The sequence below is a fragment of the Mobula birostris genome, chromosome 1 (genome assembly GCF_030028105.1).
Source record: "Mobula birostris isolate sMobBir1 chromosome 1, sMobBir1.hap1, whole genome shotgun sequence".
Classification (NCBI taxonomy): domain Eukaryota; kingdom Metazoa; phylum Chordata; class Chondrichthyes; order Myliobatiformes; family Myliobatidae; genus Mobula; species Mobula birostris.
In genome coordinates this window covers 110,660,774-110,804,952 of record NC_092370.1, presented here as the reverse complement: position 1 = coordinate 110,804,952, position 144,179 = coordinate 110,660,774, and the positions used below count along the sequence as shown (strand labels likewise).

The 144,179-nt window shown below is 40.8% G+C and overlaps 1 protein-coding gene across 1 annotated transcript; it reads left to right on the top strand.

Annotated features, from left to right (window-relative positions):
• The first annotated feature begins 77,134 nt into the window (after positions 1–77,134).
• wnt9a (wingless-type MMTV integration site family, member 9A) lies at positions 77,135–142,481 on the top strand. The gene is made up of 4 exons (XM_072260102.1): positions 77,135–77,295; positions 98,867–99,126; positions 106,852–107,117; positions 133,469–142,481. The coding sequence occupies exons 1-4, from the start codon at positions 77,210–77,212 to the stop codon at positions 133,949–133,951; spliced, it is 1,095 nt and encodes a 364-aa protein (XP_072116203.1). The 5' UTR covers positions 77,135–77,209; the 3' UTR covers positions 133,952–142,481.
• Positions 142,482–144,179: the final 1,698 nt, after the last annotated feature.

The window sequence follows — 144,179 nt, the reverse complement described above, 5'->3', positions numbered from 1 at the left end:
TGGCAGGCTTGATGTGCAATGGTTTTGATTTAAATGAATGGTTATAGATAAAGGAAGTAAAACACTCAGCATCTGACACTTTTATTACACAAATAGTTGAGATACTAATTGACATGAGATGAAGTTTCAGCCTTGGAAACTAGTGTTTCATATATACAGAATATGTAGAAAACTAGTTTTCATGTATACTGTATAGATAGACAACTAGTTTCCAAGCCTGGAACTCCATCTCATATCGATTAGTATCTCAACTATTTGTGTAATAAACTCACAGAAACATGCATAACTAACCATAGCTGAAGCTGTTTTGTGAGGTAAGGTGTCAGTTTTAAATTCTAGTGCAATACAGTTTCTCTCTTTGTCATATAATTGTGATTTTTATGCACTATCAATTATTTTGATAATTCATTTAAGCCTGTTTCTCCAGCTGCATAAGTCTTATGTAAACGGTGAGATACATAGTTAACTTATATTTGACTGTGTTACAATAACATTATTGCATTTCAAGAAATATTAAGCATTCACCTAGTATTTCTTTCATAGTGGTTAGACTTGGAGTGAAGAATGTGTACTGGGAACAACATTAGATGTAATTCAAAATCAAATAATAACCTGGTAAGCTACAAGCATGTGAAACAATAGAAGCAACACGCAGTAAAGAGAGCCAAACAATCTCACAGCCATTGAGTTAGGTGTTTGTTCACTCTTTCATGCCACATCCAATAATGAATGGTGGTGGGCAATTAAATTGTCAACAGGAGAAGGTGATTTATCTTTTAAGAAGACGAAAGTAACTAATGAATGCAAATGCAAGGCTGAGACATTTACAACTATTTTCAGGTAGACAGACAATAATATTAATTGGATTATCCATCTCAGCCTCCTTTGGAAATCTCTACCATAACAGAAACTGTATCAGCCAATATGAATTCTTCTGTGGAATCTAGAAATAGTTTCAAGTACTGGGTACTACAAAGGCTATGGGACTAGTTAGTTTTCCAAGTGTTTTAGTATAGCCACAGCATTGGCTCTACTGATCCCTCAAGTAACATTTCACCTGAAATCTTAACTTTGATTTATGTTCTTTCCATAGATGCCGCCTGAATAGCTGAGTTTTTCTCACATTTTCTGTTCATACCAGACATGATGATTGAAAATATTCAAAGGTCATGTTGAAGGACGTCGACAAGTACTATTACATAACTGGCCTTAAACATTCCTTCACTCGGTCACAATTTCCTGTCATGGCTAAGATTCCTTGTTAGGTTCTAGAAGTATTTGAAGAGTAAATTTCCAGAAAGAGAAAGCCAAGACCAGAATATCTGCTGCTTCTTAATTTCCTCAGCATTGCATGGTTATTGATTCTGTGTCCTGTTAAGTCCTGAGAAGTGGTATCTGAATAGAAGTGACTGAGAAGATATATTCCTTTCCACCATCACTTACACGGTACTGGGAGACAGATGATCAATAACACCTGATCATTGCTTCCACAACATACAAAAAAAATGTTGTTTCCATGTGGCATACAGTGCTGTCCCTCGATTTATTAAACCCCCTCCCATAAGAAAATGATACATAATGATGATCTCTACTGCCAAATGATGCAGTGAATGATTTTTTACAACCTGAGCACAGTGAAATCTTTTCACAGGATACGTCTCATGCTGGCCTGGCTCCAGCTACGTAATTGCAAGGACATTGGATAGTATATTTTGAAATCCTCACAGACGTGGTATACATGCCATTATTTGTATAGTTAACAGTTACAATAACATTACTATTTAGAAATCATGTTATTATTCAATTGTCTTTTTAAAAATATTAATAAATTTTGAACAGGCTTTCTAAGATACTTAATTTGTTCCAATCAGTCACTGTTATATGCTTATCAATAGTAAAACAATGAATACATGCAAATAAACAACAGGATTCAACCTTTTTCCAGAGATTATCAATGATAATTTGCATTCAAAATTACCTTAGCAAGCAAGAGAATTTTAGAAGATTATTGCCAATGAGATTATTCACCCCTGTAGAGAGTGCATCCTCTTGCTTACAGTGAGCAGAATAATTATATGTACTCTGATGTTCATTACAATTTTTATTGATATCTGGAACAGAGACCTGGCCTTTTGGCTTCTCAGGACCACTCCACTATTTTTTTAACCCATGGTTGGTTGTGCCTCATATAGTTATTTGTCTTATTCCTTGAGATTTGTGAACAGTTTTGGGCCCCTCATCTTAGAAAAGATGTGCTGGCATTGGAGAGGGTCACAAGGATGATTCCAGGAATGAAAGGGTTATCATATGAGGATTGTTTGATGGCTCTGGGTCTGTACTCGCTGGAATTCAGAAGGATGATGGGGGATCTTATTGAAACCTTTCGGATGTTGAAAAGCATAAACAGAGTAGACGTGGAAAGGATGTCTCCCATGATGGGAGAGTCTAGAACAAGAGGGCACAGCCTCAGGATAGAGGGGTGCCCATTCAAAACAGAGATGCGGAGAAGTTTCTTGAGCCAGAGGGTGGTGAATTTGTGGAATTTGTTGCCATATGCAGCTGCGGAGGCCAGGTTGTTGGGTGTATTTAAGGCAGAAATTGATAGGTTCTTGATTGGACATGACATCAAAGGTTACGGGGTGAAGGCCGGTAACTGGGGTTGAGGAGGAGATAGAAAAAAAGGATCAGCCATGATTAAATGGCGGAGCAGACTCAATGGGCCAGATGGCCTAATTCTGCTCCTATGTTTTATAGTCTTATGGTCTTATTCTATATTCCTTATTACCTGATAAACATCAAATCATCACACTCTTAAGAAGTACCATTATCCCAGTATCAATAATTTTTCAGGGTAGCATGTTCTAGATTTTCACATGACTACGTGGATGAACTGTTTGCTGATCAGACATTAATGATATGTTTCTAGTTTAAAAATTATAACTCTTTGATTTGGATTCCCTTATTAGAGGAAATAAGTTCTTTATGTTCACCATAGTGAGACTTCATATTTTTAAACACCTACATTAAATCATCCCTCAACCAAAAGAATAAAATAGAATCTTTTACAATTACAAGGTTTATGTCTGGTAAGTCTGCAATGAAAGCTAGGATATCTTCCTCAATTTTTATGTCAGAAGTGATTTCAATAACCTTGTGGTTTGACAGGATTCTATATACTTGTAAAATCATACTTATATCTCTGCAGGTGTGAGCATGTATGTCTACCACTGTTCGAGTTTAGAGATACAGTATATGTGCATGGCTCAGTAGGTTGGTAATGCGAAGATTAAAATAAAGTAATTAAACCAGGTCAATGAAAATGACAAAAAGTGTTAGTGGTTTAAATAAATAATCTTTGTACAATACCCAGAATAAGGGGAGCAAATATAACTAACTCAAAGTGAAAATTCAACTTGTAGAGAAGGATAGACATTATTGAGACGTGACAGTAAGACATTCAGGACTTGAGCCTAATCATATCTTTACAGAAAGGATGACAAAAATGTTAAAAGTAAATGAGTACCCTTAGTGATTAAAATAGACTTAACTAATTTGCAGAGACTTTCTAGCAGGGGTTCCCAACCTTTTTTATGCCATGGAACCTTACCATTAACTGAGGGTTCTCCGGACCCTCTGTTGAGAACCCCTGCTTTATGGGTAGAATTATGAAACAGAAAATAACTTAAGATTGCAGTAGGTTGTGGAATCTCCTGTGATTTGGTGCAACATATAAATGCTGAGATTAACTTAACCTGTAGTAAAGGCAAAGAAATCTTGATATGGATTTTAATTAATATATACATTGAGAGGAAGAAAGTACTTCCTACTAGAAAGATAATTGTGCTCAGGTTAATTTTCTGTATCAATACATCCTGCAGCCAAAAGGAGCAGAACATAATAGATCTGATGATAATTAATGAGGCAAATTTTGTTGACCACCTACTGATGTGTGATTATTTATCTGACAACAATCATAAAGGAATTTTTCTTGGCATCATAAAATTTGTTATGCCACTCAATCTGGGAGTGTACTTCCTGTTGGTCAAGCAATCCATCAGTCCAGTTTCCCAATTTTACATACTGATTTGAAAATTATTCCCTCTCAGGGACTTACTTATTTCTCTTTTGAAAAAAAAACATGATTTATTCTATATTTATCATTCTGCAATCAAGAAACTGCAGTTCTGAGTTTAAAAAGATCTTCCTACATGAATCTCCTTTACACAATGACCACTTTATTAGGTACATCTGTACAAACATCTAATCAGCCAATCATGTGGTGGCATCTCAATGCATAAAAGCATGCAGACATGGTCAAAAGATACAGTTGTTTCTCAGCCAAAACATCAGAATGGGGAAGAAATGTGATTTAAGTGACTTTAACTGTGAAATAATTTTTGGTGCCAGATGGGGTGATTTGAGTACATCAGAAATGGCTGATCTCCTGGGATTTTCAGACACAACAATCTCAAGAGCTTATAGAGAATAGTGTGAGGAAAAAAAATCCAGTGAGCAGCAGTTCTGTGGGTGAAAATGCCTAGCTAATAGGAGAGGTCAGAGGAGATCAGCCAGACTAGTCCAAGCTGACAGGAAGGTGACAGTTACTCACATAACCAGGTGTTACAACAGTGGTGTGCAGAAGAGCACCTCTGAATGCACAACATGCTGAACCTGGAAGTGGATAGGCTACAGCAGTAGAAGACCAAGAAAATACAATCAGTGGCTAATTTATTAGATAGAGGAGGTGTATATATGTAGCTCCTGACTGTAAATCTGTAGGTCTTAGTCTCATAGTTTTGTCCACCTCTATCAAAACTCCCATGAACCTCCTTTACTCAGAAAAACAACTATAGCTTCTTCATTCTGAATGATTGCTGAAATCTCTCATCCCTGGAAAAGCATTAGCAAATCATTTCTGTGTCTTATCTCAGACCTTCTCACCCTTCCTGATACTGGATAATCAAAACAGAATATTGTACATCAGTTGGTGAGATCAACAACAAGCTTATTGTTACTCATTGCGTATTGGAAGAAGTTTGACCTCAGCTTCTGGAGTTGCATCACTGCAGTTAAAAGTAGAATTCCACAAGTGTCCATTAGTGATTCACGGCTCATCTCAGAGTATGGACAGCTACTCAAACTGGCAGGACGTGACTTGTAGAAACCCACAGGCATTTGCGCTGAGGCCACAGCTCCTTAGTTGTGTATCTATAAATTACTGAAGTGAAGCACGGCATACTCAAGGAATAAAAAAGATCAGCAATGCATGTAGTGCAGATTTAAAAATTCTGTCACAAAGAACATTACTTACTTAAGCAGATAGTAAAGAGATGAAACTTGATCTCACTATGTTCAGATGCAAACTCGTCACCATTGTGTACTTGCTAAGTGATGAGAAGTAAGAAAGAACAGCTATCTAATGAAACTCCACATGCTATGCATAGCTCATCAAAGTATTATAGATAGGCACAAGAAATTATTTTGAAAAAGTTAATCGTATTCTAGCCTTTCAATGTTCATGACTGGAATATAAGGTGTCATACAGCTACTTAAAGTGCCTTAAGTTTCAATCATGAAGATACAAAGGCTACAGTAGGATAGCATTCTAGCACTGGGAGAATTTATGGGACCAGAATTATTGGTATTGCAGGGATTATGGAATAAATTTATCAGAATAATAACTGTATTTTTAAGGTAAATTTAAATGAGATCATACATCCCAGAGTCATATTCACTGGAACTTGAAGGTTTCAAGATATTAAATAAAATAGATAAAATTAAACTTAGGTACATTATTAGTTGCAGCGTTTTGAGTTAGTTGGGGTGCAAGTAGACTTGCAAGCTACATCTGTATGTTAATCTATCTATGTCTAAAAAGGTAATTATCTGGGACACAAGAGTCTCTTAATTTCCAAAGACACAAGAGGCTGCAGATATTGGAGCAAAGGGTTTGTTTCCCAATCTTCATTTCTACATCCCTCCCTAAATCTTCTGCGTGCATTTCCCATCCCTCTGGGTCTTATCGCTGGTCAGTGTCTTAGAATTCCAGGCACCTCTCTCCCCGCCTCCCGCTTATCTCTGAAGTTCTTCAGATCTCATCCTCCACCTTTCTCTTTCTTCAGTTTTCTCACTGTCTTTCTTTCCCCATTCTGCATGAATTCTGGCTCGCTTCTCTTCCCAAGTGAGGCTCAACGCTTGTTTTACATTCGCTCCGATGGCCGGATGAAAAGACGGTGTTGCGCGCCATGCATATAGGAGCTTTAAGTCACACAGATATTAATGGTTTAAACAAATAGGGAAAACTGCGGCAAATTGATTTCACTGTGTACTGCTGTCAGATCACCCGCTTTCTAAATGGTGGACAGTAAGAAACAGCAGATATCTAAAAAGCCACAGGGAATCACCCGAAATCAGGATGTGATTTGTAACGCTGGCAATTGTAACAGATTGGGCAGATGGAACATTGCAAAGAGAGCAGTGGAAATAGATCCCGGAAAACATTAAACGAACAAACAAAGCGAGTAATCGGTGGTGAAGGGGAGATTCAAATAAACAGATAAGTAGAAACATTATGGGAAATATTGGTAAAATAGAAGCGCAGAGACGCAGGGGAGAGGTGGAAAGTTGTAAGGAGCAGAAGACCAATTGAAGGAATATAAAATCGAAAAGAGGTTCTGTTCATAAATCCGGTCATAACCGCACCCCCCCACCCCCCGGCTTTCAATCCAGATCTTGGGAAAGCGGACGAACGCATCTCAGAAACAGCTACAAGGAGCTGAAGGAAAATGCATTCTGGTGTTAAACATCACCATTTTTATTTGGGGGAAACCGATAGAATCTAACGAGGATACATGCATACAGTGAGAACAATATAAAAACTTTCAATTCAGACACTGACTGCCGCAGAAAATAAACTTAAGTAACTTTATCGAGTCAGACATACATGAAAAGAAGGTTGGCTTTCAACTCGGCTCTTCCACCCGCTCATTCCCGCAACCCTGTCTAAGTAGTTTTCAAGCTCAGTTTAGTAGCAGCCACCGTCGCAATATTTCCACTTTATAACAGGAGAGTTCTTAATTGGTTCTGGAATATTCTTCCCGCTTTAATCAAGACCCACTGCATTCACAGCGAGGTACAATCAATTTATTTAAGCATCCATGATATCTGGAGAAAGCCAACCTGGCGTCATAATATAATGCAAGGTATTGCTGTCATAAGAGTTCCTGTTTTAGCAATTTTCCTTTATTTCTTTCTCTCAGCTCACCTGGGCGTCAGATCTCAACTTACCTGCCTATTTTGCTCCAAGCAAATATTTCCAACACCTGATAAACCAGCAGAAGCAGATATATGGATTCATCCCCGCAAACACAGAGTCACATGCAGACATTCACACACAGATCGCAGTGGATAATTATATAACCATTAACAACACATATACCAAAGTATACGCGCAGGCATAACTAACATAGCAGTACACTCAACCTCATGTACTAACCGGCGCATAACTATACACAAACAAACGCAGACACACACACTTATTATTCATGTGCCCTCGTCAACAGAATTTAATTTGCATGTGCACAGGTGTACATGTAAACAAATACGTACACACACACGCGTGTAAAAGTTACTGTAAACATCGGAGTGCCACTTTCTGCTAGCTCCCCCTCCCCTCGCCTTCGCGATGAAAGGTGAGGCGGACAACACACACACCTGATACCGTATCCTGTAACCAAAACAACTGGAGGATGCTGAGGGTTAAATACCAAATTCTGTTTTCTTTTACATGTTATTTCTTACAGAAAATCAACGTCGAAATATTTCGTGCGAGGTGTGTGTCCAAGTCAAAACAAGTTTGTTTAAAACAAAGCTTTGAGAAACTTTTTCAACTTACCACCAAACTGGGTAACTTGCCATGACTTGCTTCATGTTCAGTAAAACCAGGTAATATCCAAACAGCTGCATTTCCATAACTAGTCAGCGAATTAAACCTTATTCTTTCAATATAGGTTCTTTGCAATAGAGCTAATGTTTTCCTGTATTTCCTTTTCCTCAGCGTTCAGTAAATGCCATTCAAAACGTCAAAAAAAAAAGGCTAGAATCGCAGGGATCAACAAAGTACTGGATACAACAATAGAGACTAAATTATACCAGAGAAAAATATTAACCCAAAAAAGGAGAGTTGACGGGTGTCCAATCAGGAACCATTGCCACAGGGAAAAGGGTGACTGTACAGTCAGGAACTGTCAATCAGGAAAAAGCTCACCACCAGGCGATTAACTGCAAAGAAATATTTTAACACTTATTGCAGCTTCTGTGTAGTTACAGCAGCTTGAAATATGTATTAGAATTAAACTGCAAACGTTGATGGAATGGCAAAAGGTGCTGAGCTTAGATATAGTGTGTGTGTGTGTGTGTGTGTGTGTGTGTGTGTGTGTGTGTGTAAGAGAAGGAGAGACAGAGAGATTATATGTGTTTATGTGAAAGAATCCGAAGGATTGTGTGTGCATTTGCGACTGTGTGTATAGGTGTGTAAGTTGGCTAGGTAGGAGGGTATAGGATCAATGGACAAGACAGTGTGTGTATGCAAGCCTGAGTATGAGTGATTGGGGGAAACTTAGCTCCATAGGTTTTCTACTCGAGTCATCTTGTAGGAGTAGCTCTTGGGAATTAGTGTAATACTAAACCGTTTGAAGTTTTGTAATATTGATAAAAGTATCTTCCCTAATTTCCAGAAGCTTGAAGTGACGAGCCCACTATTGGATGCAAACAATGAGTATGAACAGAATAATCTTCCAAAGAAATGGATTCAGAGTAAGGAAAATAAGATCAGCGAACTGAGGTCTATTTCCTTAAAGTATTACTTTTTGTTTAAGCCATCTTTTAATCATTTAAATTCATACTTATTTCCATTATTAATTTCTCCATCTTAATTACGGGACTGCCTACCAGTCTCTAATGTTGTAACACATTCATTTGTTTGGAATAAAACTGTAGTGCTTCTGCTGGTGGGAGGTAGCAAATACAACTTAAGTCCACATGGACAGTTCCCAGTATAAAAATGAACAAAGGGGAAAGTAAGGTTGTCATTAAATATTTATATCAAATACAAAAGAGGTTAATCTTCCCAGATTCTACTTCTATTCATCTATGGAAGGGCAGTAGATACCACATAAAGTGAATGACATAATATTGGCAATGGACTCGAAACATTAACCGTAGCTCCCTCCACAGATGCTGCCTCCTAAATGGCTGAGTGTTTCCAGCATTTCATGTTTTTTTTTATTTAAGGTATTGATGTTGTTGCTCTGAGGATCCTATAGTTCCTACACGGGAATGAAAGCATTCCCCTTAGTCAACTTCTCTGCAACTGGCAAACTAATACATGGGGGATGTCAGGGAAATACTTAATTGTTCAAGTTGTATGGTCTGCAAAATATTCCTGAAACTGGGATGGATGTGGATTCCATAGTGTGTTTCCTTTGCACATTCAGATGATTAAGTGCAGAATGGCTGATTGGTAGTTCTTCAAGGAGCCTGCAGAGATGCCATGGAAGTGCTCAGTGCAGTAGGATTGGTTGGTTTAAGATTCACAATTTCTCAATTCAAATGATCTGACTAATGAGTTACTATGTAGACCACAATAATATCACATTTATCTTGCGTACCTAATAATCCAGAGGTCATATGTGTGAACACATAGGACAAACAGCTCCAAAGGAATAAGAAATGTGATATGTGTTGACGGTCAGAAGTGAGTGCATCTGATTTCTTGTTCTGGCCCTGGATGTGCCATTGACTCCGAGCACATTTGAATACTTACTCAACCCTGGGGTAAAATATGCATCTGTTCCCTCTTTCTGGAGTTTAGAAGAACAAGGGGGGATCTAATTGAAACCTATCAAATATTGAAAGGCCTAGGCAGAATGGACGTGGAGATGGATGTTTCCAACAGTGAGGCCGTCTAGTAACAGAGGGCACAGCCTCAGAATATAATAATATTCCTTTAGAACAGAGATGAGCAGGATAGTTTGTTAGCCAGAGGCTGGTGAATATGTGGAAATCCTTGCCAAAGATGGCTGTGGAGGCCAAGTAATTGGGTATTAAAGTCAAGGTTAATAGGTCCTTGGTTAGTTGGGGTATCAAAGGTTATGAGGAGAAGGCAGGAGAATCAGGAGAGTAAGATAAATAAATCAGTCATGATGGAACAGCAGGGCATATTTGATGGGCTAAATGGCCTAGTCTTTTCCTACGTCTTATGGTCTAATCATAGCTGGTGCATCTCCTGTTGCTCTATTCTCTGTGGCTCTTGGACTTCATTTAAAAAGTAAAATCAAATAAGTGTCTGATTTCCTTTTATTTTATGTATATTTTAATTAATTTGCAGCAATTTTGTGTGTTCTGAAATACACTTACTTTCTTTCTAATTGTTCATTTTAATGATTTTCTCAACTGTTTTAAAATACCACTGCTAACCAGAGACATTTAGAAACAATCTCTGGCTGACTGGTGGAATGAGCTGTGAAAAGGCCATCGGAGCAGGCTATGGATACGGCCTAGCTACCCAGCTCTGGCTTGCTGCGCTTCATGAAAGGGCCGCAGCAGAGATGCTCAGATTATGTTTGGAGCCATCTGGCTGCTGGCTGCAAAACATAGTGCAGTCACGGCATGCTATGGGCATCAATAACCCAGTGTGAATTGGGGTCATCACAATCTTACTGTGTATTATGGTCACTATTGTCTAGATGTTCCCTTTTTTTTTTGACTGCTAGTCCATTTTCCTCTTTTGAATTGAATAGAAAAATCTCTCCTTGTTGTTTCTTTTTAATATGCAGTCAGTGGCTACTTTATTAGATTTACCTGTGCACCTGCTCTTCAATGCAAATATCTAATCAGCCAATCATGTGGCAGTAGCTCAATACATAGACGCATACAGGCATGGTCAAAAGCTCAGTTGTTGTTGTGACCAAACATCAGAATGTGGAAGAAATGGGATCTGAGTGATTTTGACCACACTGGCCTTGTTAATGAGAGAGGTTAGAAAAGAATGGCCAGATTAGTTTTAAGCTGACAGGAAGGGAATAGTAATTCAAATAACCATGTGGTACAACAGTGGTGTGCAGAAGAGCATTTCTGAATGCAAAACACATTGAACCCTGAAGTGGATGGGCTACAGTAGCAGAAAACCATGAACATACACCCAGTGGCCACTTTATTAGGTACAGGCGATACCTAATAAGGTGGCCACTGAATGTATGTTAGAATGTGGTCCTGTGTACTTTTGTAGGAATTCTGTTGTCTTACTACTCTTTATCTGACTGTTCTGTACAATTACTATGAGAGCAGTTGAACCTCCTCAACACTACACTCCCCACTACAAATGCAGATGAAAGTTACCATTGAATCTGGCTTCACTTCTCTTTCAGGAAATACATTGTAGAATCATAAAAATTTGCACCAGTAAATAGGTGTTATTCAACACATTTTCACTCATCTGTATTACATTCAGTAAATGAGAAAACAATACTCACTTTTGAGCTTCTAAATTCAGGTCATATTAACTTTTGTGGCCTTTCAAGAGAATATATTCAACAATGTAACAAAATATCTTGAGGAAACCAGCTCACAGCTAGATAATTTTTAAAGCAGACTGAAATCACCCCTAGTATCACTTACTTAATGCTAATGGCCCTTCATCATTTGAAGATCCTTTGATTCCCCACCATTTTAATTAATAAAGGTACATATGTTTACAAACTCACAAAATACCAACTAGGCAGTTATGAATGCAGCAAGATCCCATAGCCCAGAAATAAGATCGATCATATGCAACAATTTTGTTAATGGTATTAGTTAAGAAAGCTCTGCCATGGGCGGTCCCAAGCCCGGCTGTGAAAGGAGGAGGGTTGGGCATGGGGCTAGCAACCACATCCCATAAAAAAAACAGAGCTACAGAAGCACCAACAGAAGCTCCCAAGACTTCATCCCTGAGAGAAGAAAGAAAGTTTGGCCCAGGACACAGGATGTTGGCAAGCTGCTGTTGGCAACTTCTGCCCCAGTAGGGGCAAGGGGGCGAAGTAAGTAAATAAGTAATCAGTTAGGAGCAGATGATTCCCATGATCTCACGGAGAACTTCACTACTCCTCTTCAAATAGAGGCATGCATATTTATATGCCAAGCCAAGGTGGTGGGTGTAAATTATCTCATCCAAAATAAGTGGCTACCTATGGGACAGTGTCCTCTGTGCTGCACTAATGAGTTGACCTGGATATAAATTTGGGTTTCTGCAATGATATTAACTTATTTTGCCTACTTCATCTCTTATTTTATACCTACTCCACACCCTTAGTATGAGATCACATGGCCCCTAAACAAGGTTGCCATCAGAAAAATGAAGATTACAAACAGGATTATCAAATCCCTAATAAAATCCAGCCTGTCCTTTGTCCTGATAATCATGCTCTGAGAAACAAGGCACAGTAAATGCCTGGGGCTGGGGAATGCAAATCCTGCCTTGGCTACTAGTCAAAGTGAGTTGAACAAAGTTCGCTGCAGAGATGAAAATCTGTTAATATCGTAGGAACAGCTTGTGTTGATGCACTCAAGTGCAAATTAGATGGATTATTTATTTCAAAAAATAACATTTCTTTATAAAATATGGGGAGTTTGGCTTGAAGTGTGAGGTAAGCATTGATTGCTTGGAAGAAAAGGGTGATCTCAGTCCATGGCAGGTCTGAAAGCTCTCCACAGCCTGTTTTCTTTAATATTTGAGTCTGTTGTAGATTCATTGATGGAAATTGGGTTCTACTGATTAATTAGCCACTCAGCTATTAGGATAATATAAGGAAGATGAGAAAGAATTTAATTTTTTTGAACCAAAAATTTATGAGATCTGCTGGAATAACCCTCAGTTTTTTGTGATTGTTTCTTACTCAATTGATTGACTACAACCGCTTACAAAAAAACAGTTAGTCAAGACAGTCAAGGTGGGTAATGAATTTCATAAGTATACTGGTACGTGTTCTGATTCTGTCACATTTCATAGACCTTGAGTCAAAATATACAGTAGGGTCTTCCTTTTGTAAAACCAATCATAACTTTACTGCTATCATCTTCTTCATTTACTGTAACATCCTAATCAGTTATCAGTCCTGCACTCCGCAATTCATTTCAGCCACTGGTTATGCAACACTTCAATTCCAAAAGTTTGGTCCGAGGCCACATGCTCCCCTCGGTGATATCTGTGCCCGTCTTATTCTGAACTCTCGAGTGTCCTGAGTTCATTTTGCTCCAACATTAGTTTTGGTTGATGGTCTTGCATTTTTTTGCAAAGCCTTAAGAATTCAAATTTCTTACTAAAGCCTCAATATCTCCTATTTCTTCCTTTGAGTCATTCTTGCCTTTGAGACATATTGTTATACTGAGGCTACAGCTATGTTTTGAATTAGTGCCTCAGAGATCCTGTAACATTAATTCATAGAAAAGCAGAACAATTATTCCCAATATCCTGGCCAAGATATATCCCCACCCCAACCTCACTGAAGAGGACAGGAAAGGAATGGAGGGTTATGGGCTGAGTGCAGGTCGATGGGACTAGGAGAGAGTAAGAGCTCGGCACGGACTAGGAGGGCCAAGATGGCCTGTTTCTGTCCTGTAATTTTTATATGGTTATATGGTTATAAGAGAAGGTATTTTATATTTCTTGTCTTGTTGCTGCATATAAGCCTTACTCTGCAAAAAAAACAGACGTTTGTGTTTTCTTACAGTATCAAAGGGATGCAGTTCAAAACTAATTCATCGATGGTGCGAGAATTAGTGATGTCTTGATGTTGTGAATAGTACCTTTCTGTATGTTCATTTACAGGTGTGGGCATTTTCAGAAAGGTCAGAGTTGGTGCCTACCTGAATTGCCCCTGAAAATGATGTGGTGAACTACCTTAATAAACCACAGTGTGCTCTGTTCTACCAGTGTCCTGTTCCAGGTTAACCTCCTGAAGGGATGGCAATATATTCACAAGTCAGGATGGAGTGTGTCTCGGAGGGAAACTTGCAGTGGTGACCTGTTGCCCTGGTCCTCCTGAATGGAAGATTGTAAATTATAAATTAAATTGTGCCTATGATATACAGTAATTTGGTTTGATAAAATACAGTCTTTTCTTCTGAAACCACACTATTTGAACAAACTTTTGATCAATGTTAAATCTTGTTTGATATCACTCTTATGGTGCAATATTAATGAATAATGTAAATGCAAATTGTTGCAATTGTGTTGTTTACATCTTGAGATGAATCTAAATGTTGCCAGAAGCTTCACTTCTATTGACATAAAGGACCGTGTTTTTGTTCATATTTTAACCTCATTCTCCGTAACCTTGTAACTATATATACTCTAGTACAGGGGTCCCCAACCTTTTTTGCACCGTGGACCGGTTTAATACAATATTCTTGCGGACTGGCCGACCGGGGGTGGGGGATGTTCAAGTAGGGTTAAACTCACCTCAACATGTCTTTTACAGTTAGGGTTGCCAACTTTTTCACTCCCAAATAAGGGACAAAAGTAGCAGTCAAATCCCAGGACACGTTACCCATGAAAGACTACAAAGACCATGAAGCCTTGCGCGGGCACTTGTGTGCGCATGCGCATACATGCCGCTCTTTTCTCCACAAATCGGTTTCGCCTTCATCTTCCTGACTGTACAGTGCATATATTATTTCTACTTTATATAGGTTGTGTATTTATCACATCGTCCCTGCTTTTACTATAGGTTAGTGTTAATTATTTTCGGTTTTATGTGTTATTTGGTATGATTTGTTAGGTTATTTTTTGGGTCTGGGAACGCTCAAAAATTTTTCCCATATAAATTAATGGTAATTGCTTCTTCGATTCACGCCATTTCGGCATGAAAGGTTTCATAGGAACGCTTTACCTTAGCGGGGGAATTACGGGGCAAGGGAGGTCCCGTATAGGACAAACCAATTTAGCCCAATATATGGGATGTCCCGGAAAATACAGGACAGTTGGCAACCCTTTGTTCAAGTTCAACAGTGCGTGACAGGGAATGAGGAAAGGTGCAGCTGACTCATATCGTTTCCTCGTAGCCCGGTAGCAAATGCTTTGCCGCCCGGTACCGGTCCGTGGCCCGGTGCTTTGGACCGCTGCTCTTGTTCAGGTGTTCCTAACCGTTGTTATGCCATGACCAATAAGCGGTCCATGGACCCCAGGTTGAGAACCCCTGGTTATGTAACTCAAAAAGGGGAGCACAGGTAAAGTCCAATCACAAACAAGAGAAAATCTGCAGATGCTGGAAATCCAAACAACACACACAAAATGCTGGAGGAAATCAACATCTATGGAAAAGAGTACAGTCGATGTTATGGGCTGAGACCCTTCAGTAGGACTGGAGAAAAAAGATGAGGAGTCAGAGTTAGAAGGTTGGGGGTTGGGGGGGGGAGAGGAAGAGTCATAAGGTGATAGGTGAAACCAGGAGAGGGTGGAGGGGTGAAATAAAGAGCTGGGAAGTTTAATGGTTAAAGAGATACAGGGCTGGAGAAGGGGAATCTGATTGGAGAGGACAGAAGGCTATGGAATAAAGAAAAGGGAGAGGAGCACCAGAGAGAAGTGATGGGTAGGTAAGGTGATCTGGTGAGAAAGGGAAATGGGATTAGGGAATGGTGAAGTGGGGTGGGGCAGAACCAGAAGTTAGAGAAATCGATGTTCATGCCATCAGGTTGGAGGCTACCCAATCGGAATATAAGGTGTTGTTCCTCCAGCCAGTATAATTAATTTGCTGATTTCCATGGGAATTATCCTTTAGCCGTTTGGCCTGGACAGGCCTTGGATTTTCACGATGTTGCTTGCTTCTTTTTAAATTGAATGAACAATATAAAAATGTTTTGAAGTGGAATGTCACTTCCTTAGTTAAGGGTAGCCAGGACTTCTTAAAGGAAGAGTATTCTCTAATCATATGACAACTGGTGAGTTAACAAGATTTTAGATGGTGGTTGGAGGAGGTCGATAGGTCAACTAGTGCCTATAACGTCACATTGGAAATCTTGGTCTGGTAACTTGATTGGGAGGAGAATACTACTCCTCAAGAACCCTCAAGAAATACCTTTGCTGCCGGTAGAAAGAATTTGTAATGAAATCTAATTATTGATGCCAAGAACTTACAAACGTTTGTAGTTCCCAGTACATCACTGCAACTTGGAAAAAAAAAGATTTTGATCTTGTCTGAGTGGTAACGATAAGTACCTTACTCTCTTACTCAAAATATCCTTCTCTTCCCTTCACAGGGTTAAAGCGATTATGATAAGGATCACAAAACTTCTATTGCATTGAGGAATAACAGGAATGATACAGATGAAGTGGGGATATTTTGCTCTATTGGAGCTTTGACTGATGGTCAATAAAGTATCAATCTTTTTGTTCCTCTTGTTGCCACCCAGTAAATACATTTCCTTCATGACTGTAGCTGTCATACAAACACAACATTAGATTGAAAGAGTGAAAAACCAATTTAAAAGGCTTTTGATGTCATTTTCCAGTAAGTTGCCTGGAACCTAATGTCTAGTTATACCATAGTTAGCACAAGTAGTTATATAGTTGGTGTAAAATTAATTATTGTAGACTGCTGCCAGGGTGGCAGCCACCACACAGAGAACAGAACCTCCTTCTGTTGACAAAGATACATGGAGATGTGGCTGAAACCCTTGGAGAAGTTTAGGTGAAATCTAGCACTTTCTTAGCATCATTGCTTTTTGAGTATATTAGGATGTCCTGGAAAGGACATAAACAATACTTTTTAAATACATTTATTATTTTATTTAAGAAGTGTGTCACAGGTCAGTTGTTCCATACCAAAAGCAAGCCATGCGGCAAGTTTATTTGTTAAGGGCTATAATTGTAAAGCAGATAAAATTGCTTGCTGCAACACCAGACCAAGTCACACGGAAGTGTTATGTGCATTTCTGGACCCAATGTTACAAGACTCTTGAGAGAGGGAAAAGGGTAAATAAGGCTTCAGAAGCATGGTATTAGATCTACAAGTTTGTAGGAAAACATAAACATGGGAATCTTTGGCATCTTTAAAAGCGAGGACTGAGGAGTAAACCATTTGAAGATATTGAAATTGATCAATTTTAATAAATAAAACATGTAGCTCTATCTGAGCACAATTTAATAGTAAAAAATCTTCTCAGTATCTGGAATCTTCAGTTAGAAGTCAGCCTAAGCACACATTTAACCAGAGTAACACACGCAAAATACTGGAGAAACTCAGCAGGTCAGGCAACATCTATGAAGAAAAATAAAGAGTCATATCCTTACCCATTCTCATCTCCTCATCTGCCTAACATCCTGCTCTGGTGTCACTCCTCCTTCCCTTTCTATCATGATCCACTCTCCTCTCCTGTCAGATTCCTTCTTCAGCCCCTTACCTATTCCACCTGTCACCTCCTACCTTCTCACTTCAACCCCTCCTCCCCACCCACCTACCTTCCCCCTTACCTGGCTTCATTACCATCTTCCAACTTGTACTCCTTTCCCTACCCCCACCTTCTTATTCTGGTTTCCTTCCTCTTCCTTTCCAGTCCTAATGAAGGATCTCGGCCCAAAACATTGACTCCTTATTCCTCTCCATTGATGTTACATGGCTTGCTGAATTACTTCAGCATTGCACGTGTTACTCTGGATTTCCAACGTCTGCAGAATGTCTTGTGTTTACACAGTTAACCAGCAAACTCAAAAGAGCAAATTGAAAACTACTGTAGCTCCTCAGCACTGACAAGAATGACTTACAACATATATGGAGTAGTTTGCATTGCACTTCAAATCAGGAAGATGAAAAGCCAGGAACAGAGGGAGGGTAACTGAAATTGGTTTAGAAGTGGGTGACATATGGGGCTTGGATGTTGTCAACGTAGCAGAGATAATGCAGCCGAAAGGTTGAGGCAGACAAGGGACACGGTGCTGGAGAGGATGTCAGGTATAGATGACGTAGGGTACTAAAATATATGATTCAAATTTGCAATGCATGTGCATGCGCGCCACATAATTAGAATTGAACAAGTTGCACATGATCTAGCAGCTCTTCTTGTCTCTTCATGTTTCACTGTATATTCTGCAATGCTCTGGTTTGATGTGATGAATGTATGTTCACAAATCATACATTAGCTGATCTACAAAAATATGCAAATTCTTTGAATCTGTTGATGAGAGTGAATAGATATTTCATGGGGGGAGTCTGGAAGCATTTGACATCTTGCATTAAGTTCAGCCATGCAGTTTGGTGTAATTCCATTGCAAACATTGTGTTCAGGGAAACATTAATAATCAGATAAGATGCCCAGGAAAATAGTAACTGAACACATAATGGAGACACAAAAGATTCTGAAGATGCTAAAAATCTTCAGCAAATGAAAGGTCTTGTCCCAAACCATCGGCTGTTTATTTCCCTCCATAAATGCTACTGGACCTGCTGAGTTCCTAAAGCAGTTTGTGTGTGTTATTTAATACTGGATACTACTTTAACAAAAACCACATTGTATGAAGGGATTAAGAAATAAATAAAATGGCTGCTTCAACTCAAGGTGTTGGAAGGTTGATACATTAATCTTTCACTTCACATGTGGAATGCATAACAGTGGAGAGATGATGTTGTATGTTTGCATTGGGCTGTTGAAGCATCAGAAAGCTAACTGGAATAAAAATACTGTAGAAAATATTGGGAATGCTTGTTGGGTCAGGCAACATCTGTGGAAAGAGAGATACTTAATATTTCAGCTATGGGATCTTTGGTCAAAACTGAGAAAAATAGTTAATTTACACTGGCAGATGAAGCCAGGAAGGATGGTTAGAACAAAGGGACTATCTCTGAAAGGAGGAGCTGAAACAGGTTAATGAGGGCATTCACAAGCATATGGTACTTCACTGTGAGTGTATTTTATTGTCAGCTTTCCTTGCAAGGTAGACCATATGGATAGGTTGGGAAAAACTGATCCTAATAACCCCTACCATTTGGACACACTAAATTTAAAAAAAAAATGGGATTTATATGCAATGTAGGCAGGAGCCAAAGTTTTTACCAATCCACATCTTTCACATGCTTATTCCAATGGATTGTGGATTATGTGACTGAGAAATATTTGGTATAAGGGTCTCATTCTAGAAATTATGTTATAGTGTGAAATCATCAAGATCTTCCAAACTATCAGGACAGGGTACAACAAGGAATAGGTGGACAGGGGCATTTCTTGAATATTAAAAGAAATGTTCAAGCGGCAACATAAACACAACTTAAAGCCCAAAAGAAGCACATGTTCATCCATACAGAAAGAAATAGCTTATCTTGAGATAGAAGTAGGTGCAAATAGATTACAACCAAACAGTGGAAAAATGGAAGCAATTGTGATGTCAAGGAAATCTGTAAGTACCGCAGAGCTCAATTCATTCTTAAGCAGGGTATTGCACTATGTGAGATGTCCTGGAACTTGAAACTGTTCTGCCTCCACTATATTAGCTTGAATGAAAGACAAAATCAGTACTGGGGAAAAAAATTGCCAGTTAATTAATTTATTTAAGAAGAGCCCGACAGTTGAGTTTTTGTTGGTACACTTTGATAAAGTACATATAGTGGATTCAATTAATTGGGTGATTGGTTAATCAGGGCAGCCACTTATTAGAGACCCCTCTTAAAGAACAAAACCTAATTGAGAAAATTGCCCGGATTCCCTTTGTCTATTTGGCACACCGTGCCACATAGTTGGGAATGCAATGAAGGCAGTTCATTATCTGCACTAGGTGTCTGAGCTGATATTGTTCATTTACAGTCAATCAAAAGAACAGCAGCAATGAATTATTCTATCGACAACTATTAGAAGCTAATACTGGAACTGAACCAGCCAGTGGCATAGTGGCATCCACACCGGACTTTGAGGTGAGAGGTCCCAGGTTCGAATCCGGCCAGCTCCTTGCACGCTTTCCATCTGTGCTGGGATGAGTGCTGAGCTAGGCAACTCAACCTTGTAAAACAAAAACAGACAAGTGCTAAAGAAATGGCCTGGTTGCCACCCAATGTGCCACAAAACACATAGTGGAACAACAACAACTCCACAGTTTTATAACACTGTAATAGTAATGACCGTGCTCTAATTTGTTCTGTGTTTCATTTAAATGCACAATTTGTTACCCAGATAAATGGTAGTTTGTCTCTGTTATGCCTTTCAACTATTTCCATAAAACTTCGGCTAATTGGGCTTGCCTCTTAATTGGGCCAAGATGTACTGGTTCTGATGTGTCCCATTAACCACAGTCCACCGTATATTTATACTTGTGTGAGACACTTCACGTTATGGATCAGGAGCTGTTGCCTATCCTACAATGAAGGGTACTCAACATAGAGGATGGAACAATATAACACAGGAACATGTTCGTCAGCCACAATGTAGCAATAAACTATTTAAACTAGTAACTAAATGCCTAAATGTCACTAGTAGCTAAATGTCACTTTTGGGGTGCCATCAAAAAAGGTGACTCCTATGACAGATTAGGAAAGAGGTACAGAAGTCAGAAGGCACACAATCAATGACTCAGGAACAGCTTCTTCCCCTCTGCCATCTGATTTCTGAATGGACAATGAACCCATGAACACTACCTCACTACTTTTTTATTTCTGTTTTTGCACTACTTATTTAATTCAACTATTTTTTACACACACACATATATATATATTTGCTATAATTCAGTTTTGTTTTCTATATTATCATGTATTGCATTGTACCGTTTCTGCAAAGTTAACAAGTTTCACGATGTATGCCGAAGCTATTAAACCTGATTCTAATTCTGATTCACGTTCTGATTCTGAACTGAACTAATCCCTGCTGCCTACACACAGTTCTGTACAAAAGCACATATATGTCGTGAGGGTGCCTAAGACTTTTGCACAGTACTGTACTTGTTAATGTGGAGCGGAGTGCAAATTTGTAAATCCGGCAGGAGCAAAGGATGTTGGGAATGGTGAGGCTGGAGTGCCACGCAGGGGCATAGGACAGGTGCAGAGAAGGAATGCCAGAGGATGAGGGGTGGTTGGGTGCAGACACACACAGCCTTGAGACTCAAGCCTAGGTCAGTGGATTCCAAATTATTGATCATTACAGAATGTCTCTCTGGTGCTTCCTCCTCCCTTCCCTCACTCTTTCCTTTTCCCAACCATGATTCCCCACTCTCTGTCCCCTTCTCTGTCCACAACAGAGCCATAAGACCATACATCATAGGAGCAGAATTAGGCCGTTTGGCCCATCGAGTCTGCTCCGCCATTCAATCATGACTGATCCTTTTTTCCCCTCCTCAGCCCCACTCCCTGGCTTTCTCCCTTTAAGCCTTGATGCCGTGTCCAATCAAGAACCTATCAAGCTCTACCTTAAATACACCCGACGACCTGGCCTCCACAACTGCCTGTGGTAACAAATTCCACAAATTGACCATATATCAGAATCAGGTTTATCAGGACTCACATATGTTAAGAAGTTTGTGTTTTTTTTTGTGGCAGCAGTACAGTGAAATACATAAAATTACTCCAGTATGGTGCAAAGGTCTTAGGCGCCCTAACTACAGTATATACACAGTACTCCACAACCTCCTGCCCTGGCACTCTTTCTCTGCCACCTGTCCCATGGCACTCCACGTTCACCATTCCCAACATCCTTTGCTCCTGCCAGATTTACAAATTCACTCCATGTTGACAAGTACAGTACTGGGCAGAAGTCACAGGCACTCTAGCCATATATATGTGCACAGGACTGTAATTTCCATATCCCTCCATTTTCTGCACATTTATTTGTCTGTCTAAGAACCTCTTAAGTGGTTCTATCATATTTGCCTCCTCTGCTACCACGGAGAACATTCCAGGCACCCGTGTAAAAGACTTGCTCCGCACATCTCCTTTGGAAAATGTAATTGCATCGTATCATGAGCATTGCTAAAGAGTGAGGGAACGTACGCGCAAGTTGTGAAAGTGGCATTAAAAATTGTCTTTGAAAGTAAAAGGTTTCATTAATTCCTATTGGGAAGACTATAAGTCCTTATTGGCAATTCTTTGTCCTAAGTTGGCAAAGCCAACAACAATACATTGTGCTGATGAAGGATCTCAGCCTGAAACATTGACTGTTTACCCTTTTCCATAGCCTGCTGAGTTCCTCCAGCATTTTGTGCATGTTGCAATAATACATTAAAAGTAGAAGGATGAACACGTCTCTTATCTCAAATACAGAATTGAGTTTAGAAGTTCAAACCAAAATGCTGCTGCAGATTCAAGGTCAAGATTACTATAGTGAAAGCAAGTGTGACATCGCTACATGACATACAGTATTTGTTTATATTTGCTTGTTTGTCTAACTGTGGGCAGCTAGAAAAGATTCTCAAACAGGCACCTTTTTGAGCACTCTTGTCTGTTCCACGTTTCTCATTGCACATTCTGCATGTCACTGCATTCGTCTTTAGTAATGTAGTAATGAAGATGCTGAATACACCAAGCACCACGGCAGCAAAATGAGTCTGGCAATTAATCTCAGCAATGTGCAGATGTAAAACAAGGCCTGCAGAGTTCTGACAAGTGCTAGAGAAATGGAAGGAGGGACAGGATACAGAATAGACTGAGATTATTGTCACTGGAATGTAGAAGATAATATACAGTATATAAGAGCAGCTTGGACCCAGTTCAGGTTGTACTGTGAGCCCTATGTTTATGATCAATCATATGAGCCTTTTCGTTTGTATGAGGAATGGAGGGAGATATATTTCAGGGCAAGCAATATTCTTGAAATTGAAGGTGAAGATGTAATTATGCTTGCTTAAAATACAGTGATACAACAGCACAAGAAGCAATTTAATGATTAGAGATTGGTATCAATGAAGATGTTTTCCAAAAGCACAGAGCAGCAAAGGCAGAAGCTGCAAAACCCAGCTCAGGCGATGTGAGATTGGTGGGAAAGGTTGCTAACAATGTAATCAGATCATCCACAATAGGTGTACCACTGAATTTAAGGATGTTTATAACAGAAAACAACAAATGAGGGACTCCAGATTCCCGGAAAGCTAAGGACAGGTAAGGAGGGCATTTGGCCCATCAGTCCATAACTTACCTTAACAAAGTCTTATCCAACCTTACAGCACTTAAACAAGGTAGCGTCAATGCTTCATATGGGGTAAGTAGCTTAAAACTGAGGTGCATGGACATTTCTTTTCACAGAGTAGCAAATCCCTGGAATATTTTGCCCCCAGTAGTGGTAGAAGCAAGATCATTCGATATACTATATAAAAGTTGGAGATAGATAAATGTTTGAAGGATCAAGGAATTCAGCGTTATAGGGAACTGGCACAGAAGAGGAGCTCCGGCTGGCATAAACAAGCCCCAATGATATGAATGGCTGTATGGGACAGACTGGAGGGGTCAGGTGGCCCAATCCTCCTATTTTCTTCTATTCCTGTGCTCTTGACCCATGGCCTTACACGTCACAGTTCATTCAAGTTCTTTTGAATTGCACTGAGATATTATTACAATACCATTGTTTGGGAAGATAAGTTTCAATCCTCTACCAACATTTTGGTGAAAATTTTCTCCTTCGCTTCCACCTTAATTGCATACCAATAAGACTATAACTCCTGTTTCAGACTCCTCTACTGAGGAAAGTAATATTTTTTTTGTATTAACTCTATTTTAATCCCTCACAATATCTTACACCCTAATTAAGTCTCCCTTCAGCATTGTCTATTTTATCCCATTTCAAAGAAAATAATTCTAGGCTATTAGAGCTATATTTTACCACACCAGGTAGTGTCCTTGTCATTTTCCTTTATACCTTTTCTGTGATAACTACATCTGTACTTTAAAATAGTAATCAGAACTATACACTGAACTTAAATTCTCCATTAGTGATGTTTGCACACAATCTAGCATAACCTCCCTACAATCTGTATCCCTTTCCATCACCTTGCCTTCCTATCCTGCTACTAGAAGGATACAAAGAAACACACTCAGAAATGTATCTGCTCCTTCACACTTCTCAATCTCCTTCTGAACACTTCTTAATTATAATGCATTCCCTCACCTAGCTGCATCTTCCCAAATGATATCCTTTTCCTGTTCAACTGACCACATCATCTAGAGCTTCCTAAGGTGGAAGCATTCCTCCACCCCATCAACCACATCTGTATAATCTGCAAACTTCTTCATCATAGTCTCCACATTCAAAAAGTTAGTGACTGAGTACTGAGCCCAATGGCAACAGCCTTTCAAATATTAAAAAAAAACATCAATCATTGTCTTCTGCCCCATTCCTTTGGATTACATGCACTTTTAATTTTTTGACCAGTTTGCCACATGGGAATTTGTCAACAATTACTGCAAACCCTGCAAACCATATCAGAGCCTTTGTCCTCATCATCTTCTTGAACAATATTGAAAATGATGAGCAGTGCGAAGAGCAAAGTTCTGACAGCTCAGATGCCATGGATGATATTAATAAAAGATACAGCAATTCCAAACTTGATGTGGAAATTAATAAGACAATATGAGCATGAACGTAGTTGCTGACTATTCTTTCCTTAGAAGTAGATTTATCAAGACATTCAGTTCAAAAACAATAACAAAAAATGTACCAAATCTGAAGACAAATTCTAGTGAAACACTGAAGACTGTAGATCAGATGCAAGATGAAGTCGCTCAGCCTAGTTGAAAATGAAGCTTCTAATCACAGTAAGGAAGCATTGACTCAAGGAACTAAAAGTGGATTTTAATGGTTGGGTTGAGTTGTTCTCGGATTTTGGCAATTCATTTGCAAGCATTTTATCACCATACGAGAAGACAGTAGATTTTAAGAATGGATTCATTGGGAGCACCTTGCAACTCCATCTGGATAAACTTCTGGAGCAAGTACAGATATGGTAAGATATCCATGTACAACATTAAGGAGCACAAAGGTCACATTCACTGAGGACGCAAAGACAGGGGTGAAGGAGACATAGGGAGGCTGCCAAACATATAGATTGGCTAACTTATAAATAAAGATTGAAGGATATTCTGAGAAAGTGTCTCTTTCGACAGCAAAGAGCACTGAAAAATAACATAATACTTAAATGACTGAGTTTGCAGAACTCTGAGTAACAGAAAAAATAGCACAGAAGTTTGTAATCAGGAAACTAAATGCTTAGGAAAGCAAATAGAATATTATATTTATTTGTGGGAGAATTAAACACAAAAGTATGGAATTTTTAGTTATGTATGGGCATTGGTCTGATCGTATCTGGAACCAAGGCTGTTAGACAAGGTGTACTTCATTCAAGGAACCTGCAGATGGCAGTGTTCCAAGTCCTCCATGACTTTGTTTTCCCTGACAGTGGAGTCCATGGATTTGGGGAAATTCTGGCTGAATAAATGAGGTAACTAACTGCAGTGCTTTTTGTATAATGGCACACCCCACAGCCACTGTGTTACTGGTGGTGCAGGGAACGGATTTTTAAGATGGCAGTCAGTTGGGCTGCTTGTCTTGAACAATGTTGAACTGCACTCATGTGTGATGTGCCTAGCTTGTACTTTGTAGATGATGGAAAGCTTTTGGGGTGACAGCAGATGTCACTTGCTTCAGGATACCCAACCTCTGTTCTTTTCTTATTGTCACAGTACTTATATGGCTGTTCTTGTTGAATTTTTAAAAATCCATTCCAACCTCTAATATGTTGATGGTGGGAAAACAGCAATGGTAATGTTACCAAATGTTAAGGGTCACTCCATTGAAGTTCTTTTGTTAGAGATTGTCATTGCCTGGCAAGTTTGCAATACAAGTGTCACTTCTACTCACCTGTTCATCTCTGAATGTTACTTGGGTCCATGTGAGCACGTACTATTTCATTTGCTGGGGAGTGGCAAATAGAATTCCCTATTGTAGAACCATCAGGGAACATCCCCATTTCTAACCTTAGTAATGAAGGAAGATCATTGAAACAACCGGCAATGGTTAGGCTTAGGACACTGTCTTGCAGTGACATCCTAGGGCTGAAGGATTGTTTTCTAAAAATCACAATCGGCTTCTTTTGTGAAAAGTATGACTCCACTTCAATCAGCCAACTGCTAATAAAATCCAAAACTGGGCATATGTGAGTGGATCATTGTTGAGAGAATCTTTCAATTGCATTGTCAAAGACACCTTCCATCACAATGTGGTAACTGAGAGTATTGTGATTGCAGTCAGAATGAACTTGTCCTGTTTTTCCTGAGTATGACATGCCTGGGCAATTTTCCTTGTCATTAGCTAGATGCAACTGTACTGGGTAAGAATAAGTCCGGGATTTCACATATTTTTTATTCAACAGGCAAGCCCCATGTTATGGCCATTCATATAACAGAAATTTATTCTTACTGAATTCACATAAAATATAGAATAAAACTCGCTCTCACGGAATTTTTGTGAAGTAGATAAATAAACACAAAATCTACTTTTTATCCAACTCTTATTTTTGAGCACATGCAAATGATGTGCTATTGTTTTACGGAAAATTGCCATACTTCCAGTGCCAAAATAACATGCCCACAACTCACGAGCCCTCTCTGTATGCCTTTGGAATGCGGGTGGAAAACGAAGCACCTAGTGGAACTCCACACCGTCATGTTCAGCAAAAGGTGTTCGCTGGTGCTATAAAGTGATCGTGATATTCGCTACGCTACCGTGCCACTTGGTGGTAAATATCACTTGTGGGAGATGCTTGAGTTGGCTTTGGTTAATAAATGTAATGCATTTTGTAGATGGTACACACTGCCACCACCATACGCTGGTGGTGTAGGGAATGAACACTTTGCATGGTGAACCAGCAACAAGTAAACTTTACCTTGGAGGGTGCCGCACTTCTTCAGAGTGGTTGGAACTGCATTCATTGAAGCATGCAGAAATTATTTGGGTGCATGCTTGACTTGTGCTTTGTAGTGGTGAAAAGTTCCTTGGTGTAAGTTGGTGAGTCACTTATGCAGGATTCCTGGGGCTTTTGGCCCAATTTTGTAGCCTGTGTTTCTTTGGCTAGTTCTGTTGAGTGGTTGGTGAGGTGTCCCCCAAGATCTGGATAATGCAGGGCTCAGGGATGATAATACATTTGAACATTAAGAGCAGGTGCTTAGATTTTATGTTTTTCGCATGGCACTCAAAATATTTGGGCCTAGGACAATGCCCTAAGGAACTCCTGCAGTGATGTCCTTGAGCTGGGTTATAGACCTCCAAAAATACAGCCACCATCCATTTGCTCAAGGTTGGACTTCAGCCACTGAGGTGCTTTACTCATAAAGCCGTTGACTTCCGTTTTGCCTGGATGCTTTGTTGTCACATCCAGTCAAAGGTTACCTTGACGTCAGTCTCAGCTTGAACTTCATATTTGAACCTCTTGAACTTCATATTTGCCAAATGCTGGGATGAAGTTTGAAGCTGAGTGGTCCTTGTGAAACCCAAACTGAGCACCGTTGAACGAGTTATTGATGAGTGAATGCCACTGCCAGAGATATAGATGACAGCTTCCACCACATAGCTGGTGATTGAAAGCAGAATGATATGGCTGGATTTATTCCTTGTGAAAACAGGCTAAACCTAGACAATTTCTGGCATTGTTAGGTAGATACCATTTTAACCTGCTCTGTAAAAGGTTCACTCAAGGTACAGCTTGTTATGGAGTGCAGATTTTCAAGACTGCATCTGGGTTGATGTCTGGTCCAGAACACTCAGTTATTTCATGATACCATGTTGACTGAAGTAAATTGCTGAAGACTAGCTTCTATGAATGTGAGAATCATAGGCGACCCAGTCCTGAAGAAGGGCCTCGGTCCAAAAAGTCAGCAGTTTGTTCATTTACAAAGATGTTGCCTGATCTGCTGAGTTGCTGCAGCATTTTGTGTGTGTTATCATAGGAGGCTGCGACAGAGAAGGTGGAGAGGGAAGCAGCTAGTCCATGTTTGTGGTGCAGATGAGAGATAACACTGAAATTGGTGCTGAGGGGTGAGGAAAACAAAAAAGAAAGCAAGGGAGAGTGAATTTTGTAAAGTGGCTGCAATTTGTTTATAGGCATGTATTAAACCCTGAGAAAAGAATTTTCTTACAAATAATGACAAAGGAAAATATCTCCAGTTTCGATCAATGCTCTCTGGGTTCCTGGAGATTACTGAATCTGAAATAGTTATCATTAGTTTAATGCTGATGTTGCAAATCTGTAAACTGAATCTCAAAGAGCATAAAATTAAATGGAATTGACTAAAATAATTAATTATTTACTAATAGCATTACTTGTAACCTCTTGTATTATTGTGTGGTGAACTGTTTTATTGACATTTATTTTACAATCACCTTATTAAAAGCATAAAAAAGCAGCCATTGATTTAAGTGGAAATACGTCTTTATTCTCCTCAGAATAAGTATGGAGTGAATGACCCACCTCACTCAATAGACACCCAACAGCCCCTGCTGCCCATTCTGCTCCACTCTAGACCAATCTCCAAAGGAGCTGCAGCTCCCTCTCATGGTCAAGGTAAGAAGTTCTGCTGTGAGCTAACTTTGTTTTCTTTGGCCTCCATGTTTACTCTTTATAATTATTTAAAGGTGAGGAAAGCAATATGACCCATCTTAAATCATCCATCCAGAGAGACTGCATTCAATAATTTGCTAAAATGATTTCATTGCTTTTGCATTCCCTGCTCTAAGTGGAAGGTTATTCTACATGTTAATCCGTCTGTGTGTTTGAAGAAGAATTTCCTGATACTTGTGCTAAAATTACTGCTGATTACTTTGAGCCTGAGACCCTGCAGCTTAATTTAATTTTCTGGGATAATTTTCTCTCCATTTGCATAAAGCTCCATAAGTCCACTGCTCAGGCACCAGCTTCCTAAGTTTAAAAATATATAAGTCTTTTATGTGTTTGGTCTTCAGTTTTGCTTCTGGTACATTATTTTTTATTTTCCAAAAGCTGCACATGATTTTCAAGGTTCAGTCAGGACAAACACTAGTTTGATTTGCTCCTCTAACTTGTATTGTACATTGCACTGAATTATTCAATATCCTGTTGGCTTTGTTGGTTGCTGCTCTGCATTTGTTGAATTTGTTTGTAGTCAGGCTTATTAAGAATCCATGGTCTCCTTAGATTTCACTCCTAGCTATGTCAACATTGTTCAAAGGGAATGGAAAAAAGATCAGCTTTCAGGACTCAACATTAAATTCAACAATTTCAGATAATCAACATTTCCAGCATTTTGAATTCGGTTTTCCATGACTCACTGCTTTTTCTTCTGGTAATTTCAGATACCGATTCATTTCCCCCCATTTATTCCTCCTCCAGACAGACCTCTGGATCTAATGAAAATTAATCAACTTAGAACATTAAGAGATTTTCTCTCTCCAAAGATATTTACCTGACCTGGTTAGCATTTCCAGAATCTTCTATTTTTATTTCAGATTTCCAGCAACCACAATATTTTGTTTTCGGAAAAGTTGCAATGGATTCCAAACAAATTCCTTTTGCCTTCTTCGCATTGCCACTCACCACATCCTCAACAACCACTGGAAGACAAGAGCTGTTCCTCATTTTCTTCCTTTCTACCTACTTACATTAAATTGCACTCTCCACTGTTTGTCTCTTTACGAAGCCTGTCCACCCCTTTCTCAGTTTAAAGGAGTCTACCAAACCCACCACCTCCTTTTTTTAATACTATCTACAAGCCTGGTCACCTACTGTATCTTTGAGATCTATCACCTAGGACGGAGCAGCTGTCTGTTCAATACAAGTGGTTGATAGCAGTAGGCCAGGAAATGAAGTGACTTACCTTAGTGGCGTCCGGTGTTTCCTTGTGGAAAATTTACCAGGAAACTCCTATCAACCCCATAACATCAAGCCACTACCTCCACCCTGTTGTCAAACAGAGAGATTTTGACCTCATGATGTTCCAAAAAATTAGAAATATGTAGTATGTCTACATATTTCAACTATTTCCATTTATAGAAAGTCATTAATATAAAAGTGTGTCTTCTTCAGCATTGCTTAATGTAAAAAATGAATGCATTGGCACCTTTACATTTTATAACAGTGTAAGTTACATTGAGTGCTTTTTTAATATGTCAAAGTGCTTTGAATGTGATTTTTTTTCTCAGTTCCTCCAACTCCAGTGCATCTGTTCTCAAGATGAGACTGCATTACCAAACATGAGATGTCTTCTTTTTTCAAAGATTGGGATTTGCATTCCTCTTCGTCATTGATGCCCTCTTCCACATCTTCTCCAATTCCCTGACATTCGCCCTCACCCCATCCTCTCTCTGCCATAATAGGGATAGGGTTTCCTTGTCCTTACCTACCACTCCACAAGCCTTTGCACCCAGCACTCCATTCTCTGTAACTTCTGCTATCTACAGTGGGATCCTACCTTCTCATCACTCCCTGCTTTCTGCACGGATCACTCTCTATGTGACTCCCTTGTCCTGTCATTTCTCCACACAGATCTCCCTCCTGGCAGTTACCCTCAAGTGGGACAAATGCTACCCTTGCCCCTACACCACCATCCTCACCATCGTTCAGGACCCAAACAATCCTTCCAGGTGAGACAATACTTCATTTGCTAATCAGTCAATGTCATCTACTGTATCTGGTGCTCCTGGTGTGGCTTCCTCTTTATCAGGAGGACCTGATGTAGATTGGGGGTCGAGCTCATCAAGTACCTTTACTCAATCTGTCAAAAAAGGGAGGATTTGCTGATGGCCACCCGCTTCAATTTCACTCTCATTCCTATTTGGACGTTGATCCATGGCCTCCTCTACAGTCATGATGAAGTCACGTTGGGGCTGGAGGAGCAACACCTCATATTCCAAATAGGTAATTTCCAACATGATGGCATGAACGTTAATTTCTCTAACTTCCAGTAATTTCTTGTCTCCTCCCCTTCTCTCTTTTTCCATTTCCCATTTTGACTCCCCTCTTACCCCTTTTCTTCTCCTCATTGCTGATCACCTCCCATTAGTACCTTTCCTCTTTCCTTTTCTCCCATAGTCCACTGTCCTCTCCTTCTTCAGCCTTTTATCTCTTCCACCCATAACTTCCCAGTTTCTTACTTCATCACTCCTCCCCCACCCACCTTCTCCCTCACCTGGTTCTATCTATCACCTGCCAGCTTGTACTCCTTCCATCCCCGAACCACCAACCTTCTTATTTTGGCCTCTTCACCTTTCCTTCCAGCTCTGATGAAGTGTCTCGGCCTGAAATGTTGACTGTTTATTCCTCTCCATAGATTCTGCCTCACCTGCTGAGTTCCACTCACAATTTGTGTTGTTCTGAATTTCCAGCACTTGCAGAATCTCCTGTGTTTAATATACTTACTGTATAATCTGGATGATACCAAAAGATGATGGAAGTATATTTAATTGTCACTCTTAAGAAGGACTTAAAAGGAAATAGTTACAAAGTCCTGTGGAAAGAGAGGGAACTGTGGGATAATTGGATGGTTGACTTCGAGATAGCAGAAGTATGATATGGCGAAGAAATGGTTCCTGTATTGTAAAATTCTAGTATTTGATGCAGAGGAATTCTTGGTGTACAGGTAGCACTTAGAAAAGAATTACAATGATTATTTAGTATAGACAATTAACATTAGAGATAGGAAAACAAATATCTACTTAACACCATTGCAAAGAGTTTATTACAGCAGTGTGGCAACTGCAACAGATTGGCCATCTGATAAAGAGAGGGTGACACTTGGAAAGAAAAGCAGAAATGACACATAAAATCGCAAGCAACGGAATGGAGTTTCATTTCCCAAACTACCTCACAATACCGGTGCCAAATTCATTGGAGACCCCTAAGTTCAGAGACATCTGGATCTGAAGTTAATTATAGTTCTTCGTTTCTTTCTGCTCTCCTCTTTCATTCATTCAATGAATCCAGAGCATAGAGGATGTTTAATGCATCAGGATGTTCAAACCACTCCTGTGATTGTGTAGTTCATCTCAGATTTACATTTTATCTTGTTTTTTAGCTTCATTATTTGGTGAAAGGTTCACCCTCATTTTGCCTAAGAATCCATTTTCAATGTCTGAGGAAATTCTGAGGAAAATGGAAATGGAAAATGTTGATAGATTTTTGTTTGCTCAGAGCACCAAAAAATATGGTTCAAAGGTGAGCAAGCACTGTTTGGCTATAGATAGGCTATCAATTAATATAATGGTTGGACAAGCCTGGGAGATGAATGTCACAGGGCTCTGGAATCACTGAATGAATGAAAGAAGGGAGCAGCAAGAAACAAAGAAATGTAATTAGTTTCAAAACTGAAGCAAAGGCAGACAGCAAGCGGAAAAACAATCCAGGAGGAAGAATATGGCCCCCAGGACTGGTCGCGGCCCCCAGGCCCATCCTCCACTCCTCGAGTTTCCATTGCATGCTGATCGCAACGTGTCCTGTGACATGAAGCAGCTCAAACAAGCTCTGCACAATAAGGCTCCGTACACCGCCAGAAGGCCAACTATTGTTCCCCGCTCTGCACATGATCTTTCCACGAACCAGCCCCATTACCATGGCCCCAAGGAAGGGCGACTGAACTCCCAGGAGGAGCTCAAGTGTTATGTGGAAGCACCACGTGTAGCTAGATCCTTGGCAGCATTCCTTGCTCTTGGGTTAGAAGGCAGTCTCTGGTGAGATCCGAATAAAGGAAGTTCATTTTTTGAGACTTCAAAAGTGTGCTGTCAAACAGAATGAGTGGTCTGATATGTTAGCTTCTGTTGCTTTTGGCTAGGAATCTGAAGAAACTTGGCATAGGTCACAAACCAAGCTTTAGACAATAACCTCCTTACCTGTTAAAATACTTTACAAAAGAAAAATCGTACAACTTAATTTTAAACAGTTGACAACTAGCCAAAGTGCTGGTTAAAACTAGGGGAGGGGGAAGTTCAGAAAAATAAAGGGGACTGGATAATGCAAATCATTTAATACAAGTGTATAAAATAGTATTAGACAGAATTGGAAAACATGAAATAAAATCACCTAAGTGCTGAAGATAACAAACATGTCAGGCAGCAACCGTGGAGAGAAGGCATAAACCCGATGATTCTCCTGCAACCATTCAACCTCGTGCAGGATACATACAAAATTCACACTCACCTGATTATGAAAGAGCACTAGCCGCAACGCGTATTGTCTTAGCATGCAATGGTACTTGTGAGTGGCTTGCACCAGTTGAAGTTCAGAAGTGCTAGGTGAAACTCTGCCTTACACGGGAGATTGCTGGTAAATGGCAGTGAGCCACTTCACAGCTGAGGGGGCTTGCAGGAAGCCAATACAGAGCATGACCTTCAATACAAAGCACAAAGGGGGAATGTGCAGTATGTTGAGTGTGTCCTGCATTGGACCCAATGGTAAATCGTGGATTGATTTTCCAGCCCATGTTTTCAAGTGCTTTACAAGTTAATCTCCTGTGGATACTTTAGCAGAGCAGGTGGAGAGAATTGTCTAAAATGTTGCTGCCCAGAAAACCCTCCCTCTCCCAATTCAAGCAGCAGTCTCTCTAGTCCAGGGGTTCCCAAACTGGGGCCCACAGACCACTTGCTTAATGGTATTGGTCCATGGCATACAAAAGCTGGGAACCCCTGCACTGGTCAGATGTTGCCGGAAGAATGCAAGGTGAACCAGAAACTAACCCAAAGTTTGATTGAAATTTCTGTCCCTAGTTGTCTTGAGGTCCCAATGTCAGAGCTGAACCTTTGAAACAGACTGCGATCTGGAAAGCAAATTCTGAAGTGTTTTTTTTTGCTGATTTAAAGGACAAATTGGACTCATTCCATCATGTATATAACAAGATGGTCAGTCTAACTCTGTTCTGAACGGGCATTGGCAAGTGTGAATATTAGTGGAAACATCCAAAAGCTTATACACTCAGAGTAAAACTGTCCTCCAGAAAAACCAACTTAGCGCTGCCAATGGTTGGACCGTGATAAAGGGAGATTTGGCCAAGGTGCTGTGGTTGAATTTCAGATGGAAAAAATCATTTTTTGTTATATTAAGATGGTCATTGCTTGGCACTGGGGCATATCTGCTACTTGCCACTTACTAGCCCATCCCTGAATGTTGCCCATTGGCATGCAGGTATAGACTAGAGATCCATCTCAGGCTTAGCACAATAGATTATGCAGAGTCGGACAGCTGACATCACTTCTTTCCCTTGCCCTGCAGGTTCTGATAAGCACTGAGATTGTATGATTAACAGGTTGCAGCCAAAAAAAAATTTCAGGTGGCCTTTTTCAGCTGGGTTGACTGTGCCGTGAAGACTCATTGCCTTGTATTCTTCTGCACAAAGTCAGTGGTGGTATCAGGTGCTCCGTGACTAGTGGTTAAGCACTTGTGACCAAACAGCCACCCATTTGGCTGGTAAAAGATGGAATGGATGCAAAATGGTACAAGATGAGAAGTCCCTGCTGTCAGTGATTGATCATCAAATTGCCCTGCATCTGATTGCAGACAGGCTGCATGTTGAGGGAGTGAAAATACTCACCACTGAGGATTAAGTTCCTCAGGAATTTGGCAAATCCCTTTGACCCTTGCCATATTTATGAGATACACAATTGGAAGCATTCTATCTGGATGCCCCACAACCATTCTGCCCAAGACCACAAGAGACTGTAGAGCGTTTGTGGACACAGATCAGCACAACATGGACACCAGCATCCACACCATGGACTCTTGCTATACCTCTCACTGCCTTGGTAAGGCAGCCAAGGTAATTAAACACCATTCCACTAGGACGTTCTCTCTTCTCTCTCCCTCATTGGACAAGCACAAGGATAGCTTCCATCCCACTGTTGTAAGACTATTGAATGGTCCTCTTGTATGACCAGATGGGCAAACTACCTCATTATGGCCTTTTATCTTTTCATCTGTCTGGTTTGCAATCTCCCTGTAATTATAAAACTTTATTCTGCATTCTGTTATTGCTTTCCCTTGCACTACCTCTATGCACCCAGGCGATGAAATGATCTTGGTACATGTGACAGCAAAAAAATACACAGCAAAGTTACTCATCTATATTCCCACAAAGTGCTCTCAGGGGTATGTGGCATAGTCTGTATTCCAAGTAACTTCCAATTCAGCATTATCCACCTATCACTCCCAGTTTCTCACTTCATTCATCCACCCCACACACCACCTTTTCCCTCTCCCCTCACCCCCACGCACCACCTCTCCCCTCACCCCTCACCCCTGCGCACCACCTCTCTCCTCACCCCCACACACCACCTCTCCCCTCACCCCTCACCCACCACCTTTCCCCCACCCCCACACATCAACTTTCCCCTCAACTGCCAACTTGTACCCCTTCCCCTCCCCCACCTTCTCACTCTGGTTTCCCCTCCCGTCCTCTCCGGTCAGGTGAAGGCTCTTGGCCTGAAACGTTGACTGTTTATTCCTTTCCATAGGTGCTGCCTGGCCTCCACGTCATTTGTGATTTTCTGGATTTCCAGCATCTGCAGAATCTATTGTATTTCCAATTCACACTTCCTGCATAAAGGGAAAGAGATGAATTTGCCTGTCTTTCACTTCCCTAAAGTAACAGTACACAGTGAGACACTCTGTTCCCAATGTCAGGCTTGAACAATGCAGAGATGGAAAACAAATCAGGTGATTTTTTTTTACCTTTACAGTCACACAAAGTAATCCATGCGTCACTCTCAGGGGATGGTTGTTTTCTGCAGCATGTGGCTGATCTCAGTTACTGCCTCCTTAGTGGAACAAGTTCTCAATAAGCATTTCTCCTCTTTGAGGTGCACCTAGGTATAAGTTTTTTGAGGGTCCATTTTTAGCGGGGCCTCCTCTTTCTTCCTCCTGTTCCCACTCTCTGCTACCATCCTGCCATGTTCTGTGCTTTTTTCCCTTTAGCGTGACAGGTGCCCAGCGGGATGGATACCATGCAAGCTTATTTGGCAGAAAATGAGTTTAGCTAAAGGTAATAATTGAGTTTGCAATCTAAACCTAATTACAAACAGAAGTTTTTTTGTAGCTTTATCTTGTCTGACAATTGCAAGCATGGCATTTTGCTGAACCAAGCTCCTTGTACTCTGTCGCCAACAGCCCTACAAGCCAGTGAGGACCTTCTTCAACATGTTCAGGTAGTGGGGCTTTTCTTGCTGCCACTACTGGGATCCCGCTAATACCTAATACTACGTGTTAGCTGTCTTACCATGACTCGATGTTAGACCGTGTGTGTCAAACCAGTGCGGCACAAGGATGGATCTCATCTTTTGCCAAACTGTATCACTCTAATCTGGATGTACCGCATACTGTCCAATGTATGGAGTACTGCCCGTCGTGTTGTACGTGGACATTTTATGACTCACAATCAAAATCTGAAATGAGTATCAAGTAGATGTACCAATAAAAGGAAATTATTTGGAACAGTTTCATTGCTTTTGGATCTACACTGATGTGTTGTTCAAGATGGTGGACCCCATGCTACCACATTGGAGCAGCTAGGCAAGTTGTCCTGTGGTGCTTGGATCCAGGAGTATCACAGGAAGAAGTGACTACTTCTTGGGCAACTTCCTCAGCCTAAAACATCCCATGGCAACTATGGGCTGACTGTCCAAATCTTCACTTTCGTAAAGATCCAACTAAGCATATCATGAGATTACACTGGTCTTTGATTTGTTTTAGAACCCATAGACATCCAAAACCCTGTCCATTTAGCATAGATAAGATAAAAGTACACAGTATTTTTCCACGGAAAGGGAATCAATATTTAAGTGTATAGGGGGATGATTTTAAAGGGATTGAGGGACAATATCTTCACACAGAGACTGGTGAAAGTAATTGAGGCAGGCACAAATAATGATAATTAAAAGACATTTGGATAAGTATACAGAAGTTTTAGCAATGGTTCCCAACCTTTTTTATGCCATGGACCCTTACCATTAACCGAGGGGTCCATGAACCCCTGTTTTAGTGGGACATGGGCTAATTATCAGCAAATGGGTTTAATTCACTCAGCTGGATGAGTCAGGGCTAAGGGCCTTTATCTGTACTGTTTTACTCTATGAATTTTTGAGTTCTCTATCTTTGCTCCCAAACAATCAAGCAGCAGTTTTGATGGATGGAAAAGAGTCAATCGTATACCATCATGAGATGGGCTTTCAGTATAACAGTGAACTGGTGGAGATGAACAGCACAGAAGTATTGAAAGGGAAGGCGAGTGCCAGCTGCCTGCCTTTGATTGCTCTGGTACCTGAGAGGGGAGAACCTGCCACTGTGCCTAGAGAATGTTACCCAGGTCTTCTGTGTTTTGACATGGACTTGGACTATAGACTATTTTTCAGTCTTATAGTTTTTTTTTATATTCCGTGTATTTCATCTGATTTTTCTCATTTTCTTTTGTGCAAGGAGGGGATTTGAGACTTCATATGCCTGTTCCATTTTGCATGTTTTTTTGTGCGGGAGGGAGGATTTGGGGGTTGATATGCATGTTCCATTTTTGTTTGTTTTTTTTGTGGGGGGGGGAGTGGAATTTGGGGGTTGACAATTGTGCTACTTTTCTTCTCTTTCTTGGTTTCATGGCTACCCGGAGAAGAAGAATTTCAGATTTGTATACTTTGTTAACAAAAGAGCCTTTGATTTGATTGATATAAGGGAGACAAGTGGAAAAGGAGGAGTTGAGTAGAAGTGTAGTATGAGGATGCTAATCTAGAACAGAAACTGAAGCATTGATGAATGGCTTGATTCAATGCTACAAATTCTCTCCATTTCTACTTAACAGCCCGGCATTCAGAATGAGCCTTGGTTTTATCATCATCAATACATGTAATAGACTAGCAATTGATATCAGGGATACACTTAACCCCTCATTTAGGACAAGATGGGCTGTGATGCTGGGTACCTGGAGAACTATCCTCCCCATTGTTACTCCTAGTTGCTATGAGATGATGATATTGTATACGTGGCAAGAAATATTTCTTCAGGTACAAGACATCCACAAAAAAGTGGAAGTTAATACTTTTGAACAAATCTTTCAACTTTAGGGCAAAACTACTTTCTAGCCAATTGGAGGCACTGCTAAAATGTAGAGAACTTAGCAGAGATATCTTGCACAATGTTTAATTGGATCAGATAATCTCATTTTGGCGGACGTTAATGATTGATAAATACTGACAAGGAAATGATATTCCTTTGCTCCTTGAAATACTGCCATGAAATCTTTCAAATCCATTTGAGAGCGCCTTAGTTTTTTGGGAAATCAAAAGCTGAGGCAGCTGATTCTACGTGGGCTAAGAGTTCTTTGTTGATCCTGGTGTCACTGCTTACAGTGCTGGCTATGTAGCAGCTTGGCTTGACCTCATTTCATCAGCTACACTTCATTTTTATTTCTGGTGCTGATGGAACTGGTGGATTTCTGCCAGGAGGGCAGTGTATATATAACTGATTTCCTCCACATTAATGCAAAGGTCAACAAGGAGTGGAGCACTGTGCTGGGAATTGAGTAAAGGTTACAAATCATTGTCATGAAAGGTGGTAAACATTGAGCTGTTAACACATAGTGGATCTTTTGCAGACATATGTTTTGGGCTTGGTTTAGTGGAGGTTGTGAAATCATATTGTTACCTGCAGTGGTAGTACACGTGGTGACTTTTATCAGTAGGCAAGAACAGGGGGGTTTGCACACATAACTAAGTTTTTGATAGCTACCTTGAACTAGCAGCAAGGTTCTGACAGCAGTTGTTCTGGCTTCAATATGTGATACATTGTGCTGAGCTCTCATTCTGAACCACTGATGGTTCTCACTGACTTGCATGCCAATAACTTGTCCAAGGACGAGCTGCCGGGGAATGAACCCGGCAGATGCTCCCACACTTACCGAGCCGGCCACACATCTCTTTCCCATCCTCTTGTCATGGCGCTCTGCAAGGGAAAAGGCAGCCAACTTGTCAGTGAGCCTGCAAGGGGTTGTGGACACAGCTCAGCACTTCGCAGAAACCAGCCTTCCACCACCCCCCCCCCACCCCCCGCATCCCCCATGGACTCTGTCTGCACTTCTTGCTGCCTCAGCAGTGCAGCCAGCATAATCAAAAACCCCACCTACCCTGCTGGGCATTCTCTCTTCTCCCTCTCCCTTTGGGCAAAAGATACAAAAAGCTGAAAGCTCAGACTAGCAGACTCAATGGCAGCTTCAGTCTCACTGTTATATTGATTCCCTGGTTGATAAATGGACTCTTGACCTAAAAATCAATCTCATTGTGATATTGCATCTTACTGCCTATCTGCACGGCACTTTCTCTGTAGCTGTTGTAGCTTATTCTGCGTTCTGCTATTGTACTACCTCAATGCACTGTGTAATTATTTGATCAGTATGAGCAGTTTGCAAGACAAGCTTTTCACTGTACCTTGGTATGCAAGATATTTTTTCACTGTGCTTTGGTTCACGTAAAAATAAGAAACCAATTCCAGTGTCTTGGAGCACTGTGGTTCTACTGAGGCCTGGGAGTGAAGAGACACCTCTCTTCTTTTGGCCTTTGACTTCAGATTAGTCTTCAAAAAACTGGTATGAGTAATGTAAAAGCTACCAAGTAACACCTCCCTCCATCTAATATTCTCAAAATGAATCAAAATCAAACTTGAAATGAGATAATAAACCCTTTTTAGTAGTTTGGGAGGGGGCATCCTTACACTTGCAGGACGATGACGATGGGGCGGCACTGTCGTGTAGTGGGGAAAGCACGGTAGTGTAATGGTTAGCAAACAAACACGGGGAGTACTGCAGATGCTGGAAATTCAAGCAACACACATCAAAGTTGCTGGTGAATGCAGCAGGCCAGGCAGCATCTCTAGGAAGAGGTGCAGTCAACGTTTCAGGCCGAGACCCTTCGTCAGGACTAACTGAAGAAAGAGTTAGTAAGAGATTTCTTCCTAGCTCTTTCTTCAGTCAGTCCTAATGAAGGGTCTCGGCCTGAAACGTTGACTCTACCTCTTCCTAGAGATGCTGCCTGGCCTGCTGCGTTCACCAGCAACTTTAATGGTTAGCACAATGCTTACAGTACCAGTGGCCCAGGTTCACTTCCCACTGCTGCCTGTAATGAGTTTGTACATTCTCCCCATGACTGCATGGGTTTCCTCCAGGTGCTCCAGTTTCCTCCCACAGTCCAAAGACGTACCGGTTATTAGGTTAATTGGACGTTGTAAATTGTCCCGTGATTAGACCAGGACTAAATCGGAGGATTTCTGGGCAGTGTGGCTGGAAGGTCCAAAAGGACGTAGTCCGCACTGTATCTCAATAAATAAATAAATAGTTTAAGCTGTAAGAATGACACAGTGGCAAATATATATATATAAAAAGAAATTACAGGTGCTGGAAATCTGAAATAAGAACAGAAAATGTTGGAATCACTCAGCAAGTGAAGCAGCTTCTATGGAATGAGAAAAAGGGCTAATGTTTCAATTCTGAGACATTTCATCAGAAGGGTGGATATCGGGTCCAGCTGCAAATAAACAATGATCCCTTTAACTAGTGAAGGTTGGTGAGGGAATGGCCTTCAAGCTGCTAAATGTTGGCTCCATTGTGCGGCTCTGCAGGAATGCACTGACAGCCATCTGGCAGGTCTGTAGACAGCTGTCAGATAGATGCAGAGTGCATCGTAACCTGCTCCTATTTTCCACACCTCCTCATTGCAGCAAGAAGTTGGATGTGCAGTGGAGGTCAAACACATGATCACTAGCTCTGCCCTGAACCTAATATTGAGCTGTAGAGATATACAGCATAGAAACAGACTTCTGCTTACCATGCATATGCAGAATATTGAATACCTACTGTAGCTATGCTAATTCCACTTACCAGCATTTGGTTATTAGCTTTCTCTACCATGGCCATTCAGATGCCTGTCTAAATAATTTTCCAATGTTGAGAGGGTTGCTGCCTTCACCCCCTTCTCAGTAAGTGCATTCCAGATCCAGGTTCCCTCTGTGTAGGAGAATGTTCCATCAGGTAACCTGAAATCTCCTGTGAAATCATTCTATCAAGAGTGAACAGTCTGATCAATGTTTCATTCTCACGTATGAATGCAATAATTACACTTTCTGCACATCATTCCAAAGACATCTATTCAGTAAATGATTAAGCTGCGGGGCAAGGCTTGTGGCACATCTGACCATTCGGCTTAATGTGATCCACAGCTGGCACATCTGATCCAGTCATTCATTCACTCCAATGGGGCTCCTGACTCTTATGAAAAGAACTTTTATTGCTTATCTTTATTTAAGTGTATACGTAAGATCTTATTATTCACTATAATTTAGTTCCTTCCTTCCTGTTTCTAAATGTCCTTGACCATCAGAGACACAGGAAGCAGTGTGAAGGCCTTCTAGGAAAAGGATTCTTGAAGCTCTGAGGACAGACTGGGGGCGTCCTGCAGCCGAGTTGCCACTCAGGGCTACTCACCTTGCAGACAGAACACAGCAACACTGTTATCAGCTCCTCCGGGGCGCAGAACGCTTAGGCTTAGCTTGACTGCAGGGCTACCTCGCGGCATACTCTGCTCTGGGACCAGCAGGGTTTGACCCAGGATATGGGAATAATGTTAAATGCAACGACAGCTGAGTCATATCTCAAGCTGCCTCCTCCACATACTCACGGTGTTCACACATCGGCACCATTCCAGCGCAGGAACTGATGCAGACACAGGCACAACTGATGCTACTTTAAATTTAACTTGGCACCTTTAGCAGGCAAACAGCAAGCTTCAACGAGCCGAGCTTTGCTGCTACACACACATTGTATAACTGAACACTCCCATGCATTTCCACAGAAGTATTTAGAAAAGAGCATGTACGTAAACATGCAGTCAGTCACATACAGTATACTGTACCCATGCTGTATGTGTTTTTGTGTATCTACACATATGCTTACATATGATATCAGTATTGGTGTTATTACACAAGTGAATACACATTTCAGCCCAGCTCTGTCCACCCACACTCCTAGCCTTTCAGACCACTTCTCTGCATGTGCAGCACTAAATTTGGGTGCACACAGTTATTCCTAGTGCAGAGCAGGGTATTTTACCTCACAGTCACTCAGAGCAAAGATCCTATAGACCCAATAATTTTCAAAAATTACAGCAGTTTTTGCCATTTTTAAACACCAAGTCTACCCCAATTAGAATTATAAACCCCAAAACGGCCTCAATTAGAATTATAGACTTCAAGTTGCCACAATCAGAATTATAAACCCTATGTCTGCCCCAATCAGAATTATAAACCCCAACTCTACCCTAATTAGAATTAAAACCCCCAAACCTGCCCCAATTAGAACTATAAACACCACATCTGTCCCAATGAGAATTCTAAACCCCCTGCCTGCTCCAGTTAGCATTATAAAGCAGTAGCTGATTGGCAGGAAGCAAAGAGTAGGGGTAAAGGGAGCCTCTTCTGGCGGGCTGCCGGTGACTAATGGCATTCCACAGGGGCCTGTGTAGGGACCAATTCTTTTTATATTATATGTCAATGATTTGGATGATGGAATTGATGGCTTTGTTGCAAAGTCTGCAGACAATATGAAGATAGGTGGAGGGGCAGGTAGTTTTGAGGAAGTAGAGCGGCTGCAGAAGGACTTAGACATACTAGGAGAAAGGGCAAAGAAATGGCAGATGGAATACCGTGTCGGGAAATGTATGATCATGCTCTTTGGTAGAAGAAATGAAAGGGTTGACCATTTTCTACGTAGAGAATAAATACACAAAAAACATACAGAAGTGCAAAGGGACCCAGGAGCCCTTGTGCTGATTCCCTAAAGGTTAGTTTGCAGGTTGAGTTTGTGGTGAGAAAGGCAAATGCAATGTCTGCGTTTATTTCAAGAGGGCTAGAATATAAAAGTAAGGGTGTAACGTTGAGACTTTATAAAGTGCTGGTGAGGTGCCACTTGGAGTATTGTGAGCAGTTTTTGGCCCCTTATCTTAGAAAGGATGTGTCGAAACTGGAGAGAGTTCAAAGGAGATTCACGAAAATGATTCCAGGATTGAACGGCTTGTCATATGAAGAATATTTGATGGCTCTGGGCCTGTATTCACTGGAATTCAGAAGAATGAGGGGTGACCTCATTGAAACCTACCTCATTGAGACCTTGATAGAGTCGATATTTCCTATAGTGGGAGAGTCTAAGGAGTCTAAGACCAGAGGATGCAGTCTCAGAATAGAGGGGTGACCTCTATGAGTGGAGTTGAGGAGGAATTTCTTTAGCCAGAGAGTGGTGAATCAGTGGAATTCTTTGCCACAGGCAGCTGTGGAGGCAGAGGTTGATAGATTGTTGATGGTCAAGGCATGAAGGGATTCGGGGAGAAGGCAGGAGATTGGGGCTGAGAGGAAAATTGGATCAGACGTGATGAAATGGTGGAGCAGACCCAATGGGCTAAATGACTAAATGCTGTTCCTATATCTTATGGTCTTATAAACCACAAGTCTGCCCCAATTAGAATTGTATCAATTTCCTTGCCACTAGTCTGAAATCACTAGTAACTCCAGTTACAAGCTAACCAGTGTTTTATAAGACCTCTTTGCTCTTATATTCTGCGATCTGGCTAATGAAGGGTATGTCCTCTTCACTGCTGTCTACCTGTGCTACAGTATCTCCTGGGATCCTCGGATTTCCATGTCTCTATTCCTCAGTACTTCCAAGGGCCCTACCTTTGTTAATCTTCCCAAAGTACATGAATTCACAGTTATCCGGATTAAAATTCCATTGCCTTTCCCATTTTACCAACAGATCAATATCTTTCTGTTACCTGATGCTTTACTATCAACAATACTATTAACGCAAGTGTCATCTGCAAACTTTACTGATCATAGTTCCATCATTCATGTTCATTAATTCTGTCTCATTCCCACTTTTTTTTTGATGTCATCTGTTAATTATTTACCCTCAGTTTTGGAAGATCTCATTGACTGTTTCTGGCATTCTTTGTTTCTTCTGTAAAATAATCTTAGCGACGTGAGGGCTCACTGGAATTCCAAGGGAATAAAAAAAAATTGACAAGAAGGAAAGAGACTGAAAGCAAAGAAATACCAGGGAAAAGAGTTGTTATTTGTATTCAAAGTCAGCATCCTTGATTGACTGTTGACCTAGCCGGGTTAAACAGAATGCCCACTGATGCAGCCGGTTCAAGAAAAGCTAGGTCCTGCCACTTGATGGCAGCAGAGTCACACAGAAGGCAGCCACACTCCTTGTTTCGCGAGAACAGGTGCAGTGAACTGGGCACATGGCAGAATGGGCCCATTCTGTTACTGTTTGCTTGCCTAGAGCAAAGCTATTGACAGAATATGTTAACAAGTGTCCCAAAGGGCATATGGCTTAAAGCACATATTTGTAATGGTCCTTCTATCAGGGGATCACTTGGATGCATGAAAAATACATTACAGAATCTACTGAGACAACAAGAACATTTACAGTACCTAAGCAATGTAATAAAAATGACAAGAGAGTGATAGATCTGTGTTTGTTGGGATTTGACATAGTGAATACAGGAAAGTTCAGAAAAAAAGCTGATTGTTATTATCCTCTGCTCTTGGCTGAACACACTGCTTTTTGTTATGATGGGGTTCCACAGCTAAAGGTGACCCTATCTACAGTATGGAGCTCTCTTTTATTTGAGAGCTGATGCATTGAGCCATCGAAGCAACATCTCTTGTGCTCACACCCAACATGGTGAGATTTCAAGCCGGGAAAATGACCCTGAGTAGCATCTTGGCTTCTTTCCAGTCGCCATGACACTGTGGCTTCTTGTTGTATTCCTCCTTAGGTCGTTGCTGAGGTCAGCTATCTTAGCACAGACCTAAGATCGAACTTGGGAATTCCTTCATTAGTTCTGTTCCAGAATCTTTAAAAAATGTCCTGGTTTCTTTTTCAAAAGGAGTTGCAATGCTGAAACCCGTGGAGTGGGAGCCTTTAAATGACTTCCCTTATTAACACTGTGTCATGATTCGGAATTTGTTCTGACCCTTTTGTAGTGGATCCCAATGAAACAGATAACCTTCCATTCACAGAGCATTAATAAACATACCTTTAGCACTGCATTTACTAATATAGATTCTATTAATATTTTACACACTAAAGTAAACCTCATTGACATAATATGTTATAATTATGTGGTTTTTCTCAGTTTTTCAGTCTTGGTCTGTCCTGTGTCTCTGTGATATCATACCGGAGGAATATTGTATCATTTCTTAATGCATGCATTACTAAATGACAATAAAAGAGGACTGTGTGTCCTCATAATCTAATCTCCTAATATATCACTATTAAAGCATCTATTTATAAACATTAATATAGCAGTAAGTAATAAAGCTACCAGTAAAAGCACTTATTAATATAAATTACATAACAATAACATCCACAATATAGCTTTGATATAGCATCTTTTAATTTCAGAATCAGAATCGGGTTTAATATCCGCATGTGTCGTGAAATTTGTTAACTTATCAGCAGCAGTTCAATGCAATACATAATACAGAATCTATCAATCAATCAATCAATCGATTATAGTATATGTACTTCGAATAGATTAAAAATTGTGCAAAACCAGAAACAATATATATTTAAAAAGTGAGGGTTCAAAGTCCATTTAGGAATCGGATGGCAGAGGGGAAGAAGCTGTTCCTGAATCGCTGAGTGCGTGCCTTCAGGCTCTGTACCTCCTACATGATGGTAACAGAGAGAAAATGGCATGCCCTGGGTGCTGGTGGCCCTTAATAATGGACGCTGCCTTGCTGACACACCACTCCTTGAAGATGTCCTGGGTATTTGTTGGCTAGTACCCGAGATGGAGTCGACTAAATTTACGACCCTCTGCATCTTCTTTCAGTCCTGTGCAGTAGCACCCCGTGCCTCCATACCAGACAGTGATGCAGCCTGTCAGAATGCTTTCCATGATACATCTATATAAGTCTTTGAGTGTTTTTGCTGTCAAATTTAGCCACCATTTTTCCCCAGCTTCAGGATGTTGAAATCCTTCTGCAAGCAATGCTGTACTTTTGAAGTGACGTAACTGCTGTATTGCAGGAAGTGCATCAGGCCGCTTGCGTAATGATGCTGGTTGAGGTATAAATATTGGCCAAGACACCTGCGCTGATCTTCAAAGTAGTGTGATGGACACTTGGAGGTTTTTGTTTCCCATTTAAAATGAAACCCTAACTTTTCAGCTCAGAGGAAGGAATGCCACTGACAGAAGAGTGAGAGGCTGGATGGAAGCATGGGACCTCACTGCTTTGAACCATGGTGCCGGATAGGTTGAGAGACAGAACACCTGCAATTTGCTCAGAGAATGGCTTCGTGTCCGTTTAACCCCATGCAGAACCTGACCCAGCATAACATTCCCATCAGGCACATCACTTCCCATTCACACTCAATATGTCGACTGTAGCATCCAGAAAAAACATCCCTTGATGTATAATCCTGCTCCAAGGATAACATTCTCCCCAGTTAGCCCTGTTCCATGGTTCCAGTACACTCAATGGAGTCAATCCATGGCTTGAAGTCAGTTAAAGTCAGCAGCAGCTGTCAGCTGACAGGCTTTCAGCACATTAACACCTTCCAGATAAGTGTCAGCTTGGCTCTCTTGAAACACTTTCAACTCAGAGTCAGAAGGTCTTAAAAGGTGGATTTAGGACATCTTGGTGAGGAAAAGTAGAACAAAGGAGCAGGATCTTAAAATCAGAGCTGGGTCCATCTAGGACACTTTCTTTTACAGAAGCGATGGAAAACCTGGAAGGCCTCGGATGCTCAGCTCATTGGTATCTCATGGTAGTTAAGTCACAGAGTAATGACATAGTTAGATAGGTGGAGCTACAGTACATAGAGACATCAGAGGCTCGAGGTCTGCGGGTCCGTGAGTCCAATGGAGACTGGAAGCCTGGGGCGGCCTGTCCTGGGGTTGGAGATGTCACGGTCCAGTCCGTAAAGTCCGCATTCCGGTTCATGGTCCAGTCCATGGATTCCACACTCTGGTTATTCTGTTTTTCCCTTGTTCTGTTGGGTGCCTTAATTGAGGCACCTGATTCTCGTTTCGGGCTGGCAACATAAATAGCTCTGGGGTCCAGTGATTCCTTGCTGGACCATCCTCATCAGTAACCTCGTCAGAATCCCCGTCAAGTTAACCTGCCGGAGTGAGACTAGAGCTGCTCTCTCCAGTTCCTGGGCAGCATCGAGGGCTTGCCGCTACTTGGAGCCTTTTCGTGTCAGGATAAAGAACAGTCTATCATTCTGTGGTTTTGTCTCTCCATGTTCCCTCCTCCGCTGGGAAGGTCCAACCGTTTGCCGCTACCCTGACTGGGGAACTTTCTCAGTGTTCTGTGTCCTGTGTCTAAGAAGAGTCTTGTCTCTATGTCCTGTGTCCAAGGAGGAGCCTTGGCTCAGTGTTTCATGTCCTGTGTCTAAGAAGAGTCCCAGCTCTATGTCCTGTGTCCAAGGAGGAGCCCCGGCTCAGTGTTCTGTGTCCTGTGTCCAAGGAGGAGCCCCGGCTCAGTGTTCTGTGTCCTATGTCCAAGGAGGAGCCCCGGCTCAGTGTTCTGTGTCCTATGTCTAAGTCAAGTCTGTTCCAAGTCCAAGTCAAGAGTCAAGTTCCAAGTCCAAGGCAAGTCCAAGTCTAGTCCAAGCCATGTCTGAGTTCTAGTCAAGAGCCAAGTCTAAACCCAGGTACCGAGTCCCTGCCAAGACCCGAGTTCTGAGTCATGACCTGAGCTCCCTGTCAAGTCCAAGTCCAGGTTTTCCAGTTTGTCACTCTACGTCTACCTTCCTGTTATCATTTTCTCCTCGCTCCTTGGCTTACCTAGCATTCTTAATAAACATTGTCCAATTCCTAGTACTTCAGTGTCCGTGTCTTGCATTTGGGTCTGCTACCATTGCCCCCTTGCAACAGGAGGACTGTCTGTGTGTGTGTGAGTGAGTGGCTGGCTGGATGGGACGGAGGAAAAGGGGCTTGTATTGCTGTCGATGTTTTGTTGCGCTTCTTCTACTGAACGTTGTGGGTGTGCTCTGCTGGCGAGGTGACACTTGCGGTCCCCAGCACAACACAAACAACATGTTTTACTGTAAGTTTAGATGTACGTGTGATGAATAAGTGAATCTGAATGTTCATCATGATCAAATTCAATGGAAGAACAGGCTCAGGGAGCTGGAATATATCACCACATTCCAGTACTACCCGCTTAAACCTTTCATAGGTATATATGTCACTGACACTACCAGACAGAGCTTTATTATGAAGTCAAATAGACTAGGTGCATACTCCAAAACAAGGAAGACCATATCTGAGTTTTATAGAGTACTAAAGCTTACAGTCAGTTTATGGATTAGGCAGTGGCCATGTACAAAAGTTGGACACAATATATTGTATCTCGTAAATATCTGAACAAGACGGAAGTAGTGTGAGTTTGGTGTGGAGGGTCCAGATATTATTGCATATGATAGGAAATAACAAGCCGTGTCATGGAGAACAGTAGACTCTGTTTGTATTCAAGGAAATGGTAGAATCTGAATATTGATGTTAGCTGATCTTAGTGTTTATTCTAGGATCGGATCACAGTAGACCCATGATTTTCTACATGCTTCAGCAGTCCTTATGTATATGGAGAGATAGTGTAATCAAAGTCTGATTTTTAAACCAATTTTCCAGGAATATTTAGATGTTTCTTGTCTAAGCATTAAACTGAGTTGTTACAAATATGAAAAAGTGGTAATATATGTTATAACTCACAAATTTTAAGATTTTTGGGACAGCATTTTATGACTCCGTGTTAAATAAGCAAGCATTAGCAGGTCATCTTCCCTGAGACAGTGTGAAAAATAGAAAATGCTTTCCTCTCAATATGTGTGGTCACTTTGATAAGGTTTCATGTCCTGCATGGTTGACAAGGGATTTCAGCACTTCTGATTTGTTGAGAAAGGAGGTTCTGTTTCGATATTCAGGGTTTGCTGTGAAATAATTGCTTATTTCTCCAGGGGAGAAGTTGTACTTAGTGATGCCATCTAATCCTAGCTTCATTTTAAAGATTTTTAGAATTGTTATGATATAGTTTCACATGTATATGATATTTGAATTCTTAATGAAAAGTAGGTTTGAATCGGTAAAGAGTTACGTTGAGTGGATACAAAGCTGGCATTGATAAAGCATTTGTTCATGAAGCATTAATGTAGACAATTTTTTAGTGTTATCAGTAAATAATGAAAATGCAGAACAATCAGGAGAACAGCAGGTTCAACATATATAAAGTAAAATAGAATAACTTATGCTTCATATAGTACAGAGAATAATTGATCCTGAATTGAATGCATATAATATAAAATGCACAATCTATTATCCTATGTAACAGAAACCCCTCTGTACATTAAGGAAAATATCAAGCCATTTATGTTAGACAGAATTGCAATTCTCATATTGTACAGAATAGAAGACCTAGTAAACAATATATAATAGTCAAATTTAACAAGGTAGTAGGATATGGCAGATATTGTTTGTATTTTAGTGAACAGCAGAAGCAGCCTATTCTGTTGGAAGTAGCAGACCCAGTATATTTTACAGGGAACAGAGATCTTGTATCTTGTACGGAAATAGTTTCTCCTACTTCATATAATTGCAGGAATCACAATATGGAGAATAACATCCCCTATATTTGTTGTAGGAAACAGGAAACCTTATTAATGTGATATATAATTAGCAAATCTTGTGTATATTACAGAAGAGCAGGGCTCGTGTATACAGGAAATAGAATCTACATTAATTATGGCAAAAAATCTGAGTGTGTATACAGTATTTAACTGAAACATCATAAAGACATAGTGTCGTAGAGCACGAATATAGTCTCCTGACCCACCATATCCACGCAGTCCATTGAGTATCGTCAGACCTTTAGTCACATCTGTCAATACCCATTTTCCAACTGACGTCACTTCTTACCACTCAGGTGGAAGAAAGTTGCCAGGTATTTCCATTCGCTGACTCATTAAAATGCAAAATCCATCCTAGATCTCCTAGAATAGGTGGTTCGGTACATTGTAATACAGTGGATTCTGGTTAATTGGGACACATCATGACCAGTACAATTCGCCCCAATTATGCATTAAACTATCATTTAACTGAGTAACAAGTAAAGTATTTAAATGAAATACACAACAAATTAGGACAATCAATACTACTCCAGTACTATAAAAACCTGTATTAGTTCCTAATAGTTACCGATGGAGGAATTCATCCAGTGTATGCTGCCATGCTCTTTGGATTGACTGTAAATGAACAAAATCAGTGCTGACGTCCAATGGAGATAACAGACGGCCTTCATACAATACTATTGACAATTGTATCCTACAGATCTTCATTTTCATTGTAACATTCAAGATGATTGTCTGTACCTACAAATTCTTTGTAGGGCCTAACTTGTTGAAGTAGTGAAATCATTTAATTTTCACTCCCAGCCATTTCTGGCATCTCCAAACCTGAATGTTTGAAATGACAGCAAGCAAAGCAGTTCTGAATTGTCTTACTGCTTATTTCTCACCAACAATCAGTGACAAAGATACTCTTTCTAAACACAAGCCTATATAACTAATGCTATTTAAAAAGTGTTCTCTCTAAGCACAGTGTAGTGTCTAATGGCCACACAAGTGCACGTGACTAAAGCTTGTTAGAAACTGTTTGGCAACAACCTACTTTCCCAATCAAAGCAGCATAGTTTCCCAAATAAACGAAGGGAATACAAGCTATTTTCTTGATTTGTTTGTGTTCTTTAAGATTTGTCCCAGATAAGTGGCAGCTCTGATTAATCGATGGCCCAATTAACCTGAATCCATGTCGTAGCACAAAATGTGCCTACCTTCAAAAGCAGTTCCTTTTCTTCAGGACCCTTCTGAGCTGGCACCCTGAAGTTAAGATAGATCACTAACTCATGCCTCTTTCTGTCTCCATAATCTTCTTCGTAACTTCAGTGCAGAAGAGAACCAATTCAATTCACTGACCTCCTGAGCATCTCATACTTCCTGCTCATTACACTGCCACAAACCACTTCCTTTTCTCTTCAATTAAGCTGGGTCTTAAAACCTAATTTGATTTTAATAAAGCTTTAGTCACAAGTCTTGATGTCTTCTTCTTTGTCAATCTAATGTTGAGGCACTTCACTTCAGTGAAAGGTTTGGCTTCATTTCTTTACTGTTAGCACAGATGGTTGCTCCACTTGCTTATTTATAATATACTTGCATGAAAGGTCTTGATATGCAGTCTAAATGAAACATTTTTTTCTGATATATTGGTTGACCTAAACTTTAAACCAGTTGTCTCAAATGCTTTATCTTCACTAGCATGATTAAATAGTGAATTATGACATGGGCTAACAAATTCATCTCATTTAATGTTTGATTTGTAAAGTGTATACATTTTAAAAAAGAACCTTTCCAGGGAATTTCTATGTTTACGTTTTTACTTTTTTCTTAAGGTTGGGGTATTACTGATGGCCTGGCATCTATTGTCTATGCCAAATGAGAATGAGGTTGATATCTTCTTATTTCTGCTCATTGCTGAAGAACATAATCAATGGAAATATGGAAGTTCTGAGAATTAAATTTTGAAGGAACTGTAAACCTGGTGACAGTTCCAGAAGTAAAAAGCCATCCTCACCCTGTCCTAAACCTGTACATGCTGAAGAAGCTCTGCACTATAACACAGCTCCCCATTGCCTCAAAGTGTTCTCACAACCTAGTGCTGCACCAAAAGGACTGGAACAGTAGATCTCAGTGGTGTTGGCTGGTTTTCAGGAGTAGCACGTTTGCTCTTGTGTAAGCTCACTGGAGCTTAACTGTTCTTCCTTGGTTGGATAATTCAAATACCACTACAGAGAAATACCAATGAATGTGAATGCTGTCTTAATATCATTCAGGAAAGAAACTAACAGCCCTAATCTTTCTTGGTTGATAATCTTTCCACAAACCTGATATTCTGTCTTTCTATGTGAGGAGGTTAAGGCCTGTTACTGAAGAAACCATGGAAACTTGCTGCAATACATTCCGTGGTTAGTACTCTGTAACTTTCTAGGAAAGCATTACTTCAACATTGTAAGTTAATGGTTCCTTTCAAGGTACAGCAGGAGATCTCTGCCAACCATCTCAACCTGTGCATTGTGAAGTATGTGACACAAATGCTTAATTTCTCTAAATTTCACCATGGAACATACATTTACCTTATCTCCCTGGCCTCTCCGGGCTTACTTCTTAGAATAGAAAGGGGTTCTGTCCCACAGATGTGCACTAGGACCATGGCCAAATATACCCAAAGGAGCTCACAATGGCAGTGTTTTACACCAGTACTTTTTACATCATTAAACATGTGCAACATCATTTGAATTATCTGTGTAGATGTTAGCTTACCCTACTGAGAAAGCTGAAGGTTGGCATAGTGAAGGAACATCAGATGGTAGAAACGTGGTAGAGCATGTCAATGGTATTCTCGGGTAAAGTTCACGCCTGAATTGATGGGGCAAGGTTGATGCACTGGCAGAAATGTATCAATAAGGTCCAGCCAAGAGGTCCAAAACTGTTATTAACCAGCCTGTATCCAACATTAGGCACTTCCGCAGACTCAGAAGACCTCCACATTGACCTCTGCTGTTTTTGTTGGAAAATGGGGAATAGTCCCCAGTACAGACATAGAATCATTTAGTTTTGTAACATCTTTTAGTATACTGAAAGTCACTTGACCTATCATGATTAGCACCTTGATGGATCAATTTCAAAGATCCACTCACACCAGTACTGCAAGTGTTTTCTTTTCAGCCACATATTTAATTCCTTTCCGAAGAACTACTGTGTGCTTGTTTTCACACCCTTTTAATCACTACACTGTTGAACATAATTTAAAAAATACTCCTTGTGTTCTCACTGCTTTATTTTAACTAGTTGGCCCATAAGACCATAGGACATAGGAACTGAGTTAAACCATTCTACCCATCGAGTCTGCTCCTCCATGCGTTCATAGCTGATTTATTATCCCTCTCAAACCTATTCTCCTACCCATAACATTCAATCCTTACTAATCAAGAACCTATCGACCTCTGCTTTCAATATATCCAATTACCCAAATGACTTGGCCTCCACAGCCATCTGTGGTAATGAATTCCACAGATTTACCACCAGTTACCAATGTGGCCAATGGTGACATCCTGAAGGCAGTTCATGAAACGTTCTGGTTCCCAGACTTCCTACCAGTGAAAATAGTTTCTCTCTACTGCATTAAAACAGATTATTATTCTAAACACCTGTAATAAATCTCCATTATTCATTTATGCAGTCCTACTGCATGGAAATAGGCGCTGTTGCTGACCAAATCCACATTGACCATGAAGTACTATTTACACTAAACCCATTTATTCTCCCCATATTCCCCATCAACTCCCCCCAGATTCTGCTACTAGGGTTAATTTATAAGCAACTGGTCTACACAGGACTGTAGGAAACTGCAGGGAGATGTTGACACAGTTCAATACATCATGGGAACCAGCTTCCCCTCTGAGGAGTCTGTCTACACTTTTCAGTACTTCAGTGAAGCAGTCAGTATAATCAAGGACCCCACTCACCCCAGACATTCTCTCTTCTTCCCCCTCTCTCATCAGCAAGAAGATACAAAAGCCTGAAGGCACGTACCACCAGGCTCAAAGGCAGCTTCTATCCGGCTGTTGTCAGACTCTTGTTTGATAAGGTGGACTCTTGGCCTCACACGCTACATTGTTGTGATCTTCCCCTTCATTGTTTGCCTGCACTGCACTTTCCCTGTAGCTTTTATACTTTATCTGGCACTGTTGTTGTTTTACCTTATTTTACCTCAATGCACTGTGTCATGATTTGATCTGTATAGGCAGTATGCAAGAAAAACTTTTCACTGTTTCTTGGTATATGTGACAACAATAAACCACTACCAATATGAATACTAATTCTCACATCCTTGTGATATGGGACAAAGCTAGACCACTGTATGGTCACAGCAAGAATGTGAAAACTCTATGTTGATAGCAGTGGGCTTCTAAGTCGTTGAGCTGTAAGGCAACGGCTCTATCAGTTACTCTATTGTGCACCCACGTTTGCACCACTCTATGGACCTGGTATCCTCCCTCTTCTTTATACAAGATCATTTCATGATAGAAAGGACACTGTCCATTTAATTTTCCAAGGAAATGTTTATCAATTTTGTGGAAAATCAAACAAAGCATTAACACCCCACTTCCCCACAATTTATTTTACAGGTTTATAACTTATTTTGACAAGTTACAACCGAAGTCCTCACTATGTCTGACCATGATAATCTGCCATTATCCTCTCAGGTTTCAGCACCACTTTAACTTCTTTCAGTACAGTGCAAATCTTAGACATATGTATATATGTGTATATAGCTAGGGCACCTCTAGCATAGTACTGTAATAATTTTATATATTTTCAATAACCAATTAACCTACCAACTTGTGTGCCTTTGGAAACAGGAGGAACCAGGGGAAATCCACGTGGTCACGGGGAGAACGTACAAACTCTGTACAGGCAGCTGCAGGAATTGAACCTGGGTCGCTGGAACTGTAAAGTGTTGAGCTAACCACTACGTTACTGTGCCATCGGATCAATAAATCATTTGTTTGGAATCGAAAGACGTTGCTGGGTGTGCCTGCACCCACGCCAACCCCCGCCACTGGCACTCATTCTCCTGCAAGCATTCCACCTCTGCCTTTCCCAATGTCTTTTGCTCCCACCAGGGTTACAAACTTGCTCTCTGCTGCACATTGAGAAATACAGTGCTGTGCAAATGTCTTAGGCACCTTTGCTATATTTATGTGCCTAAGACTTTTGCACAGTACTGTATCAAACCAAAACTGAAACATAATTTTTTCGAACAGAGGTATCTCTAGAAAGAAAAATAGAATTAATGTTTCAGTTGTAAGGACCTTTCCAAAACTGGAAGATATTTGAATAGGAAAATAGCTTAAAGTGAATAATTTCAGCAATTAATCCATGAATGTATTAATGTAAAATTTTCTCTTTCTACTACTTGAAGCAGTTATATTTTAAATTCTTTGTTAAACAAGTAAAGGAAAGAGAATGTGGTAATCACACTGTAACACACTCATCTGCAATACCAGTTCCACCCCAAGGTCACTCGAGTAAATAAATCCACTGATGGCGTGGGAGGTCAAGCAATGGAGATACTGTTTACTTCATAAGTGACATTCAACAAATGGGGGCAAAATGAGTCACTCACAAAGCAAATGAATTAATCAACTTCTTTCCTCCATGTACTGCAGCTCCAAAATCCATGAGATGATCTAATCATTATTGAAACCTTACTGCAGAAGGTTTAGTACATTATGTCAGTTTTTTGTGTGTGATTTAAGCAGCTATTTTTAAAACGTGCCCTGATGTGATTCCACTTATTTTCCCAAATATTTTCTAGACTTGGTAGATTTTGTTTCAGCTTAAGTTGTTCACCCTTTCCTAATTTTGAATTTCTCAATCACCTCTACAGTTCCAACAATTCCTTAAATTAAGAACATTTATTTGACTTGATCTGTGTTGAATCCACTAAGATCTCATGGAACGTTAGTCTTATTGATGACATCACAATTTAAGTACAGGGGAGCTGCTGTGCTCACAGGGGAGCTGCTGTCTCACAACTCTAGTAACATTGTGTTTGATCCTAATCTCCGATCGGCCTCCGTGGGACTTTTACATTCTCCCTTCGATCATATGAGTCTCCCTCAGGTGCTCCAAATTCATCCCACTTCCCCAAAACACGCTAATTAGTGGGTTAACTTACCACTGTAAATTGCACCAAATCTGAATTAAATGTTGGGAGAATGAGTGGGAATTGTATCGATGTAAAGTAAATGGGTGCTTAATGGTCAGCAGTGATACACTTGGTATAAGAGCTCAATTTCATGCTTTCTGAATCTATGATTCTTATTCTTGCTGTCCACAATAATTTACACATGCCCATGTAAAATTTTGTCTTCAAAAAGTGCAGTGTCTTTTTTTTAAGATGGAAACCTGACCATAAATTAGCTAATGCCTTCACTAAAGTAGAAATTTTTAAGAGCCTTTCCTAATGAGATGAAATGGATCGGGTGCAGTACAAACCAGAAGTGATCTGTAGAACACATGGATTTGATAAAGTCTTATGGTCTTTAAATAAACCTGAGTACAGTGTGCTGAGTCAGCAAATATGCATTAGCACAGAGAACACGTGGAGAATTAGAGCCTCCACTGGGACATTATTGCCTGCTAGCACACCTTTGATGTTCAAGAATTTACAACATAAGTGGACAAAATTCATCTCATCTTCTGGAAATAACTTGACTCATGAATTTAGAGTGGCAATCCAAGATATTAACAAGAAACAAAGCAGGATAAGTAATGCTCACAGAAGGAGAATGAACCTATAAACAAGTCTTCATGCCAGGAGGTCTTGAGCTAACTCATTAATGGGTTTTCCATAATCTGTTGATTTACAATTCCAATAACAAAACCATTATGATACAGTTAGGTTCCATCCTGTCCTTGTGGGCTGTCTCTGTGCAGTTTCCCATGTTCTACCCATGACCCTGTGAGTTCCTTTGGGAACTCTGATATCATTTTATATTGAAAGATGTCCTTGTAGGTTAATCGGCTATTATAAACCATATTATGATCGTAAGTGGCACAAGAGCCAAAATGGATAGTTTGTGAGCACAAGGCAGAGAAGGGCTATAGGAGAATAAGATGAAGAGGAGTTAGGAATCACAGGAGGTGATATGGACTGGTTATGTCAAAAGGCTTCCTTTTATGTCATAATAGTATGGTTATTGTAGTATTAATGACTAATGGCAAACATTCAAGCTGAATAGGTTAGGATTTTATTCCCTAGAGTGTGGAAGAATGAGGGGAGTTTTGATAGAAATATACAAAATTGTGAGCAATATAAATAAGGTAAAGGTGAGCTGGCTTGTTTTTTTCACTGAGGTTGGGTGAGACTAGAACCAGAGGTCATGGGTTAAGGGTGGAAGATGGAATGTTTAAGGGGAACATGAGGGGGGGCTTCTACACTCAGAGGGTGGTGAGAGTGTGGAACAAACTGCCTGTGTAAGTGCCGTATGCGGGTTCAATTTCAACATTTAAGAGAAGTTTGGATAGATCCAGAGATGGGAGGTTTATGGAGTGCTATGGTTCAGTTGCCGGTTGATGGAACTAGGCAGATCAGTAGTTCAGCACTGACTGGATGGGCCCAAGGACTTGTTTTTGTGCTGTGGTTCTCCGTGACTCTGCAACTTTATTCCTGCAGTCTTCAAAGTTCCAAGCTGTGACCTGAAGAATTTCCAGCACTTGTCATTCAATGTGAACTTCTAGATAATGCACCATTGATCAGGGGAGGAAAGAATGTGATTATAAATTAACCCCACTCTAGCAGGAGCACTTCAAAAGAAAATGTTAGTGCAACCATTTTATAATGTAGGAAAAAAAGCATTTGTGGATGATTCGCGACCTAGCTTCCAGTGTAGAATATAACCACTGAACCATTGCTAACATCTTCATTGGACAAATCTTTTCTACTTTACCCAACAGTCAAAAATATGACATTTCAATGACCCAGAGAAGCTAACCTTGTAGAGCTTGGAAAGCTCTGTCAACGGGCATTTTCCAGGGATATTCATGTTTTATTTTATTATAAGCAAATACTGACATTTTCAGTCATGTTTAAAGAGAGAGTGACAAATCTATACCCACGAGAATGGTACACTCATCTAGAGCTGCATATAGACTTAGATCTGGTCTTAGTCCCAGATGATTAATCTAAGCCTGAGTTGGTTGCTGATTATCTTACCTGTAGATTTCTGGTCTCAGAGCCAGTTTAATCTCCTAACACCCACCGTCCAGTGTGATCTGGAGACCAGGAGTATGCCCAACTTTAGGATAGGGACAGACACCAGGACCATTCTTGGTTTACCCACAGGATGAGGAGATGGCAAGGGGAGTCAAATGCTATTTGGCTTTTCAGCTGTAATGCCCATAGTGCTCCTCCTGGTCTTTGCACCTTTACCTAATGATGTCATGACCCAGTACTTTTAAGGCTTTGAGCTACCCTTTAGATTCCTGGGACCAGTTAGCAAGTCTGCAGTCAGGACAGTACATAATGAGGGGGCAGATGAGACAGAAATGGGGCTCCAAGGATATTGAGTGGAAGCCCACCAGAGGTCACGAAGAATTGAGTTGAAGTCTGGTGCAGTTCATTCCATATTTTACAAATATTAATGAGAGAGGGATTTTTATTTCACTCCAGTCCAGCAGTGAATGGATTGTATTCTGATTCATGACATCATCTAGGTCTGCCTCATGTTTTTCCATCTGACCCTCAAGCTTGCTTCAGAATACCACTGGGTACATTTTTAGATGAATGCTCTGTTATTGCATAAGAATATGAATAATGTTATATGTTGACAGGTGCACTCACATAGTCACTGAATAAACCCCACCATCAGGCTAGGGACTGGCACACAGAGCTGCTTACATGAAACTTGTTGTCCAGGGCATTTGTTGCTTGGCAACACCTCAAATCTGTAGATGCATAGAATGCACGTTTATTGGAAAGAAATGCTTACATTATTTGGCACTTATCATGACCTCAGGGCAGTCCAAAATGTGTTATAGCCAGTTACGTATGTGTGTGGCTTAGTCTCTTGTGTAATGCTGAAATCTCAGCAGTTAAATTGTACACGCCAGAGCCAAACGCAAAGCGATAAAAGATTAGATAATTGTGTAAGGTGTTAGCTGAGGGATAAGGGTTTGCCAAGAGAACTCATCTGCCAATAGTTCTGTGCAGCCTTTTAGAGAGCAGCCAGGTCTCAGTTAATTATCTCACCCATCAAAAAACACATCTAACCATGCTGAAATCTCTGTGCTACACTTAAGAGTCAACTGAGAGTCTGTGTTTACTTCTCTGAAGCGGACTGGAACTTATAACCTGCTGACTGAGAGGCCAGAACATTACCATCTGCTGCAGAAGCTCAGTGGGTTGAGCAGCATCTATGGGGGAAGGGAGTTGTCGATATTTTGGGTCAAAACCCTGTATCAGAACATCTTGTGTTTCCAATTTGCTGCCATTGAGCTGAGGTTATGTCAAAATTGAATTCATTGATCCCACATCTGTAGGTAATCTCAAGGGTATGACTGACATTTGAACATGGGATTTTGCTGATCTCTGTTTGGTGCTTGTACAGATATGTCTCCTGCCTGACTGAGCGATTCAGCTGTCAGTATTGTTAGCAAAGAGACAGAAGGTTGTGGGTTCAAGCCCCTTATGTGATTTTGGAATATAGAAATAAAAGAACTGCTGCTATTTTTAAAAAGGCTGATATTTATAGTCCATAGTTTTCCTTGAGGATGTGCAAGTTGTCCACCTTACTGGGCTGGGAATGAACACACATGCAAGCGCAGGTTTTGTTACTTCGCAGGTGAAATTTACATTGTTTCAACAGTTCTTGTCATCACTTAGATACAAGCTTTTTATTTCTAAATACTTTAAATCAAATGCAATTTTTCTGACTATATTGGGAAAATGAAATGATATGGATCACACACAAGCCTTTGTTGCACAATCATTCTGTCATTTTCCCTGTACAGTTTACAGACTCTGGATTCTTGCAAAGGGTTAACTTGTGTGATGCATTCACAGTCAAACTATAGGTGAGATCGACAGCCAGTTTGCAAGTTCCTTCAGATGGCAATAACTGACCAATTAATATTGTTCAGGGCATTGGCAGTTATACAAATGTGTAATCATGTGTAACATAATTGTCTGCCCGTTTCATTTGGGTGAGCACAATGTCTCAGCAGGCAGTACTGCTGCCTCCCATCTCAAATGACCAGGTACAAAACTGATCATTAGATTTGTTTGTGTGATTTTTGCATGTTCTCCCCATGACATGTGGGTTTCCTCAGTTTTCTCATGCATCTCAAAATGGTTAACTTACTAGGTTAATTGGCTATTTTAAATTGCCCGTGCTGTCCATATCAGTGGCCACTGTATCAAGTACACCTGTACACCTGCTCACTATTTTGAATATCTAATCAGCCAGTCACGTTTCATCACCTCAATGCATAAAAAAATGCAGACATGGTCAAGAGGTTCAGTGTTCTTCAGACCAAACATCAGAATGAGGAAGAGATGTGATCTAAGTGACTTTGACATTGGTGTCAGATGGGTTGGTTTGAGTAACTCAGAAACTGCTGATTTCCTGAGATTCTCAGACACAACAGTCTCTAGAGTTTACAGACAACGGTTCAAAAAAACCCCAAAAAATAGTCCAGTGAGTGGCAGCTGTGTGGGTGAAAATTCCTTGTTAATGAGAGAGGTCAGAGGAGAATGGCCAGACTGGTTAACACTGACAGGAAGGCGACAGCAACTCAAATAACCACGCGTTCCAACAGAGGTGTGCAGAGGAGCATCTGTGAATGCAGAACATGTCGAATCTTGAAACGAATGAGCTACAGTGGGAAAAGACTACAAACATTCTCTCAGAAGCCTTTTTATCGGGTACAGGAGGTAGCTAATAAATTGGACACTGAGTGCAGGTGGGAGGTATGAGAATCAGAGTAGAGGTGATGACCATGTGAGAGAGTAAATGGGGATGATCTGGAAGCTGTTATAGAATTGATGGGATGAATAACCTCTATCTTTGTTGTAAGAGAATATAAGAAATTAAAAACCAGCTCTATTGCATATGTAATTGATGAAGAACGAACAATAAAAACCACTTTCTTCACTTGACTACTTATCTGCACTTTTGGATCATCTTGGACATCTCAGCCCTTTCTTAACTATATTTTCTTTTTTTTTCCTTAGGCAGCTTGTTCAGTAATCCCATGCAGAGTGGGGCTTGCTCAGCAGTCATTGCTTGCCTCAGCTGGAGTATTATGTCCAAATCTGGAAATCTGATCTCAAGGCGATACTAAGACCTTAGAGAGGTAGCAGATGACATTTATTAAAAAAATCACTTAAGGGTTCAGGATGATTTGTGGGAAAGAGCAGCGAATCCTTTCCATGGAGCAGAGAAAGTCAAGTAGAAATTTTACAGTTTTCAATTTATGATGGATTTTGGTGTAGTGTCCATTGGGAGGAATTAGTCATTTTCAAAAGGATTATGTATAAATATATGAAAGGGAAAAAATTGCAGGAATTTGTGGAAAGTGAAGCAAAGAGCAACTAATTAGTTAACTCCTTCAAAGACTAGCTAAGGGATAGTGAACTGAATTGCCTCCACTTTCTCATAAGATTCTAGATGTACAGCCAAATTAATTTCACACCTTCTTCTCTCGGATAGGAATCTGGATTCATTCAGTGAATTTCCTTTACTAATATAGAAAAGGAGGACTTTTATTCCTGCTCACAGACCCAATCTACAAACAATGTGGTACAATTTTTCTCATAAACAAAAAGAGGATCTGTATGAAATGGCTTTTGCAGTGGCCAGTGTGTGTAGCGGAGTCCAGTACAGAAACAGGCCCTTTGCTCAATGATGCCTGTGCCAAGCGTGATGAACATCTACACTTATCATATCTGTGTGCACATGAACTAGGTTCCTCCGTCCCCAGCCCCAGCTTGTACGTGTGCTTCTCTGAATACCTCTAAAGCACTGCTATCATATTAGCCTCCACTTCATTATACCACACATTCTAGGCAGCTACTACTGGCTGTCTGAAGTAGACTTACCCCACATATATCTTTTTCAAATTTCCTCCTCTCACCTTAAAACTATACACTCTTAGCATTTGCTATATCCACTATGGGAAGAAGCCCATGAATATATACTCCATCTATGCCTTTCATAATTTTAACTACTTCTTTCAGATTGTTACTCAGTTCATAATGGTCCTGAGAAAACAAAGTAAGCTTGTCCAACCTATCTTTATATCTATTACTGTCTAACTGAGGCAACGTCAAAGTGAACATCTTTTGCACCTTCTCCAAAGCCTCCACATCCCCTGAATCATCCTCTGAAGTTTAGAAAGATGGGGAGGGATCTTATTGAAATGTACCAAATATTGAAAAGCCCAAAGAGAGTAGACATGCAGAAGATATTTCTAATAGTGGAAGAGACTAGGACTAGATGGCACAGCCGCAGAATAGAACAGAGATGAGGAGGAATTTCTTTAACTAGAGGGTGGTGATTCTGAAGAATTCATGGCCACCGACAGCTGTGGAGGGCAAGTCATTGGGTATACTTAAAGAGGAAGTTGATAGGTACTTAATTAGTAAGTGCATCAAAGGTTATGGAGAGAAGGCGGGAGAATTGGGTTGACAGAGTAAATAAATCAGCCATGATCAAATGGCAGAGCAGACTTGATGGGCTGAATGGCCTAATTCTGTTGCTATAACTTATGGTAACATGGAGACCTAATCAGCACACATTACTCCAAATATGGCCTAAACAAAGGTTTGTACAGCTGGAACATAAATTCACAACTTTTATAGTCAATGCCCCAATGTATAAAGCCAAGAATGCTATACACCTTCTTTACTGCCCTCTCTATTTGTGTTGCTACATTCAGGAAGTTGAGGAGTGGTACCCTAATATTTGTCTATACCTAGGGGTCCTGCCATTTACTATATGCTTCCTTCTCATATTGGGCATCCTAAGGTGTGATGCCTCACACTTCTTCAGATTAAATTCCATCTGCCATTTCTCTCCCTGTATTTCCAACTGATCTATATCTTCTTGTATCTCTTGACAACCTTCTTCATTACCCACAAATCCAATAATTCTTATACTGTCTGCAAACTTACGAATCAGCCAACCTACGTTCTGTCCAAAACTTTTATATATATCACAAACAATAGAGGCTAGAGCACAAGTCACTGCAGAACACCATGGGTCACAGACCTCAAGATAAAATAACTCTCCTCCATCACTACTCTCTGTTGGAATCTAACCTACTAAATTTCTGTAGATCCCATGTGCCCTAATCTCCTTGATAGGTATACCATGAGTACTTGTACTGTATGCTTTACTGAAGTCTATTCAGACAACATCTACTGCTCTTTCCTCATCGATCTTCAACACCTTCTCAAAAACTCAGTCATGGCTGTAAGATATGATCTCCCCGGTACAAAGCCATGTTAACTATCCCTACTAAATCTAAGCCTTTCCAGATTTCCCATCCCTCAGAATCTCTACTACCGATATAAGGCTCGCCGGACTATAATTCCTCATTTTGTTCCTTCCTATTGTCGTTTGATTATAAAGCATTGATTTTGTTCCTTCCTATTGTCGTTTGATTATAAAGCATTGATTGCAAAGCATTGATTATTCTCTAGTCATCTGGGTCTTTGCCTTTGACTATTGAGGATGCAAAGATCCCTATCAAGTCCACAGAAAACTCTTCTTGACTCCATAAATAATCTGCTATATATCCCACCACCCTCTTCAGAAGGCCCAGCACTACCCCCTTCTTGATACCTCCATGCACTAGAGTATCAGCATAACCTCTATGCTCTCACGGTCCTCCATATTCTTCTCCTTGGTGAGTATCGATGTGAAGTACTCCTTTTGTTCCTCACCCACCTCCTCTGGCTCCAGGCATAAATTCCTGCAATTGCCCATGTGCAGCCTTACCTCTTGCTATAATTATATGTCTATGTAAAATATATTTATACATTTATTAACACAAATGTATTTATTTCGATTCTCCTTAATTCACTCGGCAAGGACATTTCATCACCCCTCTTAACTCTCTTGATCCCCTGTTTAAGTTCTTTCCTGTTTCCTTTTCAGTCCTCAAGGGCTTTATTAGGTTTCAGCTTTCTAATCCTTGCATATGCTTCCTTTTACTTCTTTGACTAAGTTTGTAACATCTCTCATCATCCAAGGTTTGCAGTCATTGCCATCCTTGCCTTTCTTCCCCTTAGGAGCATGCTAGTCCTGGAAGGTGACCAGTTGACATTCCATATGGTTCTCACGTGTCATGTGTGGACTTACCCAATAATAGCCAGTCCCAATCTGCTCTCCCCTCCTCCGGCTTATGTTGGGAAAATGTTGTTGTAATTAGCCTTTCCCCAATTTAGCACTGAAGTCCAGTTTTATCTTCTTCCATAGCTATCTGAAACCTGAGGCTTTTGGACTCTGTTCCCACAATCCATCTCCCACAGAAACTCTGAACAGGCTCATTTCCAAATATAAGGTCTAGCTTAATCCATTTCCTAGATGGATTTTTTACATCGTGTCTCAAGAAACTTTCTTGGATTCACCTACCAAACTCTGCCCCTTCTAAAACAGTAAGGGAGTCCTGGTAAATACACTAGCAAGACTCTCTGGGAGGGTATAGGTGACCTTCCAGTTTAGGTTCAAGCTATCCTTATACAGATTACTGATGTTCTCCTGTCTGTACCAGTTCCTTAGCCACACATTCAACTGTAGTACCATCCTATTTCTTGCCTCGCTGGCATGTGGCATAAGGGGCCACCCTGGAATTATAACCCTGGAGATCTCGTCTTTTGACTTTCTACATAACTTACTAAATTCTCTTTGCAGGGCTCAATCTCTCTGCCTGCCTATGTTATTGATACCTATATAGACTACCCCCTTTGGCTGCTCACTCTTCATTTTCAAAGTGTCTTACACACACTCAGAGACATCCTTGACACTGGCACCAGAGAGGCAACACACCATCCTAGAGTCTCATTCACAGCCACAGAAATGTCTGTCTATGCCCTTGACTAAAAGGTCTCCTATCATCCAGTAGCACTCATATCCATGGCGATGAAGAGCTCTGAGAGGTTGGTGATGACTAGAGTTAACTCCTGTCTCAGCAAGAACCCGGACACACTAAAATTTGCCTATCTCCACAATAGGTCTAAAGCAATGTGATAATATTGGCTCTTCACAAAGCCTTGAATCACCTGGACAATAGAAATACTGATGTCAGGGTGCTGTTTACGAACTACAGATCAGCGCTTAACCCAATCATTCCTATAGTTCTGATCGAAAAGCTCCAGAACCTGGGTTTCCGTACCTCCCTCTGCAACTAGATCCTCGACTTCCTCACTGGGAGAACACAACATATGCAGGTCGGAAATAATATTCCCACCTCACTGACAATCAACACTGATGCACTTCACTGATGTATGCTTAGAACACTGCTCTACTCGCTCTACACCCATGAATGTGTGGCTAGGCACAGCTCAAATGCCACCTATCAATTTGCTGCTGACACCACTCTTGTTGGCAGAATTTCAGGTGGTGATGAGAGGGCGTACAAGAGTGAGATAGATCAGCTGGTTGAGCGGTGTTGCAGCAACAACCTTTGGCTCAACATCAGTAAGACCAAAGGACTGATTATGAACTTCAGAGAGGGTAAGATGAGGGAACACACAATAGTCTTCTTAGAAGAATCAGAGGTGAAAGAGTAAGCAGCTTCAAGTTCCTGGGTATCAATATCTCTGAGGATTTATCCAGGCTCAACATATTGATGCAGCTATAAAGAAGGCACAACAGCGGCTATGTTTCATTAGTTGTTTGAGGAGATTTGATATGTCACCAAAGACACACATTTCTACAGATACACCATGGAGAGCATTCTAACTGGCTGCATCACCGTCTGGTATTAGAGGGGAGGGCTACAGCAAGTTGTGGACTTAGTCAGGTCCATCATGGACACTAGCCTCTGTAGTATCCAGGACATTTTAAAGGAACAATGCCTCAGAAAGGTGGCATCCATCATTAAGGACTCCCATCACCAGGACATGCCCTCTTCTCATTACTACCATCAAGGAGGAGGTACAGGAGCCTGAAGGCACACATTCAATGATTCAGGAACCGTTTCATCCCCTCTGTTATCTGATTTCTGAATGGCCATTGAACCCATGAACACTACCTCAATACTTTTTTATTTTTAATTCTGCACTACTTAATTTAATTTAACTACATTATATATATAAAATTACTGTAATTTACATTTTTTCTCTATTATTATGTATTGCATTGTGCTGCTGCCACAAAGAAAAGAAATTTCATGATATATGCCAGTGATATTAGACCTGATTGTGATTCTCGATCTGGTTCTGACTTTTGCCCATGTTGCCGTTGACCTTCCCTGCTAACAGTGCCAGTTGTGGTGCCAGTAATCTGGCTTCTGATGCCATCTTCGCCAATAGTATTTTAAGTAGTATGTTTGTTTGAAAGGGGGACATCCATTGGAGATTCTTTCATTACCTGTCTATGCTTCTTGGTTGTCACTCATCTATCTGACTGAAGCTTTGGTGTGACTACCTCCCCCAAACTCCTGTCAACTGCACTCTCTGCCTCTTCTGTGCTCCTCAGTAAGCCCAGGTGCTGCTCCAGCTCATTCGTGTGGTCTGAGAGGAGCTGTGGCAAGCCACATAACTTGCAAGCGTAGCCATCAGGAACCGGACCTCTCCCTGATCTCCCAAATCTGATAGGAGGAGCACTCCACCCCACTGCCCTTTTAATAACTAATGCACTGAAGATAAGACAGACAATGAAAAGCTGTCACAACAAGGATGTTCTTTTTAAACAATGAATGCCCGTGAGGCTGGAGGAAATGGGGACTATCAGTGATTTCAGAAGTAAATCAGACAAGCAAACAGGCAGCGCTGTGGAATTGAGCATGAAAAAGGAGCTGACTAGAGAGCTGACATGGACTTAGTATGCTGAACGTTCTCCTCCTCAGTTATGGAGCCATAGAGACATAGAGACATACAGCATGGAAACAGGCTCCTCAGTGCACTGATACACACTGCCCAAAGTGCTCATCATTTGGCCCATATCCTGCTAACCCTTTCCTATCCATGTACCTGAAATCATACATAGAATATAGAGTGCCTTTTCAAGTGCTGTTAATGTACCTGCCTCCGCCTGTTCCTCTGGACCAGCCCATTCCATTTACTGACCACCTTCTCAAGGAAAATCATGTCTGACGAATCTCATCGAATTTTTTGAGGATGTAACTCGTAGAGTGGATAGAGGAGAACCAGTGGATGTGGTATATTTGGATTTTCAAAGGGCTTTTGACATTAGTGTGCAATCTTAAAGCACATGGTATTAGGGATATGGTATTGATGTGAATAGAGATGTGGGTATGGTTGGCGGACAGGAAGCAAAGAGTGGGAATAAACGGGACCTTTTCAGAATGGCAGGCAGTGACTAGTGGGGTACTGCAAGGCTCAGTGCTGGGACCCCAGTTGTTTACAATATATATTAAAGACTTGGACGAGGGAATTAAATGCAGCATCTCCAAGTTTGCGGATGACACGAAGCTGGGCAGCAGTGTTAGCTGTGAGGAGGATGCTAAGAGGATGCAGGGTGACTTGGATAGATTAGGTGAGTGGGCAAATTCATGGCAGATGCAATTTAATGTGGATAAATGTGAGCTTATCCACTTTGGTGGCAAGAACAGGAAAACAGATTATTATCTGAATGGTGGCCGATTAGGAAAAAGGGGAGGTGCAATGAGACCTGGGTGTCATTGTACACCAGTCATTGAACGTGGGCATGCAGGTACAGCAGGCGGTGAAAAAGGCGAATGGTATGCTGGCATTCATAGCAAGAGGATTCGAGTACAGGAGCAGGGAGGTACTACTGAAGTTGTACAAGTCCTTGGTGAGACCACACCTAGAGTATTGTGTGCAGTTTTGGTCCCCTAATCTGAGGAAAGACATTCTTGCCATAGAGGGAGTACAAAGAAGGTTCACCAGCTTGATTCCTGGGATGGCAGGACTTTCATATGATGAAAGACTGGATTGACTAGGCTTTTACTCGCTGGAATTTAGAAGATTGAGGGGGGATCTTATTGAAAGTATAAAATTCTAAAGGGATTGGACAGGCTAGATGTAGAAAGATTATTCCCGATGTTGGGGAAGTCCAGAATGAGGGGTCACAGTTTGAGGATAAAGGGGAAGCCTTTTAAGACCGAGATGAGGAAAAACTTCTTCACACAGAGAGTGGTGAATCTGTGGAATTCTCTGCCACAGGAAACAGTTGAGGCCAGTTCATTGGTTATATTTAAGAGGGAGTTAGATATGGCCCTTGTGGCTAAAGGGATCAGGGGGCATGGAGAGAAGGCAGGTACAGGGTTCTGAGTTGGATGATCAGCCATGATCATACTGAATGGCGGTGCAGGCTCGAAGGGCCAAATGGCCTACTCCTGCACCTATTTTCTATGTTTCTATGTTTCCGGGTGAAAAAGGTGTCCGCCAGAGAAAGCAAGATCTCCCAGTGGCCACACATTTTAATTCCACGTCCCATTCCCATTCTGACATGTCTATCCGCGGCCTCCTCTACTGTCGGGATGAAGCCACGCTCAGGTTGGAGGAACACCACCTTATATTCCATCTGGGTAGCCTCCAACCTGATGGCATGAACATTGACTTCTCTAACTTCTGTTAATGCCCCTCCTCCCCTTCACACCCCAGCCCTTATTTATTTATTTAATATATTTTTTTATTTTTCCCCCTTTTTATCTCTCTCTCTCTTTTATCTCCCTCTGTTCCTCTCACTATAACTCCTTGCCTGCTCTCCACCATCCGGGCTCCCCTCCCCCCTTCCCTCTCTCCCCAGGCTTCCCATCCCATGATCCTCTTCCTTCTCCAGCCTCATTTTCCTTTTGCCAATCAACTTTCCAGCTCTTAGATCCATCCCTCCCCCTCCTGTCTTCTCCTATCATTTCGGATCTCCTCCTCCCCCTCTCCCTCCCACTTTCAAATCTCTTACTAGCTCTTCTTTCAATTAGTCCTGACGAAGGGTTTCGGCCCGAAACGTCAACTGTACCTCTTCCTATAGATGCTGCCTGTTCTGCTGCGTTCACCAGCATTTTTCGTGTGTTGCTTGAATTTCCAGCATCTGCAGATTTCCTCATGTCCACAGGTTCCCAATAAACTTGCTCCCTTCAGCTGAAACCCATGTCCTCCATCTCTAGATTTCCCAATCCAAATTCATTGATGAAAAAAGAGAAAATAAACCCTACAATCTATATATTCCTCTCCTTCCTCTCTGGATAATTCATGAAATTAACTGATCATACATATAGTTAATGATAATGTCCCTTATTATGATAACATCCCCACTGCAGCCAACATATCGCTTCCTTTTGAGAGTGTAAGAAGAATCAACTAATAATGCACTAGATGGCAGTGCGTTCCAGAGGCTTCAAATTCTGGGAAGGATAAGACCTAATACATGGACAACACACACAGGAATTGCCGGTGAACATTGACTGTACCTCTTCCTAGAGATGCTGCCTGGCCTGCTGTGTTCACTGGCAACTTTTGTGTGTGTTGCTTGAAATTCCAGCATCTGCAGATTTCCTTGTCTTTGCATAATACATGGACAACCTTAGTTTGTCTAGTTTAATTGCATGTTCCTGATCTTCTCCATTTCACAAATCGAGAAAATCAGTGAATTGATAGTGAAAAGATTAGATCTGCTGCTGACAGCTTCCAATCTCCCAGTTCCCCTGGCCATGCACTGGTACCATATCACAACCGGGCTCACACATAAACACTACACTGAAGTATTAGAGAATGGCTTTTGCCTCTAGAGCACCTTCAAATAAGATGGAAGAATTGGGAGTTGGTGGATGATGGAAATTTATGATGGAACAACAGTTAGAGTGATGAAAGGATCATTGTGAAAAGTCCTGAATTAAGTCACGTCATGCTTTCATTCTGGAAATTTCTCTCTCAGCCTCCTGCAATCTCATTTTCATTTCAAACACAAACTTCAAACAATCAGCTAAAAGTAAAAGCAGGTGTTAATCCGAGTGGCACCTCATGGAATTCACCCTTTACTTGCAAAATCCAACATACTCCTCACAGTTGGAGTTTTACAATTCCTGGTTCAAGCAAATCGGCCTGAACTTTTCACATTGATGCAATCATGAAGAAGGCACGCCAGCAGCTCCACTTCATTAAGAGTCTGAGGAGATTTGGCAGATGTACGGCGGACAGCACTCTGACTAGTTGTACCACCACCTGGTACGGAGCCTCCAATGCACAGAATCACAAAAGGCTGTAGACTCAGCCAGTTTCATTGTCAGAGAAACTCACCCCACCAATGAGGAATCCTCAAGGGGCAGATCGATAATTAAGACCCTTATCACCCAGGACATGCCCTCTTCATGCTACAAATATTGGGGAGAAGGTCCAAGAGTGCAAGGACCCACACTCAGCCTTTCAAGAATGGCTTCTGCCCATCCATTTTCCGATTGCCGATGAACCCATGAACCCTATCTCATTATTCGTCTTTTGCATATTTTATTCTTTTTTGTAACATAATAATTTTTATGTCTTGCTCTTCACCACTGCCTCAAAAGAACAAAATTTACACATAGTGGTCACTTTATTAGGTGCATCTGTACACTTGCCTGATAATACAAATATATAATCAGCCAATCATTTGGCAGACACTCAGTGCATAAAAGCATACAGACATTGTCAAAAGGTTCAGTTGTTGGTCAGACCAAGCACCGCAATGGGGAAGCAATGTGATCTAAGTGACTGTGACTGTGGAATGATTGGTGGTGCCAGAGGGCATGGTTTGAGTATCTCAGAAACTGCTGATCTTCTAGGATATTCACGACAAGAGTTTTCAGAGAATGAAGCAAAAAACTAAAATTAAAAAAAAACCAAGTGAGTGGCAGTTCTGTGGGCAAAAACACTTTATTAATGAGAATAGTCAGAGGAGAACGACTAGACTGGTTCAAGCTGACAAGAAGGCAACAGTAACTCAAATAACCATGTATTACAACAGTGGTGTGCAGAAGAGCATCTCTGAATGCACAACACATTGAACCATGAAGTGGATGGGCTACAGCAGCAGAATACCACAACATACACTCAGTGGCCACTTTATTAGGTACAGGAGGTACCTAATAAAGTGGCTACCGTGTGTATATCAGTGATAATAAACTTGATTCTAATTATGAGCCTTCTGATTTAATGCTGGTGTCCAATGGTTTACAGCTGTGCTTACTATCATTTTGGTAATGTTTCAATCCAAGTCCGTCACAGCCACTTCGAGCTGATCTCTAGAGGGGCTGAATGGATTGCACTCATTTATATGAATGGTGGTCTGATGACGAACAGACATTGCTGTTCTCTATATTTTAGTGTTTCGAGTTCAGATGGATAGAACAAACACTGTTCTCACTGGATACAATTATCCTGCCCTCCATTCTCTGACCGACTGTGACAAACAACATTTACCAACATATGCCAGTGATATTAAACCTGATTCTGATGGGTGATGTGCGATTGCTGACAAGAAGTCGATGCATGGACAGATCTTGGGATCTACAGCTCTCTGAAAGTGTTAATACAAATAGACAAGGGTGTAAAGAAGGGATACAACATACACTACCTGCCTCTATTGAATGGTGCATTGAGCATAAATGCTAGGAAGTTATATTGTAATTGTACAAATCTTTGGCTGGTCCCATTTGGAGAACTGAGCAGATCTCTTGTCATCACATTATAAGAGCTATGGAGAGGGTGCAGAGGAGGATCACGAGGATGTTGCCTAGATTGGAGAGTATCAGTAATAAGGAACGGTTGCCAAACTTGGATGGTTTACTCTCAAATGGAGGCTGAGAGATGGGAGAGGGGAGTAGTGACCTGATGGAAGTATATAAAATTATGAGAAGTTTTAGAGAGTTAGAAGTTTTTTCCCTAAGTAGAAATGTCAGCTGCCAGAGGACATACTGTAGCTTTAAGGTGAGAGGGGGAAAGTTTTCAGCAGATTTACATTTTTTTGCGCAGAGAGTTAGTCTGCACTGCCATGAGAAGTGGTGGAAACAAATACAATATTTATGAGGCATTTAGATAGGTGCATAATTAGGCAGAGAATGGAGACTTATAGACATTACGCACACCGATGGGGTAGCTTGACTTGGCATTGCAATCGACACAGACTGGGGCTGAAAATCCTGCTCCTGTGCCATACTGCTGTTCTATGTTCTATGTCTGAGGCAGGCAAGAGAATGGGGATTATTTTCTATAAGAGATGCAAGCTTTGGACCTGCATAACTTTCAAGTGGGACAGGAGAACAGACATTGAAAAATGGGGACACCATTTGAAATGGGGCAATTGGGCAGATGGGAATGGATATATGATTTACGATGTTCCTTTTGCTAGACGTTGAAATGCAGAGCCCTGTGTAATAATATCTCAAGCTTATCACCATTAGAATGTTTTATGTTGAAAATTTGATCCTGTGTTGATGTAACATAATATTGGAATAGCTGTTGTCAACAAATGCATATTCTGTTATTATGTAAAGACAAACTTTACAAGTAAAAAAATCATTTGGGGGAAATATTGGATGCCAGTGATTCTCTTCCGACTTATAGAAGCACAACAGAGCACCTAATATCCCAAGGCAGTCTCACTGTGGGAGATGGGACACAACAATCTGGAACCAAATCTAGATGAGGTACAAAAGGTCCTAATATATAGATTTAAAACTTACATCATATCAATACTTATATTTGTGGTTAGTGGTAGTCTTAAATGAATTGTAAGATTAATATTTAACATCCTATAAGTGCCCCATCTACTGGTGGTATTTGGAATTGTATCTGGGAAGTGTAACAGGTGAACAACAAACTGCTAGAGAAACTCATCAGGTCAAACAGCAACTGTGGAGGCGAAGGGGTAATCGATGTTTTGGGGGCAGGGCCTTGATACAAAATGTTGGCTCTCCCTTTGTCTTCACAGTTTCTCCAGAAACCTTTTTTTTTCTGCTCCAAATTCCAGCATCTGTGGTCTCTCTTGTGTGTCACCATTGAACGACTGCTTCTACTTGAAGTCTCTTCATGACACATCCACTTTGAGGAATTTTTTTTTTCATCTCTTCAACTGGTGTTCTGTGGGTCTCTCTCTCCACCCTCTCTCATTTTTCCTACTCTTCTACTCTTTGACTATATTTTTACCAAGACTCACTGCTACAGCTATGTGTTTTCCTCACAACTTGGCTTTGCAGCCATTTTGTCCCATGTGGTTTCCAGCTCCATTTTCAGGTCTCTCAGTTTGGTCCCAGCAGGATCTCAGGTGTATACATTCTATTCACGGTTTCTCTACACTGTTTCTCCTCCATTTTTCCCTCCACCATTCCCATTATGCATTGGTACCTCTTGTCCCTTCCCCTCTCTCCCTCTCTCTCTCCGCTGTTCTGGTTGGCCTGCAACTTTTCTTTGTCGTCCACCAGATCCACTCTTTCTCTTTCATGTCCATAGACTCCACGAAGGATCATAAACTTGCCTGCCAAGTCCTAGTGCAGGGTCTCATTCTGAAAAGCCAGCTGTCCATTTGCCTCCACAGATGCTGCTGTCCTACTGAGATCCTCTACGTTTGTTTCCAGGTTCCAGCATCTGCAGTCTCTCCTCTGCCTGCAAGAGTGAGTGGCAACTGTGAACATTTTATGAAGTACACAGAATATTCAGGTTGCAACTACAGGAACATGTGGGTTAGAGAGTTATGTGTTTACAGCTCAAGTGCAGATCATTTGGCAAATCTCATCCATGCCAGCTATTGGGTACTGATCCATTCTCATCTTACCTTCCAGCACTAGGCTATAATTTCAGGAAAGGAAATTGCCTTTTAAACTCACGATAGAGCATATGCCATCAACTTTTTGCTGTTGATGTTTCTGTAGCAGGCAATTTCTTTTTTACGAGGTCAAGTTGCTAGCTCAACGCTCAACCCGGCATGGATGGAAAGTGTGCAAGGGAACCGGCTGGATTTGAACTCAGGAGCCTTCGCGCCAAAGTCCGGCGCTGATGCCACTATACCACCAGCCGGCTTAGTATTTCAAGCACCGATCTAAATATTCCTTAAATGTTGTGAGTGCAACTATCTCCAATATTCTTCAGGCAGTGTCAATCTTCCTCAGATCGCCTCTAATTATTCTACATTGCACCTTTAACCTATACCCTCTGGCTATAGGTGCCTCTGTTATGGGGAAAAGCTTCTTACAATCCACCGTATCTATGACTTCCTGATTCTGTGTACCTGAGACAGCTATCCCCTCAGCCTTCTCTGTTTCAGAGAAAGTAAATCCAACCTGTCTGGTCCTTCTTCATGAGCGAAATGGTCCACCCGGTCAGCATCCTGGACTATCTCCTCTACTACTACTATTATGTCCTCTCCATGCTCCCAGGCCAAGTGCGATCAGATCTCTCCAGCTTCAGCTGTGACTTAGTCATATTTTATAAGGTTGTTCCAAAACCCTGATATTATTTTCTGTGGTCTGGCTAACAATAGTACTTATTAGTAGAGATCAAGATAATAACATATAAATGGATCTATAAATTTAGAATATTTTCACCTGGATTTACTTTGAGAAAGGAATGTCTTGAGGAGGAAAAACCAAAATGCTAACGTTTGAATTGATGGTTAATTACAGATGAGCCATATATGTCCTTTCAGAAAGATCTAAGAGATTCTTCAACCCTGGCTGTAATTCATTTTCAACCTATATTACAAAAGAAAATATCTGACCATGTATTTTCCTGCTGTTAGCACGAGCTGCTGCTTGTAAATTAGTTATCCTGCATTATTCCACTGACAACACTTCAGTTCAGTCCTGAGATAGTAAAGCTAGATATTATTTTAGTTTTTGATTCATGCACTTCCATTCTATTTTACTCAATCGTCAACAAATTACATTTATAGAGTGTTGAGTTCGTCAGCACAGAAGCTGTCATTCAGCTCATCTAGTTTGTGCCCATCTGGTCTTCTGCTTAATCCCATTTCCCTGCACTTGGGTCACGGTCCTTCACACTCCTCTTCACTCTTTGCAACTTCTCTTACATGTTACAATTGAATCTGCATCTAGCTCTTCTGCTGGCAGCTCTACTCCACACGCATAATGTCCTCAGAGTGAAGAAGTTCCCCATCTATCCCTCTCATAGCTTCCTAAGATCTCCCCTCGTTCTTCTGTGTGTTGGGGGCTGGTGCAGATAAAGGATGCCTATGTGGGGAATTTAATGGACTGACAGCAAGAGTTTTGGATCATTGATTCAGAAACACCGCCTCAAATCCCAACATTGCAGCAGCAATGGAATTTAAGTAAATTGTAGAACTTTTAATTCAATAAAGAATTAATAGACGCAGTTTGAAGAATAAGAAGAATAATTAGGCATAATATGATGCAAAGTTATATTAGAGGACAGATGATGAACGGTAGCCACCTCTAACTGAGAAAAGCACTGGGGATAGAGATTGGGGGCTTAGATTGCTGAAAGAATAGTGGCAATCAGAGAGCAGAGGGAGCCAGAATCGGCTGAACACAACTAACTTCTCCGGTCTGTCTGAAAGACAGACAGTGATGGTGCCCGTCAAAGCTTCGAATAGATTTGAAACAGTAAGATTACAATGTGGTACACTGGGAGCCAATGGGTTGAACGAAGGTTGGTGTAAGTGAAGATATGGACGGGAGACTTTTGGATTAGCACAGGTTGGCCGAAGTTGGAAAATGGAAGGCCAGCCAGGATAGCAATAGAGTTGTTGAGTCAGGCAATAACAAAGGTGTGGATGTCACTTCTGCAGTAGCTTGCATAAGAGAGAGATGGAGACGGGCAGAAAGCACATAGCCATAAGGAGGATATGAAATTACAAGCTCCATTCTGGATCCACAACATTGTGGAAGTCTTTTTCACCATTAAGACTCGCTACGATGAGCTCAGAACTCCATCTCACTCCAAATTTCCTTGGTCACTTTTCTATTTCCCATATTTACATTTAATTACGCATTCTTTGAATTACATGGTGCTCTCTGTTCCGTTTAACTTATTCTAGCCAGTACGCTCATTTCATGTTTGTTCGCTATATATTCCATTGTCTTTTTTGTATCAGTTTACATTGTTTCAGTGATGTTGTCCACCGTGGACAAACCCGTTACTCTCTATTGCTTTCTATGATTCCTTCAGATGCAATATTCCAAGCTCTCGTTTACATTGTTCATTTTTTTCCCCATTCGCTGTGTCTCTGAGCGCTCGTTCCTTCCCGTTGCTGGGATTCGAGCCAAAGCGCCGTCAGCTCGTTTCCGCGGACAAATGCTGCTCGACTCCCTGAGTCTGTTGATTGTTGCTTCCCATTCTTTCCGCCTTGTACTTTCTTCACTCTAAACCATTATCCCCCATTCACTCTTGTCACTTCCATTGCGCGCCCTGGCTGATTCCAGGGGTCAACTTCCTCCTCATTCCAACAGTAGCCGTTCGCCAGCTTCTGCCCGATTCTATCTGCATCTCCCTTTACTCCCTTTTGATTCCATCTTCTGCTCTCCTTTCCCCTTGCATCCTCCCTGTCTCCAGCTCTCCATTGGATTCCACCGTACGCTGTATCTCTCATTCCATCTTGCTCGCTGATTCCAGCTCTTCCATCTGATCCAAGGACCCCTCCGCACTCTCTGATTCCAGTCCTCTCCCTCTCCGCTCGCTTTCAGTTCCTCCTGATAGGATCTCTCTCTCTCTAAATCCAACCCTCGCCCCTGTCCAGTTCTCACCTCCCGCTATTTAATCGCAGCCCATTTTTCGTTACGGCTGGCATCGATTAATTCAAAATGTTCAACTTCAAGTTCCTCCTTCCTGGGTCCAATTCAGTCTCGCTTTCTGTCCCCAATTCAAACACTCTAACTTCGCCTGATTCTGTTTCTTCTGGCTAATTCGTGCTCACCCCTATTTCTGCAAATTCCTTTCTCTCTCCAAGCATTTGCAGTTCTGACTCTAATCCCGGCTCTTTCCCGCTGTCTCTATCCTCTCTGCCTGATCCAGGCTCCAGCTCACTACATCTGACAACTGGCGTTTCCTCAATGTGCCGGGTCCCAGGCTGATTGTGGCTCCCACTGCTCCTCCCTCCCTTTCTCGTTCCCTGGCTGTCAGACGCGATACAACACCAGCAAACACCCCACCCGACCCCCTCCTCCCTCTTCCACCGCCCGCTCTCCCTTTTTCTGCTTCCAGCTCCACCCTGCTTGTTGTGGTGCTTGCTGGCTGAGCGGGGAAGAGGCGGACCGGCCAGCGCGCCTGCGCTTGTATCTGGGGCTCAGTCCGTCTGCTCTATAAGAAGGCGGCGCGATCGCGAAACTCACCAGAAACTAACCTCAATACGAAACGAGATGGTCAGCTTTCGAGCCGGTACAGCAAAATGCTGGATGGACACTGCTCTCTGGGATGGCAACTCGTCGCTGTTATAGTCCTTCTGACCATCGGCAACACCACTGCCTATTTTGGGTACGTCCTGAAAATTAAAAAAAACATTTTACAAACTTTCAAAACTTTTCTGAACTCTCAGAACTGTTTTCAAACATTTTAATCTATTTATTTCCTCAGGAAGTTCTCTTCTCACAGATTTTTGTTTTGGATTTCATGTAACGCAAACAGAAATGTACAAAACGAGTTTTAGAAGTGATTGGGTGCGCCTCTGTGTTCGTAGTTTGGGAAATTAAAACGATCTGCACTGAGCTTCCAGCTACAGGTTGCTGTGTGTGTTCAGACTTTTGATATTTCTTTAAAGTCGAATGTTCTGTGATCACTCCGGCGCAGTCACTTGAACTTTTGGACCTGATAACATTTCTTTTCTTCCGATAGGTGAGACTGTCTACTGTATTTCATCTAAACGCTCTGTCTTTTTCAGTGTATGTCTGGAGAATCGCTGGGTTATGTCGCGTGTCACGGCAGTGATCTTTGATTCGATTCTCCAGTGCTGAGTTAGGAGACAGTGTGATGCATGCGTTGTAGGTGCATTATTTATAAAATATACTTGCACGCATACACACTTCTATTTTGCCCCCGCCCACTAATATTTAAACATCTGCTCAACCTACTGACATGAGAATAGTAAACTAAGTATTGGGAGGGTGGAATTGTGTGTGTAAATGAAATACTAGATCGCGGTTTACATCAAACCCCGGGTTAGACTCCGGTCTGGAACTCATCTTTTTGCAGTTTCAAGTTATGCAGTTTTTCTTTCTCCCTTGAAACCTTCCTCCCCTTTTAGTGGGACCACCAGATTTTTTTTTTGTATTTTGGAAGCAGCTTTACAGTTACCAGCTATAATAACACACGCCAGCACATGCTGTTTTACAAAAGAAAACTTTGGAATCTTATTTCTTAAAGAGAAAGATCTGGAGTTCTCTACTCTGCCTATTCCACTAGTTTTCTGTTTTATCAAGGTTTGGAATGAGACTTGATCAATCTGTGTGACGTGAAGCAAACTGTTTTAAGACCGAAGTCTATTATATCCTCAATATTTCGGACAGATAGGAAATGATTAGTATAATCAAATCAAACTAATTAGCGCGTTGACTGAAAACTTTTAGAGCACACGTTAAATGGAAATAAACGGTGCAAGTTTGTTTTAAGTTAATGATTGCCCTTGTAATGACCCAAGGAGTTCTGTCGTGATTTTATTAGTTTTGGTACAGTTATCTCCGCGATAATTAGGGCAGGTTTGATTTCTTCCTCCTCCCATAACAAATTTAATCCAGCCGTGTTGACCGTCTGAACTCAGTGCAAAATTCAACGATTCTAAAACTGGGAAGTGCGCCTAAAGTGCAGTGAGAAATAGCACAAAGTATAGTCTTTAGCAAATTGGAAAAACAAAATCTAATGTTCCTATCAGAGAAATAGTGCAGGCAAATGTTCCTGTAAGGCGCACCTGCCTTAAATGGGTAATTCCAGAATTGTGCTACCCCCACCCATTGCTCGTTCCTTTCAATGAAAAAGAAGGGTTATTGGTTCGCTTGTTTTATCGTGATAAAATCACTGTTATTTCTGTGGACGGAATTTAGGGGAACAGGCGTTGTTTGGAGACATCTCCCATTGTAATCTTCCCGTCCAATTAAAGAAAACTGTCTGATTGACAGATGCATAGTTCCCCAGAACACTGTAGTTGAAGGGTCAGAAACAGGAAGGATATGTGTGCTTAAGCATCAACGTTATTATTCGTCTTCAATCAACTGGTATGGTTAGTAACACAAAATTAGTGGAAGGTTGTTACTTGGAGTTTCTAGGTTACTCCAGGTAAAACCACAAAGGCTCCAACAATTTTTAATGGTAGTGGGAATAAGATAATTTTTTTTGCAGTTGTAACTATTCACAAGTTTCTCTGAAATTAGGGTTTCCCTATAGATCTTCAAAACTTGCCCCATTCATGATTAAGCGAAGAAATCGTGTCCTGTTGATGACTTGTCCATTGGTCTCCGTATGATCCCGGTACAGTATCTTGCTTTGACATAGGATGGACTCATTGCTTCCTCCATAGCCAACTGTTTGCTTGGCCCCCTGGTGAGCCAAAATCTGAAACCCACTTCTAAGGATGAATGTGCTCAACAAACCCCACCCTTGAGCTTGCCTCTACTCAGTGGGTTCTAACACCGGCTCTGCCAGGAGCTCTCTCGACTCTATTACACATGTGGCAAGTAAACCTTTTTTATGTGTGTGTATGCATGTGTGTGTTGCAGCTGATGATTTCAATTCAATCTTCATCCTCTGCCTTCCGCTCTGTATAATGCCAATTTCTTGGTTACCCCAGTGCCCAGTTCTAAGCAGACAGAAGCCACCGGTTCGCAATCTTTTGCTGACTATTTGTTTTCTGTTGAGGCAATAGGATATTAGTTACATTTGTTTTTGTAGCACACAAGTTCTGAGTCTTAAACCTGAAGGTATTTTATTGGAGATTTATATTTCTCATAAAAGAAATTAGTATCTGCAGAACTTCGGGGCATTCAAAACACTTTACAGCCAATGAAATACTTTTGAAGCCGAGGCAGTGTTTTATAGTTGAAAACATGCAGCCAATTTAGACATAATGCCCCATAAACAGGAAAGTGATAATGAATAAAATCTGTTTTATGATGATGGTTGAAAGATGAATCTTGGCTAGTTAACTGGGGAAAATTCCTTTGCTTCTCTTGGGATTGTGTGTTAGGATGTTTTCAATGTCCCTCTCATCTTTGGGTGAGAAGGTTGCTCCTTCAAAGCTCAGCGTTCTGGTAACTCTCCAGTGTCGGCACTGAGATAGCGCTGCACTGGTGGGGACACTGTCTTTCAAGTGAAACTTTAAACCAAAACACTGTCTGTGCTCAAAGATGAATGTGTAATACTCTGAAGAAGAACATAAAAGGATGTCTCCCAGTCATTATCTTAAACAGATTATTGAGTTTTGAGCTCCCTTATTTTTGTGGGACTTCACAATGTATAAATTGGCTGCCACATTTCCCACGTTATAACAAGACTACACCTCAAGAAGTGTGTCATAGTTTACAATGTGCATTGGAATGTCCTGCGGTCAGCGAAGGCACGCTATAAATGCAAGTGCTTAATTTCTTTAACTAAAGCAAATTGCAAGCCTACCTTCGTGGGATAAGTTATGGCAGCATAGGCTTCCTAGTTCACTGCTCAGTTCTACACAGACAGTGCGTTTAACAGTTGGGGGCCTGATCTTAAGTATCTGCGTCAGTGTAAACTAGTTGTATTCTTTTTGGAGGAAGCGTTGCAATCGTTCCTCATTAGTTTCGCAATATTCATCTGAGATAGTGACTGGTGCCAGCACGTTATCGTTAAAATCAGTGCACTGTCCAAATATGCCTCAGCTAACTGAGCATGGTTCATGTGGGACGTTTCACACTGGCTTTACTCATGTACAACTCTTGCCTTTGCTCAGTATTCATAATTCAGCTGGGTTTTTGAGACCATTGGGCTCCTATATTCAGTTCTGGTTGCCTCGTAATGAGACAGATGTGGAAGCTTTAAAGAGAGGGCCAGTGGAGATTTACCAGGGTGCTGTCTGGACTAGAGAACCTATTTTATATGGGAAGTTTTGAGTAAGCTAGATTTTTACCTTTGGAGGAAAGGAAAATGAGAGATGACTCAATAGTGATATGTAAGATGATAAGGGGCACAGATAGAGTGGGCAGTCAGCAACTCTTTCAAAAGGTGGAAATGGCTAATATGGGTGGGCATAATTTAAGGTGATTGGAGGAAAGTGTAGGGGAGATGTTAGAGATATTTGTTTTTTTTTACATAGAGTGGTGGATGTGTGGAATGCCCTGCCAGGGGTGGTGGTAGAGGCAGGTGCATTAGGGGCATTTAAGAGACTCTTAGATAGACACAAGTATGAAAGAAAATGGAGGGCCATGTGAGAAGGAAGTGTTAGGTTGATCATGGAGTAGGCTAAGAGATCAGCACAACCTTGTGGGCTGAAGGCCCTATACAGTGCTGTACTGATCTGTATTCTATGTTCACTAGGGCAGGGACAGTGTCTGCCTTTGTTTTTCTCTAAGCCTCTTTCCCTGGGATCCCTTACACAATTTCAATTCCCCTTCTGTTTTAAAAGGTGAATAAGTTTGTCACCCTCTTGTAGTTTGAGTTTCCGAGTCATGCTCTCCTGGACTTGTGATTTTCCCATTATCTTTTTCAATAAATTATTCCCATTGTTAACTTAAACTAGAAGCAGGTTCAGCAATTGCAGTGGAGGACTATTGTAGAATTGTTAATTTTGTGGGTGCTGTTAAGGTTCATAGATGGAGAGAAGATGGAAGCGGGGGGATGAACAAATGATATAAAATCATGGGTAGTCATTGGCATTGAAGCTACAAGGATTCCTTGTGTGTCCTATAGGAGGATTTCTGCTACCTCCACAATAAAACGTTTTAACTCAAACGTAGGAACAGGAGCGTAGACACAGTTATGGACATGTTCAAAAATACGGTGATGTGTATAGAGACAAATATGGACAGTCAGACATGCAAAATGCAAAAAATGCAGATGGAGTTCGACATGCTTGCGCAACCCAGACTAAGTGTATCCATAGTGAGATACGGGTATGCTAATTCATATAGAGCCAGTTATGCAGATTCAGAAATGTACATTTGAGCTTGCAGAGCAAAACACATACACACATTTCATTAGAAATTGAGGACAACTTGCTTGAGGCATAGAAGATGATTATGTATGATTTTTCTAAAGACGTGGTGGATGTGGCACACCACCAGCACACAGTCGTTGTCCAATCACAAGAAAGTGCCGCACAACTGGATACCAGACTCTGCTGAACAGATGGAGCACACATGTTCTCTCTCTCTCTCTCTCTCTCCCTCACTCACACATACACACACACACACACACACACACCCCGATCTTCTCCTTCTTTCAGTTTCTCTCCACTCCCCTCTCTCAAATTCTCTCTCCCTTCCTCTAACCAGTTTCATCAATTTTCCCTCTTCTTTAATGCCTCCTCCTTTTCCGCATCCTCCTCTACTCATTTCCTTTTTCCATGGCCCTTCACACTTCTGCAAACTGAATATCCTGAAGTCTCTGGGTTGTAGAGAGAAATTGCTCAGGACATGAGCTACATCCAAAACTTCTACAGGTGGGTACACCACAGAATATAGAGAAATGCAGAGTACAGTTATAATAGTGAAAACAACCACAGGTTTGTACCCATATCAAGTCCCCTTTTACCCGAACTTGCCATTGCTCAGCTTTGCAGTTCCTGGGATACTAACTTTATAAAACTGTCAATTCTTATCTGTGGTTATTAATAATGACCATTCCTAATCTGGTTAAGATGTTACTGAAATCAATTGCATTCACTGAGAAAAGCCTGTGACAAGGAGGAAGAAGAATCATCGAAGTTATACAGTTATAGAGTTATACAGAATAGCAACAGGCCCTTCAGCCCATTTTGTCCATGCTGACCAAGATTGGAGCCAATGAGTACTCAGGGTACATTTAACTTAGACCCTTACACAGTGCCATGGAGTGCTTGATAGATTTATTTCTCATATCTCATCCTCTTCTCCTTTGTCAACTGTTTCTAAGTCAGCGCACCAGTACTAAGCTTCTGGGATCATTCAAGCAAGTGTCTTCTGTTGATGAAAGTCAAATAAAAGATCCATATGTTAGACCTCTGAAGTAAAAACAGAATATGTGGAAAACCTAGCAATTACAGCAGTGTCTGTAGAAGGAGAAATAGTCAATGCTTTGAATCTGAGACCCTTCAGCAGACCTGTTCTGTCTCCTTTTATTGCTGGTTCCAAGATATTTAGTGATCTTTGGTCATCTTTGTGTAAAGCAATGTGGTGGTTCATGTCGTTGGGTTTCTTCTGCCTTCTTTCTGTGGTGGTTGGCAGTCCAATAGGTACTTTGAATAGATTATTTACTTGGTGCAGGATTTGGGCTTGAACTCATTTTCTTTATCCAGCAGAGCGAGCACCATCAACGAAGCCAAGCTTTCAAATACCAGACCATCCCCACCCAAATCCATGAGTGATTAATTTATGATTGTTTCTCAGATCATGATCAGGAACAGGGAAACCAGGTTGATTCCTTTTTTTCTGCTGAGGTGTACTGAGGCCGGTTCCGAAGGAGCAGAAAAGGCAGGAATAGAACCCAGTTCTGGAGTCTGAACACACAAGGCAACCCAACCCTTTAGTATGTACTGAGGAACTGCTGCAATGTTGGAGGATCACTTTTGTTGTCAAGGAAAACATTTAATCAAGATACAGCTTGTTAGTCCAGTAAACATCGGAAAGAGACCGGAGTGTTTTCCCAGTGTCCTGATCTTACATGCCTGCTTTGACTAATGATACCAAATGCTCGCTATTCAACAGTGTAATTGATCTGTGTGTAGCAGAGCTCTTCTCTCCTCCAGCAGAATACCTAATGATTATTCTATAAATTGGGAGTGATTATTCATGCAGAGTGTAAGGACTATCCTAATACTATCGACCCAGTAGGAACTGCACATTAGAGAGTGGGTGGGAAAGAAATGATGCCTTTAACACTTGTATTCAGTGACCCTGAAGTATCTGCTTAGATAGTAGGCAGTGCTCGGGCTTAGCAGTCACCTGTTAGCGTGCCACTGGCTCAACCCCGTGCTCTACTGGGAGCCTGAGCCAATGAGTTTCTGGCTGGGAGCCTAGTCTGCCTGGGATTGATGTTAGTTCTATCAGCACACTGCAGATCATTCCAATGTGTTTCTGACTTGACTTTCAAACCCAGGTCTTGCTGCTTTTGGCTGGTGGCGTCAGTAACAGCAAATTAGATGCATGTGGAAGAAGGCTGAAGTGGGGGAGAGAGCATAATGTCTTAATATTTTTTTTCCGTGACTTAAAGAACCCGTTTGTTGGCGGTCCTTCCTGTGGCTTGGTGGGAAGGAACACAAAGGAAAAGACAGCTGCATCTGTATTGTGCCAGTGCAGCCTCATTTAGTATATCACAAAACAATTCATAATGACGAGATTACTCTGAGATACTGCAATTATTGTAGCAGTCAAATATAGCAACCAGTTAGCAAACTGTGTACAATCCATCCCTACCTCCCCAAAGCAATAATGATGCTCAGCCTTCTGGGCCTTCATCATTGCTAACCACCTACATCTATCTGTTGGCTTATCCAGGGCTCACTTTGCAGCACTCACACCTTTATTAGAGAAAAAATCCACCAGAGAAATCTCAAAAACAAAAAAAAAATCCTTGGCCAACATTCATATGCAGTACTGATGGAGATCTGAAGTGCTTCTTTATTGGGTGGGACATTAAGCACAGAATTTATCTGCATACTAAGGATGTTTATGTATTTCCCTTAACAAATCTTAACAGAAGAGGGCAGTTGGCTCTTAACCATTATCAATGAAGTAGGAATTCTGGCCTCTTGTGTAAAACCTGGTAGTTATGTTTCTTATTTTGCAACTGGAGCCACACCTTACAGTACTTCAACGGCTAGAAGGAGGTTTGGGAAACCCTGAGGTCATTATGTATTTTTTTCTCTCGCTACACTATCCTTATGATCCCTTGATTACCTTATATATTAATGACTTGGATGAGGGAATTAAATGCAGCATCTCCAAGTTTGCGGATGACACGAAGCTGGGTGGCAGTGTTAGCTGTGAGGAGGATGCTAAGAGGATGCAGGGTGACTTGGATAGGTTGGGTGAGTGGGCAAATTCATGGCAGATGCAATTTAATGTGGATAAATGTGAAGTTATCCACTTTGGTGGCAAAAATAGGAAAACAGATTATTATCTGAATGGTGGCCGATTAGGAAAAGGGGAGGTGAAACGAGACCTGGGTGTCATTATACACTAGTCATTGAAAGTGGGCATGCAGGTACAGCAGGCGGTGAAAAAGGCGAATGGTATGCTGGCATTTATAATGAGAGGATTCGAGTACAGGAGCAGGGAGGTACTACTGCAGTTGTACAAGGCCTTGGTGAGACCACACCTGGAGTATTGTGTGCAGTTTTGGTCCCCTAATCTGAGGAAAGACATCCTTGCCATAGAGGGAGTACAAAGAAGGTTCACCAGATTGATTCCTGGGATGGCAGGACTTTCATATGAAGAAAGACTGGATGAACTGGGTTTGTACTCGTTGGAATTTAGAAGATTGAGGGGGGATCTGATTGAAACGTATAAAATCCTAAAGGGATTGGACAGGCTAGATGCAGGAAGATTGTTCCCGATGTTGGGGAAGTCCAGAACGAGGGGTCACAGTTTGAGGATAAAGGGGAAGCCTTTTAGGACCGAGATTAGGAAAAACTTCTTCACGCAGAGAGTGGTGAATCTGTGGAATTCTCTGCCACAGGAAACAGTTGAGGCCAGTTCATTGGCTATATTTAAGAGGGAGTTAGATATGGCCCTTGTAGCTACAGGGATCAGGGGGTATGGAGGGAAGGCTGGGGCAGGGTTCTGAGTTGGATGATCAGCCATGATCATAATAAATGGCGGTGCAGGCTCGAAGGGCCAAATGGCCTACTCCTGCACCTATTTTCTATGTTTCTATGTTTACCCTATTGTCAGTGAAACTTATGATCTCAGTTTTAAATATGCTCATTGAGTTTTTGTAGCCTTTGGTGCAGAAAATTACAAATATTTACAGAATTTTAGTGAAGAAATTTCTGTCACACTTGACTTATCTCATCATCTGAAAGTATGGCCCCTGGTTCCAGAATTCTGACCAGGCTCCTTACGAATTTTGAATGTGTAGTGATTTAATCTCTCATTCTTCCAGGTTAATATTATTTCATTACATGGTACAGAATGAAAGAATGCTAATCAGAATACCAAGACTTTGGTTTGCTTTTCTGTAGTATTCTGTGTCGTTTCGCTATCAGCAGAGGTAGTGAGCATAGCATGTGACCCAATGAAATGTACCTCAACCATTCTCTTAGAGTGTCAGATTGTCTGGAATAAGATGTCTCTCTTTCTACTTAGAAAGATATGTACTGATGTGGCATCTTTGATAACCCCAATATCTCAACGTGCCTGATGTGGCATTTTTGTTGACCCCAGTATTTCAATGTGTTTCTCAGTGAGGTGATATTGAAGTCGAGTCACTATTACAATGTAGGCACACAGGAGTAGTGATGGGTGAAATAATGTCAAATTGTTGGCCTTCACCATTCATTCCTATGTATGCAGCACCCAGAAGTGCGTTCAGCTCCTTGATATGCTTTGAATAGTGTTGTGGAAATTTCTATCTGCCATTTATGTTACAGTATAAGCTGTTGTAGAACAGCTCTCCACAAATAAAAACTCAATTTTGCGTTCAGGCCTCCGGAGTGAGACTTGAAGCCTTTTGATTGCAAGACCAAGTGCCTTTCTAGTGAAGATGTCTTTATTTCTGTCACCTCCAACTTCACCATCAGTGTAGGTGTCACATAAAGAATAATTGTTTTTCAGTTACCAGGGGTGATCCAGTAGTGTACCTGATAGAGCCATTGCCAAACATTCTAATGACTCATTTGCAGTTCTGACCTGTGCTGTCTGTGTTGGGTTTGCACCTTCTCCCTGTGACTGCATGCTTTTCATCTGGGTTCCCCAGTTTCCCTTAATGCAGATTGGTAGATTACTTGGCCACTTGTGAATGGCCCCTATTCATTATTATTTTATTTATAAGTCAGCTTTCATTTATCTGTTCTATTTGAAATCATTGTTATCGCACAGCAGCAAAGTTGACTAATTGACGTTCAATTAAGGATAGAGGAACAATATTCAAAAGCAAGACATGCACCAAAGCCAAACAGCACCGGAGTAAGTACATACAAGTATACATCACAAGTAGAAAGAACTCAGCCTTTAATTTTACAAATCTGGATATTCAGTGAAAAAGCAAACATTGACTGGTGTTGATCAAAACAATTATTAAAGGAAATCTGCCTCAGTTTCCATAAACTGATAATAAAAATCAGTACATTTCTTGAATTCAATTTCTCAATGTCTTTGGCAGCAGCTTTAACCCTCAACATCTGAAGAATGAGTCTAGCTCTCTGACCACCAGCTTTCAAACCTGAAGAGCAATTTTCTTGACTACGCTCTTGTTAATGAGTTCCATTCATTTGGAGTTCAAATCAGAAATTCATGTGTGCATGGGATTTCTAATATCATCCACACATGGTTTTACAATCTTTACTCCCAATAAATGAGGCTCCATTCTGGGAGCACCAAGTTTGGAGTCTGTCTCCCTGTCTCCCACAGGAATGCCATATACTTGTTTCAAAATAAGAATTATTGCTATAGGAGTATGTCCCGGAAAAAGCAACCCAACTGATCTCATTGTGGAGATCATAGACTATGAAATAACTAAGAGTTCTGCAGACTTCAACAAATAATGTTAAAAAAATCCCTCCAATGTACGGAAAACCCCCAAGTTACTTTAGAGTGAGGTAACATATAGATGCGTAATATCAAGTTGGACAAAACCCAAACTAAAGTGACAAGGAAAACAACAATATGAGTTGGATTGATTTGACGTAACAGTTATGGCTTATCACTAGGGGAATTCTAGAAGCGATCAGTAATTTTGCAAATGACTGGGTCAGCTCTGAGGGCAGTGGAAGCCATAAACTACAACCAAGTTCACATTTAGCCTACAACAGGTAGAAAAGGCAGCTTCTCTCCCTTTTCTGAAAGACAATAATGAATTATTTGGCTCTTTAAGACACAGTAGAAGTTAATATCTTGTCATAAATACCAGGCTTATTGTACTTGGTTCCAGAGCCATCCTTGATCGCTATAAAAAACTGCTTTGATCAAAACCAGATTTGAAATTGGGAAGAAACCGCTAGATAGAGTCCATGGAGATGATAGCATTAGGGAGGCTGGGTGCACTGTCATTGGAATTAGTATATGAGAAGCTTTGCTAGCTTATTACAGACTTCTCTTGCTGCTGATTTGTTATTTAATATGACAACTCTGGCTGCACAGATTCGGTGCCAAGTATGTGAAGCTGAATGGTAAAAGGTTTGGGGTTTTAAACTCCGACGTGCTGAATGAGTAGATAATTATCCAGTTGTTCCTGTACCTTGTGGCACCTGAGCCGATCCATTTCTTTTACGTCAAAAGCAAGATAATGGAATGTTAGCTTGCATCTGGTCAAACTTATTGAAGCTTTCTTTACAGCTGGTGTTTATATTTGTCAGTGTCTTTAAACTTATTCTGACTCTTGTTTCTGTGTGTGTATATATATATATAAAAAGTTATCTCACAGTGAGCTGTTAGCTTGCTTGGCAAGTCCCTACCAGGAGAATTGAATGTTTGCCTTTAAATGCTTCACTTCAACCTGTGTGGTTCAGATATTGCTAAGGGGAGTAGTGCACCTGCCAGCATGATTTTCTACAGTCATAGAACCAAACAGGGGTACCCAATGAGACAAGAATTAGTCCAGAGGTGAATTATTGAATCAGATGTAGGTTGATTATAAATAATTTTAGTGCAGTCTTCTGAGAACTACAATTTATTCTCCTGGCTGATGTTATTGCTTGAAGATGACTTCTCAAAGAGCTTGTTTTCTTTATTGCTCATTATGGAAACTGACATTTGTTCCTGACCATAATCACAGCTTATAATCAATTCAAATTACAGTTCTCAGAACTTGCTTTTCATGTCATAAATTAGAGACATATTATAAATTACAAGCATTTAGATACGTTTGTGTCAGAAAATCACATGTTCACTACAGGATGAGGCTGTCATAACAATAATTCTGGTATTACAAATAAGGGATTGTAAGAGTTTATATGTGCAAGGAGAGGGTTGCAGTTGGGAAAGGGCAGTCGCTGTTAATCGTATGATCTGCAAGAATGTAATAGTTCATACTAACCATCCCTAATTGGGGAGCTTTTGTAGGAAAGGGCAAACGCTAGTTCTTTGCTGTTTCATAGTGTGCCTGCCTGGAAATTGTTGGAGAAATAATGATTGGAACCTATGTACCTACTCCATGTGGTGATCAATCTAGAGCAGAGCGATCTGCTTTGTGTATGTAGGGTACGGTGGTGGTTAAGTTACTAGCCTAATGATCCAGAGTCCTGGATTACCAGTCAGGAACCCAATTCAAGCCCCCACCATTTGGAGCTCTGAAATTTAAATTCAGATTAATGAAATGGATTTTAAAATCACACTATTTTAATAGGCTAATAACGACGATCATAAAGCTGCACTACTGTTCTAAAAACCCATCAGAGGAGGAAATCTACCAGGTTAAATGTGAGTCCAAACCTACAGTGTGATTGACTACAAAATGCACAGAAATGGCCTGGCATGTCACTTCTTTCAAGGCAATTTGGGAATAGGCTATAAACACTGATCTTGCCAGTGATGCCGAGACTCTGGAAAGGAATAAATAAGTGTAAACTCTGCTGGTCCAGGATGCATAAAACTTTTATTTTTCAGTGATATGTGTCTGAAAATTGTTGATTTTCTTTTCCCCCTGAGTTGAACATGATTGCAACCACTACCAGGCCAAATTGCACCACTGAGGAAATTCAATATTGGACTTCCTGTGGTGATTCATCATTGCATGTCTGACACATAGGATGACTTAATTTCCAACGCTTTGCTTCCTTTGGAGCATTGTGGGGAAATTAGGCCAGGTTGTCCCAAGATTAATATTGTGAAACATTCCTGGGACAACATTTTCACAATACAGTGCTGGATTGAGACAGTCTCTTAGCTTTGAACCTTTGGGATCGCATGACCACCCCACCCCACCCCAGATGATCCACGCACACAACAGAGGCCGACAGCCAAAATCCAATGTCATAAACACAAGAGGTTCTGCAGATGCTGGAAATCCACAGCAATACACAAAATAATCCTAACACCTGCCAGTTTGTACTCTTTCCCCTCCCACTAGCTTCTTATTCTGTCTTCTTCCTCTTTTCTTCCCAGTCCTGATAAAGGGTCTTGGCCCGAAACATCGACTGTTTATTCACCTCTATAGTTGTTGCCTGACCTGCTGTGTTCCTCCAGCCCAGCGGTTTGTGTTTTGCTCAAGATTCAATGTCTCTTGCCAATACCCCACCTTCCTCCAAGCCACAGTGGTCTTTGTTCTATGATCGCCAGCTGTCATGACCAGGCAACACAGAGATGTAGCAACGTAAGTTTGTGGCGAACCTTACTCAAAGCCTCAGAGGTACCTAACAAGAGAATGAAGAGTTATTTTTAGTTCAAGGGTTGTTTCAGAAAATGCTATGTTTTAGCCACATCGGCCTTGGTAAATTCTGGTAGTCAAAAATTTAATCTTATTTCTTTTTTTTTCCTCAGTGCTCTAAGTAATTACCTTTCAGCATTGCAAAGGTGCCTTTCAGCATTGGTAGGTTGCAGAATCCACGGCATTGTCAGTCTTGCCCAAGGGATGTGTCACTAGAGTCACTTGGTACTTGTAAGACAGTCTGACACTGAGGGTAACTATTGCATCTCAGCTGGGGTGCCAGTCTGAGATCAGCCCTCACACCACATGGTGTGAGCTCCTGATTGCTGGCAGCTAGCTGCTACCTTTTCAGTCTTCTGTGTCTTTGCACTGAAAATCTAGATTGTTTGCTAAAAAAACAACTCGTCACCTTACATTTTTAAAGACTAATGTTCAAAGGAGCATTTCTATATATCAGATGTAACCTTTGCTTCAGTTTGTTGTTTCCAGAACCAGTAGGGGAAACAATAGAACTTTTATAACAGCAATAAGCATGCAAAAAAACCTTCAATTTTCCTTCTATAAGCTTTTTAGTTGGATACTCTGAAACCTCTGGAGCAGAGAGACCACATTCAGGTCTTGTTCAATTCCATGAAGATTTAATTGACTGTGTTGGAAAGCGGCATAAACCCACAGCAACATCTTACCTCTGCCCTCATCAAAACCAGCTCAGTCAACATCTGGCAGGGGCTTTCCCTGATCTGCAGGATTGGGCAATTTCAAATATGTCCCTTGCACTAGCTTGGGCTGTAATCTCACCAAATAGCTCAGCCAATCCCACAATGTGCCCAGCTGTTGATGCATGACAGTGGCAAATTAGTTATGTTGTTCATTGTTAGGTGGTGTAAAACACTCCTTAAGCTATCAGGAGGACTCAGTTATGACCGGTTAGCTTTCCTATTTGGGAGAAATGGAACTGAAGGCTTAGAAGGTCTTTATCAAAAGAGAGGGCTTGATAGGACCAGAAGTTTTTGCTTTAATTGGAGGATTTGTCATCTCCAGGTTAATAATAGTAATAGGCATCCGTTAGTCTCATGAGACCATGGATTTGCACCTTGGAAGGTTTCCAGGGCACAGGCCTGGGCAAGGTTGTATGGAAAACAAGCAGATGCCCATGCTACAAGTCTCCCCTCTCCACACCACCGATGTTGACCAAGGGAAGGGCACTAGGACCCATACAGCTTGGCACCGGTGTCGTCACAGAGCAGTGTGTGGTTAAGTGCCTTGCTCAAGGACACACACGTTACCTCAGCCAAAACTCGAACTTGAACCTTCAAATCACTAGACGAATGCCTTAACCACTTGGCCATGCGCCAACACCATCTCCTCCAAACCATAAGCCTCCAGGTTAATGCCATCTTAATGAGTAGAATTATGAGCAGAAAGACCTACCTTGCTTCTTAGTGTTCTTTTTCTTTCTACTAATAATATTTTGGACGCCAAGGAAGTGTAGTGGTTAGTGCAACACTATTACAGCTCAGGACATATTGGAGTTCAATTCCAGCAGTACTTCTATGTTCTCTCCATGAACTCGGCTGGCTTCCTCTGATTGCTCTGATTTCTTCCCATAGTCCAAAGAAGTGCCGATTAGTAGGTTAATTGGTCATTGGAGATTGCCCTGTGATTAGGCGAGGGTTAACTAGGTGGGTTGCTGGATAGTGTGGCTCATGCTCATTGGGCCAGAAGAACCTGTTCCTGTGCTGCATCTCTAAAATTTGGGCTACTCAGTAAGCTGGCAACTTATGAATGGTTCATTTGGCATTGGTATTCTCACTTCTGCATCAGGAGCATGGGGCTTAAAGGGACATTCCATTGTCATGAGTCATGTAGGCTCGTGCACTTGGGGAGTGCTGCACTGCCGGGGCTGCCTATGTCCAGCTGAAACGTTGAATTCGGTCTCTCAAATGGACAGAAAGTTTTGAAAGGAGCAGAGAGGCTGTCCCTGGTGTGTTGGTCAATGCCAAACCCTCAGCTAACACCACTAAAACAAATTAGCAAGTAGAAACATGTGGAAGCTTTGTCAGTGCAATCTTATTACTGTATTGTTTTTTTTTGCAGTAGTCAGGTTATAAAGCTCTTTGGAATGTCTTGAGTTCATTAAAAGCAGTGAAAAAATTGTGTTCTTTCTGTTTCTAAGTCTAGCAGAGGTGTTGGCTTTATCTTACACTCTGTGCTTAGCCCCATTCGTACTGCATATTTGAAGTGCACAGATACTTGTGGTACTCCCACTTATTTGAGATCTATACAAGCATTTTCCAAGGTATGTTTGCCCACACCCATGGAGAGTTCTCTCCTCCATAGAATATTTCTGGTTTTATGTGGGGGAAAGGTAAGGGGACAGTCTAGTGTCGTTATGTAATTAGATTAGTAATACAATGGGCTGAACTAATACAGAGAAATGAATTTCTATTCTGACTAAAATTTAAAAAAAATTGAATCTGATGAAGGGAAATAAAACTGAACTCACTAGCCCTTGTTAATCTGGACTCTCCATGTGGTAAAGGAAAGCTGCCAACCTCATGCCTCAAGACATGAGGGGATGGACAGGGGCTGCGGCCTTTGAAATGAATTAAAATTTCATAAATTTGAATTCTGATTCTACATGATTCACCAAAGGGAAGCTTGGGAAGCTGTCTTTATTGGGCAGTAAAGACATTTTAGTCATAATTCTACTTTTATTATTGTTTTTATTGGTAAAAATTGCATTTAAGCATACAAAGCATCTGGAATATTAACAGCCAAGATAGTTACTGATCACATGGGCAAGTCTATTTTTATCTACTTTTGACTTATAAACTGTGCTGCAGTGCCTAGGGTGATCACAAGAGGGTGCTGCTCTGCTCATCCTTCAAACTGCATATGCTTTGCCAGGGCACTGTTCATGATCCCTGACTGTCCAATCTGTTTTAGCTTCTCCACTTATATAAGATGTAGGGTTTTTTAACATAATTATAGTAATTTGAAATACAGTCCCAGAGACTTTTTTATATTCCTTCAGATGAAAAGGAATAGTGTTCTGTTTGTTATACTTTGCTTACTAATTACGTGCTTCTTGTCTCATTCGTTCTGTCTGTGTGATTCTCTTTCAGTATGGAAATGGGCATCTTGGACCACTGTGTGTGCCCACCATAACCTACCCATCTATACTAATCCTATTCTCCTTATTCTCTTTCACTTCCATCAACTCACAAGGTTCCGCCAGTCACTTACACACTGGGCGTAATATACAATGGGAGCTAGAGAAAACTCATGCAGTCACCGAGCAAGTGCACAGACTCCACGTATACAACTCAGCAGTTCAGGATTATACTTGGGCTCTTAACACTGAGAAGCGGTTCTATTGGCTTGAGGGGTGGGACTTGCAGGGGCAGGGAAGTCACAGACAGAATGCACATATTCCATACAATCGCAGCCAGAGATCAAGATTAACTAGTGAGACAGCAGATTAATTGCCATCGGATCTGTTCTCCAGCTGTTTTAGAGAAAGAAGATAGAATACAGTGAAGCTGACGATACAATTCGCATTGTAAATATTTTTGTATTACTGGTTTGGTCCTGTCCCTGTAGAAACATAGAAACATAGAAAATAGGTGCAGGAGTAGGCCATTCGGCCCTTCGAGCCTGCATCGCCATTTATTATGATCATGGCTGATCATCCAACTCAGAACACCGCCCCAGCCTTCCCTCCATACCCCCTGACCCCTGTAGCCACAAGGGCCATATCTAACTCCCTCTTAAGTATAGCCAATGAACTGGCCTCAACTGTTTCCTGTGGCAGAGAATTCCACAGATTCACCACTCTCTGCGTGAAGAAATTTTTCCTAATCTCGGTCCTAAAAGGCTTCCCCTCTATCCTCAAACTGTGACCCCTTGTTCTGGACTTCCCCAACATCGGGAACAATCTTCCTGCATCTAGCCTGTCCAATCCCTTTAGGATCTTATACGTTTCAATCAGATCCCCCCTCAATCTTCTAAATTCCAACGAGTACAAGCCCAGTTCATCCAGTCTTTCTTCATATGAAAGTCCTGCCATCCCAGGAATCAATCTGGTGAACCTTCTCTGTACTCCCTCTATGGCAAGGATGTCTTTCCTCAGATTAGGGGACCAAAACTGCACACAATGCTCCAGGTGTGGTCTCACCAAGGCCTTGTACAACTGCAGTAGTACCTCCCTGCTCCTGTACTCAAATCCTCTCGCTATAAATGCCAGCATACCATTCGCCTTTTTCACCGCCTGCTGTACCTGCATGCCCACTTTCAATGACTTGGTGTATAATGACACCCAGGTCTCGTTGCACCTCCCCTTTTCCTAATCGGCCACCATTCAGATAATAATCTGTTTTCCTATTTTTGCCACCAAAGTGGATAACTTCACATTTATCCACATTAAATTGCATCTGCCATGAATTTGCCCACTCACCCAACCTATCCAAGTCACCCTGCATCCTCTTAGCATCCTCCTCACAGCTAACACTGCCACCCAGCTTCGTGTCATCCGCAAACTTGGAGATGCTGCATTTAATTCCCTCATCCAAGTCATTAAAGTGACTTTAAGGTGTATTGTGCCTGAAGCAGAATTTGTACGTGAGCTTTGTCTTTTGCATGTCATACAGCAACCAACTCCTTGATCTACCCTTCCTCTTCATCTCTTGGAGCATGTTTCCTTTCTCTCTTTGCCTGAGCCTTGAACTCTGAACTCTGTACACTGAACCCTGAACTTTGAACCCTAAACTCCCTCTCTGTCCACCTTTGTTAACTTCAGTCTCTCTCTGTACTTTGCTACTAGATGCAATTTGAATTCCACATTCTGGGTCATCTCCTTCTCCCTATCTTTTCACTGTATCCCTTATAGCCCACAACCCTTTCTTTCTCCAGAATCTCTGCTAATAACCCCTGCACCCTAACCTGCTCTTGGTTTCAGTAAAATAATTCTTACCTCAATTTACCTTTCCTTGCCCACATGATTTCTTACTTCTCACTTCCTCATATTTAGTTCACGTTCCCATGGGGTTTGAAAACAGTGCTACATGAACAACTTACTCTGATCAATTTTGGCAGTTTACTTCATTATAACTGAAAACAGAAATTAGATTACTTAAAACTTTTTCCACAATGTCTGCCTCTTTCAATGACACTTGAATCCTGCGCTACATCAGGTAGCCGTGACTGCCCAAGCACTCCAGATGGTGTCTGTCTATTGTCTTAAACTGTGATCATGTAGCCCCCTTTCACTTTTAAAAAAATCCAGATTCTGTAGGTTCTTGGGCCTTGTCTAGGTCAAATGCCTGAATGTGCCTTTATTAGGTGTATGATGCTATGGAGCACACTAGATCATACCTTGTGCGGGATAATTTCTCCATCAAGAGAGCATCAATAGTTAAATGAAACCAGGGACTGGAAAAATGCTTCAGTGAAGCAGCTGTAGCTATAATGCTTCCTTATAAAAATAAAATGAGATGGGCCAGTGCCAACTTGCAATGAGTGGAGCTGTCAAAAATGGTCTATTGCCTTTGACTAAGCCAATAATGTCATAAGGTAATGATGTCATCAAGGCTCATTCTGAAGGGAAATGCGCTAGGTTAGAGTATCCTTGGGACTCCTCTCTCTGATGGAGGCTGTGGGTTAGAATGTTGCACTTTCACCTCCTTGATCTCTATCCAAGTCCAGCCCAGGCTGATGGGATGGAAATGTAATGAGGGTTAGAACAGTGTTCATTCCTGTCCTTGATCTGGGTTCAGATTTGAGTGAAAGGGATGAAGCAACCCTTTCTCTTCACTCTGTCTCACTTGCTTTCTTTCTCTCTCTCCTTCACTCTATTTCTGCATATCACTCTATCAGTGTTTCATGAACTTTATCTTCCTTGCTGTTTCTTTTTCCACATTCTTTTCCATTTTTTTCTCTGTCCTTCTGGGGCCCTACTATATTTCTGCTTCTCTTGACCTATTTATCCCCTTTGAACCAATCCTTTTGTATTAGACTTTGCTCTACTTCATATCTTTTTTTTGTCTACTCTTATTTTCTTTTTTCTTCATCTTTCTCTATATTTTTTGCAATCCTGCTCTGATATAAATATCACTGAAGGAAGTGGAGATACTTGTGCAAATATTTGGCAGAACGTATTCTGAATTTGGCGGGGTTAAGGTGCACTAGTGGGACAGAGTAGACAAAACTAAACTAATTTGATGTGTTTATGATATATCATTTTCCCCAGAGCTCATCATTAATGTTTCAAGGAGTATTCTTGAAATAATAAATAGCACTCAAAGGTCATGCAGCATTAAATCAAGTGCATAGTTTGAGGGAAAAAAGAATGAAAAAATGTGTGTTTCACCAGAAATGTTCAGTTTGCAGTTTTATGGGAGGCTCAAGTGTAACAAAATTAGATCTTTTTATCAAACATGTCAATTTTGAACAAAAGATTTTTGCAGCTGCTGAAACTAACAAGAGAAATAGGCTGCAATTCCGCTGATGCAAAGTCTGGTTTTATGGATATGTGACTGCAAAATAGCACTAATAATGTGGGAAGAGGTAATTACCCTGCTTAAATCCCAGATGTATTACTTTGTGCTTACCTGAGCCTTCAGCACGGGAGCTGTCTGCAGTGATCTACGCAATTTGAAGCAGTAAAATGTGAGCCTACCTGCAAGAGGGATGGTCTTCCTCTGTTCTGTGACTACCTGATGTTAGCTGTCTATGAGCACAATTCTATGCATAAGTTTGAGGCCAAAAGCAGAGGAGAATTGCCATACTCACAGAACCTAGAACAGCACAGTGCAGAAGCTATGAAGACTGTGCCAGTCCAAATTAATCCCATCGGTCTGCACTGTCCATATCCCTCCATTTCTTTCCTTGGTCAAGTGCATATCTAAATGCTTCTTAAGCATTGCTATTGTATCTGCATACTCTGGATCAGGAGGCTGAGTTTTCAATTGCTGTAGTGGAATCTATAGTGACTGAGACCAAAATGTCCCTTCACTCATCCCTGCCCTTGGATTCCCCAGAAGATTGGCAATAAGGTGAATTTTATGGAACATTCAAATGATATTTTAAAATTCTCAGATTACTTATCTATTTCAAATCCCACTTCAGGAGTCTCATCGTAGCGTTTTTCAAATCAGTATGCTGGGAAGCAAAGGCATAGAGCTATGCCCTGTAATTTGGATTAAGAAACACTCAAATGTATCCTCTACAAGGTTTTTGGAATTTTTAATTAAAGTTTGTATTTAAAACTTTGCTTTGACATCTGTATTCCAAGACTAATGGCACATGGAAGTCTTGTATTAGCCTATCTAAGACGAGGACCAGGGTGTTGAAATTGTTCTGATGTTTTTTTTTGATTCTTAGATTCCAGCTCACCCCACAATAACTGGATGTATCTCTTTTACTTTAAACGCCAGTTGAATGACTATTAGGACAACTGGTCTACTGTTCCTGCTAGCATTTTATGTAAGAAGTTGCAGGATGGCTGAGACATGGTGTGAAGAAAATTATGTTGGTATATTGGGAGTGCCTGAGACTGGACATGAGCATACTGCTGGGAAGAACTGATAACGCTTTTATGACTATTTAACTAAGCAATACCTTATTGGTTCCAAAAGTTAATATCCAAAATGGAATATAACCCATTTGTAGTATTTCTCTTCCACATGTTCATGAGCCTACCTTCCTGATTTGTGTTGTTATATTGATATTTATTTGTTCCTGATTTGTATTATTGATATTTACTTATTAGCATGTCAATCTTGTCCTGTTTAGTTCATTCTCATTTTAAGACATGTTACAAAAGATATTGCCTTAAATCTATCGGAAAGAGAAGGAAGACTGAAATTCAGAGTGAAGAGCATTATAACAAAATACTCTTGAAATGTAACCAATATTGTAATGAATGAATTTCAAGGCCCAGTTTACACAAGATTCCATAAATGACATAATGACCAGGTCATTGATGTAACTGAAGTTGTTAAGTGAGAAACAAAAGATAAAATCTAATTATTGACTTTGAAGGAGTACCATGCCTCTAAGAGCTGGCAGGGCTTAATTTAAAGGCTCAGTGAAATAATGTTCCTGTCAACAGCCTTGTATTCCTCACTATAGACGACGTGTTCAAGTTTCTGGCAAGGGATTTCCTGTTTGAGACTTTTGACAGTATTTCTTGCTGATAAGTTTAAACTGGTGAACATTTCATTAGTAACATCGTTATGCTTCAAAGTGTCTGAAAATGTTTGGTACAATATAAAAGGAAATGTAACCGTTTGTAAGTGCTCTTCATGGGGGTCCTTGCTTTGCTGAAGTTTCAGTCCTCATGTTTCATTTTCCCTTCTCTCCTTCACAGTTTAACTGGTAATGAACCACTCACCATCTTGCCTCTGACACAAGAGACAGAGCAGGCACACGGGAAGACCCACTTCAAGGTCTGTGATCGCCTGAAGCTGGAGCGGAAGCAGCGTCGAATGTGTCGGCGGGATCCGGGAGTGGCCGAGACCCTAATGGAAGCGATCAGTATGAGTGCCCTTGAGTGTCAGTACCAATTCAGATTTGAGAGGTGGAATTGCACTCTGGAAGGACGTTACAGGACGAGCCTTTTGAGAAGAGGTCAGTCACTCCTGCTTTTACATTGTGCATCTTTGGCGACCTATGTGTTTGAGGGGAAAGAGGGAAAACAATGGTAAAAAAGGTTACCTCATTGTTCGTTGAGGTACAACTTGCTCTCTGATAGTCCTTGGTTTTCTAGTTGAACACCACAGAACTAAATTGACAGCAGTGGAATAGAATAGGGGAAAAACATAGATTTGTGTTTTGGAAACAAAATCTCAAATGGAATGGTAGGTCCAATGTTACCATATTGTAAGGCAGTGCAATTGCAAGGATTTTATGCTGTTTATTTGGTTCTTATGTTCAATTTTACCCTGACCTCTTTCCTTTTGCACCACGGTAGTGTAATGGATGCCACAGTACTGTAATGGTTAGCGTGGCATTATTACAGCCCGGGGCATATCTGAGTTCAGAATTCAATTCTGACGCCGCCTGTAAGGAGTTTGTATGCTCTCCCCGTGCAATACTTGGGTTTCCTCCCACAGCCCAAAGGTGTACCAGTTAGGAGGTTAATTAGTAAATTGTCCCATGATCAGGCTTGGGTCGAAAAGATGGATTTCTGGATGGTGCTGCTCGCTGGGCCAGAAGAGCCTGTTCCGTGCTGTATCTCTGAATAAGAATAAAAGTAAATAAGTCTTTCAATTTCCTTCCCAGTCACCCCTCCCATTCCATTAATCCAACACCTGCCCCAACCACCTCACATACTTTTTTGTCTTTTTACAGGTTTTAAGGTATATAGTCAGGGAGTTCTTTTCCCCTATCCAAGCTTTGCCTGCCAAGGTGGGTGAAAATTCTCAGGTGAATTTTCCTTTTTTGGAAGGAGGGTGTTTGTGCAGTGAATGAGACATTATTGAACACCTTTCATTATCTGTACATCTCCCCCTATATGTGCTGTAGAGGGAGAGGGAACTGTCTGCTTAATGTGCTGTGCTAATAACTGAATGAAGGAGGACAAGTTATTAGCCAGACTCTCACCTCAGAGTTTAGAGAAAAGGGACAAAGTCCTGTGTAGAAAAAGGGAAACATCACTGGTATTCAAGAGTTAGTCTTGGATTTGTATTTCACCTCTGAGTAAGCAGGTTAAAATGGACAAAAATAATTGTGGAAGAGTGCTTTCAGCAGATGGTCACCGTTTCGGTGAATGTGGTAACAAAGAAATTGTTAGATGAGAAAAATGAGATCCATGTTGTTCCCCTCTTAATTTTGCAGTGGCTGCATGATACGACAGTAATGGTATCGTTGACAAATCATTTTAGTCAATTTGTTTTCAACAAACCTAGACGTGAGGCAGGCAAAACTTCAGCTTTAAGAATCATAGGTGTAAAGAACTGTTCTGCCCAAGCAGAATAAACTTGCCACATGGCATATCTGAAAAGGCTTGTACTATATTGCAGAATACTAAAATAACCTCTCCAATTTCCACTTAATCAGTATTAACTGATTTCACTACCTCACTTTTCATAATGTGCTCATGCACCCACTCATTAATCTAGTGTATCCAAAGGTCCACAGGCTTTATCGTCAGGTATTCCACTGTCCTTGCTCCTCAGTCACCCCTTCAGTCCATATGACTAATGCAAGCTGCCACTTGCTTCAAGGTTTCCATCAAGGGCAACACCTGAACTATGTGTCTTGATATTGGAAACTGCATCTCTCAGGAGACTGATGGCCTTTCAGAGCTTTGGGCAAGTGGTTCCAAGTGCAATGACCTCAGTCCATTATACAGTAGACATGAGCCTCTGGCCCCAAAGCTGCGTTCTAATGCAACTCAACATTGGGCAGTCTTGCTCAGGAAAAAAACTCCGGGGTAGATGATGTCGGAAATTAAATATCACACTGGTGGAGTAATGGATATTTTTCTTGGCGTTGCTGCTGAGTCACATTTCTAGAACTAGCAAAGGATTTAGTGGCATTTGAAGTTGTGCTGTAGAGGGGGAGGGAACTGTCTAATGTGCTGTGCTAATAACTGAATGATGGTGGACAAGTTATCAGCCAGACTCTCACCTCAGGGTTTAGAGAAACGGGACAAAACCCTGTGTGGAAAAGGGGAATCTTGTCAGCCAGAGCAACAGAAGTGTCATGGAGAGGAGGGAAAGGGGAATAACAGGAAGTGAGCAGGAAAATGAGGCAAAAGGGTGTGGAGAGAAAAGAACATTTAGGTGGGGAGAACGAGACAAGATTAAGTAAAAAAAAAGACCAGATTAATGAAGGATGAGACAGAAAGAATGGAAGAGGTTGTCAAAGGGATAAAACACTAGATAAAATTAAAAATCATGATGCCAGCAAGAAAATCTTGACACTGATCTGAGTTAAAAATGTATTACTTTTCTCTCTGTGATAGACCTAAAACAAGAATGAAAAGTGACACCTCAAAGGAGGGAGAGGGAGAAGAAATGATTGAAGGAAATCATTACAGTTGATAAAAAATGCAGAAGAATACATGGTGTTGAACCACCCTCTGTCAATCCATGTTTTGATACTGGACTTGATATCCAGAGGCCGTGGGTATATGAGAGCTTAACATTTATTTGAGTAATGATTGTATTAGCTGTGAGATGTTATGGAAATCCTACTGGCTCAGAATGTCCTTTTGGGGGCTGGATAACATTTTTCTCAGGGCAAATCACCAGCGACACTTGTATCTTGGGAATAATAGAGGATAAAAAGAACTGTGAAAGTCAAGAGTGAAATTCCTCATGTTTACAATCGTAGTGAATAGGTCATTCTGACCTGCTTAATACTTGAGCTAAATTTAAGCAACACCAGGGACATGTGATACAGCTATAAAACTGTAAAAATGTAAAAAAGGAGTAGGCCATTCAGACCTTGTGGCTAGTACATGCAGAAGGAAAAATGAAACATATAAATGACCACAAACATGAGAAAATTTGCAGGTGCTGGAAATCCAAGGCAGAAACACAAAATGCTGGAGGAACTCAGCTGGTCAGCCAGCATCTATGGAAATTAATAAACAGTTAATGTTTCATGCTGAGATCCTTCATCAGGACATATAGAATGCCATTCAGAGAAAGTAATGAGATGTTTAGATGGATTAGTGCAACAACATTTGTGCATGAACTCTGAACCAAGAAGCTAAGGCGTAGAACTCAACTGTTCGTTCTAATAGGACGGCAATTAAATTTGACTTATTTTTTCAAATAAGAAATTAAAATAGCATTTTTAGTCCAAGAGGACAAGTACATTTGACTGTAATTATTTTTTCCATTTTCATTTGCCTTGCCAGCACAAAGGTTATGAGTTTATTACAGGACATCTGGTGTGCAGCACACTGATTTATGGGCCTTGGTATGACTTCTACAAGCTGCACACTTCAGATAAACTCCACATATGCAATATCACCTAATTAAACAGTAAATTGCACACTTTTTGCATTCTCTTTCACAAAACATGCAGAATCTCTCACCAGAGTTGTGACTTTTTCAATATCTGAAGATAAAGCAAGGCAACTGTCACAATGTTGTCTACTCCACTGAACGTGCTTATAATATCTAACTCTAGCACTAACTTATGTGTTTTAAGTAGATAATTATGTCCAGTTAAAAAACAAAGCAAAGATTACTTTAATTTCTCAAACAATAAAATAGCGGATAATAATTGTGATCTTTACCTCTTCCATCTATCGCCTCCCAGCTTCTCTCCTCTTCCATCCACACATCCTTCCCTCACCTGATCACACCTATCACCTGCCATCTTGTGCTTCTGCCTCCGTCCTTCCCCCACCCCACCCCCGCCCCCACTATTCTGGTTTCTTCCCCTTCCTTTTCAGTCGCAATGAAGAGCCTCAGGTTGAAATGTCAGCTGTTCATTTCTCTTCATTGATGCTACCTGACTTTCCCAAGCTCCTCCCGCATTTTGTGTGTGTTCCTCAATAATTAGGATCTCATCTTTCGTTTGGCAGTAAAGTGGTGAGAAGTTCTGGTAATCAGGGAATGGTTCAGTATTCTGCTCCAGTATAGTTAAACTGAAGCCTTGGGCAACTATTGCATGGACTCGATACAGAATAAAGCTTCCTTTATGCTAAAAAAAAGTGGATAGAAAGATGCTACAGGTCAGGCAACATCTGTGGAGAAGGAAACAGCATTTATGTTTTGGTTCATTCTTACATGATGCTGTCTGAATATTTTCCCCCAATATATTCAGCTTTTTATTTCAAACTTCCAATATCTCTACACTCTTAGCCAAACAATTTTTGAGGTTCTTTACAAAGATAGTGCTCTTGACAAGGCAGTTGATTTTGTCATATAAAAAAACGAGTAGTGTCCTTGGAGTCTAGAAAATAGAATAGAAACAGTGAACTTAATCAGACTCTCAAATTCAGTCATTTGAACTGACTTCAATGGATATCCCCTGAGAGTTTATTGATTTTGTTTCTCTCAGCCATTTCTGCTACCACCTATGTCCTTTAATTTGCTTTATTTGGCTCCCAATTTTCTGTTTGCTTTATGTTCTGCCATTAAAGCATTTTTGGGAACCTGCTGTAATTGGTATATACAAATGAGGGTCATGGCACTCCACTGATTGCCAGTTTTCTAGGACTGGGTTATATAAAGACAGAGCCAATCTGGCCATCACCGCCCCCGTCACTGTGCCTCTTCACAAATCTTGAGAGCAGTGCTTGCTATACTCTTGTGACTTTTCAGTTTCCTGCACCAGACATCTCTTGGGGCCGAAGTCAGTGAGGCTGCCAACTTAGTAACATTTCTGTACTGATCGATGAATAATGTTATGTTGTGGACTCGTGCCCATTGGTAACTGGAATGGGGAATACCCACATCACCTACGAGGCAGCAAAAAGGAAGAAAGAGAGAGGCAAGACTTTCAACCCATCAGTTTGGGCTGGATTCAAACTTGATTCCTAGTGGTGAAAAAGTGTTATATCTAATTGTAACATCTGCCTCTTCACAATGTTGAAGGATAGTTGCTTGCTCTCCCCACTTATGCAGATATTTTAATTGTTTAATCCATATTAAAATATCCCCTTCAAAGATGCACAAATTTCCCATGCATGTTTTTGCCTTGATTTGGGAATGGCAGCTTTGAGGATCCATTTGTCCCGAGGGCCAGGAAATACTGGGAAAAATTTGAAAAACAAAGCACAATTAGCAATACTAATTGAGTCATATAGAAATTCCTTCTTTGTGATCTTTAATCTGCCTCCTTCAGCTGTTTTGCTATCACGTGCCTATGAATTAGGTTTCGTATTGTCCAAATGACCACGATTGTTCTCCATTCTGAATTCAAATCCTGGCCAGCAATATCTCATTCCTTATTGGCTTGCTTGGCCACTAGCTTGGAAACCTTTGTGCTGGTTTGATTTCAACATTCAAGAGAAGTTAAGAGAACTGCAGACATTAATGGAAGGACAATTGAGGGCTATGATGCAGGTGTAGGTCTATGGGACCAGGCAAAATATGGTCCATCATGGACTAGATAGCCTGTTTTTGGGCTGTAGTGCTCTATGAGTAAATGAGACGTGGACTCAATGTTTTTCAATATTAATTGTATAGGTCAATATACTAAAAAATGAAACATAAAGCACTCAAGCGACAGAACAAACAACACCAGGGTATAAAATCACAGAACTTTTCCAAGATGCTTAACTCAATAGATTATGTTTCAAAATCACTTTAGGGCTATGGGGCTGTGAGTGCAAGTTCTTTCTTTCTGTAGAATGTTGCAAGGTCTCGTATGAGTTTCGCAGGCTGTACTGTGTCTTCTGCAAGTGACAGTTAAGCTTTGCCTGCTGTTAGTGTTCAGAACTTGGCACTGAGATGAAGACAGTAATTACTAAAGGGAATGGATTATTCCTCCTCTACTCAATGTGCTCACCTGTACAGAGACTTCTTCTGGTAAGTACAGTGGGAATAGAGAAGCATTAGATCAATATAGATCAGGATCTAATTTGCCCCTGCTACCTTAGGTAGTTAGAGAAAATAATAAAAAATAGTTTATGCATAATCATAGCAACCAAAATCAATCCATTACTCTACAACAATCCGGATTTGGCACAAGAAAAATCTCATTGATGGACCTTCTGAATTTGAATTTCAAATTCACCTGTGCCTTACAATCATGCTGTATATTTTAACTTCCACTTTACCCATAAACCTTATCCTAAAAGGTTTTCTAAAGCATATCCATTATAAATAGCACTATCTGTTGCCACCTCTTCTCCGGGAGCATTGTCTGCCGTCTGCTCACCTTTGTCCAAGAGCTGATACTAAGTGACACACACAAAGCTGGGTCAGTAATAAGTGAGGGTGAGTCGTTCCCTTTTAAGCAATGCTTAATTTGAATAGGAATGATATGTTGTTGGTGAAATAGATGTGTGTAGATCAATTGTAGGGGCATCAGCACTGGGCTTCAAGGCAGATGGTCCTGAGTTCAAACCCAACCAGGTCCCAACCTGGGCAGTAGCAGTATCTGCGTGGAAGAAAGGCCCGGCAATCTACTTCTGTATCTTGTCATGGAAACCCTATGGACCTTCTGGTCATGAGGTCACTAAGAGTTAGACTCGATATAATGACTGAACAACAAAGATCAGTCGCATATTGTAGTGAATGTGGCACTCTTCACTATCTGGGAAGAGAGGAGGTCTGAGCTCTGAGCTCTTCCTGGAACTTTCCCTGGAAGCACACCTACCTATAAAAGTTCCCACCTTGTGTGTGGAGGAATATACATCATTTGGTGACTCCACTAATTGCATCAGAAATCATCCCATGAATATTCTCCATACTTATCCACTATGAACTTGCTCTTGCCTCCTTTGTTGAGAAATTTCTCAATGTGTGTCTTAACTTTTTTTCTTCCTTTGAACTGCATCATTTAAAAATAAAACAAGTAAGCTTTAATTAAATCTCATCCTATAATAAAAAGTACTTCATTGGCAGCCGATGAAGTATTTCCAAATTGCAGTTGCTGCTGTAGTGTAGGATAGATGGCAGACAATTTGTACGTGGCAAGATTTCTCATACATTTATCAGGTAGTTTATTTCAGTGACATCAGGCGAACTTCCCTGCTTTTCATCAAATTGCTGTCATGGGATCCTATACATACAACTGAAAGGGCAGCTGGGGCATCAATTAAGTATGTGAAAAGAAAATCGAGTAGTAAGAGGTGTCAGCCTAATTTCTCCTATGCTCCAGTACTCCATTACATAATTTTTTTTGAATGACAGGCCCATGGGCTCAATTTCAAATCAAACAATTCTTTGCTGTAACTATTCACCTCCCTCAGCATTTCATTAGGCTTTTAAACTATAAAACCAGAAAGTGGCCCAGTTAGCAGGGCTGCTGCCTCACAGCCCAGTGACCTGAGTTCATTCCTGATCTGCAGTGCTGTCTCTGTGAGGTTTGCACATTCTTCCTGTTTCCTCCCCATGCTCCGGTTTCCTTTCACCTTCCAAAGATATGCTAGCTGGTGGATTAATTAGCTGTAAATTGTCCCCAGTGAGTGTAGTGCTAGAATCTGGGTGTGGATGTGGTGTGTGGGGAGGGGGTTTCTACCAATGTGGGGAGACTATAATGAAGTTTCGTGTAAATATGTGTTTGAAGGTTGTTGCGGGTTTGGCGGGCTAGAAGACTTATTTCCATGCAGCGTAACTCTTATAATTCTTGATTTTATTCTTTACCCTAATGTTTCACATTTTACACCACTGTGTGCTTTCTTGGAGAAAACATGTCTTTAATTTTCTCTGCCTATAGGTTTTAAAGAGACTGCGTTCTTGTACGCCATCTCCTCAGCTGGGCTGACCCATGCTCTGGCCAAGGCCTGCAGTGCTGGTCGGATGGAGCGGTGCACCTGTGACGAAGCTCCCGACTTGGAAAACCGGGAAGCTTGGCAGTGGGGAGGCTGCGGGGACAACCTCAAGTACAGCAATAAATTTGTCAAAGAATTCATGGGACAGAAGAAATCCAACAAAGATTTACGAGCACGTGTAGATCTGCACAATACCAATGTTGGTGTTAAGGTGAGTGGTAGAAGTAAATGAATGGTTAATTTTGAAGGGAACTTTGGTCAACATAGTCTTGGAAACAACTCTATGACTGTTAATCCTGATCAGTTAGTAACTATCAATTCCAAGTTGCATCCAAGCCCGAATGACTACATCAGCTAGACTGACACTTCAGGGTCAAGTGGCTGAATGAGTAATACGTACTGCTTACTAAACATCTTTCCAAGAATACGTTTAATATTGTGCATAAAGTAATTCCCAAACTAGGAAGGACTGATCCAGATGTGAAAGCTTGTGGGCCTGGAAATTTGATCACCCAAGGCTGTGTTTTTCACGTTATGTAATTGAAAAATAAGTTTACCAGGTGTGAAACTAGCTGAATACCCATCTATTTTGCTTGGGATCACTCCAGAAATTTGACAGTGTACTCTCTGGAGTGATGCTGCCTTCCCTGATATAATCTGTGCACCACAAGGCCAATGTGGTTTCAATAATAGTGCTGGATTGAAACTCCCACACCACTTTTTGCCTATTGGTCTAATTCGGCATTGACTCCCTCCTTATATTCTGTTTGGGTAGTCTTCAACCTGATGGCATGAATATTGATTTCTCCTTCTGATAAATAAATTTCCCCCCCTTTCTCTGTTCCCCACTATGACCTTTTACCTCTTCTCACCTGCCTATTACTTTCCCCTGGGTACCCTCCTCCTTCGGTTTCTCCTATGGTCGACTCTCAATTTCTATCAGGTTCCTTCTTCTCCAGCTCTTGACTTCTCCCACCCACCTGGCTTCAGCTATCACCTTCCAGCTAGCCTCCTTCCCCTCTCCCCCACCTTTTTTATTCTGGCATCTCCGCCCCACCCCCCACCCCGCACCTTCCTTTGCAGCCTCGAAAAAGGGTCTCAGCCCAAATCGATTCATTTCCATAGAAGCTGCCTGACCTGCTGAGTTCCTCCAGCATTTTGTGTGCATTGCTTTGGATTTCCAGCATCTGCAGAATCTCTTTTGTTTATGGTCGACTCCCTCCACCTCTCCGGTCTTACTCCTGACCATATTACACACAACCAAGACCCACCTCCTGCACTCCACACACCTCTCCCAGTCCGTCTTTTCCGTTTCTTTTTCTCTCTTGAAGATCACTTCCCCTGAATTTCCAGCCCTCTCCCCCAGTGTCATTTACATAGAAACATAGAAACATAGAAAATAGGTGCAGGAGTAGGCCATTCGGCCCTTCGAGCCTGCACCGCCATTTATTATGATCATGGCTGATCATCCAACTCAGAACCCCGCCCCAGCCTTCCCTCCATACCCCCTGATCCCCGTAGCCACAAGAGCCATATCTAACTCCCTCTTAAATATAGCCAATGAACTGGCCTCAACTGTTTCCTGTGGCAGAGAATTCCACAGATGCACCACTCTCTGTGTGAAGAAGTTTTTCCTAATCTCGGTCCTAAAAGGCTTCCCCTTTATCCTCAAACTGTGACCTCTTGTTCTGGACTTCCCCAACATCGGGAACAATCTTCCTGCATCTAGTCTGTCCAATCCCTTTAGGATTTTATACGTTTCAATCAGATCCCCCCGCAATCTTCTAAATTCCAACGAGTACAAGCCCAGTTCATCTCATTTATCTCATCTCAGATAATAAAAACATGCAGTTCTTTCCGTAGGAATCAAGTCAAGAACCACATATTTGTGATCGGCTGGCTTGTACAGCTTTTAATTGTGTTTCATCAGATTCTTTCAAACTTGAATCCACAAATAATTCCCAGAGCATTGCTGAAACCAACATTTCAAGGTGTCTAAAATGAATGATGTGCTCCTAGAGATGACATGAAAATGAAAACAAACACAAAAATGCCTTGGCTAAATAAATCATGAACAGATAAACAAACTAATTCAGGCCAGTGGGGAATATTTCAAACAGGGCATTCAGGTCTATCAAAAACATTGAGATTGCTGTGGTTCAATAAATAAAAACCTACATCTAGCTACTTGAGCAGCAATGGATGGGTAATAAATGTCAGCCTTGTGAGCAATGCCCACATCCCAAACATCAAAAATAGTTTTAAAGAATCACATTTTGGAAAGGGAGTGGGTTACCATGGAGCAAATAGGTGAGATATACAATGGCAGAAATACATTCCAAATCAGGTTCAGACATGTGAAGGGGCTTTGCTTTGGAGAGATTCATTAACCAAGATGATGGAAGTACTTTCTGCTCTTCCTTAAGTGGCACTGAGATTTTTTTGAAATTCCTCATCCCACGACGCTGACAACATTGAACATCTTCACTACTACACTGAAATGCTAGCTCAGTTTGTCCTCTTGATTGTGGCTGCAATTCAGAAACTATTGACTCTAAGGCAAGATTGTTACCAACTGAACCTTCCTGTTTTTAATATCAGGAGTCTGCATTAAGATTGGCTAAAAGGCACAAACACCATTAGAGGATTTCTTTAAGGAGATATTCTTGCTTTTATTATATTCCAGAAGAATGAAATGGTTCTTTTAAACTATCACACAAAAGGGCATTGGCACCATGTACAGGAAATGGGGGCCCTGTGTCCTGGAGTATGCCTGCACCATCACATCAATCTGAAAACAGGCTGCCAGGCGCTTTCTAGGAAGATTTTCTGGACTGCACAAGCCTATCTTTAAGCAGGAGGATGCATGGCCACTCCTGGATTTCCACATCACCACGGGACTTTGCAGTATGCAGCTGATTTCAATAAAGCCCATGAGCTGCCAAGCCATGTGCCTTTGTAGCAGAAGAGAATCTAATACAGCTTTTAAGATTTTTTTAAATGTTAATGTGGGACTTGTAAAGAGCCCACTCTGAAGTAGAAATGCATTAAGCTAGGCAGGGGAAAAAAGCAAAGGGAATGGTTCCAGCTTTCACTTTGGTCTGAATTCTTTTGAGCTGTTTGTTCCCAATGTTGTAGGTTCTTCCATTACAGCCACAGCCTCAGACATACACTTTCCACTCAGTCCCTGTGCAATATGTAGGTCACCTGTCGAATTTTCTGCCTCCCCTTGTGCAAAAATTCTTTCAGCTCAATATCACCTCCTCCTCCCTCTCCCTCTTTTACCAAATGCCAGGCCACCCACACAGACAGCAAATCAGAGACCAGGTGCACTCATATATTGACAGCCATGGCAAACAGCAACATGGGTGGAGGGAACATTTTAAAGTTGTGATATACAAAACTAAGAGCTGGGATGAAGGCATTATTGGAATAAATAACCCAAGTCTTAGTGCTGAGATTTCAGTGGCAAAATAGAGTCAACCACGGATCTCTATTTCACCCGCAGGAAGATAGGAAAGCCATTCGTCTTTTGAGACTTGGCTGAAAACCTAGCACTGAACAGACTTTCTCGGGGGCATCTATAATCTGCTGCCACTGGAAGTACATACGAAAAATATTCTAACCTAAGTGTGGATAAGTGAGCTCCTTTTGCAGGTTAAAAATGAGTGTATATTGTAATTTAAGGGGCTATGCTTTTATAATTAAGTATTGTGGAAATACATTTACCTTCGCTTTGCTTCTCATGTTGTAGAGGCCTTCGGTCAACCATTTAAAACTTGCCTCTTGTTTCCTTGAATATAGTAATCATGGGATCAATGGCTGCTTGGCATGCAGACTAGATATTGGCTTAATCTAAGCACTAGAGGTCCTGGATTTAGAGATGAGGAGGAAGTTATTTAGCCGTGGGATGGTAAATCTGGGGAGTTCATTGTCACAGACGGTTGTGGAGGACAACTCTTTAGGTATATTTAAAGAGGAGGTCGATATGTTCTTGATTAGTAAGGGCATCAAAGGTCACAGGGAGAAAGCAGGAGAATGGAGTTGAGAAGGAAGATTAATAATCCATGACTGAAAAGCAGAGCTGGCTTGATGGACCAAATTCTGCTTCTATGTCTTTTTGTTTTGTGGTATCCAGAATTACCCAATGCACATTCAATATAATAAGTTGTCATTAAAAGTAAACTTTTTAAAACATTTAATTACCTGACTTTGACATACCTCTTATTTACTGTCACTGGGTTAAAGTCTTAAGAATCTTTACCCAAATATCACCTTGAATAGATCTTCACTGTAGGGACTAGAACAGTTCAAAGCAGGGCTTAGCAGCACTGAGAGTTAAAAATAAACAAAAAGAAATGTAGAATCAAGAGGAGCAGAAGTTCTGGTCCTGAAATTGCAATTACAATGAAATTCCTTCCACTGTTGTCATCTTCCCATCTCACCCTGGACTGGTGCTCTCTGGCGATGAAGAACTAATTGTAGGGTAGCAGTTCTATAGCAGATGCATGAAATGGGCCCTTCTGTCTCTGCTGAAATTTATATGACTGGGAAGACAGATTTAAATTAATTGTTCATCCATTTGCTTGAGGCTTTATGTACAGTGATGGAACTGTTGACTAATCATGCATTCTACCTCTATTGGGTGGAGTTGGGCCCAGTTTCCAGGCCCTGGATCCTCGATTGCTCACAAGACTCATCATCATCATCATGTGCCGTGTCGTATGACGTAAGCGATCACAGTCTCTTGACCATGATTGCTCTTGGCAAATTTTTCTAGTGAATCAATTACAAGTACATGTACAAAATCACTGGACAATTTGGGAGTCTGTTGTAGGCTAATAACCTGCTGTGATTAGTTGGGAATTTACTGCTAAATTTCAAATTGACAACTGAACTCAGGATGCACCTGTGAAAGCAATTAGACTTTGCAGTGGGAACGAGGACAAGCCTGGTTCCATTTTGGCATCGGGGAATCTTACCTGCTGCAATATTCTTGCCCATGTAAAGCAGGGAATCTTCAAGGATTACCTGAAGTAACAACACAGGAGATATAATAAAGGGATATAGTGCAGTTTAGAACAGGTGGAGAACACAGCACAAAGGATACCTGCTTCAACTAGTGCCCCATTTCATGGGATGAGTGGCCATTCTATGTGCTGGAATATTTTAAAATTGCTGATAGATACTTTTCTCACTGGCAAAAGTTCTGAAGCTTTATTCTGCCTATTTTTCAGGAAGGCTGGTTCTGATGAGCTTTTTAGTTATTCCAGAAACATATCTTGTGATGTTTACATTTTTAAAAAAATGAGCACATATGACTCCAATAAAATAGTTGAGTCATGTAATTGTTTGTTTTATTATGTACCGATAAATGGTAATGTCTTCCAGAGTTCTTAAATCACAACCACAGCGAAAGAGGGTGGAGTGATTTGGTCATAAAATTGAGTAAGTCTATAAAGTATTCTGCATCATAAAGTTACCCATGGCTACACTGACTGGCTACATCACAACCTGGTACGGAAACATCAATGCCTTTGAATGGAAAATCCTACAAATGGTAGTCGATTCGGCCCAGTACATCCTTCCCAACCACTGAGCACATCTACGTGAAACATTGTTGTAGGAAAGCAGCATCCATGATCAGGGATCCCCATCACCCAGGCCATGCTCTTTTCTCACTGCTGCTATCAAGTGGAAGGTACAAGAACCTCGGGACCCCCTCCACCAGGTTCAAGAGCAGTTACTGCCCCTCAACCATCAGGCTCTTAAATAAAAAGGGATAAATTCACTCTCAACCACAAATAATAATCTCGCCTTTAAGGATTCTTTTTCTTATTATCTCATATTCTCATCATTTATTGCTATTTATTTATATTTATATTTGCCCAGTTTGTTGTCTTCTGTATTGTGCTTGATCTTTCATTGATCCTGTTATAGTTACTATACTACAGATTTGCTGAGCATGCCCGTAAGGTTGTATATGGTGCCATACATGTACTTTGATAATAAATTTGTGGTGGACCTCGAAGGGCAGCTGAAGTTCCCCAGCCATATCGCAGCCACCACCCTGCGACCAGACATTGTCCTAGTGTCTGAGTCGACTAAGCAAGTGGTGCTGCTGGAGCTGACAATCCCATGGGAAGATAGCTTGGAAGAGGCCTTTGAAAGGAAGCTCTCCAAGTACGCAGGACTGGTCAGCAACTGTCAGCAGGCTGGATGGAGGGCGAGGTGTCTCTCAGTGGAGGCTGGTTGTGGGGGATTCGTAGCCCATTCTTTAGTTAGAGCCTTCAGCATTTTGGGCATCGAGGGAGAGAGGAAGAGGAGAGCCATCCGCAGCACCACCGATGCGGCAGAGAGGGCCTCAAGATGGCTATGGCTCAAAAGAGGGGAGCCATGGAGTCATAAGTAGCTAGCCATCTGGACACAAGCTGGAGTCTGATCAGCCCCGGCTGGGTCACCTGGAGGAGGTTGTATGATTTTGGAAGACCCGAAACACCCGACGATTCCAGGAACATCACTGAAGATGTGTCCAGAAGCATCAATAGATGTATGTACACAGCTTTAGAGCTATGAACATCCTCTTGCTAACGATTCCCAGTTGGTAGATTTCCAGCCCCTGATTTTGAAGCCATATGGATGTGCTACTCCAGGACTCTGATGCAAACACTAAACCCCTCTTCCCTCTCCGACCTCTATCACTTACCATTATAGTGGCGTTCAGCAGAGTCAGAAAAGCAATTCTGGGGTCCTGTTAATTTTGATCCCTAGCCATTTGGATGCCATTTTTCCCCTATCTTTATGGATTTTAACCCGAAAGCCCTTGTGAGTTCTGTATAAATTTACTGTTAGAACGCCCCTTTTCCACTTTCAACCCCCCCCCCCATCCCCATGTCAAAAATATACTCACTTAACTTCCCTCTCTGCTTAGGTGGATGTTAAAGATCTATTGATAAACTGAGAGTGGAGCAGAAAATTTCCTCAAATTATCTGCCAAAGCAGACTAGCGAGTCATTGCTTTACCCTTTGTGGAATTTAGAGAATTATTAGCTCTTTGTGCCTAAGAAAGCTGAGATTTTTCTTGGCGCTGTCTTCATTTTGTGGCTCTTCCTACACTAGAAGTGTGATGGAGTTGTAAATGTTTGGAGTGCTCTCAGCTTGGGAAATTCCAGGCCCGGTAACTGCCCATTCTTAATTGTGAAGTACTTTGAGGTTTGATGCCGTTACACAACTTCAGATTCTTTCATGGCATATAAAGTTTTTCTAATGTCATTAGTCAGAGAGTAGGAAACTGGCCGTCCAACCCCCATGTACTATGCTGATCATCAATTATCCATCTTTACTAGTTTAATTTAATAATGCTTGGTCCACAGTCATCTATACCTCAATTGCTTGTAAATGCTTTGAGAGTGCCTACCTCCAGCAGGTACTCAGGCAAGTGTTTCAGATCCCAGCCACCCCCGGATAAAAATTTCCCCCTCAATTTCACTCTAAATTTTTCACCCCTTTATTTTAAACCTATGCCTTCAAGCACCTCATTACTAACTAGCTTAGCATCTGGAGATAATGAGTTGCAAAATTCAAGAAGGAACTACTTGATATTCAGCATAAGAACCCAGAAGGAGATTTTTTAAATAGTTATTGGTGTAGAAGTGGTATAAAATTAGTAGCCAATAAATTTTGATTTTTCCTTTTAACTGGTGCTTCATCTATGATGTCAGCTTTACACAAAATAAAAATATACCACTGAAAGTTGTTCCCGCCATTGAGACTGAATCCTCGTATGACTCTTCTATCATTGCCTTCCCTCGCAAATATTCCCTGCGTTAATGGAAAACTGAACTTCTCTCCCTGCTTTCCATGAAACAAAACATTAAGTAATTCTATCAGTACACTTATTTGAATTGAATGATGAAGTGGTTTTGAAGACAGAGTTTTAACTTTGGGATGAGCCAGCACTGGTTTCTTCCAGTCATTATGTTCCTTTGTTTGCTTTTACTGTTTGGCTTGGAACTGAACCCAGGACTTGGACCTGAGAGGAAAATGGAGTAAATTTTTGTTTCTGCTGTGTTGGTATAGGGTTTTGTGTACACTGGGAATTCAAAAACAACAAAAAAACCAAATTCTAATATGCATTTCCAGTGTATAAATCCTCCCAGTAAAAGAACATGTAGTCCACCATTCTATCATACAATGGCTACAAAGTTCCTTCTCTGGGTCCAGAATCTTGCTTCAGCCAATTTAATTCAGACCATATTATGATTTATTTTCCAACCAAAGATGCCCTTAGGTCAAAGCTGGTAGAATGAAAACAAATGAGCAATCTGCCTGGGATTGGCCAATCTAGGACAAGAGGTTAGTGTGGGCTGGCAGGGCAGAGTTGAAATATACAGGGCAATAAACTTACATCTGCCTGTTTAACTAATTTTGGAGTATACGTAACCAGTACTAGATTTGGAACCGGATATGAATTTCATGTTTCCTCAGACTAGCAATTCCCAGTTTAATGAGCGTAAATTCTTCTCTGCCACATTAAAAATTTGCTTTAGCACTCTTGGTAGAAAGAAAGTACTCATGTTTACGTAGTATCTTCCAGGTCCTCAGAATGTCACTGTGCATTCCACAAGCAATGGTGTTTGTTCTACTGCATGGGAAAATGGCAGGCAATATGTGAATGTCAAAGAGCAAAGAGTGAGTACTGGATTGCTTGGTGCTACTTAGGGGCAGGATATCAATTCCACGACCCAGAGCTTCGAACAGGTCTTGACGGGAAAGTCAGGGCTTCAGCTTGAGTGCAGGATCAGACTTTTCATGGATTTCAACTGACTACTGTCAGGCAAATCAACCCTGAGTCCTAAAGGGGTCCTGGAAGATCCTGATAACCTGGACGTTTATGGAAGCTAGAGGTTTAGGTGCAGGGCTAGCATGAAAAGAGTTGTAATAAGTTAACCTGGATGCAGATGCATGCCAAGAGGAAAACAGCCAGTGTATAAAATTCATCTTTCAATGCAAGAATGTTCATTTTTCTTCAATGAGGACCTACTAACTGGTTGCAGTCCTTTTAAAGGAGATTGTTAACAATCAGGCATTTTCCTGTTTTTCATTAAAATAGTATTCTACACCCCTCCCCTTTCCATCAGTTACGTGCTTGCATTCAGCAACTTGGAGTGGGGCATTTCATGGACCTGGGTTCTGGCAATTTTGGAGATCAGCCCATGTCCCACCTTTCTATATGTCCGCCAAGCCAGTTGACTTCCTTCCTCTTCCAAGGCACTAGCTCATTCTAACACCATTAGCTCAATCAGTATGCTTCCTTCACATGGGAACCCAGACAGTGAGGGTCAACAGGCTATTTTCTAATGGAAGACATCAGAGCCAACCCAACCCTTCCCATTATATGTCCACACCTACTAGCAGGGGATACTGGATATTAATCAGAGAAAGGAAGCATGCTGTTTTTTTTTCCCTCTACAGACTGGAAGACTGGAGCCATTTATAAAATTCTGTCTGCTGCTTCTCAGCCAATTTAGCACAAGCTGAGAATTGAACCTGTCATCCTCTTGGTTCATACCCTTCTCTCTTGCTTTGGTTACCTTCAAATGCAACTATTCTGGTGTTCTCATGGCAGGCATATCATCTCTTGTTGCTAATAAACTTGAAATGGTGCAGAACTCTGTAACCCAAATCCACATTCTATGAATTCCTAACCCGTTATCAAATCCTGTTCATCCACCTGTCTTGATGAGCCTAATTACCTCCTGGCCAATCAACGTTTCAATTCTAAAATACTAAGAACCCATTCAAATCACATTGACACCCTTTCTACCATTCACTGTGCCACCTCTGATTCCTCTCAACAATCAGAGATGCTTCTATTCTCCTCTTTTGTACTTTTATTGGTGGCCATGCCTTCAGTATCTAAACCACAAACTCCTAAGTTCTTTCTCAAACCTCTCCAGCTTTGTAAAAGTCATCTCCTTGACTAAGCACTTCCTTCCTTGGCTTGTGTGTTGTCTCTTATCCTGGTGTGAACCCTTCAGAATTTTTTTCTGTGCTTTAAAAGCACCTTATAAACGCCAACAGCTGTTATTGTATCATTCAATAAAAGAAGAACTCAGACCATATCGTCCTTTTACTTCATCATTACATATATAATTAGTGCATTGGTGAATCCTATGGTCAGAACAGTGAGTGATGATATTAATCATAAACACTTTGCTTGATTCTCCATTAGCTTCCTTTGTCCACTACGTAAATGAATTCATCAGACTCTCTATTTTAAATAATCTCTTCAAGAATGATGGGTAGTGAATATACAAGGTTATCCCTATTATTAATTCTGGACACTTGAATATCTTCTCTTGAATCTAATTATTCTGTCTAATCTCACTGGGAGATTAAATCCACTTCATTCAACCCATTCCCTGGCTTCAGTCAATGCCTTTCCTGTTCGTGTTAGTGTGGTAATCGGAAGGTTAGAATTTGCAGTCAGAAGGTCAGAGGTTCCAGTCCTACTTCAATTCCTTGAAACTACAATCTTAGCTGATACTTCAACTGGCGATGGTGGGAGTGCTGCACTGCCAAAAGTGCTTCGGCTTAGTTCAGATGTTAAAATGAAAGGGTTAGTACCCATAACACTGGAGGAACTCAACAGATCAGGCAGCATCTATGGATAGGAATAAACAGTTGGTTTGGCTGCTTGTTCAATTCTTTGAAACACAGCGACTTGTTTCAATGTTACCAATTCTGTTGTACAAGGTCCTTATGTCAAAGTGTTCTGTAGTGTTCTTAAGTTGGGAAAGCAAGCTCTTTTTCTTTCACTTTATTTATTTATCTCATTGGCATCCGTGGGATTTTACTGCTTTGCTAACTCTTTGCTTTACAAAGTGCGCACTCTTCCGAGATGTTTTAGTGGCCTTGAAGCATTTTGCCACAACCCAGGCTTCTAAGAGTTGCCTTAGAAATGCATTTTTATTTATTAAGAAAAAAGATGAAGTGGAAACCATTTGTTTTATTTAATGCTAGACTTAACCAACTGCAGTATAGAATTCACTCAGGGAGTTAATTTCATCATAGAAGGCAGGGAAAGAAAGCCCACACCAAGCGGTTTAAAAGAGAATTCCACATGTTGAATTTTTGTTTGAGACAATTAATTATTCAGACACTCACCATCTGTTAAGGGGAAAACATTCCAGACCTATGTTACTTGTAGTAAAGTCACGATCTAAACATGCCAACATGCAAATTGTCCATTGTATACACCCTTCATCCAGACCATTGCAATCTTGCTCAAGACATTACTCCTCATTCACAGATTAATAAACTGTGGAGTCATCTGTTAGCTGCCTAGACCCTATACTCCACCCAACGCAAATAGCCCTTTGTGTGCTCACTTTATTTCCTTTATTACACATTAAAAAACCTTTAATTTATATAGGCCACCCAAAGTATAACTTCATAGCTAGAAAAGTCATTTTCTGTAATGTCTTTGCTCTCCTAATGTAGGGAAAGTAGGTGCCAGGATTCAGAGCAAACTGAGATAAAATATATCTGTTTATCTGTTTGGCAATGTTCGTTGAGAGATCGACATAGATTTTGTGTATTGTACTAACATTATTGACTGTAGCAACCCACAAAATGCTGGAAACTCAGCAGGTCCGGCAGCTTCTATGGAGGGAGATAGACAGTTGCTTTTTGTGTGTGTGTGTCAAGACCTTCTTCAGGACTGGAAAGAAATGGGGGAGATAGCCAATATAAAAGGGTGTGGGGAGGGGGTGGTCAAGCGCTGGTAGGTGACAGGTGAATTCAAGTGAAAGGGGGAAAGTAGGCAAGTGTATCTCTATTATTGACTCTGTGCTGCCTGGATTAGTGGAACAGTTAGCTAATTGAGATGGGAGTTACATAACTACATTTTCTGGTTTTATTTCCATCCCCATATCCGATTTGATCCTCATTATTTCATAGTTCCTCTAGCTCATTTGGTATTGAGTCATATTAACCAAAATTCTTTAGAGCTTTTATAAGACATTGGTTAGCTACAACTGGAATATTATGTTCAGATCTGTGTGTCACACTTCAGGAAAAAGTAAAGGCTCCAGGTACAGAAGAAAATTACCAAATGGATTCTAGTGAAGAAGTACTTATGTGGATAGAATGGTGAATCTGTTATCCAAGATACAGATAATTATAAGGCATTGTTAGATAGAAATGTTTAAAATCATGAATGGTAAACAGAGCTCCCATTGGTCAGAAACTAAGTGACGAAGATAATTGGCAAAAGAGCCAAAAGAAAAAGATAGATTTTGATATGGAGTCATTGCCAGGGGTAATGATGAAGCAGATTCATTTGTGTTGTTGGATAAGTATCTGAAAGGAAGGAATTTGTAGGGCAACAGAGAAAGGGTGGGGGAAATGGGACCAGCTGGATTGGTCTTATCCAGAGCCAGTATGGACTGTATGGGACAAATGATCCTCGTCAATGGTACAATCATTCTATGAAGATCCCAGGTTGGATATCAGCCTCTGGCAAGTTAGCTGATCAATGCTACTTGGAAAAATCTTTGGGCTGATGATCTTGATCTTGGAAGTTGAAAGCAGGTGAAGATATGATTTAACTTACCTATAATCACCTCCACATTGGAAGAATTTGTTATATATTGCTATCCATACTCACAGGAAAAATGATGAAAAAGCACTCCAGTGTGACTTGGGATCTTCAGGTGTTCACGATAAATGGGGGGGGGGCGGGGGCGGGAAGTATTCATTTATTTAAATAATCATTTTTGCTTTGCAATGTGCCCATTTAAACCTAGTGCAACCTCAGGAAATGGACTAGCTTTTCTAGTACTGAAGGTACTACTCACCATTCTTGAACATCAGACTATAATTGCTATTACCTTCATATAGCTGGCAGTCCTTACATGCTACTTATTCTGCTGTTGTTAGCAGAGAAGCAGTTTAGAATAGTGGCCTATCACCGGCCCAGGCTGGGCTGAAGCCCAGTCCAGGAGGAAGGGAATGAAAGTCATTCTCTCCAACTGTTATGTAGCTGTTGGGATATCATTAACGATTGAACTCTATTATTACAAATGCTTAAATTCATAATATAAATTTTCCCTGAACTCATGGTCTTTATTGTCACGTAGTCATTTTTTCAATATAACCATATAACAATTACAGCATGGAAACAGGCCATCTCGGCCCTTCTAGTCCGTGCCGAACCCTTACCCTATCCTATTCGCACTGACCTGCACTCAGCCCATAACCCTCCATTCCTTTCCTGTCCATATATCTATCCAATTTAACTTTAAACAACAACATCAAACCTGCCTCAACCACTTCTGCTGGAAGCTCATTCCACACAGCTACTACTCTCTGAGTAAAGAAGTTCCCCCTCATGTTACCCCTAAACTTTTGTCCTCTAATTCTCAACCCTTGCCCTCTTGTTTGAATCTTCCCCACTCTCAATGGAAAAAGTCTAACCACGTCAACTCTATCAATCCCCCTCATAATTTTAAACACCTCTATCAAGTCTCCCCTCAACCTTCTGCGCGACAAAGAATAAAGACCTAACTTGTTCAACCTTTCTCTGTAACTTAGGAGATGAAACCCAGGCAGCATTTTAGTAAACCTCCTCTGTACTCTCTCAATTTTATTGACATCCTTCCTATAATTCGGTGACCAGAACTGTACACAATAAAACTGTTACACAACTTTACACAGTGTAAAGCTTCTTCTCTTTAAGCTATTACCTTCATTACCACAAAAGTGTAAAATTCTTAGTCTTAGTAACCTCACATTTGTATTCCTAATGAGGTAGAATTGCATGACAGGTACGTGATTTGATGCTGGGATAAATAGAAGCAAATGAAACACACAGCTTAGTATTAGAAGAAAACATTAAATCACAGCTTGCTTATGTTCATTTATTTTATTCTTGCTGTTGTGTTGGTAACAATTTTACAGAATGTCTGTAAATAAATGCTTTATTGTTGGTTGCATATAGAAATGTGAATGTGTTGGAAAACAGGAGAGTTGATATTCTTGTTTTGGAGAAATGCCCAAAGATTGCTGCAGTGTAGAGGTTTTGTTACCCGGCTCGTAAACCAATGATCAAGAATAAAAATTCAGAAAATAAAATTTGAATCTTACCATGAAAATTTAGGATTTTGAATTACAACAAAATTAATTTTGAAAGATCATAAATTGAGAAATGTGGACATAGAGCAGTACAGCAAGACACAGCTGCTTTGGCACGTCCAATCCACACCAAACGATTATTCTGCCTAGTCCCTTTGACCTGCACCTGGACCACGGACCTCCATACCTATAGCATGTTCATGAAGATGGTTCACTGATGTTCTTATAGGAAGGAAACACAAGAGGTTATTATATAAAGGACACTTGGTGTCTCATAAAAACAAGTAACTTTTTTCAAAGTGCAGTAAAAGTATGCTAGAATAGTGGAATTTAATATACGTTTAATTATTTATTTTTAAGATTTTGATTTGTAATTTGTTTCTCCTACTGCTGAGAAATGATGATTTTCACCATTGATAGCTAAAGGGCTTTACAATGGACTTAACAAGTCCACATAGAACCATTTCAAAAGGAGAAGACAATTGTTCCAGAGTTCTAACCAGTATTCACTCTTAAGTTATCATCACTAAGACAAATATTTGACCATTATCTCATTGCCATTTTGAAGGTCCTTTTGTGTGCTGGCTTACTTTCTGCAGTACAATACTATACTACAAATGTACAAGACATGCATAGTACTATATACTGTAAATAGATTTGTATTCACAAATGATATATGTATATCCCTGAGAAGAAATGGCTATTTAAATTGTACATTTTATCACCACACACCCAACCCCTCCACTCTATTGCCTCATATGATATTACAGCCAATGAAGTCATGCTGACATCAGAGTAATTAGGACATGAAGAAGCTTCCACTGAGTACAGCAAGGTACAGCTCACATCACATAGATTTCTTTTTTATGACGTTTGTCTGGGAAAAAATACACTGGCTAGAACAACAGGGAAAGCTCACCTGCCTCTTTTAGAAAAACATCATATATACATGTGAGACTGGGAATTTGTTTTTTCCATCTAAGTGAAAGTATTTTGGAGACCCTTTCTAAAGCAAGATACTGCAGACAAGGGGAACTTGAAATGACATGAAATGGCCAAGTAATTGGATTACTTAGCACCAGAGTAATCCAATTGACGGTAGTGAGCCTGTGCATCAGCTGATCCCTCAGGGAAGTCAATAGAAGACAGCATAATTATCCGCTGACACTCAGATTCTGCCTTCTGAGTGAAGCTGAACTATCTGTCAGATTTCTGGCTATGAGATCTTCTTTCATTCATCTCTTTGGAGTCTGTTAGAATTCTGCACATAAGGACGAGATAGATGACCTGCTGTAACGGACGTGGTGTGTGCACCCACATACTGTCTGGCGGCTGCTGTCATTTGCTTGTTCATGGTATTCCTCTGATCAGGGATATTATCTGCTGATGTGCTGAGAAGCCAGTTACTCATATACAGCATCCCTTTGCTGCTGGAGAAACACCTGCTCACAAATAGCCTCTTGCTGCTCAACGTGAGCAGGAATGTACTCACGGGTGGTGTCTCTCTTCACTGTGTTTAAATTAAATTGCTGCCTGGAGGCTCCTGAATGGCTTCAGCCTTCTTCTGTGGCAGAGGGAGATCTCTAACTGGATCAGGAAACGATGGGATAGAAGCAGAAACTCTGTGTAGCCTCCATGTGTACCGCCAACTCCACAGTCAACCAGCTCACGACTATGAGAGGTTAAAGGTGAACTCCTCCACTCTCTCAGATTTTTTTCTGCCTTCACCCAGGCAGACTCACAAACCATCTTGTTGTCCATTTGTACTGGTCTGCATAAAAGCATCCCAATTGTGCTTTTCAGTCTAGTTCTCTGGTGCAGTACAGATACATTGACCCTTCCTCAGCATTTTCCCCATAGAAGTGCTCTACGTCTAGAGCCAAAATGCACCCTTTTTAGTGTCCAGTGTATTTCCCAGCAGTGTACGTCCCTTGCATCTAACATTCTATGTAAACTGGTGTTGGTTTTAATGGCTATCATTGTCATAACCTCCTTCATCCTTCTTTCTCTTTAATGACTCCTGCACCCCTCTCATACAGTCCAACAATCCACAATGTCTATGCCAATCATCATGCACTTATCTATATTAATCCCATTTACCAGCAATACGTCCATTGTCAATATGCCTTGATGATTCAAATGCTCATCCAGATGCTTCTTAAACATTGTGATTTTACCATCTTTTCCAGATCAGAGCCACCCTTTAAGTGGGGAAAAAAAGTTATTTTTTTAAGTCCCTTACTCCTCGCATTAAGGCTCTGTCAACTGGTCTTGACATTAGTTTAGTATCTTCACATGTACCAAGTACAGTGAAAAGCCTGACCTGTATACTGTTCCTACGGATCAAATCATTAGACAGTCCAAGGTAAAGCAATAACAATGCAGAATAACGTGTAAAAGCTGCAGAGAATGTACAGTGCGGTTAAACAATAAAGTGCAAGATGATAATGAGGTCAAGAGTCCATCTTACTAGATCAGAGAATCTGATATCAGCAGGACAGAAACTGTCCTTGAGCCTGATGGCACTTGCTTTTGGACATTTAAATCTTGCACCTGATGGGAGACCAAAGGATGTCTGGGTTGGGTGGGATTTTTGATTACTCTGGCTGCTTTACCGAGGTTTTACAGAGGTCTTAGACACCTCTGAAATGGGGAAAAGTATCCTGCTGTCCACCTTACCTATGCCCCTTATAATTCTGGGAGGGGAATAGGGGCCCTCCCCTAATGCCATACAAGGACAAAAGCAGCAATAGAGGCCAAATCAAAGTGGATGCAGTGGTCACAATTGAATATTGTTAGCATACTTTACAGATTTTGTATAACCTTGCCTCCCAAGGTAATTTGGTCCTCTGTGGCCCCTCCGCCCATATTGAGAATGATTGTGTTCTGCATCGTACTCAGGCTCCGTACTTGCACAACCCTCCCTTCCTGTGTGGACTTAACTGACTTGATCTAAATGGAGAAAATGTAGGACATTGGATGTCCTTTTCAATATCCCACATTTAAAAGCCTGACCTCTGTATGAGAGATGGAAAGTGTATAAATAACATCATCAGTGACATGAAGATGGAATTGGTCAAAACCAGTCTCTTCATTGTTCTGCAGCTAAACTTGCCTTTTCTTGTCAGATCACAACATTTCTTGCAATGATAACTAATGAAAGGGAAAAAAACATAGGCTTTCTACTTCCAGGTCCCATTCCTACTGGTGGACAACACTTCCTATTGGCACAAATGTCACTAACCATGGTGTCTAAGCCCTCTGCAGAAAAATCCTTCTCCTCTCTCGCTCTCTCTTCCCCTCTATTCCCCTCACTTTGCAATCAGCTGGAAGAATGCTACTTGTTTATGTCCCATCTAAGGGCTGTCTATTTGTGTCAGAGCTGCTAGATTAAATGCTAGCATCTGCAATAACTGTTGATCAATCAACTTACTGTTGATCAAAACACCAGTAAGGGCTGAAGCTAACACAACATAGCATTAAACAGCCTTGCCGTGGAATGTCACAATTAAAGATTGTGCTGTTTATATGACCTTTTGTAGTGGCTTTGGGGGACAGTCAGCACTATTTTAATGGCATTACAATGTAGTAAAGCTATTTTTATACCAACATTTCAGGTTGATAATCACTCATTAGCACTGAAGAAAGGCCACGGACACGAAACATTAACTTTCTTTCTTTCTCTGCCAATGTTGTCTGCCTTGTTGAGTATTTCCAGCATTTTCTGTTTTATTGCACAAGTACAGTACGAAGGAGTCAGCCTGGATTATTTGTTTAAATCTCTGGAGTAGGGCTTGAACCCATGACCGTCTGATTTAAAGGCAGGTGTCTGAACCAGTCAGAAGTGATGAAAATGTAGAGCAATTTCATTATTTTTTGAATCCCACCTCAAGTATTTCAATTTTCCATCATCTCAGAAAATGATCAGCCAGTCTCCAGGGTAATCTATCCTTGCAGAATGGCAGAGCTGTCTTCCTCCAGTCTCCAATGCTCACTGCTTAAATGATCATTTTTCAAAGAAGCTGGGCAGGTGTACTGTATATAATCAGGAAGTGAACTTTAATGTTGGAACTGCCAGCTGGATTTTTCTGCTTCCTTTTCTCTTCTGTCCCTTGTTCAGTTTCCTTTTTTTCCATCTCTCTTCTCTATCTGTTCTTTCACTTTAATTTTTATTTTATTCATTCCCTTGTTTTGCTTTTCTCTTCCTCATTCCAACTTAAGTTGTTTTATTTCTCACTTGTTCCACATGTAAGCCCATTTGTATCCACTTCACCTCACAAAAGCTTCAGCTTTCCCTCTTCTGTCAGTTCTTCATCTGTTTCTCTTCACTACCACATTTCTTCACCTGCTTCCCTCCATCTGTCCATCCGAGTGCATGCTTTTCATTTTTGCTTTCTTTATTCTTCTTCATCTCAGCCTTTTTTTTCCAGTCTGCTTCTCATCAATCTGAATTTATTTTGTATGTCATTTCTGTTTTTTCTCCTCACACTCATTAAATCTTTACATGTACAAAGACTGGCAAAAACCAGTAGTGTGTAGCACAGATGCTCCGGCTTGAAGGCCCAGAAGTATTTTCCAGCTCACTGTGACACAGGGCTTGTCTGGAGAGACGATGAGGTAATTAAGGATAACCTCTTCAGTCTTTTTTCTTGTTGTGCATTGAGGTTGAAGTCTTCCCCTCAATGAGTTGTTCATAAAACAGATTTATTTTCTCTTCCTGAGTACACTGTCCCAAGGAAATAAAAGACAACTGCTTAAAAATATTTATCTCAATACAAATGAAAGTCAGTCTTAATTTGGGATTGAAGTTTTTGGCAGTCTGCATTGCAATTGCTTCCTCAAGTTTAGGCCGTAAGTTCTCCTAAGTGGGATGCCCAGTAATAACTTACCCAGTAATCCATGATTTTGTTCCTATTTAAATATATTTTGTTTTTAGACTATTGCCCCCAAGCTGTGTTAATTTGCTGCTGCTTCAGACATGATCCCAGAGAGCAGTCTGTTTATTCATAGCTGTTTCACTATGAACCAAACACACATCCATATTTCTGTGCAGAGGCTTCTGGAGATGGATTAAGGACATACCTGTACCTATTTAACGGAGGGTCACTGGGGTTAATTGCAGTATGTACACCACTCAGTGGAGAATGCAAGCTCTGGACAGCCTCTGAACCAATCTGGGCCTATTGGTCTACATGCCTCTGATAATTGTTCCCAAAATCAGCCGAAATCTATATCCACACTTGGCTTCTTTGTTTACGATTACTTGCTGAGCCCATCAGGATGTGAACTGTAGGGCTGGATTACACTGAATCCTCAGCTACCCCATGTTTTAGTCTGATAGTCGTAGGAACTTCTCGTGGCCACATGGCTAACATTGTAGAGCTGGCCTTACTGCTACAATCGCCAGATCAGAACAGTTCCAAGATGCAAATAGTGGAAACTTTCCTTACCAGTCCTTCAGGACTGGGTATCGTTTACTTCCACTCTGGTTTTGTGGCTACAGCATTCAGCAGAGCGAATCCAGTTTTCTGATGCTACACATCTACAAGACAAAACTGCCACTAATTTGGTTGCTCTGAATATGGAACCGCAATGTGGATGGATGGTTTGTGAAATGGTGCATGTCTTCTCCCGTATGCTTTGAATGCACGGACTTAAGATTTTCAGTGTTGATCCAAATGTTCTCCTGCACCCAGAGTGGTCAAGTGGCCAGGGTTTCATTCTTGGGAGTAACTGGAACTTCTTCAGTTTCTCAAGGGGGCTTTGAGTACATTATTGATTCTTTACCTCTTTGTCTGGCAATATCTTCCTGCACTAGAGCTTGGAACACTGTGCTGGTCCTGTCCATCTTATGAATGCTTGACTATGTCCAACCTGTGGATATGAATGAGCATTTGGGAAACCTGCAGGATGGTTGGTCTGCTGCTTGTTGTGGGGCTGCAGTATCTTCTGCCATGTAGGAACTCAGTTCATGGCCACATTTTTGACACGTGAATGGTGTGGGTTACAAACAGTTCACAGGAATCGATCAGCCATGATGAAATAGCAGAGCAGGGTTGATGGACCAGATGTCCTAATTCTGCTTCGCCATCTTACAGTTTTATGGTCTTATACTTCCTGTAACCTGTGGAGGACTTCTATCTTCAATGGATCTTCTATGGGATTTGCTGCGGCACACTTAGACAATATGGCCTGTCTGGTGGAGCACTCCCAAATTGGTTTTGTGTTGTGGATATATGCCTTCAAGGCAGTTGATTAATATTGCTCAGCTCACCTCACAGTGAATAATGGAATCACTCTTTTATCTCAACAGGCTGGGTTGAACTAAAGCCTGATTTATACTTCTGCGTCAAATCTATGCCATACCTACGCCGTACCCTACGCCATAGGGTGACATGAACCTCCCCAAAAATGTAACTCACATGTTGCGGCGACACAGACCGCAACAACTGCGATTGGTCCGCTTGGTAGCATCACATTTCCTCCTACGCATTTCCGGTTGCTTTTCTCCGCCATGTCTGTACACAGATGCGAAATAAATGGTTGGAGACAATGAACCAATTCGTCAAATCTACCTGCCGACATCCAAAAATATTTGAAATGCATTTCCTTGTCCATGTCTCTCACGAAGAAACTCAACACAGTGGCATAGAAACCCCACGGCCAACTAGCGTTTTGGCGGTGAATTGCAGAGCGACGCAAACACAACAATGCATGGTTGCTACGGCGTAGAGCTACACAGAGGTATAAATCAGGCATACGGTGTAGCCCGTACATAGAAGTATAAATCAGGCTTTAGACTGTGATTGTAGACTACTGCACCCTCACCTTCAATTTCCTTTGATTAATGTTGAACGCTGTGGATTAAAAGCATAGAATAGAAAAAAAACAGAAGGGATTTGGAAAAAAGTTTCCAGTGTAATTTTTTAGTTCCAAATATCATAGATAAACACACATGTTTTTAGAATGATGTACTATAGATTGTTACGTGTTGGGTATAATTGTTCAATTGTCAACTCAATACCGCTTCAGGAGAGCATAGGTTGTCCAATAAAGGAAGAAAAAAGTACTTTTCCCTTCCAGATAAAATAGAAATATGAATGGTAATTTAGTAGAAATAATGACCTAGAGTCCTGGAGTAAGAACACAAAATGATATGTATTATGGTAACACCAAGGCAGTTTAAGAATTGTTGGAGAATTCGGGAAAAAGTCTGGAAGTAAGCATAAATAAATAAAAATGACTTTTGAAATTCACTTGTGAAATTGTGCCAATATTAATTTGGGAGGGAAGTCTGCTGTTTTTATGCCATCAGGCCATGAATAGCCCTAGGTTTTTAAAATTAGTGTGATTGACTCTAATCTTTCCTTTGAAATATCGGGGCAAGCCAGTCTGTCAAAGAATTGGGAATGATCAAAAAATGCTGACCTTGCCAGCAATACCCACATACCCAGAATAATTTTTTTAAAAATGGATTCCTTCCTGCTAATTTCCTTTTATGCTCTTGTCAAAGTCAGCCCCTGGCTGATGAGTGATCATTTCCTCTGCAAAATGCTCAGTGTCTCGGTAACACAGTACTACTTATTGGAGCAGCAGTGCATGGTATGCTGGCAGCAGGCAGACACCCACACAAACAGATTCCCATCTGACTTCTCGGTGATGCAATGCCAAACGAAGTACCGGTGTTTCCAGAGACTGAGAGAAAGAGAGGTATGTTCCACAAAAAGAGATTTTTGTTCCTCTCAGTTGACTACTATGGATATCTTCCCAGTGCTAATAGCTAACAGTGCAGTATTAAAAGAATACAATAATTGGAAACTTAGCCTTTCATTTGAGAAATTAAACTATGGCCTATTCCAGTGGATGTAGTGAATGCTACTGATACACACAAAATGCTGGAGGAACTCAGCAAGTCAGACAGGTTCAATTTGAGTCCTTATGAAGGCCCTGGGCCTGGAGCATGGACTGTTTTTCCCTCTCCATAGGTGCAGTCTGACCTGCTGAGCTCCCCCAGCATTTTGTTATTCTGGATTTCCAGCATCTGCATAATCTCTTGTGATTGACTTTTCTACAGTTGATCTTGGAGTAACTTGGCCTTCCATCTTTCCTAGACTAGCAAAAGCAGTGTAACTGCCTATTCATCACTTTTTACTTGTAGTGTTTTGCTGAAAGCTTTTGCTTGGCCTATTTAATAGCTGATGTGTACAGAGATATGGTAAGAACTTACTGATGGTAGGGTTAATTACGCAGACAGGAGCAGGAAGTTATTTTTGACCTCTGATGTCCTGACTTTAACAGTGAAGACAATCCTACCTCCTTGATCAGAGAGCTCTTGATTGCACATTGCAAGAAATCTTTTGTGGTCGTGGTCTTGGAGTAGAGATTGTGATTGTGAGTCCTAACGCTTTCTGTATTTGGAAGCAGGGAGGTATAATGGGGCATGTGCAAGCAACACTCAGGCCGATGGAGTTCAACATGGGAAGTATGAGGTCATGAACTTTGGATGCGAGCAAAATAAATCAAAATATTTTCCTAACTGTGGTAGACTAGAAGTTGTGTAATAGAGCCATAAAATTGTAAAGCACAGAAATGGGCTTTTCTGACCTTCTCTTCTATTAGACTTTTCTGCTCATCTACACCAACTTTATTTGCCCACATCAGGTCTGTACCCTTCAATACTTTGCCTATTAAATGCCTCTCCAAATGCCACTTATAGTGATTGTATGTGACTCCACCACCTCCTCTGGCAGTGAGTCTCACATTTCAATCATTTTCTATGCTATTAAGAACATCTCTCAAATCTCGAATTAAAAAGCAAAAAGACTGCAGATGCTGGAAATTTAAAATTAAAAGAGTAAATGCCTGGAACACTCAGCAGGAAGAGAAAACACTTTCCTCTAACCTTAAACCTGTGCCCTCTTGTTTTTTTTAAATATTCCTTTACTATGTGAAAAGGATTCTGACCATCTACCATATTTATGCTACCAATAATTCCACATATCTCTATCAAGGTACTGCTCAGCCTCCATTTCTCAGGGGGAAGCAACCCAGTCATTTTAATTTCAGCTCATTACTGAAGGGACACCCAATCAGTGAAGTTGAATGGTAATGAGATTCCACAATATCAATACCGGAAAACTCTCCCATTGAGGAATCCAGGACAGGATCATGCAGCTTTAGAGCTGAGTATCCTACACCCATGTTTCTGATCGCCTGAGGAAAACACGATAGACAACATTAGAAAGAGAATATTCCTTAGTTAATTAAGCATTCTAAATATCACACCTTAAATAGTGATGCCAAATGCTAGTCCCCTGTTTTTCAGGCAGACTTTTCCATAGATGATGTCATGGGGTTAACAGATAATGCACAGAGCATGGCAGAGATTCAACTCATGACATCACCAGTGGAGCAGTCCATTGGTAGCAAAGGGGTAGGGGGGAAATGTAAATTTCACAGCAAATAAACTGTGACTGTTCAAACATAATATTAACTCTTTCAAGGTCACAAACTAATACAAATTATAAAGGAGTTACAGGTAGAATTAATACTGGGTTTATGCCAGAAATACCAGCTTTCACTTTGACGCACATACAAACGTTTGCAGTTGACTTTTATAGTTTTATAGTTTATATTTCATATCTCCCATTGGCTGTGAAAAGATCATAATTATCATAAAGAAATCTCTCCATTGAACTCTTTGCTTGCTAGTGACATGCCTACCAGATCCATGGATCCCACATCAACCAGTTGTACATTTTTGCTTTGCCTTTGGAACCTGAGCGATATTGCAAAGCTACATTTTTATCACTTATGTTGTCTCTGTCTCTCCACTTTTCCTGAGCAAGGTGCTAAGGGGCTGACTCATTGAAACTGAGGGACGAGAGATGCATTTCAGGCTTAAGTATCTAATAGCTGCAGTATCAACAATCAAATATATGGCCAAGGCTTCTTGAGTAACACATTTCAGACCTCTAAGAGCTATCATCTTGAACATGAGCAATCCATTATCTGAGTTGGTGCAACAAGGGAAGGGATCTGAATATACTGTATATCACCATTTCTTCAATGTTACTCCGACTGCTCTCTGGATACATGAAGTACAGCAGTTCAAAGTGAAAGCTCACCATTATCTCCACTGATCAGTAGGGTGATATGGAATGCAGAGTAACTCTTTTCATTTTATTTCTACACTGAAATATTCATGGTAAGGTTTAATATGAACTTGAGGGTCAGTTGTTCTACTCGGAAGGTGATGGAATCAGCTACCAGAGGAAGTGGTTGAAGCAGATGCAATAATAACATTTAAAAGACAGTTGGACATGTACATAGATTGGAAAGGTTTTGAAGGCTATGGGCCAAGTGCAGGCAAATGAGACCAGCTTGGATGGGCATCTTATTCAGCATGTATCAGATGGGCCAAAAGGCCTGTATCCATGCTGTATTACTCTATTAGGTTTAAATATTGAGGGACACAAATAAGTAACAGACTTTTCAAGCAATGTTATAAACCTGGCAGAACTTCTCCCAATAATTGCAGGAAGAACAACACACACGATGCTGGAGGAACTCAGCAGGACAGGCAATATCTATGGAAAGGAAAAGAAACAATCAATATTTTGGGGCGAGACCCTGCACCAGGACTGAAAAGGAAAAGAGAAGAAGTCAGTATAAGAGGCTGTCAGGAGGGGAAGGAGTATAAGCTAGAAGATGATAGATGAAGCCAGATGGTTGTGGGGGAGGGGAGGGGGAATAAAGTGAGAAGCTGGGATGTGATAGGTGGAAAAAATAAAGCACTGAAGAAGAAGGATAGGAGAGGAGAGTGGGCATTGGGAGAAAGGGAAAGAGGAGGAGCACAAAGGGAAGTGATAGGCATATAGGGAGAAGAGAAGAGGTAATAAGGGAGTCAGAGTGGGGAATGGAATAAGAGGGAAAGGAGAGAGGGGAACAATTACCGGAAATTGGAGAAATCAATGTACATGCTAATGTTTAAGACATTGGAGAGGCCTAATATGGAATACTGTATGCAGTTTTGGTCACCTACCTACAGGGAAGGTATCAATTAGATTGAAAGAATGCAGAGAATACTTACAAGCATGTTGCCAGAATTTGAGGACTTGAGTTATATGGAAAGGTTGAAAAGGTTAGGACTTTATTCTCTGAACAATAGGAAGATTGAGTAGAGGTATACAAATTATGAGAGGTTGGGATAGGGTAAATGCAAGCAGGCTTTTTCCCTTGATGTTGGGTGCGACTAGAACTAGAGCTGTAAGGTTAAGGGTGAAAGGTGACTATTTAAGGGAGACCCAAGGAGGAAATGTTTTAATTCACAGGTTTAAGCATGGAATGAGAAGCCAGCAGAGGTGGAGATTGTGGGTTTGATTGAAGAGAAGTTTAGATAAGTACATGGATGCAGGGCTAAGGTCCAGGTGCAGGTCGATGGGACTAGGCAGAATAACAGTTCGCATGGACTAGAAGCCAAAGGGCCTGTTTCTGTGCTGTAGAGCTCAATGACCCTCTGACGCTATATCAACAAATAGACACAAGAGAGACTGCAGATGCTGGAAATCTGGAGCAGCATACTCAAAATGCTGGAGGAACTTGGCAGATCAGGTGGCACCTATGGAGGGAAATGAATAGATGATATTTCAGGCTAAGACCCTTCATCAGCGCTGGAAAGGAACTGGACAGAAGCAAGGATAAAAGGGGAGGGGAAGGAGCACCAGCTATCAGTTGATAGGTGAATTGCGGTAAGAAGAGGGTAGGGAGGGTGTAAAGAAAAGAGAAAGATATGAGCAGCTGGGAGGTGATAGGTGGATGAGGAAAAGGGTTGAAGAAGAAGGAATCTGAAAAGAGAAGACAGTAGGGAAGTAGGTGGGGAACCAGAGGGAAGAAGGAGGATGAAGGTGATGGACATATCATAGGGGCAGAACTTTGCTCTTTCCCCTTCTCCCTATATCCTTTTGTTCTGGCTTCCTTCACCTTCTTTTCCAGTTCTGATGAAAAGTTTTGGAACAAAACATCTACAATGCATTCCCCTCCATAGATGCTTCCTGATCTTCTGAGTACCTCCAGTAGAGAAAGTTTTGTCTTTGTTTAGCTGTTCTACATTTTGAAGCTAACAATTTCATTACTGGTGCCAAAGTCTTTCACCTTGAAGTTCAAAATGAGAAGACAGAATCTCAACAAACTTCCAGAAGCCCAGGAATACATGAAAAGGTCCCTGTAGATAAACATCTGCAAGGAACTTATGTTGAAGAGGCGCTGGAATCAAAAGAATAAGAATAGTAAATAGTCAACTTTGATACAATAGGACAAGAAAATGTATGGTTACTCACCTCTTTCATATCTGGGCTTCACTATTGATTTACCCTAAATAACTCTTTATGTTGACCTAGACCTGTCTTCCTGTTTTATCTACAGGTTATTAAATCTGGGGTGGAGACCACCTGCAAATGTCATGGGGTTTCTGGTTCCTGCACAGTTCGGACTTGCTGGAGGCAACTGGCACCTTTCCACGAGATTGGCAAGTTACTCAAGCTGAAGTATGAGACATCGCTCAAGGTGGGCAGCACAACTAATGAAGCGACTGGCGAAGGGGAAATTACACCACCGAAGAAAGCCATTCCAGCTACCTACCACCAGCAAAATCAGATCCCAAGGACTACTGACTTAGTCTATATCGATGACTCACCAAGCTTCTGCCGGCCAAGCAAGTACTCACCAGGTACTGCAACACGGAAATGCTATAAGGACAAGAATTGTGAAAGCATCTGCTGTGGCCGGGGACACAATACCCAGAGTCGAGTAGTGACACGACCATGCCAGTGCCAAGTGCGCTGGTGCTGTTATGTGGAGTGTAAACAATGTACTCAAAGAGAAGAGATATACACCTGCAAAGACTAACAGTTTCTAGAGGAAAACAAAACTATGGAAAACCAGGGTGAAGAGCATGATGGATCTACCCAAAGAAATAATGCAACAAATCCAAATGTTCCTAAAAGTAGTACAGAGAAACTATTGGTTTCTAAGTAGAACTGGTGTATAACCTGCAGATCTTTTGCATTCAACCAGCTAAAGTCTGAAGTCAGATAACACAGAGCTAAACAGATATTGAATGATGAAAGGTTGGGTTCTAAGTAAACTACTTTATTTGTGTCATATAATGAATTACTTTAAAGTTAATGCATCTCGAACAGAATTGAACATTACAACGACAGCTTCACAGTTGAGATGGTTAAGAATTTGAGAACTTCAGTTTTAATTAATTAACACTGGGTTTGTTCAGGCCAACAGTTATAAGGTCTAAAACATACTATTTGCTGCTCATTTAGTTAATAAATGAGTTTTAAAGATGTCTTCCAAATATAGAAACAGGCTGAGAAGAGGCAGCAAGGCATGGCAGTTCCATTTGGGCTCAAGAGAAGAAGAATGAAGAAAAACTATTTTACAATAAATAACCAAAGCTCGTTGAAATTAGACTGCCAAAGTGCCCACAACCCTAATATTTAACATTCAGTGAGGGCTCAAACGAATAGGCTTCATTAAGAGCAGGAAATTATATTAAAGATGTTCGTTAATTTTTTTTCATAGAAAATGTACTGTGTACTTTAGAAGTGAGCCTCATGGACAGGATTTGGTTCCCTCATTGATCTCCCTTGACATGGTGCTAGGGATGCTTCGGTTGGTTACGGAATAGGACCCTTATGTCTGTAGTGGCCTGACTCCTTAAGCCTGATTCTCCCGTAGGTGATCCGAGGCAAAAAGCTTTGTGGGATCACTGATTAAATTGAGTGGCTGAATAGATTTATTATTTGTGTACTTCAGACAGACTGTCCAGGTAGGCCACAGGCTTGATTGCTAGTGTTAACCCATCTGAGCAGAACAATTGATAGCAGAGTTTGGGATGACAGAGAGGAATCTAGCAGTACCTTTCTTTTCTAGTTATTACACTTTCTAGAAGTGCATGAGTGTAAAAAAGTCAAGTTGGATTTAAGTTGCAATGTTGTTTATATTTCCAAAGCCAACCTTCGTCACCCTAACCCTATCTAATCTGGTCACAATGATTAAATACCCTCACACCCAGCTGTTCTCATGAGTCCTGTTTAGTAATCTGGCAATGGATGACTGGTTCCCAGGATATTGCCCTCCAGTGAGGAATGTGGCTTTCAAGGAGTGAATAGGGGTGGGGGTGATAGTGTTGGCTGTGGTGAGGAGGTAGGGGCAGAGGAGGAGTAGAAGTTGATGAGAATCAAGATCCACGAGAAGTTCCATGGTTTATTTACAGATCTTGCCAAGATCTTGGAATAGGGTTCCTTAACCCCAATGTGCCTTTTCTGCGGGGTTACTTGGTTTTCGTATTCTTTAGGGCTCGGGTTGGCTCCCCATAGCCCATTTTGAATGAGGAACCAAAAAAAATGTTTGTACAAGTAAAACGTTCCAGGAAGCGTGATAATTTCTTGTGGTAATTTCATTCCTGGGATCTACATTTGAATTTAGCAGTGGTATCAGATAGATTCTTCAGTCTGATAGCTTCTAGGAAGTGCTGGGTTCCTGGAAGATGAGCATCAGGGTCCAGGCCGATTGATGTTAACATTCCACTTATTATGGGGCTGGAACTGTTGTCAACTTAGCCCCATATGTTATGGAACAGCTCACTTAAGTGGTTACAAAATGTGAACCTTGGATCGTTATGTGTCCCCAGAGCATGTTTTTGAGTTCCTATATTTAAGCATTTAATGATTTCATTACCTTGTGGTATTCCTGACAAAACAAGGCCTATAGGCCATTTGAATGTTCACCACTAGATTGTGGTTCTCTGCAAATTGAAAATTTTGACAAGCAGTAATCATACAGAGAAATATCTTGTAGACAAGAGGTGTGGCACATTGTCTTCCTTCAATCATTTACTTGCAGTCTGCCAGAAAGGAGACTAATTCATCCCAGTGAGACCTTCAGCAACAGCACAGTGAAGATGTAATTGCAACTGAAGTCTCAGAATGCTTCAAATACCAATTGCAGATCAGTATCTGCAATCCTCAATATGGCAGTTGCAGGCTAATTATACGTGATGATGAAAGCAATGGACAATAAGTCTGTGGAGCTCTTATGAGAATCTGTGCAGGGTCAACTGTGGAGCACTGCCTACTTTCACTGAATGCAGTAAGGATGCAAATTTGTTTCCAAGACTCTGGTTCTTTAGGCCAAAGTCTAGCAGATACTCAAAGAAACATGGCAGAACCTGTTGATGTAAAGACTGGAGTCTGACGTGAACATATTGTACTTAAGTGGATTTAACTGCCTGGAGATCAGTAAGGATTAGCAGTAGTTGCATATCCCTCACTCTGTTATAACAATTTGACGAATCACCGAGCATGCTCACAAACTACTACTTAATCCTGACACCCCTCATTTCTACAGGCTGAATTGAAACAATTCTACCCTCTTTCGGGTAATACTCTTAAAAGAAGTAAGAAGACTGTCAAAACGGGAGTATGCTGAAGACCAGCAGGATGTTCAGAGACCACCACTCTGCAGCTTCTGAAACTAAGATCGTTTTACTGCAAAATAGACGCAGCAATTTGCTTCCTGCTCCTAGGTGTCACTGGCATGCCTTGTAAATAGTATTGATTAAATATGCTGGTTACACCTAGTGGTAGAATTAAATGGTTATGTGATCCATTTTAGGCAGCTTGGAATGTAGCTTCAATGGTGAATGATGATGCGTGCTGTTTCCAATTAAGAGTGGCCAGCTTTTATTCAACAAACCTATAAGAAATACTGTACAATGATGAAATATTGAAGATGACTTGGCTAGAAGATTGACCCAATCAGCAGAAAGCTCCATTATACACTTATAGTATACAGTATACCGCAATCAGAGTGGTGTCATTGAGACACTATCCCGCAGAATCGCAAGGAACATCAACTCAACTCATGTTGACAAGAACATGGATTATTACTTGTGGACTGCAATAAGATTTATTGCACCATTTGGGTCCTTATGTCAAGATATACTTTAAATGACTTCATAGAAAGCACTTGGGTCACATTCATTCAGCGAGATAAGGCTGGAAAACTCCAAGACTGGTGTAACTAAGAATGTAATGCAAGAACCAGTCAAAGGGCTACTTATATTGAGGGTGGAAATGAGGGTGGAGTGTTTAATATGCATGCAACTGTGGTGAATAACCTCATATTGTATAGAATTATCAAAAATGTCTTTTTTGTCTTGGTTACATGATGTATTAATGTGCTATATGCCCCACTTATAACACACCCTCGTATTATTCACTGTTGATCACAGTATGACAGAGAACTAAAGCTTCCTTCAGTGGGTTTCACAATACATGCACTGCGAAATCCATACCAGAGAGTTCTCGGGCTGAGTAAACTGATCACCACCAAGAGGAAGCTGGTATCGTCTAACTACACTTTAGCTCAAGGATGGAGTGGTACAAGGGTGGGGGAGATCAGAAGTTATGTCTGCTCCTGATTGCTCTGTAGTGAATCCAACTGGCAGATGCATGTGCCTGTATGGGTGTGCGTATGTGCATCCACCCTTATGAGAGAGGGGTAGAGATTTGGATCTGGGAAAAATCAGCCAGTAAGATACCAAATTCTATCAATAAGTATTGCAACGTATGTTGGTGTGGATTATACAATCCAGCGCAATATTCTGAGATGAAACAAAAATAAAGGTGAAAACAAACCTCTACGATTACAGGGTGTGTTATAAATGATTAGTGCAGTACAGAGTATATTGACCCTGGTAGCAGTATCTGAAGAGTTTTAGTTTAACTTTCTACCACAGTGCACCACTGGCTGGTAAAATAGTGGCCATTGCTGTAACCTATATTATAACGGTCACAGAACGAGTCAGTTCTAGTCACAAATATATATAAATATATATATTATATTTATATATATATATATTATTGTTAGTGGGTGGGATGGGGTGCAATGACTATATGTGTAAATGTGCTCAATTGCATGAGTGTAAAATTGGGTTTGAGGATCCTCATAAAAACACAAGGCAATGGTTATTTCAGGTCACTTACTGTATGTTAATAAAATTGTAAATCTGGTAGGAAGATTTGCAGACACCTGCCATTTCTGGCAAAGCCACAGACATTGATATCACAGAAAATCTCCCCAGTAGCTTTAAAGTATCTCTAACTCTCAATGAACGAAGGAAATCTCTTTCCAACTCAACTGAACAAATAACGATAAAGATTAAACAGACGCAAAAGCAAGGATTTTAAAGATCCATAGATCTATTTTGTTAAAAGCTTTGAAACAGCTTTTTTTATGCTTTCCTGATGTGATGAGACTGCCACTTCTGGCAGACATTATTTACTTGTGTGCACCAAAAGAAGTATCATTATAAAATGAGTTTATGACTAACTAGTTGACGTATAAACTAGAATACAGATTAGTACAGTGGGATCATTTACATTTAAAATTTAAGGAACAAGTCGTATCTTATTATTTAAAGATCAAATAACTACCTGGCTGTTGTTCATGGTAGAACATCTGAGAGACAGGAGACAATTGTGTTGATGTCATTATCGATCCAGTTTTGGAAGAGTTACTTTCAATCTGGATCAGTTCATTCAGTCCAAAAAGGTGGAAAGAACCTGCAGTACTGTTCAGTTTCTATATCTAACAGTACATTGTTGCATTTAAAATCCTCTGGAGTGGTTTTGCATATTTTAAATGAGACACAGTGTTCACTTTGTGGAGGTTATCAGATTGCCAGAACCATATCACCTGTGATGGTGGGACCATTCAGTCAGTTATCATTGAAGAGTGTTGTTTAAAGTTTTGGCAAGCTCCTTATGGAACTCTTCTTTCTATTTTGTTTTCATTGGAGTAGTCTGCAGTTAAACCCAGCTCAGTGGAGTAGATTTTCCTGCAGTCCATCTTATCCTGGCATGGCCCTATCCTTCTGTCCTTTTGGTATCACTTTTGCCAATCATGCCAAACAACTGAACACTATCTCTTTACCAAATGAGAATATCAATATACAAAGTCAGAGATTGATGTTGCCTCTTCTGTCACTCGAATGTAGCATTATACAATTGAACCTAGGATTTTCCTGATCCGTATGGCATAGTAAATACAAAGTGCACATATTGCTCCGTATTTTGTCAGAAAATGCCCTGAAACACTTCACTGGAGTGTACTAAAATAAAATTAGGTTAAAAGGTATTAGAGAAGGTGATCAAAACTTTGTTATATGAACAGTTTTAGCAATGGGAACTTGTGGAGCAAAAGGGGTCTTGAAAGGAGATTCAACATTTAGGGCCCAGAATTTTTAAGCGAGCTGGAGATGGTTACAGCTAGGACGGTTGAGGCTATTGGAGGTTGAACAGGATGTGTTATAATTGGAATTGAGGTTTGGTTAAGCTTAAATTTATGGAAGTTGGAAGGCAAGCCAGGAAAGGTTTGGAACAATCAAAACTGGAGTTAACAATAGCATAGAAGCAGGGCAATGCATTTACCCACTGAGCCAGTTATGATTTTGTTTGTATATTAGGGAAAATTATGAAGAACGACAGGCAAAAAAGTGTTTTTAAAAGATGTTATAAGAAAAGGATAAAATAGTTAAAGTGTATAGCAAAAAACTTTTTACACAAGATTATTTTAATCAGATTTGAATCACAGTTGGATAGAATGTTCATGTAAATATTAATTCTCAAATATGCATTACAGTTCAGATCCTTTCCTTTAGTATTGCTAAAGGGAAACCTCAACGTGTGAGGGTTAAAGTGTTTGTATAAAATGGCTTTGTTCTGCATTTCCAACACACTTATTCTCCCCATGCTTAACAGACTCTCATGCCTAAGTAAGCAGCATATAAATATTTGACTTGCTTTCAAAAATGTCCTGAGTCTCGCTCCCACTTATCCTAGTGATATTCTTCTGCATTCAATTGGGCTTTATCTCCTTCTCTACGTATACATTCTCCTCCATCAGCCAAACTCCATTAGCCCTGCCACTCAAATCACTGTTTTATAATAAAACTCCCTATGATTTTCTGATTATACCACAACTCTCCAAGGTCTTTTCACTTTCCCCCTCATCTTCAATGCCCATTGCTTTTTGACTTCCGAATGTTGAGTGTGTTGAGATATTTCTACGCTGCAAGGATGTATTTGTGGGCTGCTAGATTAATTATTGTGCCACTTACCTGCAAAACAGCTCAGCTCAATTCCTTCACTGTAAAAGGAATTTCTTAAGGATAAGGCATTGATATGCTTACATGACATTATGTGGTTTCATCCCAGAATAGGAGGGGGCAGACGGAAACCCAGTTTTATTGTCTCTGTGTGATGTATTGATGAGGATGTGCATGTATGAGTGAAGCTGTGCGTGTCTGAATGGAGATATGACTGTGATGCCCGTGAGGAAGAATGAATGTTGCTGCCTGACTTAAAAGCAGTTTCTCGCACTGAACCTGGATGCTTTCTGTAATTATTTAAGTATATACTATTTAATGTGGATATATTTTGCTCTTGTAAATTGTAAATACTGATTTTTCCTCTGTTCTCCTGTGGTATTAATACGTCTCAGTTAGTGCGGCACATATACTTTATATTGACACTAATTAGGAATGCAATGGTGGCAGTCTTTCTCTTTCCAGGCCAGTTTCATGTTCCTTTGCCAACAAGCCACTAATTGCTTGATCCGAGTATCCCACCACCCACCCTCTGAACCTCCACCACCTCAAGCACCTTAACTTGGGGTGGCCATTAGATGACACCCCTAAATTGCTTTGGTCAAGAATTTGAGGCAAAACAAAAAGACCAGTGGCTGAAGAAAATGTTAGTTATTAGGGACTAGTTCAGTAAAAGTGGAAGAGCTTAACATTCAGATAGTGGCTCAACTCGTTTTGGATTAGATTGCCATCAATGCTTTAACTGAGTCAAAGAGCTCCTGATATTAGTGCTCATGATTCCAGCACTTGGAGTCTCCTGTGTAACCAGAATATTTAGATTTCTGTTGATAGAGGAAGGCCGTGGGAATGAGCAGACTTTTAATTCCATTACACTCAATAGTCCCATGTTTCTTCTAACTCAAACTATATGATTTGATAGAAACGACAAACAGGAAGGCCACCATACTTCTCGGGAGTTTATTCCATAATATTTGACAAAGTGAAATAAAATATTATCATTATTTTGAGTGCTGATGTTGCAATCATTGTAAAATTGTTAGTGAAGGAGAACTATTCAATGCAGTTTAATGAAATCACCCAATCCAATGAAGTATGAAGAAGACATAAAATGGGGTATCTTAGGCCTGTGAAATTGCAAATCTCCACCCCAATGTTTGTGAAGTGAGCAAGTTACTTTGGGAACACTTTGTTCTAACGGGTCATGCCAATGTGCATCAGAAAGCCAATTTCATCTGGATACCATTCTAATATGGAGTGTTCCTCATCTCACTACACTGACAAGTAGAAGACTTCTTGAAATCACTGTTGCCGAGAAAATCATCCTCATTTGATAGCACTAAGCATACCATGAGTAAGTAAGAGTGCATTGTACTCTGCTTTCAAAATTCAATTTGGGGTTTTGGAGGCAGAAGGCAATATTTTGCAATGACTATTTAGTGTTAAATGCTACTGACTAGTGATAAATTAATGTCTTCAACAGAACATCTCTAATTGCAAAAGGATTACAATACTTAAAAGTTCCTGAGATGTGAGCATAAATAGTAGTCCCTGGCCAGCTTGGAGAAGCTGATGATGAGTTGGCTTGAAGCACTCCAACTCATGAAGTGAAAGCACTCCCTTTATGTTTTCAGCAGGTGATCGGATGGTTAATGATGTGCCAATGCAACTACTGACCCAGTTCTGGACTGTGGAGCTCATTGGTTTAGAGTGATGCAGTTGAAGCTTTGATGAATTAGTTATAGTTGTAATGAATTGCTTTGAATTAGTTACTGTTACTATGAGTCAGGCACAGCAGCCATTTTGAACAAATCTACTGCTTTTTGGAGAGCTCTGTAGTCTGCTTAAAATAGTGCAATGAAATCTTTCTGATATCCAGATGATGATCCCTGACAATGCAGTACTTCTTTGGTACTACAGCGTTAGTTGTGATATATAACTTAATCAGACAAGATGGAGTGCTTATAACATCTGACTAGGAGAGTAGGAGCCCTTTCCCAAATTAATCTAACTGAAAAGTGGAAAAAGAAAATTAAAATGTAGCCATTGCATTCCTGATACTAACATGCCCAGGTTATGTGTGTGTGTGTTTTATTTTCTCTCACAGAGTCTAATGGAGCCTAAATTATTTGTTTCTACCTCATGTGCATAGCTTGTAGGTAATGTACTGATTCTTCAGAGTGACTGTGGAGGATGTATTTAAATTATTTAACACCTTGGTATAACAAAAATAAGAGAATTTTGGAAATAAATGAAGTGTGAATTATTTTTCAAATGTGTTTTGTCTTCATCCTTCTCATTTCAAATCTGTAAGGTGTAAAAATGGGAGAAAGTTTTGCATTCAACATGGCAAGGAAACTCATGGCAGTTAAAGATCAGGAGAAGGCTTCATAGATAGTTTGGGTGGGAGAGAGATGGCTGAATTTTGAATGATCTGAAGCTGAATAGGGGTCTTTGGGGGACTCCACATTTTCAACTTTTCAGAGAGTACATGAGATGGATCTTCATCTTCTAGCTCTTTTTATGGTCATCAATAATCTTCATCAGAGCTAAAATCATACTCATGACAGAGGGCTCAGCAAAACCAAGTTCACTAAGAAAGATTTTAAGGATAGCCTACAAAAGAGAACATAATTGAAGAGGAATGGGCCAGAGACTTGAGGGTGATAGATAGAAGCAAATGAGGGGAGGATGGTGACATTATGAGCATCTCCCTTAACCTGCAATATCGTGGCATCCATCCTGTCCTCTCTCAGTCCTTATAGAGAGTTTTAACCTTGATATATAGCTTTTGCCTAATTGACTCATTGAGTTCTTCTAGCATTTTCTTTTCATTCCAGATTCCAGCATCTGCATTCACTTTTCTCTTCAACGATAGTGAGTCTGAGGCTTTGAACTTTCATTTTGGTGAAATAGTTCTACAGTTGGGGATAAAGGATATTGCAACACACGTGTGAGGGATCTAATGATGCCACAGCAGTTTTTAGGAGGGAGGGACTGGGAGTGCACAGCAATCCAGGGAAGTAGTAAAATTGTTTTCCTCTAACTGAGGCATAGGTCTATACAGCTCTGAGCATTTCACATTGTGCTGCAACATTTAAATCAGTTTGGTTCCAAAAGTTTGCAAGTGACTCTTTATTGCTTTAGAGTTTGAGGTTTCATAATAATGTAGCCCAACACCTTTGCACGTATTCTACTGTACCATCTCAATTTTACATGACTGTGAACTGTCAACATCTCACCGGCCCCAAGCTGCATATTAGATTTTGTATATTACACACGACCCATTGCATTCCTATCATGTGCCAAATGGCACATCACACATCAGGTAGCACACCACATCATGTCAAATGTACTACACATCATACTGACACCACATAGCAGCCACACTCCACTTTGCAACCAAAAATTGTAACAAAATATTCTTCAAAATAGACTAAGAGGGAGAGTAAAACAATATTTTTAATGGATTTTCTAACTTTGGGATAACTCCCTGAGCAGTCACCAGTCAGGCAGCTTCTAGGAACAAAAATTCAAATGCAATTTACATCTAATCAATGTATCAATTAAATCTTCCAAATAATTGATAAAATGATTAACAACTAAATATGCTGACTACAGTCCAATCCAGAGTAATAAGAAATTACTTCGACCCAGTCTCATGTTTGGTGTTGATTAGTTCTTATCCAGAGAATTCATATTAGAGGGATCAGAAGTGGTGACTTCATGTGATCAGACATGATCTTCTTCACTGCCAGTTGAGGTGTGATCTCATTTAGGGGAATATCTAATTAAAGAATTGGGTTCAAGGTCAGCACACTCAATTTGAATTTTGCAGTCAAATATTATATATTCAGATAACAGTGGAAAGTGTGGGCAACAATATTCCCAATACTTGTTGATGTACTTACCTCTCAATTTGTGCAGATGATTTAATGCCACAGCCACAGATCT

Excerpts from the sequence above, each read along its gene's own strand:
- wnt9a (XM_072260102.1), top strand. The coding sequence starts at position 77,210 with ATGCTGGATGGACACTGCTCTCTGGGATGGCAACTCGTCGCTGTTATA. Across the intron at positions 99,127-106,851 it reads GACGAGCCTTTTGAGAAGAG|GTTTTAAAGAGACTGCGTTC; the intron begins GTCAGTCACTCC and ends CTCTGCCTATAG. Across the intron at positions 107,118-133,468 it reads ATACCAATGTTGGTGTTAAG|GTTATTAAATCTGGGGTGGA; the intron begins GTGAGTGGTAGA and ends TTTTATCTACAG.